This window comes from Mytilus californianus, unplaced genomic scaffold (genome assembly GCF_021869535.1).
Source record: "Mytilus californianus isolate M0D057914Y unplaced genomic scaffold, xbMytCali1.0.p SCAF_3, whole genome shotgun sequence".
In the NCBI taxonomy this organism is placed as follows: Eukaryota; Metazoa; Mollusca; class Bivalvia; order Mytilida; family Mytilidae; genus Mytilus; species Mytilus californianus.
In genome coordinates this window covers 99,623,753-99,747,891 of record NW_026262679.1, presented here as the reverse complement: position 1 = coordinate 99,747,891, position 124,139 = coordinate 99,623,753, and the positions used below count along the sequence as shown (strand labels likewise).

The 124,139-nt window shown below is 32.0% G+C and overlaps 3 protein-coding genes across 13 annotated transcripts; 2 read left to right on the top strand and 1 right to left on the bottom strand.

Annotated features, from left to right (window-relative positions):
• Positions 1-11,729: 11,729 nt before the first annotated feature.
• LOC127735531 (casein kinase I-like) lies at positions 11,730-65,233 on the bottom strand. Of its 11 annotated transcripts, none has more exons than XM_052245722.1 (12): positions 64,698-65,233; positions 51,540-51,580; positions 49,310-49,379; positions 48,029-48,177; positions 39,460-39,694; positions 38,442-38,612; positions 34,901-35,046; positions 31,539-31,598; positions 27,362-27,463; positions 26,706-26,741; positions 17,923-18,032; positions 11,730-16,719 (listed from the first exon to the last, which is right to left on the bottom strand). In XM_052245722.1, the coding sequence occupies exons 1-12, from the start codon at positions 64,882-64,884 to the stop codon at positions 16,674-16,676; spliced, it is 1,353 nt and encodes a 450-aa protein (XP_052101682.1). In that variant the 5' UTR covers positions 64,885-65,233; the 3' UTR covers positions 11,730-16,673. The 11 variants fall into 11 exon arrangements, with proteins under 11 accessions (XP_052101682.1, XP_052101681.1, XP_052101683.1 ...); XM_052245721.1 differs by having other exon boundaries at positions 11,730-15,726; XM_052245723.1 differs by having other exon boundaries at positions 11,730-15,726; positions 31,554-31,598.
• A 413-nt stretch (positions 65,234-65,646) lies between these two features.
• Positions 65,647-110,083, top strand: LOC127735523 (centrosomal protein of 120 kDa-like). Its single transcript, XM_052245705.1, has 21 exons — positions 65,647-65,803; positions 74,356-74,624; positions 80,672-80,804; positions 82,970-83,124; positions 84,282-84,479; positions 84,889-85,008; positions 86,578-86,676; positions 87,478-87,757; positions 91,243-91,341; positions 93,489-93,624; positions 95,526-95,675; positions 96,692-96,809; positions 97,498-97,565; positions 99,449-99,545; positions 99,925-100,065; positions 100,321-100,410; positions 101,521-101,726; positions 104,685-104,733; positions 105,095-105,217; positions 105,523-105,767; positions 107,807-110,083. The coding sequence occupies exons 1-21, from the start codon at positions 65,758-65,760 to the stop codon at positions 108,048-108,050; spliced, it is 3,066 nt and encodes a 1,021-aa protein (XP_052101665.1). The 5' UTR covers positions 65,647-65,757; the 3' UTR covers positions 108,051-110,083.
• On the top strand, positions 68,388-70,823 carry LOC127735539 (uncharacterized). Its single transcript, XM_052245755.1, has 2 exons — positions 68,388-69,057; positions 69,640-70,823. Exons 1-2 carry the CDS (start codon positions 68,973-68,975, stop codon positions 70,014-70,016), a joined length of 462 nt encoding a protein of 153 aa, XP_052101715.1. The 5' UTR covers positions 68,388-68,972; the 3' UTR covers positions 70,017-70,823.
• Positions 110,084-124,139: the final 14,056 nt, after the last annotated feature.

Below are 124,139 nucleotides of genomic sequence, written 5' to 3'. Positions count from 1 at the left end.
TATCGGGCAGGGTGAAGGTTGGCGCCTATTAAAACGTTTAAACCCGCTGCATTTGTTTGTAACTGTCCTAAGTCAGGAACCTGATGTTCAGTGGTTGTCGCTTGTTGATGTGGTTCATAAGTGTTTCTCGTTTTTTATATAGATTAGACTGTTGGTTTTCCTGTTTGAATATAATTTTACACTAGTCATTTTTGGGGCCATTTATAGCTTACTGTTCGGTGTGAGCCACGGCTCCGTGTTGAAGGCCGAACTTTGACCTATAATGTTTACGTTTACAAATTATGACTTGGATGGAGAGTTGTCTCATTGGCACCCATACCACATCTTCTTATATCTATGTACATGTATCATCAATCGGATTAAAATTCAGATCTATCTTAACTCGCGTGCTCGTATCAGAGATCTATATTTTAATTAGATTGATGTAACATAATTTATCATGAATCTAAATTATTTCTTTAAATTATGATCGACTAAGTATCTTTCGGATATTTATGTTCTGCATCTATATGGCTTAGAGTATATGCACACAATGCTTTCATAGCATTTGCAAAGATGTATAAAGTAAAGATTATGAAGACAAAGTTATCGAACACTAGATTTCAAATATTAAGCGTCTATTGTAACTTTATTGTAAGTTGTTAAAAATAAATCCGTAGTATTTTTTAAAAACATGTTCACCAGCATTATAATTTCTTACGACTGAAATTAGTTAATGTTTTACAATAACAGTAGCCTTATATCCATCATGTTAATCATCCAGTAAACATGATGATGATGATTGATGGCTGCTTAACGTCCAGTGGCAAATTAATATGCATATTCAGTATGAGAATATTTACCCTGCTTTGTACTAGACCGACACGCTGAGCCGGATTTTTAACGTGCTAGTTCACAAGGTGACAGTCCGCAGGAAGACATATCACCTTAACCGGACACATTATTCTGATTCCGAGCGGACCAGTCTTTTCTCTTACTCCTTAATGCCGCGTGCTTAGCGACTATCTAATTAAAATATACAACTCTGATTTCGTTATAGTATAACGAAATCACTATAACGAAATCATAATTACGAAATCCGAGTTCTATATTTTAATTAGATTGGCTTAGTGAAGAAGTACTGTAGCAAATACCAATGTTATAGTCTTTGGTTTGGCCCGGCCGGGGTTCGAACCCACGAACTCCCGCACAGGAGGCGAACACGCTACCTAGACCACCGAGGCGGTCAGTAAACATGAATATTCATTACTACCCTTGATACTTTGAACGTACTTTCAACAGTAAAAGTAATTTCAGACGGTTTGAAAACGTGATTACTTAATGACTTTGCTTTTGTATTTTTCGTCTAGACATTACGTTGTTTATGACTATATTTCTTTTCTTGACTTTACTAGAACGTGATTTGCAAATAAGAAAGGGTGTCCGTTACAGAAATAAAACAAAAAACTCCTTACATTGATGATTGATTATACGTATCAAAGGAAGTTCACCTATTACTTGTAGTAATTGAAAATGATCTAATCACAAACATTTAATGTAGACCAATGAATAATGAAATAAGGCCAAGATCAGTTGAACATGTACACATCGGAATCATTTAATGATTTCATATACTCAAAACAGTTTCTCTATTAATTTTGGTAACTAAGTAACTGATATTGTCACGAAACCATAACTTTAACTTACCCAATAATTATGAAGGGGAGGTCAATACCAGTGAACCCTGTGGACTTGTATATGAAGACCAAACGTAGGCAACCTATTACTTATTGTTACCGAAAGATTCAGATAATAAAAAGATCTTCGATTGTTTTGCAGAAATTTAACCATGAAAATGAAGACAAGGGCAACAAAAATATGCCAGACGAAAACTCGACTATAAATTACATAACATATGAATTATCCAGCTCTTCTATCAATGCGATGTAAAGCTTATACGAGTATAGTTGACGCCAGTTGTTTACAACTTAGCTCCGGAACCAGATTACCATTCCTGTATCTTGCATTCTAAGACAGAGACAAGACCGGAGCCAGACTAGTATTCATTTGTCTTGCATTCTGATACAGAAACATGACCGGAGCCATTTAACATTCCTGTGTCTTGCATTCTGAGACAGAAACAAGACCGGAGCCAGACTAGTATTCATGTGTCTTGCATTCTGATACAGAAACATGACCGGAGCCATTTAACATTCCTGTGTCTTGCATTCTGAGACAGAAACAAGACCGGAGCCAGACTAGAATTCATGTGTCTTGCATTCTGGGACAGAAACAAGACCGGTGGCAGATTGGTATTCAAGTGTCTTGCATTCTGAGACAGAAACAAGACCGGAGCCAGACTAGTATTCATGTGTCTTGTATTCTGAGACAGAAACAAGATCGGAGCCAGACTTGTATTCATGTGTCTTGCCATTCTGGGACAGAAACAAGACCGGAGCCAGACTTGTATTCATGTGTCTTGCATTCTGGGACAGAAACAAGACCGGAGCCAGATATGTATTCATGTGTCTTGCATTCTGGGACAGAAACAAGACCGGAGCAAGAATAACATCCCTGTGTCTTCATTCCCGTGTCTTAGAAACAAAACCGGAGTCAGATTAACATCCCTGTGTCTTGAATTATGAGACAGAAACAAGACCGGAGCCATATTAACATTCCTTTGTCTGGCATTCTGAGACAGAAACAGAAGACTTTCATTCGTCCATGACAGCAAAACATGTTGATTGCCATTTTTATGAATGATGTGGCATTATCTACATTGCTCGTTTATAGATTGGTCTGCCAAAAAAGCCGTGCTGTAACTCAGTTTTAAAGTGGCGGTAGGTTGTTAATTGGGATCAAACAGTAAATTTGCTGTGCTCGGAATCCTTTGTATTGTTTTATCAGGAACACTCGGTACCAGAAATTTTGAGAGCAAGAGATGTATATCTAGATGGAGACCAGCAAAACGCATTGGTGTACAGAAAGAATAGCAAAGGTTTTTAAACCCTTCCATGGTCGGACTTTGTATGAAACATTACATTCTAGTTAAGAATTTATCAGAGTAAATCATGACAGTGGCGAAACACAGATCTCTCAGTGGATATGATTCCTTCTCGAAGTAAACTAGGTGGAACTGTTTAAGTGAACTAAAACTAATGTCTCTCTTCATCTATAGAAGTCACTTCAGTAAAGAAACAACAAACAAATTTTAGTACTGGAAAGATATTGGCATGGTAAATGCATGATGATATATATGGTGTATCGCAAGTATGGGTGTGACTGTTCTCAATTCATTTCACAATAGAAGATCGATGGTACATGGTACGACCCTAGCACCCACCACGGACAAAAAAAGTATGGCAAGTTCATACATTTGGTTAATGGGTGGGAATGTTAACTGTTTTTAATATATTTTTTAACAATTTACTGAATTTAGGTTATGAGAGTAGGTGGCATGACCCCAGCCCTAACTACGGACAAAGTATATGTTGTACTGTCAATGTCTTTTCATGCCGATTCAGAAAACATATGATTTAAGAGTGGCGATCTAATCAGTTTTAAAAAAGATGTAACAATTCAAGATATAACGGGGTTGGGCATAACATCCTAGAAAAAAACCGGTGGTGCCTTGTAAAGCTCATGTCATAACAAGTCATAATATATATATGGTTATGCCTATGGGGCCGGGATCTAAACAGTTTTCTAGATATTTAACATTTGATGATATGCTCAACAAAAAATGTGGAAAAAATTATTAAAAATTTTCTTAAAGATACTATCTTTTGATTGTAAGAAGCATCTGTCCAAGTTTGGTAAAAAATCAGAATGGTTTATGAATCTAATAAATGTTTTAAAAACTTTAACCACAGAGTGAATGTAATGTTAACTGGCAGAAAAACTAAGTCCATTTATAAGTAAAATACGGAAAAACAGCATTTTGTTTTTACAAAATTTACTTCTGGATACTATCTTATGATCATAAACAAGCTTCTGTTCAAGTTTGGTAGAAATCCAGGATAGTTTAAGAAAGCTATTAAAATTTCAAACACTTTAACCACAGAGTGAATATTTGTGGACGACGACACCGACGACGGAAAGTAGGATCACTATAATATGTCTCGCTTTTGCGACAAAAGTCGCAGGCTCGACAAAAATCAATGTCAAACGATGAAAAAGATTTAGGGCCGAACAACAAGGTACGAGAACCAGAAAAACCAGAGAGGGAACAGAAATACTTATAAAACATTGTCTCCCTTCGGCGAAGAGAAAAATAATCATTTTGCAAATGAATAAACATTGGCCACTGGGCGTATTATGTTTTATGACTGATAGTGTCCAATAAGTGGATTATATCCTATATTAAAGTAAACCGAGGGCAAAACATTTGTCCATGTCTAGATTATATTTATGATATAGAAGATTATAATAAATGTGAACAATGCAAGAGGGAAACATTGACAACAGAATGGATTTATCATATCGAAGTAAATCGTGATTATGGCGAAAGTTAGTCAATGGGTTGATATATATATATATATATTTCTCTAATTCTTCGTCAATTTATCCCTTTCTGCACCCATTGTATAAAAAAAATTTAATCACCGTGTGGTTTGTTTGATCTCAGTTCTTCATTGGTTAAAATCCGATTATGACGTCGAATTTTCTTGCTTTCCTCTGAATTTCCTATTGTGACGGCATGAAAAAGGCGACCATGCCTGATGACGTCACATAGAAAGAACACATCTTTTTGCAGATCATTCGAAAAGAAGGAATACATTTGCCTGCGTATTGTTTGAAAATCATTAGAGAAACAGATTCCACCACCAAATCTCGTGTAATACGATATTTATCCACTCTCGACAGTTACATTTTAAATATTTAAAACGCTCGGCGAGCCTCGCGTTTTAAATTTGAAAATTTAACTGTCTCGAGTGCATAAATATCGTATCACACTCGATGCAGTGGTAGAATCTATATTTCTCTAATTCTTCGTCAATTTATCCCTTTCTGCACCCATTGTATAAAAAAAATTTAATCAACGTGTGGTTCGTTTGATATCAGTCCTTCATTGGTTAAAATCCGATTGTGACGTCGAATTTTCTTGTTTTCCCCTGAATTTCCTATTGTGACGGCATGAAAAAAGGCGACCATGCCTGATGACGTCACATAGAAAGAACACATCTTTTTGCAGATCATTCGAAAAGAAGGAATATATTTGCCTGCGTATTGTTTGAAAATCATTAGAGAAACAGATTCCACCACCAAATCTCGTATTACACGATATTTATCCACTCTCGACAGTTAAATTTTAAATATTTAAAACGCTCGGCGAGCCTCGCGTTTTAAATTTGAAAATTTAACTGTCTCGAGTGGATAAATATCGTATCACACTCGATGCAGTGGTAGAATCTATATTTCTCTAATTCTTCGTCAATTTATCCCTTTCTGCACCCATTGTATAAAAAAAATTTAATCAACGTGTGGTTCGTTTGATCTCAGTTCTTCATTGGTTAAAATCCGATTATGACGTCGAATGTTCTTGCTTTCCTCTGAATTTCCTATTGTGACGGCATGAAAAAAGGCGACCATGCCTGATGACGTCACATAGAAAGAACACATCTTTTTGCAGATCATTCGAAATGAAGGAATAAATTTGCCTGCGTATTGTTTGAAAATCATTAGAGAAACAGATTCCACCACCAAATCTCATGTAATACGATATTTATCCACTCTCGACAGTTAAATTTTAAATATTTAAAACGCTCGGCGAGCCTCGCGTTTTAAATTTGAAATTTAACTGTCTCGAGTGGATAAATATCGTATCACACTCGATGCAGTGGTAGAATCTATATATATCATATCAAAGTAAACCCATGTTAGTGGGAAAACATTGACCACTGAGTGGATCATGTTCTTTATCAAAGTAGACCATGACAATGACGAAAGATTGGTAACTGGGTAGAGTATATTCTATATTAAACTATACTGGTAACTGGTTGGATTATATCATATATCAAAGATAACCATGTTAGATGGGGAAACACTGGCAAATTAACTGCTTTGAGTATATCATATATCAAAGTTTACCATGTATGTTAGCATGGACGTTTCTAGACTATTTGAAAGAGGGGCCGTAGAATCAAATTTATCGCCGAGCGGAGCGAGTCGAAAAATATTTTGGACCTTTTTTTGCTAAAAAAACATAAAATAATTGTGAAATGCACTAATGTAACGGTTCAATACAATATTAGCAGATTACGATAGTTTTTTTTTGAAAGGGGGGGGGGGGCGTACGCCCATTACGCCCTCACCTGGACCCGCCCCTGGTTAGATGGGAAAACACTGGCCGCCTTATGGATTATATTAAAAAAAAAATGATCGTTTGGAAACATTAGCCACTGGGTGGATTGAACTTGTGTTCTTTATAAAAGTAAACCATGCCAGTGGGGAAACATTGGCCACTGTGTGAATTATTTTCTATTCAAAGTAAATCATTATAATAGCGAAACATTGACAATTAGGTGGATTATATTCTATATCAAAATAAGCCATGCTGATGGGTAACACTGGTCATTGGGTGTTTTTATTATATAATAAAGTAAATTTTGCTAGCCGGAAAACATTAATTATTTTAATCTATATATCAGAGTCCGTAAACACTGCTAATGGTCAAACATTGGCCACTGGTTGAATTTTGCTCTATAACAAGGTAGTTAAACAATGCTAATGAGCAAACAGTGGCCACTGGTTGGATTTTGCTCTGTAACAATGTAGACAAACAATGCTTAAGGACAAACATTGGCAACTGGTTGGATTTTGCTCTTTACCAAAATAGATTAACAATGCTAATGGGCAAACATTGACCCGTTTGGGTGGATATATAGTCTGTGTTAAAGTAAACCATGATGTTTGGGAAACGCTGGTCAATTGGCAAATTATGTTCAAAATCTAGGTAACAAATGCTGACCACTGGGCAAATGATGTTCTAAATATAAAATGTAAACAATGAGAATTGCGAAACTATTACCACCGTGTGTATTCTATCAAAGTAAACCATTGTAGTTGGGGAAACTCTGACCCCTTGATGGATTATATCATATATCAAAGTTTACTATGATAGCAGGAAAACGCTGGTCAAGCACTGTGCGTATTATACTCTACATCAAAGTAAACCATGGTCGCGAAGAAACTCTAGCCCCTGGACGGATTATATTCGATGTCAAAGTTTACTATGCTAGCATTAAAACGTTGACCTTTGGGTGGATTATATACTTTATCAAAGTAAACCATGGTCTCGGAAAAACACTGTTCAGTGGGTAGATTATATGCTATATCAAAGTAATACATGTTAGTGGGGAAACTTTGGCCACTGGGGGAATTAAATGCTATGGCAAAGTAATACATAGTAGCGGGGAAACTTTGGCCAATGGGTGAATTAAATGCTATGGCAAAGTAATACATAGTAGCGGGGAAACTTTGGCCAATGGGTGAATTAAATGCTATGGCAAAGTATTTACATAGTAGCGTGAACTTTGGCCAATGGGTGAATTAAATGCTATGGCAAAGTAATACATAGTAGCGGGGAAACTTTGGCCAATGGGTGAATCAAATGCTATGGCAAAGTATTTACATAGTAGCGTGAATACGATCAATGCTTTTGAATGGGGACATATGGTTGGAACCCCCTTTTTATCCTGGTTTTGAACCCCCTTTTAAAAGTGGCTGGATCCGCCCCTGCACCAAGAACCAAACGTTTGGATATCCAAGGATACACAAAAGCCAATAGATTCTAAATCTGAAAGAGCCAATTAAAAAGCGTGTTTTGGTATAAATCTCTAGATCATTAAAGTCATGACATCCAACCCCATCGAGACCGATTGCTTTTTAATCAAGTAAAATTTGTTTTTTTTACAAAATGCGAAATTTCTTTTTTTAAGAATGCATACTCATTAGATGTGCGACCAAGGGGCAATAACCAATCACTAAATTCTCATATCTTCGTATGTCTCATACAACCTTGACCGGACTTTAACTTTTGACACTGGCTTATGATATTTGGCATGAAGGTGTATTACCAAAAGACAATGTGTCGCATATTATCATGACCGTCATGTGACCTTTGACCTGAAAGACAAACAAAGTGATTTTTCTTTTGCATTTTCATGTGCGGAACATAACTATTCTCCTTCACATACGCTTTTGATATTTGACACATGGGTGCAGCACCTCAATATGAGGTGTCGCGTACCATGGAAGTTGACCAATAATTGATTTAAGACATAAGACATAAAGCTTTATTAGAGTCGGTATGTGCAAATACAATTATAAAACATAAGCTCTGAAGAGCTTTTAAAACCGACAGAGCAACAAATAAAACAAAACATACATATCAAGTCATGCACACATAAATTAAACATATAAAGCAAGAGTTCATATCAGTATATAAACATGCAGCACAAAAGTTCTTAAAAGCATCTTACAAGTTAAACACACACTGAAACATGCACTTGTGAGATAAAAGCACAAACGCAAAAATAAAATGGTTTGCACATTAAAAGCACATATAGATTAGTTAGTTACTAAAACTAGCACAAAGCAGCAGAAGCACTATAGTAAAGATAATAAAATAAAATTGCCATGCTGAAAATAAAGCATTAAACCAAAAATAATGAACAGAAATTAACTGGTTTTGCAGGCAAAACATTGGCATGAGCTGCCAGACCAAGAATTTATCAAGTTCTTGAATTGATTTAAAGATGATTGCTTACGTAGCACATCTGGCAGCTCATTCCAAAGCTTAGCACCTGCATACCTTAAAGATTGTAGGCCGTATGCAGTTGTTCTTACATGTGGTAGGTCGGCTGTATTCTGGTATCTGAAAGAGTAAGTGTTTTCCTTTAAGTGTATTAAATCGTGGAGATAAACAGGACAATCTTTATTAATAATTTTGAAAACTTCAATAGCCAATGATCGCATTCTTCTTATTTTTAAAGATGGTAATTTTGATTTGCAGAGTAGATCTTCATAACTTGCTGAATAGTCTTCATAGATAAACCTTAGTGCTCTCTCTTGAATTTTCTCTATCTTTTTTGTATTAACCTCCCCACAAAAGTGCCAAACTAGTGGGCAGTAATTAAAGTTGGACATTATGAAAGAATAATATATTGTTAATTTTCCGAGTTTAGTCAGGAGTTTTCCTATTCTTTTTAATACATTTAACTGTTTGGATGCCTTTTTACATATTATAGAGACATGTTCATTGAAATTTAGTTTAAAATCTATTGTTACGCCTAGAAGTTTAACGTTATCTTCACATTCTATTTCATTACCTTCTAATTTAAATTTTAGGTTTTTGTCTTTAGTTTTTTTTTTACCTACAGCTATTGCTTGAAATTTTTCTGGATTTGCTTTCATTTTATTTATTGAGAACCAATTTATCAAAATTTTGCATATGTCCACACAGAAACCATTTATATTCTTGCTTGCTGTGGTCAGACCTTTTCAGTGTAAATTAAGGTTTTGTACCTATGGGTCATGCGGCTCCTCATATAATAAATTTGTCATATTTCTCAAAAAATGATGCAGATCCCCATCCTTTACACATATATAGAATCTTAATTACTTTGATAATACCTTTCTATTTCATCATAGGTTTTGTCTTGTCTCGCCTCACTCCCTTCATATCATTAATGGATAAATAGCTTGAAAACTCACATCACAACACATAACCATATCTATGCTTAATCAGCTATTATACCTTTTAGTATACCATAGATTTTTTCGCTGGATGTCACGTCCTTTACATAAACTGTTCAGATCACCACTCCAAAGCCATACATTTTGAAACTGTAATGACTTCTACAGATGAAAGAGAGACATTCATTTCAGTCTACTGAGACATTTCTGCCTAGTTAAACAAATTGAGATTCACTTTAATTGGTGAACTCATTTGAAATTGAATGAAATCTCAACTGTGCTTAAAATGAAATGTGGTGAAGTTGTAAACTTGTAGTAGTTACATTTGCAAAGTACTAAAACGCTCAACTATACGATTTTCATTGCAGTCTTAAATAAATCCTGTTAGTCTTAACTGCATTCCTATTTTTGTTGGTTAAATTGGAAAAATACTTTGAACTGGTATAATTGAACTTTTTGCATTGACAAGGATCTAATCTGAGCCAATGACCTCTCATTATGATATCAAGTTTACCTGTATATCTTGTCCATCTCCTTGTGATTCAGTTATCCATCTGGAATAGTGTGATGCATAAATCATGTTAGAAAACGATTTATAAGTGAACCTTTGAATTTTTTATTCACGAGTGATCCTGATAAAACATCAACATTTGTTTAGCCTTAATATCTTTAGTGATTCCTTCTTAAGACATTGAATAACATGGCAACAAAATTCATAGTTTCTTGTCATAGAATTTTGTCAGACTCTCCCCGACTTGAAATGTTTTCCCTTTTAACTTGAAGGGTTATGTAGAGGTCTGTTCTTAGGAAGAGGACAGACACATTAATGGACATGTCAATCTTTGACATCACATATTTTTGACGTCACGATATACACAGTACCAGGATTGTGCTAGACATATATATAGCATAAACTTTTGTCTATAATTGTATACTGCCCATTAAATGTCTTTCTCAGTTTTATGTTTGATTAAGCTTTAAGTTTGCTGTCACTGATATATACTCTTGCCATAGATTTAAAGAATTTATTTGTTATTTCATATGAGGACTCATTATCATGTCCTTACAACAATCGTAAATAATGACAAATATGAAAGTGTTCATTTGCTGGCTATGATGTTGTTTATATTACAATTATATCAACTGCCTGATGAGACACTTGTATACTTATTTTCAGTATGTGACAGCAAAAGATACTTCTGAGTAGGGGATAAAGATAAGTTGCGAAGGAAGCATATTTTTGTGATCACCTAAATTTTTGAAACATCTGTCGCACTACCATCTGAGTGTATTTCCAGGATTCAAGGAAATTTGGCTAGTATTTTAACTTTTTTTTACCAGTTTCCTCAATTAACTCTGATAACCGTGATATGACCTACATTTAAATACAAACCATATGACCTAATTTTACCTACGAACTGAGATAGCAAAGTCAGAGATCTGTTTGACAAATTCAGAATAGATTGATATAGATTCTAACAAACCACCCTGTAGATTGAGATATTTATCCACTCACGAGCTAAATTTGGAAAAATGAACTACTGTAAATTCAGAAATTTTACGATGTTAATATTAATGTGAAATATGTGATAGTATCAAGTTCGCATTAATAAATGTACGCATTAATCTCTGAATTTACAGTATTGAAAATTGAGAAATATTGTGGTTAACAGGGTTAAGTGGTAACCACAGGGTTAAGTGGTAGAATCGGTTTCTCTGATGATTAAATGGAAAATGCTGTGTAATTTTCCAAATGAATTTGGCAGGAAATTGCACATTTTATAAACATGTGGTTTACAAAAAATTATCAAACTGGTCTTTATCGGTTTAAACGCATACCAAATTAGAGAAACAATATTATGGAGATATGTCTTGCATGTGAAGCCTAATCACAAACTGAAATAATTGTTGATGCATACCGACGCAGGAAATAGCACACTTATGACTCACGATGACCAACTCTGTCTTATTAGTCCACCTAGAGATGACCAACCACCCAGACAACTCTACTATCAAGGATTTATATCAAATCAGATATTAATACAGACAAATTTTATAAGAAATATGATTTTATTTTCATGAAGAGCACAGCATCTCTAAGAATTATCCTAAAATGTAATGTTTTTTTTAAATTGTTGTATGCACAAATCATCAACTGTACACAAATGAAATAAACATAATACTAAAATCACTTGATAAACAATTCACCAAATGTATAACAATATTATATGAATGTCAACCATTCGATGATCAATTAAATGGAAAGCAATATGGTCTTAATGCATCTATACAGACAATAGTTGAACACTGATCAATCAGTGTTCAAATTATAAAACATCTCTTTCATACATTTATATGAAGCAAAAAAATCATCATTGTGTAACTATTTGCAGCTTTAATGAATGGCTTTCAATAAAAATTTAAAACCTATCAGAAAATTGACAGATGACTGACACTTTATATCATTGATTTTATCCATAATTATGTTAGCTTTTTCGGTCTTTAACAGTCTGGTAAGGTCAGAAATCTCAACATATGTTCACAATTAATCAAATGGAGGTTATATTGGGTGCATAAATCTTGATCTTCATTGACTGTTTACTAAAATGTTCATTTCTTATTTATTAGAGGCTCTGCTTAGTTATAAACAAACCATAAATCCCCCCTTTTCTGATGAAGATTTTATATGTTCCTTATTTCAACATCATTTGAAGCATCTAAAGATAACAGACCTCTTCTATGAAAACATATACTATATTATGCTATAAAATTGCATTCCTTGTAGCAAAGTTCAAAATGCTCATAAAATTATGCAGCAAAGAGAAACCCTATAGAAACTTGGTTGTTTAATTTCTGGTTTGCCTTTAATTTGTTTCAATTTTACAAATTTGATCCACAGAGTAACATCGTAATCAACAAAATCAATATTTATTAAAATGGTCAGCGACATTTTACTGAAAATCTAATATAAATGCATTATGAAGTAAACAGTGTTAATAAATACAAACATTTTAGACACTACAAAATGTATTTTTATAAACCACAAAAAAGAATATAAATGATATTAAAATAGCAATGTTGTAGCATTTCACATTTAAAATGGCCAAGATAAAAAAGTAAAGATTAATTAAAACTTTTATCTAAGGAATGTTTCCATCTGCAAATGAAAAGTTAGGCAGAAAATGTGTAATCAAAATAACAGTTTTTTTTTTAAAAGAAACAGATTTTGCTGGAAAATTAGGCTTCCTTAAACATGAGTTGATATATATCACTTATCTACATTATAGATTTAAATCATTTGTAACAAAAGAAATATGATATTCATTGACAGTCACGATTCCAATATTTGGTCACAGTACACACCTTCCTTACATGTGTGTCCAACAAAAACACTATTATGTATTGCACCAAAGTTAATCTGTGTCAGCCTTCACTGAAACAGAGATTCTACGGCATCAACAAACAATATAAATTACAATTTCAGTTGTACGTCCACCATTCACCATCCAAACTACATCAACGCAATCATACTTTTACATATCTTAATATGGCAAAGAACATTCTTTAACTTTTACATCGAGATTAAGTATTTTGTAAATAAATTTTCAAATGATGAGAGAGTTGAATTATATTTCCAGTGCATGAATTATTCCATTAACAATGATGGAAATATAATAAAGTGGACAGTTCATTTCATCTTTCTTTGATTGTCATCTTATTGAAGAGGTTATAAAATAACTTTGACAAACAAAAATCTGTTAAACTGGATCTACAGAATGCCAGTGGAAGGACCAGAAAAACACAAAAGCAAACCATTGCACTAAATAAGAACAATACAAATTCTCCTTAGGCTGCTGTTATTAGTTTTTATCTGCTAAATATATATTCTTCATTTATAATACATCTGAGTCAAATATTAGAAATCTGACATTTTGTAGTTCAATTATTTTACTGTAAAAATAGTATAACATAAAAAAACTTTGCAATACATTATTAATCGTGCTTTCAATCAACATGTTATAACATCACATATATAGACAAGTAGCGTAATTAATGGAATAATATGAGATCCATAAATAGCTGCTAATAAGACATAAAATTTAACAATCATATCAACTTCCATAACAAATATTCAATAGATTGCAGTATGTTAAAATTTTTTCTTCAGAATATTTATACATTAGTGACACCTAGGCTCGCTTCAACACCAAATACTCCAATCATTGCTCAAATCTCTTTATCTCTATGGTACACATTTTCATTTCGAAAAAAAATTATGAAAATATCTAAAACAATGAAAAAGGTACAGGCTTAAGTTACAACTCAATAAAAATGTTTTTTTTTTATTTAAGTAAAACTTCACACATACTTCTCACTGAGAGTTGCTATTTTCATGCATTCACCAAAAAATATATATGACATATTTTACATTCATGCACTCTGAAGAAGCTATGCTTGATACTTGCATTCTATGTTATCAAAACATCCACTTTCTTAGTGTTCTTGGAACTTTCCATTAAGTTTACAGAAGTAAACACATGGCTTATAACAGGAAAGATTATATCATAAGTTTATCTTATCAATTTTCAATAGAACAACAGCAGTCAAAATTGTTTATTAGGTTACAAAAACTTTTTTTTAACAAAATATGATCTTCTAAATACAACTCTAATCATGCAGGACTATGAAGACTTCAAAGAATAACATTTAAACTGTTAAAATGTATATATTTTTGTGTTAGAAACAGAAGGCACAACTAAAGTAAAAGAGAATAATAAAAGATAGTAGATTCATCTACCATATGATTCACAAAATTGATGAAATGTGGAAATAATTTCAAAGTATGACCCAGCTGATAACAAAATTATTGTCTTCCTTACACTTCACTAACATTCAAAAAATTATTGAAATTTCATTTGAAAAAGTTTGTCAACTTCAAGTCTTTTTATCTTACTGGTAAATGAATGGTCTTCTGATATAATGTTGGTTAATGATAGTGTCTAACTCAGATGTATGAAGGTGACCTATTCCCACCATGTGTCCACTCCTGTAAATGCTTTAAACATTTTTCTTACATAGTCTTGATGAAAAAACATTCTATACAAACTTTCAAAATAGTAAAAATGTGTAAGTACAACACGGATCATTTAATACGGAATGACTATAAATGTCCAATTGTATGGCCATGGATCAAGAAATACTACAGTTCTATAATGGCTGTCCACACATACTTTTAATTAAAGATGAGATATTCTAATGATATTGGCACAAACTTTTTTTTTTTAAATTTGATTTTTGAAACTTTTGGAACATTCTACATCAATACATCATGGCCCCCTTTTTATATCAATACAACAAAACTTCAATTTATTTCAATTGTATAATATCTAAAGTCACCAACTCATTGTAAAGATATGTTTCTAGATCAATTTTTAGTGCTGATGAGAACTAGTTCCTTTAAAGTGTGGTCCTTGTATTGGAAAAATTGTGAAAATGAACTTCCTATCAATGCTCCCAATCATTTTAAAAAAGCTTTTAACTAGTTTCAAAATTGTACAAAATCTTCAAAATTTGTAACATTGACAACCTTAGAAAATTTTACTGAAATCTATTCATTAAATCTTTCATTTCAAATAGGATTTAAAGCACTGAATATTTAAAGTCTTAATGATTTAATGTTTGATTAGCACTTTATTCTGTGAAAAAAATATCAATCACGCTTTGTACATAATCGGATCTGATGTGAGCTTACAAGGTCACACATAACAAAATCACACCCCATTAAAAGAAGATAAGCTGATAAATGCTTTAATTAAAAGTTTTCAGTGAGGTAGCAAAACTGCAACCACAAGTTTTGAGCATTACAAGTAAGAATGATTAGCTATTCCCTGGAGTGTAATGATGGTTGGATGTCCAGTGTCAAATGTTGGTACATCCTCTTCACAATACAATGGAACTGTATCTATTTCTTGGTCCAGGCCCATGTGTCATTTGCGACTTTTTACTCCTCTCTTTTTTACTTTTTTCTTGTTTGTGAAACAACAGCATCTGTATCAAAGAGATACAATAAAAGCAGTCTTTTTTTATTTCTGACATTTTATAGTATTTTGGGGGAATTTCTTAACACTAATAACAAAAAAGTTTACCTACATATATGTTTATAATATATCAATAGTAAAAATTTCTGCATATTTGTTTCATAGCCCATCAAGAAATTGTATAATGAGCAATGAAATGAATAATGTTCCCAAGCTTTACTTGACTTTTAACTCCCTCTTTTCTCATTACATAAGTTACAACCCTGTCAAGCAGTAGCAGTTATTTCCCTAGAGGATAAGTTAAATAATATATTTAAAAAAATCTGCCTGTAATTAAAAAAAAAAATATCATCATTGAAATTGTGAATTTAAAATACAGAATTAAATACCTTCGCAGAAAATACACATTGTAAAACATGTTCTCCACCCAAAAACAAAGGAAACAATTCCGTAATGAAAGGAAGTAACTGCATACATGAGAAAAGAGGAAATTCAAAAGGCTGAACTTCATTTTTTGAGGCTTTCATGTAACAGCCTTAATGGTGATTAATGAATTCTGTAAGAGACAGCTTGTAATTTTTCAGCCATTTTGATAAAAAAACATTTACAACTGAAACTTTCTTCTATGTAATTTTAATAAACTCTTAAAATCCATATCACACATCAAACTTTCAATATAAAAAGAGCTATAAGTGCTATCTGCATACAAGCTGTAACATTTTGAAATAATGTATCAATAATCAAAATTAATATGTGGCAAAAACACTTTATTACTACCCAAAACCCCTTAAGTGTGGTCTTATGTTTCAATAATAAGAGAAAATAAATGATAAGCACTATAAAATGCTGAACAACAATATGATTGACAGTAAAGCTTGAGTTTATCACAATGATACAGATCTCTGTCAGCATTTATATAAGTCATGGACAGCCATGTTTGTTTGTTTATGTATGTCTTTATCGTCGACTCTTCTTTTTCTTTCTCCGTCTGAAGAAGCAGCACCTGAAAGCAGTAATAGTTGAAGCTATGCCATGTATGCGAGCACTTAACCAGTATCACAAATAATTTAATCAATTTTGATTTAGAAATTAAGGTGCCTCATACAGAGCTATTTATAAATATTACCATAACAGAATTATTGATGGTGGAAAGTTTACAGGATTCTATCAATATCATAAATTTTCATAAAAATGACTTCAATTTCAAAATCTCAAGCTGATTAACAAGGAGAAAGATGATAAACTGAATCATAAGAAATCATTACTCATGAGAATTTTAAATAATATTTTCTCTTGAATATGAATTTTTATACAGTAAAAATGTTTTTACAATTATTTGTTTGAAGTTTGTGAACATGTTATATCATTATTTCCTATATTCTTACAGTCATTGTTTTCACTTTGTATTTTCTTTAAATTTGAAATTGAGATTTTTAATTTGTGATAATTTCCTAGAATATTGAGATATCAATTTTCTTACATGTTTTTTCTCTAGGCATTTTGTGAAACTGTTACATCATTTGAAGTAATATTTAATTTGTTATTTCCAAGCCTTTTGTGGTATTTTTATCATGATCGTGCTATTCAATTTGTTTCTATTTTCAAGCCTGTTGTGGTATTATTACTGTGAATAGTGCTATTCAACTAGTTTCTATTTTCAAGCCTGTTGTGGTATTGTTACTGTGAATAGTGCTATTCAACTAGTTTCTATTTTCAAGCCTTTTGTGGTTTTGTTACTGTGAATAGTGCTATTCAATTTATTTCTATTTTCAAGCCTTTTGTGGTATTGTTACTGTGTATAGTGCTATTCAATTAATTGTCATTTCCTAGCATATGTGATAGTGCTATTCAATTTGTTATTTCCAAGTCTTTTGTTACATTGTTATTGTGATCATGTCATTTAATTTGCTGCTATTTCCAAGCCTTTTGTGGTATTGTTAATGTGATAGTGCTATTCATTCCTTTTGTTATTTCCAAGCCTTTTGACAGTTTTGTGCTATAGTTTTAGTGATAGATCTATTCAATCTGTTATTTCGAAGCTTTTTGTTCCTAGCATTTTGTATAATGGTTCCACAATGATGGTATTATTCAAAGTATGTTCATAGAATTTTTCTAAACAAAGAATGTATGTATATGCTCTGTCTTCATTTCTGTTTATCCTACATCTGACCTTGACTCTTTGGTGCTGTGTTTAGGTACTACTTACTTTGTTTCACTTTGATCTTCATCTCTCTGTCCCTGGTTGTTGAAAGGTGTGTTAGATTGAGCACCTGTAGGGTCATCAGGGGCAAGGTCTCCATTTGTTGAGTTCACCACCTGAAATGAAAAAATAAAAAAAACATGAAATTGAGCACCTTTATAAAAAATTAAATAATTAACTACCGGTAAGTCATCTACAACATTAAATATTGAAAATAAATATGCCATATACAGACTACACAGTACCTATAATTGTATAAAGAAATCATCTTCAAAAAGTTAATTTCATTCCATTGCAAAATGGTACATAATCACAATAAATTACACTTAAAAGAAATGTGAATCCTAAGTAAAAATGCTTTCAACAAGAACTGTCCCTGAACAACACAGGTGAATACTCTCATTTCATTATTTGAAGTTCAAAACTGGACCCTTTTAGCATGTTTAGCAAAATTTATCAATCCAAGTTTATATGAAGTATATGTACAGTGATATTCAAGAACCAAATCCAAAAATAAATTTATACTTTTCATTTTCAACATGTTTTCTGTTTTGTTTTTTGCAAGACAGATAAAATGTCAGAACAGATACTGATAATAGACAATTCCATATGATTGAATGCTACTCAATATCATTTCCTTACCATCAGTGGTTACCCTTCAAACCTGATCACAAACTTTAACATTTAAACTATGCAAATGTTTCAAAGTCAATGGATTATGACTTAGGGGATTAGGCTAATCTCCATGGAAATGAAATGTTTAAATGCTAATACAACTTCATACAAATTATTACTGACTTACAATAAGTGTATCTCTTAAACAAATACAATTTTTCTGTGGTTGACATGTGGTAAATAATTCATTAATCTTTTAAATACTTTCTTTTCTCTACTTTAAAAGTTATTAAATTTACATCAGCTCAATTGAAAATGGGTAAAATTAAAAGTATTGTCTCTGAAAGTCTTACAGATACTATCAATACAATATAAAGGGAAATTGTTTGATAACTATTACATGTATTAGAAATAGAAACTTTTATTACAAAGAACCTGCTGAAAATAAATTATCTGTCATCTGAAAAGAAAAATGCTGCCATATGTTGTGTGAATCATTTTAACAAATTCTAATTATTTATTACCATGTGTATCATTTAAGCCCAGTCAATGTGTAATTTTCACATTGTAAGTTATATTTTCACATGGAGTATATATATATGTACACATAATTATTTTCACATTCATATTCACATAATTGTGTGCTATTCAAATGCAGTCTACTTCCAGTAGTCATGTTGATTGTTTTAAAATATGAATGAAAGGAGATTTGGGCCATATGTTTCAATGAGAAAGAAACTAATAGACACAAAAGGCATCTAATTGTCAGAATACAGAATTCATTAACAGACATGTGCCTATACAATATGTGTAAATCACCCTGAGTCTATTATACTTGTGAATCAATATAACAAAGAAAAGCCATCCACACGAAATCCACCCTCCCACAAACAAAATAAACTGCTTCGCTGAGCGCAGCTGGATACGCCCGCAGAGGTCCAACCCTGAACAGTTGGGGCAAAAATGGACACAATATTCAAGCTTGATACAGGTCTGAATTTGGATTGTAATTTAATATTTGATATATTATAGGTTTCTGAATAAATGTAGACAAAGAACTTGAAATTGGTTATATGAAAGATTTCTTGCTGTTGCGCAATACACTGTGCTGTTGGGCAATACTTAGTAAATCTGTTGTCAGACTATAAACAAATAAAATCTTATAACTCTGAAATGTAAAATCGAAAATTTATAAAAATCAAAAGGGAGCTTACAAAAATAGATATAAACAATTTACCAAAGTCTCATAAAAAATGCTGAAAGCATTTTTGAGTTATTGTCCGAAAACTGGAAAATCCCCCTTTTTGTAATGAATAAAACCCCATAAATATATATTCTGAAATTTATAACAAGAGGCTCTCAAGAGCCTGAATCGCTTACCTGTTTTTTTTTTGCTTAAATCTTTCATCAATGATTATTTTTGCTTTTTACCCATATGTTCCATTTTAGCCATAGTGTCTATGTTTCTTGACGTACAAGGAAATGAAATACAAAATTTATACTAGATTCATTGAGAAGATTTTTAAAGTTAAAAAACATAAAATAACTTGTCTAAAATTGTCCTTAAAGGGCAATAACTCCTTAAGGGGTCAATTGACAATTTGGTCATATAACCTTTTTTGTAGATCTTACTTTGCTGAACATTTTTGCTGTTTACAGTTTATCTTTATCTTCAATAATATTCAAGATAATAACCAATAAAATGCTTCGCTGGGGCGCAGCTTGATACGACCGCAGAGGTCGAACCCTGAACAGTTGGGGCAAGTATGGACACAACATTCAAGCTTGATACAGCTCTGAATTTGGATTGTTATTAAATATTTGACACAGCATAGGTTTCTGACACAGAAAGAATGTGGTCTAAGAACTTGAATTTTTTTAATTTACCTATTATGGTCCAATGTCCAAAATCAAAATACATGGTTAGATTCAGCATATCAAAGAACCCCATATATTCAATTTTTGTTGAAATCAAACAAAGTTTAAATTTGGACCCCAACTTGGACCAACTTGAAAACTGGGCCCATAATAAAAAATCTAAACACATGTTTAGATTCAGCATATCAAAGAACCCCAAGAATTCAATTTTTGTTAAAATCAAACTAAGTTTAATTTTGGACCCTTTGGACCTTAATGTAGACCAATTTAAATAAAAACGGGACCCAAAATTAAAAATCTAAATACACGGTTAGATTTGGCATATCAAAGAACCCCAATAATTCAATTTTTGATGAAATCAAACGAAGTTTAATTTTGGACCCTTTTGACCTCAATATGAACCAATTTGATAGCGGGCCCACAAATAAAAAATCTAAATACATGGCAAGATTCAGCATATCAAAGAACCCCATATATTCAATTTTTGTTGAAATCAAACAAAGTTTAATTTTGGACCCCAATTTGGACCAACTTGAAAACTGGGCCAAAAATCTAAAATCTAAATACATGTTTAGATTCAGCATATCAAAGAACCCCATATATTCAATTTTTGTTGAAATCAAACAAAGTTTAAATACTGGACCCTATCTTGGACCAACTTGAAAACTGGGCCCATAATCAAAAATCTAAACACATGTTTAAATTCAGCATATCACAGAACCCCAAGAATTCAATTTTTGTTAAAATCAAACTAAGTTTAATTTTGGACCCTTTGGACCTTAATGTAGACCAATTTAAAAAAACGGGACCCAAAATTAAAAATCTAAATACACGGTTAGATTTGACATATCAAAGAACCCCAATAATTCAATTTTTGATGAAATCAAACTAAGTTTAAATACTGGACCCTATCTTGGACCAACTTGAAAACTGGGCCCTTAATCAAAAATCTAAACACATGTTTAGATTCAGCATATCACAGAACCCCAAGAATTCAATTTTTGTTAAAATCAAACTAAGTTTAATTTTGGACCCTTTTGACCTCAATATGAACCAATTTGATAGCAGGGTCCACAAATAAAAAATCTAAATACATGGTTAGATTCAGCATATCAAAGAACCCCATATATTCAATTCTTGTTGAAATCAAACAAAGTTTTATTTGGGCCCCAATTTGGACCAACTTGAAAACTGGGCCAAAAATCAAAAATCTAAATACATGTTAAGATTCAGCATATCAAAGAACCCCATATATTCATTTTTTGTTAAAATCAAACAAAGTTTAATTTTGGACCCTTTGGACCTTAATGAAGACCAATTTGAAAACTGGACCCAAAATTAAAAATCTAAATACATGGTTAGATTCAGCATAACAAATAATTAAATGTGGTCAAAGATTTTACAAATCTAATGCGCCATACTGTGCAATTAAAGATTACTTCTTGAAATTTTTCAATATTTGAAATTTGAAAAAAAAAAAATATTTGAAGAATAATTCTTTTTAATTTCTGAAATCTGAAATGAGAAAAAATTGACCCCCCACAATTTCTTTTTACCCCCCCCTTTTTTTCCCCCAAAAAAATTCTTTCCCTCAAGATATGGTCATAATCTCAATTCAAATTTCCAATGGAGTTTGCAACCATAATTACCCATTTAAATTTACCATAGTGCTAACTTAATCTATTTTATAATAGAATTTAAAATATAGTGTCAAATCTTGTATATGGATTTTTTTGTGAAAAAAAAAGATGCAACATTTGCAGATATTTTTACTGGTCTTCCTTTATAAATATGCATTTCTTTAAACATAATTTAAAAGCAGTGTAAGGGAAGTAACCAAAACGTTGTATTTGGATTACCTCCCTTAAACTGTTTTAAATTATCTTAATTGTTCATTAACCATTACTTTATACATAATTTAAAAGCAGTGTAAGGGAGACAATTTCAATGATGTATTTGATTTATCTCCCTTTCACTGCTTTAAATTATGTTTTGTACTAAAGTATTTGTCCATTAACCAGGACAACCTTGTTTTCCCCCCTTTTTTGCCCCTAATTCTGAAACGGTTTGAGCCATAACCCCCCAAAGCAAATCCTAACCATCCCTTTGTGGTATGGAAACTTGTAGTATAATTTCAGAGAGATCCATACACCATTCCAGTTATTGTCTGGAAACTAGAAAATGCTTATTTTTGGCCCCTTTTTGGCCCCTAATTCCTTAACTGTTGGTACCATAACCCCCAAAATCAATCCCCACCTTCCTTTTGTGGTATTGAACCTTATGGTAAAATTTCATAGAGATCCATTCACTTAAACTAAAGTTAGAGTGCGAAAACTAATGCGTCTTCAGACGCCGGAGACGACGCCAACGTCATACCAATATACGACCACAAAAATTTTTTTGCGGTCGTATAAAAACTGCAAAATTTCCTTAAAACAACCAATTTAGTGGCAGCAACCCAAGAATGGGTTGTTCGGTGTGTCTGAAAATTTCAGGGCTAATAGATCTTGACCTTTTGAACATTTTAACCCCATGTCAGATTTGCTCTAAATGCTTTAGTTTCTGAGATATAAGCCAAAAACTGCATTTCACCCCTATGTTCTATTTTTAGCCATGGCGGCCATGTTTGTCGATGGATCAAAACTTCGGATACAATTTATAAACAAGATACCCTAAGGAACATTTAGTTAAAGTTTGAAGGTATTTGGCCCAGTAGTTTCAGAGGAGAAGATTTTTGAAATAGTTTATGATGACAGACGACGACGGACGGCAAATGATGGCATAAGCTCACATGGGGCCCTTTGGGCCCCAGTGAGCTAAAAATCAAAAGGTAGCTCATGTCGATAGAAATAACCAATTCACCGAAGTTTCTTGCAAATTGGTGAAATTGTTTTTGAGTTATTGTCTGAAAACTGGAAAATCCCCCCTTTTTTAATGAATAATACCCTAAAACTCGGAAACGGTAAATCCGAAATTTATAAAAAACGAAAGGAGGCTCACGTCAATAGATAGGAACAATTTACAAAAGTTTCATGCAAATTGGTGAAATTTTTTTAGAGTTATTGTCCGAAAACTGGAAAATCCCCCCTTTTTTAATGAATAAAACCCCAAAACTTGGAAATGTTAAATCTGAAATTTATATAAAACAAAAGGGAGCTCACATCAATAGATATGAACAATTCACAAAAGTTTTATGCAAATTGGTGAAATTGTTTTAGAGTTATTGTCCGAAAACTGGAAAATTCCCCCCTTTTTTAATGAACAAAACCCCAAAACTCGGAAATGGCAAATCTGAAATTTATAAAAAACAAAAGGGAGCTCATGTCAATAGATATAAACAATTCACCAAAGTTTCATGCATATTGGTTAAAGCATTTTTGAATTAATGTGCGACATGTTGACGACGGACGGACGGACAGAAGGTCAGCGGTATACCATAATACCTCCCGTAAACGGGCGTATAAAAACCCAACAACATTATAATATAACTAAAATAAACCAGGGTCTAGACTTGGGACAGTAAAAGCTATTGAGGATTCATTTATTTTCATGGATACCAATTTTTGTGGTTTGACAAAAACTCATATTTATGTGGATATTCTGATTTTGTGGTTTAGCAAAAAGTCTTTACACTAGCTTTTAGAATATTTGTCATTTGTTTAACATTTAAATTTGTGGTTTATCTATTCTCACGAATTATAATGAATCCAAAGTGTATCTTTTCAATCTCAATCAGGGGATAAACCAAATTTACAATGACAAGATTGCATATGTCAAAATGTCTTTGACCATGAATGAATTTTATTTTAAAAGTCTTCTAGACCAAGGTCTTAGCAATAATCTATGAAAATAAGATCAAGGTCAGATGAACCCTGCCAGACATACATGTACACCTTACTATCATTCCTATAGTATCTGAGCACAAAAACTAAACACTGACCATCGAAACATGAAAATGAGGTCAAGGCCAGATGAACCCTGCTAGACATACATGTACACCTTACTATCATTCCTATAGTAATAAGTATCTGAGCACAAAAACTTAACATTGACCATCGAAACATGAAAATGAGGTCAAGGTCAGATGAACCCTGCCAGACATACATGTACACCTTACTATCATTCCTATAGTATCTGAGCACAAAAACTTAACATTGACCATCGATACATGAAAATGAGGTCAAAGTGAAATGAACTCCAACAGACATTTATATACACCTAACAATCATTCTATTCACCCAATATAGTTAACCTATTATCTGAGAAAATAACCTAATCATGTACGGTAAATTTAAATGTTGATCACTGAATCATGGAATGAGGTCATGGTCAGGTGAATCCCGCCTGACTGATATGTACACCTTGCAATGAATCTACATACCAAATATAGATAACAGAAACCTCAGGTGATACTATGTTTTTTTTTAAGTACCAGTAGTCATTGTACAATGAAAAAGAGGTAAAGGACAACTGACAGAAACCTGAGACTATAACACATCTGTAAACCAGATTGGGATTATCCATCTCTCATATCTATTGAAATATGAAGCTTTATACAAAGAGCTAATGCTCCTGATCGGTTAGCATCCCTTTGTCCTGCATTCTGCCAAATCTACTGTAAATTCAGAAATTATTGCGATGTTTTTATTATTGTGAAAAATGCGACAGAGGTATAATCGAATAATTTAAACTCGCATTTTGAATTTTTTTATATGAATTAAACAGGATTTTTCTCAATATCGCAAAAATTAAAATCGCATTTTAGTCTAAAATGACAAAATCGCAATAATAAATGCATGCAATAATTTCTGAATTTACAGTACTTCTATTTTGGGCCCTCAATGCTCTTCAACTAAAAATGTAAGTATTTCATTTGGCCTTAACTTTTTTTGATTTGAGCATCCCTGATGTCTTTTGTAGACGAAACGCACTTCTGGCGTACAAAATTTTAATTTAATTGTCCTAATTATGTTGATGTTATAACCTTTAAGTAAAAATGAATGACATAAAAGCCATACACATTGTTGGATTCATGATTATTTTCTTTGCTACTTATAGACCTGAAAGATAAAAACTGTAAAAATTAACCTTACAAGCCTTATGGGGTCAATCTTAATTTGTGAGCATTTGTTTTGATACAAGTAAGAAATTCCTAGCATTATATTGAATATTTGATTGTTAAGTACCTTTGATGATGTCTAGCTTTATATATATATATGTAAGATTTGGGTATATATTCAAGGGTATAAAGATAGGTTTTAATATGACGTAATTGGAGTTTAAGTTAGTTCCCTTGGACACCATTTGGGAGGGGTAAATGGTTGATTTGCCTATTTGACTAACCAAATTGAATCATGCAGCAAAAACAAGTTTGATAAAAGATCCTTACTAAATCATAGTGATGAATCAAGAAAGGCTAAAAGAAATTAGACAACTTTTTCTCAAGTCTAGCGGTCAGTGTAACAAGTTGAATTTTTGGCTGATTTATGAATGAATTTGTGCACTAAGACCTCCACAATGGGAATGGAGACAAAAGGAGAGTCTCTTACTCAAATTATGTCAATCAAAACCTATCTATACAAGAACTAGTGAGTGGTTTATAGGTCTGTGTATGGAATCCTTCTTTAATTAGTCAATGTGTACTGCACTATCAAGGGAGACAATTTAGTACTGCTGTCAATTTTGCAATTTAAAATACAATTTCAGTGTAAAAGAATGGCTACATAGAACACACCAAACAAAAATAAAGCAAGCCATCAGCATATATTTCCAGAGTTATCAGTACTATGATTTCATAAAATTTGAGTATTAACATATATAAATCCTTGGCAGCTTGAATATTTATAACAACACTGGATAATGGGAATCAACCAAGATTGACTGGTCTTCAGTTCAATCTGAAAAATTTGTAGTTATCAAATAACCTTAATCATTCAAGCAATTTTAAATTTTCAATTAATTACAACCAGGAAGCAAGTTAAAAAATTTGTTCATAACAAGTGAAACACACTAGAGCTAAGCTGATCATGGTATTTGTAAATTAAACAGACAATAAAGCAGACAAATAGGTAATGATAGTTCTGTTAGGTCAATATATTTATAAAGTGCATAAAGTTAAAAATGTAGTTGAGTATGCAGAAGTGCAGGATAAATTTCCATTGTGTCAGTGAGATTACATATCAATCAATCATCACACAATTTTTGACAGTGCAATCAGACACTGATAAGGACAGATAAACAAAGAGTCACATGACAATTAAAATGGTAGAAAACAAGATCTGGAATAGCTGCCTTACCTGATTTCTCATTCGTAAGTCTCGTTTTTCTGGAATCTAAGAACGAGTCACACATTAAGCAAGCAAAAAATTTTCACCATATCACCAGGACATGCAACAGAGGGGGGATTTCTACGATCTTGAAATATTACCTAAAGACAAAAGGCTTATTCTCTTTTAAAGTTGATTTAAAGCTACTATTTGTGATCATTATAACCTTTCTTTAGTTTAAGAACACTTTACAAAAGGGTCCTTAATTTTTTTTTATATCTTTTCACTAAATTTTTCAAAAGTATTATATTTTGGTAAGATTCCATTTCCAGAACATATAAAACTAAAATTAAAATGACCACTACATAAAATATATTCTAGTGTAAAGAAAGATTAGATAACCTATACCTTTAATGGGGCAAAAATTACCATTAAAATGTGCATTAAGCAAATAAAATAAATGTTGGTACAAGTTTTTCTTTGCATGAAAACTATTTCTAATTACAAATCATGATATATTCAGGGTGAATGATGTATTTGCCAGATTTGATTGATACAAGTAATATTTTAAGATCTATTGACAAGACTACAAGACAACATGGCAATTTCATACAAGAAAAAAAAGTGGAAAATAAATTAGCGAAAAAGAGGCGACGACCAAAATTATGTAGTAAGGATATGCATACCTGTACAGATCCCCCTAGTCTATCGGCAGCAAGGTTGGCACCCAGATAATTTCCGGTGTGCCGGGGTTCACCCCATGCGTTACCAGATTGATATGTATTTGTCTGAAAGGCAAATTAGTTGAGGATCTGAGTTACACAGAATACAATGCCCACAACCACTGGAAGAGCTATCAATTTAACCATCATCAACACACTTAAGGGATAGGTGTCAACACTAGGCTCAATATAATTCAATTGATCTTGTAAAAATCTCCTGATCAGCTGTCCATGTCCAGACAGATTACACAATGTTTTATGGAGAAAATATTAACTTGGGCACTGAAAAACCATTCCCTCATCAATCAAAATGTTTATTTTGATATGAAAATTGATAGGGATCATCTTTTCATCAGGACATCAACAAATTTGTTTAAATTTGTTTAAGGGGTTTAGTCTGTAATGCATTGACTAGGATTTTGACATTGACCTCAGCTAGACCATTGACTCAGATAGACCTTTGATCTCTGACCATGAAAATCAACAGGGATAACCTTCATTTATCTTGTTGTGTGAGTATAATATTCCTAGAAAAATATAAAATTAATTGTTTCTATTTAGTTGAAAAGGTTGTTGTTACCCAGCTGGCAAAAACTATTACTATATTCCATTTTGTAATCTAGATAAATGAAGATTACTAAGTGAATTTTTAATGCTTTGTGATCTTTTGGCTATATCTGATGACATAATTCAATGACTATAGTCAGAACTTAAGGACTGATTATCACTTTCCTCAAATTGGTTTCAAGTAACAGTATTCATAAAATGTATGTGCTACTATCCAATGTGTAATTCTTAGAGACTGTATGCTTTAAAATCAAGATTTCATTACATTAATAAACAATGGGTCAATTTGGTTCAAACAATATCACGGTTTCTTTGAAAGCTCTTCCAAAGGATTAAAATGTTGATATAAATGCTCATATACAACACCTACGGTATACAAAAAAATATAATTTCTTTTGACATCTCTTTTTTGTTATGACAAGAAATTCACTCTAACACACAGTACACACTTGAGATCTATCTATACACACTTTAAAAAGTTCATTAAAACTTCCTTTCACATATATTGATGGCAAATTGGTAAGACTTTTTAGTGCAATATGTTTATGTTTTGTCAATAATGCTTAATAATCAAAATCTACTTTACCAGCGGTCACATGGCAGTCATGTGAATAGCTAAGGAAGGTTGAATGAACTAATGACTGAAGTATACTATTCACTCTTTGTAAAATTGGCAGATCCAAGAAGATGATTGAAAAAAGAAAATAGGAATTTCAGTTTGAAGGCAAATCTAAGCATCTTTTTCTCTGGTCTTGTCATTGCCTTGTACAATGTAGGAAGGGAGTCCACCTGAATCCGCCACTGTCGTTGGAATAATTTGACATGGATTCTAACTTTTGTTTTAAGGAAATTTTTTGATATGATCGACTAAAGAGGTAATGTTATGAACAGTAAGAGATGTATATGTAGGAAGATGTCCAATCTATGAGGATAATAATACAGAATGCTACAGATGAATACTATTTTTTGCTGTGAAAGAGAAGCAAGAGATATACGATATATTCCTTGCTTTGTTATAATCTATGTTTTCATGTGTCCTATGAAGTTGTTTATGCAACATTAATTACAAGTGTATATATGTATGTAGGTTTTTATAACGACACTGATTTTTATCTGGTTAGTAACAGTGAAGGTTAGTAAAATAATAATTCTGCAAGACTGAGGAACTTGTTCTAGATCTCATATCCAAAAACCTGCAATGAAGTATTCACTAAAAAGATTTCATTGTTCTTTCTTCTCTGCAAATGCTGAAAATACTTCAAATTCTTTATATTTTCCGAAACCAATAAATCTTAAGATATCTTTGTGCAAAACTGTAGAATCGAATAGGTAAAGACATGTGTATTGAGTTACATTGTTACCCAGTTTACCATGAAGAACTCAGCAAACACTGTCACATTGTACTGTACATAAACATTGTTTATATATAAGTGTCATAAATAATTTTCTAAATGGTAAGATCAATGCTTTTTAATCTTAATAAAATAATAAAAAGCATTCAGTTTCAATGTAATGCATGATCAAAGCTGTAACTTTCTTAAAAATATCCTACCATGAATCAAATGATTTTTCAAAAATGTATAAAAAGACCAAGTAGAAACAATTGTTTAACACTTGAGCTGAAAACAGAAACAGCATTTGTTCATCTGTATTTTTGGGGTGTTTTTTTTAAATGTCCGACTTTCAAGTGAAACAAGAATTCTTATAAACTTTTCAATCAACATGATATCAGATTTTGAAATTTTTTATTAACAAGCATTCTGAGAGTATTGCATGGCAATACATAGTCCCCTACCAGTTAGAAATTCATTGTATTGGAACAAAATGCTATCCTGATCTATAACTTGTCATGGTGTTAACTATATACCAATTATCAAATCAATATCTTCAAGCATGACGAAAAAAAAAGGGCGGAAAACTGATTATTCAAGTGAATTTTCAAAGTCCAAGGACCATAACTGCACAAAATCATCAGACCGGAACAAAATTCGAACTTAATCTATAACTTGTCATGATAACAAATATCAAATCGATATCTTCAAGCATGACGAAAAAAAGTGCAGAAAACTGATTATTTGAGTGAATTTTCTATGTTCAAGGACCATAACTCTGCACAAAATCATCAGACAGGAACAAAATTCAAACTTGATCTGTAACTTGTCATGATAAAACTATATACCAATTATCAAATCAATACCTTCAAGCATGACGAAAAAAAGTGCAGAAAACTGATTATTTGAGTGAATTTTCTAAGTCCAAGGACCATAACTCTGCACAAAATCATCAGCAATATGGGAAGTATTTCAAATTTGAACATAATACACAGAAATGCATAAAATCAAGAAATATGCCAGTGAATGAATTGCACAAGACACCTCTTATCTTAGTACATACATAAAATATGGTAATGTGGTATGATTGCCAATGAGATTACTATCCAACAGAGTCCAAATGAAGCAGATTTAAACAACTTTATATGTATGGATGTATGGTTACTTTTAAATTTGCACTAATATTTGGGCCAAATATGAGCCTTATTTCCCATACTCTTTTTGTCTTGCCATTCTCTAAACAGAGGTATCAGACTTAATGTCCCCATTTTGATGAGACAGGTACTAAGATAATATCATGACATTCATAATTTGGTTTTCTTTCAATCTGGTCTTCTTTTCACTAGGGATGCATTTCTAATAAAACTCATTTAAAATAAATGGGGAATGTGTCCATTGGACACAGATGATGGCCCTGCTTGCATATCATATAAAGTTATAAAGGGACATAACTGAAGAACGGTAAAAGTGACACTACCCAAATTTGTACTTGATTTGAGTTTTGTGGTAATAAGCATTGTGTGTAAGTTTCATAACATTTGGATGAGGCAAACTAAAGTTAGAGAACAGAAACGAAAAATTCAGCAATTTTTATGTAAAGAAAGGGGGATAACTCAAGAACGGTAAAAGTGACGCCACCCAATTTCAAACTTGATCTGTATTTTATAGTAATAAACATTGTGTATAAGTTTCATAACATTTGGTAGAGGCAAACTAAAGTTAGAGAACAGAAACCAACTTTGGGACGTACAGACGAACGGACGGATAAGGGTAAAACTTAATACCCCCTCCGCTACGGCGGGGGCATAAAAATCCTCTCTAGGCCTTGCAATTATCCCCCGTTGTTATTTTGTGAAGAAAAAAATAAATTCTGAAAACAGATTTAGGAAATAACCACAGAGAGAAATTCTGCTCTTCAATTATTGTACAGAGAACCTAATATGCCTATAAGATAAGATTCATTAAAATTAATTTTCATAGTTTTAACTGTTTTACAATTATTAGTAATGATCTCACATAAGATTTCTATGTACAACTTCACGACAGCAGTGTAATTCTTGATCTGTAGAAGATAGAGAAAAGACAAAGATGAGTGAAGAATTACCAAGCACCTTTATTAATAGGTAAATACACATTTACTTAGGGAGGAGTGTGATAGTAGTATTCTGCTATAATGAAGTTAAAACATAGTTAACAGTACAGTACAATGCAACATTGATCCTTTTTAGTGATGTGGTATTTACCTTGTTTGGCCTCACCTTAGCAGGTTCTTCTTTTGGTGCTGATGTGTCTGATGGGGTTGGCTACAAAATATAAAATTTATAAGTAATTGACAGAAAATTATTCCTTCTTTGTCAAAACTCTATGTGTCCCACTAATAGTTTGATTGGGTTTAAGAATTTTTAATGTATTATACATGCATGAAGGTAATTATATTAATGGATGAGACTAAACTTCCATATTACAGTTAACTATTTACACAGATATGTCTCGCCTTTTTGTTATTTTGATAGTAAAACTTTAACAAGTAAGTTATGCAAAATATTCGATGAAGTCGATGAACCATGACTGAAGGTACAAGGCCAAACAATCGCCATGGATATGAGATGTGCCAATGCTAAAACAACTGCATAACAAATATCATTGACCTACCACTAGTGGTTCCCCCATTTAACTGACCTAATCACAAACTAATACATGTATGTAAACTAAGCAAAAGTTTCAAAGTCAATAGACCATGACTTAGGGGGCAGTGCCAAATAATCTCCATAAAAATTCAAAATTCAAATGTTAATACAACTGCATACCAAATATTATTGACCTACCAGTAGTGGTTCCTCATAACCATGATAACTGCATACCAAATATTATTGACCTACCACTAGTGGTTCCCCATGACCGGACCGAATTACAAACTAATACATGTAAACTAAGAAAACGTTTCAATGTCAATAGACCATGACTGACAGGCGGGGCCAAATAGTCTCCATGGAATTGAGATGTGCCAATGTTAACACAACTGCATACCAAATATCATTAACCTACTAGTTTTTCCCATAAACTGACCTAATTACAAACTAATACATTGGTGACACTGACGCCGCAAACAGCATACCTATATCTCGCTTTTCGACATCGTCAAGGCGAGACAAAAAGCAGAATACTAACTACTTACAATGTTTTTAAAACTTTTGTCAACAGCCAATATAGAATTTAAGTTTACCCTGTTACTATAAATGATACTTAAAAAAGTTCCCAAATGCAAGTATGCTTATTGATATTAAGGGAGAGACCACTGAGCCTACATACAACACGCTCAGTATTAAATATAAAACTTTATTTGTATTTTTAGATTGGAAGATTAAAACAAATTGCAATGTACTAATATATGTATTATTCTATATTACTACTGCTAAACATTATACATTTAATAAATATGTCTATCAAACAGAATAATAAGTACACTGTATATAGAATTAGATGATGATAAGGTTGCCTTGTGAAAAGTCATTATTTGTGGATGACAACTTTCATTGTTTGCTTCACTGTTAGTTAAGTGTTGGAGAATTTAAGACAATCATAAAACTATGAAAATTGGTTCTCCACAAATAATTTCTTACAGAGTATCTGCTTAAGATATTTTGTTTATCTTGTGTAATACAAATCCCAAATTGCCAAATTTGTATGTCTCTGATATTGTTCATATGATATAGGTATGGCTATTTTAGTCACAAAACAACAATAATTTTTGTGTTTTAGGATGTCTTTTTGTAAAATTTAATTAATGAAGCTTTAAAATTTTCATTAATAGATTTCAGAATATGACTCAAATATGTAAAATAACTTCTTGGGGAAAAATATTGCCTCTACCAAACCGTGTAGAACTTTAAGAATCTGTTCTAATGACCAGTTACTAAGTTAAAACCATAATCTTTTTTTCCAAAAAATATTTCAAAATGAAAAGATGCATTCCTGCTACATCATGTACATCTTAATGCATAAGTAGTTTTGTTTGAAAATTGGTTCTGAATATCACTATGACTACAAAAAAGTTGTTCACATAAAGCACCTGATTAATTAATAAATTGTTTATATAATTATCATTACATTTGTCATCCCGTACTCCTTAATTTTGTCCTAAAAAAAGGGATAAAAAATATTTAATAACTATATCACATAAAAAAGTTCACTTTACAAATGTAGCAACAGCTTTTTGTATAAGAATGAGTCTGAAAATATGGCAAAAGTCAGCAAATGGTCAGTATACTGCTTTAAAACTTTGAGATGACAGGCTATATTGAGAGATTTTGCATACAACTTTTCAACTTTCAATTAAACCTATGCAAGACAATTTGGCCTTTTAACCGCTTAAGAACCAATGACTTTTCAAGTTGCTGTATAAATCATTTCCCAAATTATCAACTGGTGAAAAATTTAACCCCATTTTAACAGAGCATTGTATTTAGAATAAATCATATGTGGTATAGTAAAAATAATAAGAAAAATCTCAGTGTCGGATGATAGAATTTTTCATATGCAAATTGAAAAAGTAAAACAGCTCAGTTTGACTATCATATGAAATTGTCTATCATAATGAAATTTTCCAATTCATTTGTTAGAAACAACTTATTAATAATGATTAATGCTGTTTTGTTTATCCAATTTTCTACAGAAAATCATGGGAAAGTGGATGGGAGGAATTTTTAATTTAACAGGTTGTTGCTAACATATATCAGTTTCTAATAGGTTTAAATTTATTACCATGTTACCAATATGAACTAAACAATTCTATATACAGCTTGAAAAGTATTTTGTAAAATGATCTGAAAGGCACAAATCTCTTGGATAAGCACTGAAAATTGAAAAATGTGTTGCATTGCAAAATACCTCATTCATGTATATATAGAAACATAAGGGAAGAGCAATTTTTAAAATCAAATGAAGATCTGGACAAAATGCCCATTAAATTGATGAAAATTCATTAAAAAAAACCTAATTTCTTCTAAGACATTTTTTTTCAAAGTCTGTTCTTTATCTGGACAATATATTATTTGTCTTTGTACATATACTTTTTTTCATGGTGTTGGGATGTAGGCGTGACCTGTTGTATTATTGGTAATTCCTGTGATCCCTTTTATGTATTCTTTTATAAATGTTATCATTTTGAAGGATTATTTTTCAAGACATTTTATACTTTCCCCAATGCATTCGTAGTCAACTGCAATATAGTGTGCATGTATGTGTGAATTTGCTAAATGCTCTTCCAATTCTGGCATATAAATTACAAAGAACAGAATTAAGTTTGTAAAAAAATTGTGTATTCCTTATTGTCTACTTCATTACTTATCTCACCCAAGCAAGTTCTGAACAATAGAACTTGCAATTTTCAAATGGCACAAGTTTTCTTTGTGTCAAGAACATTTTCTTAATCACGAAATCAGGTTATCCAATACTTATCACCAAGGCATGAGGTAATAAGATTTTCACTATACTTATCATCTAAGTATGAGGTAATAAGATTTTCACTAGCTTCAATTGAATTCACATTCATATAAAGAAAGATTAAGTGACCGAATCACTTTCCACAAAATATAAGAATGATCACCTGTCTTCCAGTCCAATCATATTCCCAATCTAAATTATAATTCATTTTTTCCATTAGGTCGGTGAACAACTTCCGCAAGTAATCATAATCTGGCGTTTCAAAAAAATCCAACCGTCGTACATATCTTAAATATGTGGCAAGTTCATCTGCAATTAAGAAAAGCATATAAAATAAAAATTTCTTTAGCACAAAACAAATTACTTTACCTATTCATTAAAGACCTAATTTCTTATTAAGTCATATTACTCTATGGAAAGACAGAAATTGAATTGTAATATAACATATATTTATCTAGCAATAGGGAATAATTATGCAGAAATCTGGTTGTATTCAACTATGGTACTTATGAACACAAAATGCCATTTTTCTGTCAAAAATTATACAAGTACAATGTATAATGAACACGCTCGAATATAAAGACACACTTTTTTTATACTAGATTAGTCATAAAAAATATCATCCAATTTAAAAAATAAATAAATGGGGAATTTGTCCATTTGACACAGATGATGCCCCCACATATAACGTTATAAAGGGACATAACTCAAGAATGGTAAAAGTGACGCAACCCAAATTTGTACTTGATCTGAGTTTTATGGTAATACGCATTGTGCATAAGTTTCATAACATTTGGTTGAGGCACACTTAAGTTAGAGAACGGAAACCAATTTCAGGACATACAGACAGATGTACAGAGGTAAAACTTAATGGCCCCTCAGTTACGGCGGGGGCATAAAAAAAACCAATAACACACTGTACAGATTTAGTTATTTATTTTCTTAAGTCATTCTAATTTGCTTATGTTCTAACATACCATTCTTAAATTACTCGTTAATAAATTAAGGAGAAACTAAGGTTCCAGTTACTTCAGTTAAAGTTAACCTTAGATGAATTTAGATATTGTTTTTTTGGTCTCTTGTGGTCATATACGGAGCTCCTAACATTTTTACATATTAACACATCCCTTGTGGTCATATATGGAGCTCCTAACATTTCTACATATTAACACATCCCTTGTGGTCATTTATGGAGCTCCTAACATTTCTACATATTAACACATCCCTTGTGGTCATTTATGGAGCTCCTAACATTTCTACATATTAACACATCCCTTGTGGTCATTTATGGAGCTCCTAACATTTCTACGTATTAACACATCCCTTGTGGTCATTTATGGAGCTCCTAACATTTCTACGTATTAACACATCCCTTGTGGTCATATATGGGGCTCTAACATTTCTACGTATTAACACATCCCTTGTGGTCATATATGGAGCTCCTAACATTTCTACGTATTAACACATCCCTTGTGGTCATTTATGGAGCTCCTATTATTTCTACATATTAACACATCCCTTGTGGTCATATATGGGGCTCCTAACATTTCTACATATAAACACATCCCTGGCTTCCAAATTTTTAGGTTCGAGTGTTCCTGATGTAGGTAATTCAAGCACTTCAGACACACAAAATTTATAACATATCATTTTCTTTTACTAGCACTGGGTCAACACTACTGTTTCCCCATGAGTTTCATTGGTTCAGTAGTCAGTGCTTCCGTACTGACATGATTTATAACATCCCATTCTAAAATTTCCCATTCATAAATTAAGAAACTAAAGGTTCCAACTCCCCCCTCAGGCAAAGTTGATCTTAGATGAATTTGGTGTTTCTGCGTTTTTACACATCCCTTGTTTTCAAATGTTAAGGTTTCAGTGTTCTTGAAGGTAAATTTCAACTTTCTTTGTTGGGGGTATAAAAATCTGCAACAGAATGTAGGAATTTGACAGATAGCAGAAATGATCAGTGATGAGCTGCTGACTGAAGTCATTCTGTTCAGAAGTACATGAGAAAAGTGTGACGAAATAAAAAATTTAAATCAACTCAATATCAGCTAATAAGATGTATGTGTCTGTCAGATCATGTTACCATTCATCACTGCTAAAATCATGACCAAATATTACATCATTTTGTTCAGAAGTTCCCAAGAAAAGTGTTATGGAAATATTTGTAGGTCAAACAGACACATGGATGGAAGGACAGACACTGTGAATGCAATGTAGTGTATAATAAAATTACAAGAACTAAAGTACTGTGTTATATAGTTGACTTTTCATATTATTATAGTGAAACCGAAATCCGAGAAGAATTCAGTACTTTTTATGAAATGTAAATGATGTGCAGTAGATTGATATAGTTAGGCCTTGGTTGCAATTAACACTAAATGATGTTTAAATGTTAGCAAGCATTCTGTGAGTATTGCATGGCAATACATAGTCCCCTACTGGTTAAGAATTCATTGTATTGAAACAAAATTCTAATTTGATCTATAACTTGTTGGTGTTAACTATATAACAAATATCAAGTCAATATCTTCAAGCATGACCAAAATAAGTGTCGAAAACTGATTATTTAAGTGAATTTTCTAAGTCCAAGGATCATAACTCTGCACAAAATCATCAGACCAGAACAAAATTTTAACTTGATCTGTAACTTGTCATGATAAAACTATATACCAATTATCAAATCAATATCTTCAAGTGTGACGAAAAAAAGTGTGGAAAACTGATTATTTGAGTGAATTTTCTAAGTCCAAGGACCATAACTCTGCACAAAATCATCAGACCTGAACAAAATTCAAACTTGAACTGTAACTTGTCATGATAAAACTATATACCAATTATCAAATCAATATCTTCAAGAATGACAAAAAAAAAAGTGCGGAAAACTGATTATTTGAGTGAATTTTCTAAGTCCAAGGATCATAACTCTGCACAAAATCATCAGACCAGAACAAAATTTTAACTTGATCTGTAACTTGTCATGATAAAACTATATACCAATTATCAAATCAATATCTTCAAGTGTGACGAAAAAAAGTGTGGAAAACTGATTATTTGAGTGAATTTTCTAAGTCCAAGGACCATAACTCTGCACAAAATCATCAGACCTGAACAAAATTCAAACTTGAACTGTAACTTGTCATGATAAAACTATATACCAATTATCAAATCAATATCTTCAAGAATGACAAAAAAAAAAGTGCGGAAAACTGATTATTCTAGAGAATTTTCTAAGTCAGAGGACCACAACTCTGCACAAAATCATCAGACCAGAACAAAATTCTAACTTGATCTGTAACTCGTCATGATAAAACAATACATCAAATATCAAATCAATATCTTCAAGCACGAAGAAAATAAGTGTGGAAAACTGATTTGCCGGACTGACGGATGGACAGACAGACAGACGGACAGAGTGCAAACCTAAAGTCCCCTTCGACTTCGTCGGTAGGGGACTTATTAAACCTTTTGTAGTGTTCACAATTGAATTAAAACTTAAGTTTTAATGACTTTACAATAATAAAACTTTAAGAAACTCCGCCTTGGACTTCAGGGCACAAAACAGCAATTAATATAAAATGATTTTTCCAACTTTAAGTGTTAATTAAATGAATTATTTAATCAAATCTTAGAATTTCAAAGACATTTACATGAATTAATATTTGTGTAACCCAGTCCAGCAGTGAGACGATAATTACCTGGAAAGTTTTCACATAAAACTTCTATTGGGGTTGCTCTCTTTGTATCCCCAATTTTCTGATACCTCTCTTTGAGTGTATCAGCTTTCAATCCTTGCCACGGTAAACTTCCTCTCAGGAAGTACATAAACATGTGACCTAATGCTTCTAAATCATCTCGTCTACTTTGTTCTGAAAACACATATCAACATTAACATGATTATACAGAATTTGAAAGACAATTTATTTTGCTTGTAATATGTAATATGTAGAATTTGGAATTTTTATTACATTCTCCTTCTGTTTTAGATAAGCAATTTTATCAGATACAGTGTTTGTCATTGATTTGAGCCATGTGTCATTTTTTCTGACCACTTTTGCCCCTTTTATTATTGAACACCCCTTGTCCTTTAAGATTATTTAGCTATCCTAGGAATCAATAAATGTGCATATGAACAATCTTCAGAAGAAATAACAGTAGAAAATGTTAAACTGAGTAAGCATCTTTTTTATATTTGTTTTATGCATTCTTTTTTAAGTAGTTATTGGTGCCAAATTTTAACTTGGAATTAAAACTGTTTTAGGCAGTATACTATACAGAAATTATTATCATATTTTTTTGTGTTCTGTCAACCTGTAATCAGTATAATAAGAAAAGCATACACATAATGTATGGTCTATTTGGTTGAAATAACTGAAAGGACAAGAAAACTATGGACATTTTATATTTCTCTCTCTCAACTTTGGTTACATTTGAAAATTACAACCTTTTTAAAAACTAAAATAATAAATGGCATGATAATTATTTACATAAAAATCCTTTTTGCTATTGGCAACACAAAATATTTAATGGTAAAAAAATATCAAATAAGATATAACTACAGACAATCACTGACTAGCTTTGAAGCTTCATACAGGATAGGTGTTTTTCTTATACTTCATTTATGTGTTACAAGTATTTCTTAAAACATCTCTTAATTCAAATCAATAATAGAATACATTCTCCAAACAATTACAACTTAACCCTGTTGACACTTACCTTTGCCTAAATGAGTATTTATACTCATGTATCTGGCCGTTCCTGTGAGACTTTTATGCTCCCTATATGGAATATGTTTATGTGTTTCAGGGTCTATATATTCCTTTGCAAGACCAAAGTCAATTATATGAATAATATGCTGTTTCTTCGTAGACTGTCTTCCTATACAAAAATTTTCTGGTTTTACATCCCTATATATTAAATGTTTAGAATGCACAAATTCCATTCTTGTGAGCTGAAAAGAAAATGGGACATTGAAGATGAGACAAATATATTCAAAACTTGGGTGTCATTTTTGATAAAATATTTATAAAGCTATTCATTTAAACATGCAATATTGTCAATATAGAAAGCTTACAGGTTTCAAAACATTTTCTTTCTTTTTTTTCTGCCTAAAATAGCAGATATTGGATTACTAAAACTGTTAAATTACAGTATCCTCTATAGTTCAAATGCTACACAAGTCTGTGGGAGCAGGACAAAGAAAAGGGACCTTAAGCAGGCCATTTCCTTTCTTTTTTTTTATCTATGACTTAACATATCATAAGTGGTTCCCCTTTAAAAGACCCAATCACAAACTTTAACATGTAAAATGTGCTAAAATTCCCAAGCCACTGAACCATGACTAAAGGGACAGGGCCATATAATCTCCATGGAAATGAGAAGTGCTATAACTAATACAACTACATTCAAAATATCATTGACTTACCATTAGTGGTCCCCCTAAAACAACCTAATCACAAACTTTAACTTGTAAACTATGCCAAATTTAAAAATCAATAGACAACAAGAAATGATTGTAACAGGATGCTGTTACGAAGTCTCCCAAACGAAGCTCCCATAATTCGTAATTCCCAGGGTCGCCTGACATTGGGCAAAGTCCAGTGAAAATTGGTTTGGTCCAGTAAAGTTATATGCATTAGTGATGCCTGGGGACTAACCCTGTATATCATTCAAATCATCTTGGCATGACAAACCAGAATATATATGGTTTAGGGGTGGGGATCTCAACCATTTACAAGATATTAGAACTTTCTCAAATGGCAGGGGGTCGGATCATGACCCCTGGGGACTAACCCTGTATATCATTCAAACCATCTTAGCATGACAAACCAGAATATATATGGTTTAGGGGTGGTGATCTTGACCACTCACAAGATATTAGAACTTTTTTAAATGGCAGGGGGTGGGGGGTGACCCATGGGGACTAACCCTGTATTTCATTTGATGTGCTTTATCATGACAAACCAGAATATATATGGTTTAGGGGTGGGGATCTCAACCATTTACAAGATATTAGAACTTTCTCAAATGGCAGGGGGTCGGGATGACCCCTGGGGACTAACCCTGTATATCATTCAAACCATCTTAGCATGACAAACCAGAATATATATGGTTTAGGGGTGGGGATCTTGACCACTTACAAGATATTAGAACTTTCTTAAATGGCATGGGGTGGGGGTGACCCCTGGGGACTTACCCAGTATTTCATTTGATGTGCTTTATCATGACAAACCAGAATATATATGGTTTAGGGGTGGGGATCTCAACCATTTACAAGATATTATAACTTTCTCAAATGGCAGGGGGACGGGATGACCCCTGGGGACTAACCCTGTATATCATTCAAACCATCTTAGCATGACAAACCAGAATATATATGGTTTAGGGGTGGTGATCTTGACTACTTACAAGATATTAGAACTTTCTTAAATGGCATGGGGTGGGGGTGACCCCTTGGTACTAACCCTGTATTACATTTGATGTGCTTTATCATGACAAACCACAGTATATATGGTTTAGGGGTGGGGATCTCGACCATTTACAAGATATTAGAACTTTTTCAAATGGCAGGGGGTCGGGAGGACCCCTGGGGACTAACCCTGTATATCATTCAAACCATCTTAGCATGACAAACCAAAATATATATGGTTTAGGGGTGGGGATCTTGACCACTTACAAGGTATTAGAACTTTTTTAAATGGCAGGGGGTGGGGGTGGCCCCTGGGGACTAACCCTGTATTTCATTAAATGGGCTTTATCATTTAGAACATTTTCAATTAAAAAGATTGTGTCTATCACAAACAGTTTTCAATTTATACTCATTTGAACATTTTCAAAAATAAAATCCCATAGGGTTCTATAGTAAAACCCTCTTTTCTTTTTGCCCCTCAAAGTACCCCTTTATAAACCCCATTGCACAAACAAAACCCTGATTGCACCACTAGACATGTTAGTCTAACATATTGTGAAACCCTAAGTTAATCTGACAAGCGGTTTTGGAGAACGGGTGCGGACAAGTTCAAATTTAAAAACGGCGGAAGAAGAAGAAGAAGAAGAAGAAGAAGAAGAAGAAGAAGAAGAAGAAGAAGAAGAAGAAGAAGAAGAAGAAGAAGAAGAAGAATAATAATAATAATAATAATAATAACTGAGCAAAAACAATAAGTCTTCCCAAAATTCTTTTGGGAGACTTAATAACTGTGGGGGCTGGCACAAATAATCTTATGCACTTATGCTGATACTACTACACACCAAATGGCATTGACTTATCATTAGCTGTTCCCCTCAAGCTGACTAAATCAGACACTCTTTAACATTTGAAACTAAGCTAAAGTTTCAAAATCAATAGACCATGACTGAGGGGGCAGGGCCTAATACTCTCCATGGAAATGAGATGTGCCCATGCTACTTTAACTGCATACCAAATATCACTGACATACCATAAGTTGTTCCTCTTAAACTGACCCAAATAAAAACTTTAACAAAATGTTGATGCTGCTTGAAACAGCTTGAAACAGCAAGCCCAATTCTCACTTTCTTTACTTCATCAAAGCAAGACAAAAACTTGCTCTAATAAAATGCTTCGCTGGGGCGCAGCTTGATACGACCGCAGAGGTCGAACCCTGAACAGTTGGGGCAAGTATGGACACAACATTCAAGCTTGATACAGCTCTGAATTTGGATTGTTATTAAATATTTGAAACAGCATAGGTTTCTGACACAGAAAGAATGTGGTCTAAGAACTTGAATTTTTTTTATTTACCTATTATGGTCCAATGTCCAAAATCAAAATACATGGTTAGATTCAGCATATCAAAGAACCCCATATATTCAATTTTTGTTAAAATCAAACAAAGTTTAATTTTGGACCCCAACTTGGACAAACTTGAAAACTGGGCCCATAATCAAAAATCTAAACACATGTTTAGATTCAGCATATCAAAGAACCCCAAGAATTCAATTTTTGCTAAAATCAAACTAAGTTTAATTTTGGACCCTTTGGACCTTAATGTAGACCAATTTAAAAAACGGGACTTAAAATTAAAAATCTAAATACACGGTTAGATTTGGAATATCAAAGAACCCCAATAATTCAATTTTTGATGAAATCAAACAAAGTTTAATTTTGGACCCTTTTGACCTCAATATGAACCAATTTGATAGCGGGGCCCACAAATAAAAAAATCTAAATTCATGGTTAGATTCAGCATATCAAAGAACCCCATATATTCAATTTTTGTTGGAATAAAAAAAAGTTTAATTTTGGACCCCAACTTGGACCAACTTGAAAACTGGGCCCATAATCAAAATCTAAACACATGTTTAGATTCAGCATATCAAAGAACCCCAAGAATTCAATTTTTGTTAAAATCAAACTAAGTTTAATTTTGGACCCTTTGGACCTCAATGAAGACCAATTTAAAAAACGGGACACAAATTAAACATCTAAAAACACGGTTAGATTTGGCATATCAAAGAACCCCAATAATTCAATTTTTGATGAAATCAAACAAAGTTTAATTTTGACCTCAATATGAACCAATTTGATAACGGGGTCCACAAATAAAAAATCTAAATACATGGTTAGATTCAGCATATCAAAGAACCCCATATATTCAATTTTTGTTGAAATCAAACAAAGTTTAATTTTGGACCCCCATTTGGACCAACTTGAAAACTGGGCCAAAAATCAAAAATCTAAATACATGTTTAGATTCAGCATATCAAAGAACCTCATATATTCAATTTTTGCTAAAATCAAACAAAGTTTAATTTTGGACCCTTTGGACCTTAATGTAGACTATTTTGAAAACTGGACCCAAAATTAAAAATCTAAATACACTGTTAGATTCGGCATAACAAATAAATAAATGTGATCAAAGATTTTACAAATCTAATGCGCCATACTGTGCAATTAAAGAATACTTCTTGAAATTTTTCAATATTTGAAATTTGAAGAAAAATTCTTTCTAATTTCTGAAATCTGAAATGAGAAGAAATTGACACCCCACAATTTCTTTTTACCCCCCCCCCCCCCTTTTTTCCCCCAAAAAAATTCTTTCCCTCAAGATATGGTGATAATCTCAATTCAAATTTCCAATGGAGTTGGCAACCATAATTACCCATTTAAATTTACCATAGTGCTAACTTAATCTATTTTATAATAGAATTAATAAAATGCTTCGCTGGGGCGCAGCTTGATACGACCGCAGAGGTCGAACCCTGAACAGTTGGGGCAAGTATGGACACAACATTCAAGCTTGATACAGCTCTGAATTTGGATTGTTATTAAATATTTGACACAGCATAGGTTTCTGACACAGAAAGAATGTGGTCTACGAACTTGAATTTTTTTAATTTACCTATTATGGTCCAATGTCCAAAATCAAAATACATGGTTAGATTCAGCATATCAAAGAACTCCATATATTCAATTTTTGTTAAAATCAAACAAAGTTTAATTTTGGACCCCAACTTGGACAAACTTGAAAACTGGGCCCATAATCAAAAATCTAAACACATGTTTAGATTCAGCATATCAAAGAACCCCAAGAATTCAATTTTTGTTAAAATCAAACTAAGTTTAATTTTGGACCCTTTGGACCTCAATGTAGACCAATTTAAAAAACAGGACCCAAAATTAAAAACCTAAATACACGGTTAGATTTGGAATATCAAAGAACCCCAATAATTCAATTTTAGATGAAATCAAACAAAGTTTAATTTTGGACCCTTTTGACCTCAATATGAACCAATTAGATAACGGGGTCCACAAATAAAAAATCTAAATACATGGTTAGATTCAGCATATCAAAGAACCCCATATATTCAATTTTTGTTGAAATCAAACAAAGTTTAATTTTGGACCCCAATTTGGACCAACTTGAAAACTGGGCCAAAAATCAAAAATCTAAATACATGTTTAGATTCAGCATATCAAAGAACCTCATATATTCAATTTTTGCTAAAATCAAACAAAGTTTAATTTTGGACCCTTTGGACATTAATGTAGACCAATTTGAAAACTGGACCCAAAATTAAAAATCCAAATACACTGTTAGATTCGGCATAACAAATAAATAAATGTGATCAAAGATTTTACAAATCTAATGCGCCATACTGTGCAATTAAAGATTACTTCTTGAAATTTTTCAATATTTGAAATTTGAAAAAAAAATAATATTTGAAGAATAATTCTTTTTAATTTCTGAAATCTGAAATGAGAAAAAAATTGGCCCCCCACAATTTCTTTTTATCCCCCCCCCCTCCTTTTTTCCCCCAAAAAAATTCTTTCCCTCAAGATATGGTCATAATCTCAATTCAAATTTCCAATGGAGTTGGCAACCATAATTACCCATTTAAATTTACCATAGTGCTAACTTAATCTATTTTATAATAGAATTAATAAAAATATAGTGTCAAATCTTTCATATGGATTTTTTTGTAAAAAAAAAAGATGAAAACATTTGCAGATATTTTTACTGGTCTTCCTTTATAAATATGCATTTCTTTAAACATAATTTAAAAGCAGTGTAAGGGAAGTAACCAAAACGTTGTATTTGGATTACCTCCCTTACACTGTTTTAAATTATCTTTATTGTTCATTAACCATTACTTTATACATAATTTAAAAGCAGTGTAAGGGAGATAATTTCAATGATGTATTTGATTTATCTCCCTTACACTGCTTTAAATTATGTTTTGTACTAAAGTATTTGTCCATTAACCAGGACAACCTTGTTTTTCCCCCTTTTTTGCCCCTAATTCCTAAATGGTTTGAGCCATAACCCCCCAAAGCAAATCCTAACCATCCCTTTGTGGTATGGAAACTTGTAGTATAATTTCAGAGAGATCCATACACCGTTCCACAGTTATTGTCTGGAAACTAGAAAATGCTTATTTTTGGCCCCTAATTCATTAACTGTTGGTACCATAACCCCCAAAATCAATCCCAACCTTCCTTTTGTGGTATTTAACCTTATGGTAAAATTTCAAAAAGATCCATTCACTTAAACTAAAGTTAGAGTGCGAAAACCAATGTGTCTTCGGACGACGACGCCGACGACGCCAACGTCATACCAATATACGACCAAAAAATTTTCAATTTTTGCGGTCGTATAAAAATTCAAAGATACACTGGATTCTTTTTCTTCATTAGAACATTGCTTTTCAACTCCATGAAATAGCAGTGTTAAAAAATCTGCTTCAAAACAGAAGCATTTAGCAATCAATAATTTTGTTTTCATATTCTTTAATCAGTGAAGAAATATTCAAAATACACCTAAAAGAAACTGGTGCTTTAACAAAATACAAATTTTACAATTTTTTTACGAATGATTTATAATGTATCAAAAAAGGTCAAGGACACACATCATACATGTAGGTAAACTTTGCCTCCAGGTATCTTTTACCTGTAACTTATTACTGATTGCATTGATTATCTAATACTAATTTGTAAATTCACCAGAGTTCAAATGCCATACACTGGCATACAGAGATCATCAATCATATAAATTAATATTTCTATCAAAAAGTATCTATATATTTTTATTTCCACAGAAAAAAAAAGTTATTTTGTTATTTTATTTTACACTCAAAACAAAGAGAAAACCATCCATTATGTAACATACTGGTAAATATATCAAATACTTTAACAAAAAGAAGTTTATCATAAGTACATATGTTCCTAGTGGTTATTGATTGGTGTAAGAAATGAAACAATCAATCTTTTTACAGTGGTGTATTTCAATTTCAAGCTGTAATTTAGAACTGATATCTATTAGCATGATTAGTAAGTAATGTTTATCTGAAAATAATATGGAAACCAAACTTGGATCCATAAATTCAAGAATTAAAATGACCAAAATGAATCTCAGTATTTGTCCTGAAGTACAACATCCCTTGAGAAAGCAAAACACTTGGGCAAGGATAATCTATGGGAAACCTTAACCTTGAAGCTAACCCTATATAAAACATACAGATTTTTACTATTGTCAGAAATTTAAAGTCAGTAGCCTGTATAAAATGTCCAGCTCGTCATTTTTTAGTGTCTAACAAACTCTAATGCCCCAAGATCTTTTTTTCCACAGACAACAGCAATTATTCATTCAGCCATATATTACAGGACAGGAAAAACCAATCATCACACATGGTTTAAACACCTTCTGGCTTCTTTTACGGTCAAAAAATCATTAGATCTTAAATCTACCCCACATGATCTTACCATAATGTAATATTAAATAAAATAGCTATAACAGAAATGATAATTTCCCCCTAATCTAGTGTGTAACTACTCATGCATGACATGTCTTTTACTACTAAGACAAGGTTATGACCTTGTTACATGACATTATTATAATCCAACATCTGTCATACATCACTGACAACAAATATACGTCTCAGCTGGTCATATAAAAATTACAAACTTATATAACATTAAAAACATATACATTGTAACAACAATCAGGTGTAGCTAAAATCTATATCAGCAAGTATGCAATTGTGAAATCACAAAATGTACAAAGTCAGCATGTTCTTGAGAGATAGTATGTATAAGTCTCAAAAATAAACTTTCCAACTATTCACTCTATTAAATTTATATCAAATTCTTATCATTATCTATATATTTTCAATGGAATAGGGAATTAAGATTTATCAAAATCCTTAGCCCAAATTTTAACGCACGGTTTTTTCCTCAAACAATACTGTAGATCATGCAAAACAGACTGTAAAGTCATATAAAAATTTTCACAATTTCACATTATTCTTTAAATCATTAGTAAAAATTGGGCTCTTAACTAGCTTTCAGTAAAAGCAATTATGTTGTGTCATTGATTTTGTTACCAGTAATTTATTTTGTAATTAGCCCTTTCCAACATATTTTTTTGCACTTTGTTCTTAAGTTGTGCTGTTAACACTTTAAAATGTTAAGAAAAGGGTTGTGTGCTTACAAAAATGTTTAACCCGTCACATCCTTTGTGTAGGAACCTGTAATCCAGTAGTGGCCATTGATTGCTGTTTGATGTATTTATCTATTGTTCATTGTTGTGGTATAAATCTGGCGGTTAGATATCTCTTTCAAAATTAATTTTAAGATTTAGTCATACTCTTGCTGTTCTTTACTGTATTTATTTAGCTAATTGTTAAAGAGCTTATAGTGACATATATATGCTTATATCCAGGTCATTTAGACTGGTGAATAGTTTACTCATTGGTAATCATTCCCTTACTCCTTACTTTCATATACAACGTCTAGGCTGATGATACAAGGAACCAGTAAAATACTTACCAGTTGTATAGCTATCATCAAGACAGTCTTAAGAGAAAATTTTCTGTCACAGAGATCAAACAGATCTTCTAGACTAGGTCCTAGTAACTCTAATACCAGGGCATTATACTTCCCACATGGTCCAAAATAATACACATTTGGTATCCCCTCTGAAATTAGAAAATATGCAATAATTAGATATAGGAATTATGTCTTTTATAAATGGTTGGTTTCTGAGGTTTCATATGCAGGAAAAGAAAATTTTCTTCACAACAAGCTATAGACAGACCACTCACACAGAGATGTATGGTATATTTTTACACCCTCAATACATAGTTCTGACTGAAGACCAAGGCGGATCAAATCAAGACTGCATTTATGCTGCACAGTCTCGTCCGCTTCACTTTTTATTCTAATCAATGAAGTTCAGTTACAATTCAGGAGTCTTCATGTTCCAACCACAAGACCATCAACCCAGGCTCATAAAAATTTGGGAACTTCATTTTTCCTACATTATCACAATAATCATACTATAGTGGATCCATTATTATTCTTTGAGTAAAAGTTTTTGCTGGTTTCATGGGAAAAGGTGAACCATGAATTTCAGTTCAAAAAAATACAAATTTAATAAAATGAATTGTATGGAGAATTTTTCAGAACCAAAAATCAAGTACAGATGAATATAAACAATTTTCCTCAATCCTCTAAAATTGGTACCAACATAAATCAATTAATCCATAGGATGTTAAAGTGTTTCACACTGTATGAAAGACAATTTACTTTTCCAACGTGATTTTAAGGAGTTCTTGATTAATATGTATTTCAGGATTAATGATAACAAAGTTATGTCTGTTTTCAGTGACACTTCATTCACACCAATCTTGCATTCTCTATAAAACATAAGTCTATAGAGAAGTTTTAATCTTGTATTCTTTTCATTTCATTTTCATTTCTCTTTTTATCACAAATAATCATAGCTCCTCCATCCTACTCTGCTGAACTTTTAAGGTCTTGTAAACTTTCAATCTACCACCATTTGTCAACAATAAAATTGATAATACAACATGTTACTGATTAATCAAGTGGTTTGCAATACATGTACATATACTTTATTACAATAAATTGGGGTAAGCTATGTTTGTTTAAGAAAACTTTCCATATCATAAATGACATTTCTGTTAAGTTTTTTTTGTACCCATATATGTATACAGACAGGCTTGAGACAGCAGGACCTTATTTAACATTCTATGAATATATGTTTTAGTCTATAACTTTCCCATTCACACCCTAACAAGATGTTACCTGCTTGACCAAGCTGTTTATAAAATCTGTATTCTAAGTGAAGTTGTGGAGCTCTAGACTTCATAGACTCCTGAAATATAATCAAATTATATAACTTGTAACAGCTTTCACAATTCAGAACAATGTTCAGACCTTGCTTAATCTCAATATAATAGTTAACTAATACAACACAATATTTATTGAAGTCCTACAGTTGATTTTTAATAAAGTTTATTAATATTTTTTTTTACAACTAGTGAATGAATTTACAATGAATGTAAATCATACTACTGTGGATTCATTATTATTCATTGGATACTAATTTTCATGGATTTCTTGGGTACAGGTGGACCACAAATTTAACTGCTCAATGAAGTACAAATTTTCTTTAGGTTTGTAGACTTTTTTAAAACCATGAAATCAAATATCCACCAAAATACAATTTTTTACTTAATCCACAAATATTGGTACCCACGAAAAATAAATGAATCCACAGTAACTAATAAACATAGTGTGCCCAGTCTACTTTTTTTAAATTAGCAGTGATAATGTATCAATGAAACCCATATATGTATATAAACACATACAGTGCCTTTAACTCTTAAATTCAAAAAGTCTATGAAACCATAGATGTATGATCTATGCTGAAACTAAAAGTTGATACATGAGATTTGTTTTGAATCTTGCTGAAGGGTGTGATATTTCTACTTCCATCTTGTAAGTTCCTTTGGTATATTATTTGTTAATGATTCATTTGACTTCTGTCATATGTACAAATCAAATCTTATACTCTATTTTTTTAAGCGTCCGCTTAGTCATTGGTGAAATGTAAGAAGAGGGCAAGATATGGAAATCAATAACATAAACATTTTCTATAATTGGAGAAAACGTGAACTCACATATTTTGGAAAATTTTCACCAGTTAAATGTAAAATTTTGAGAAACTTGAAGTATATTATGTATACAAGTATAAAAAGCATGATAAGTAAATTTTTAGTTAAACATTGTATTCCCTCTCGAGTACATTTGTGCTTTCTTCAGCATATTAAATAAAAATTTGTAAGGATTCCGCAGAACCCAGTGTCTCGCCTACTTTTGCTGTTGTCTATGTTTTCAGTGTGATACGGGAATGCACATAATAGATTTACAGTTAATGAAATAAAATGTTTGAAATGTATGAAAAAAGTTGTGCTTGTAAAAAATGAATACAGTATGCAATCAAATCTAAAGATTTATAAAAGAGTTGAAACATAAATTTATTGAAAGAACAAATGATAAAGAAGATAATTTTTACATTGCTTGATGATTTATCCCTTAATTCATCAATAAAAATGCATGTAAATAGAAGATGCAATCATGAAATTTTGTTCAAAATAATTGATGCAACTAAAAAAGTAGAATATTTGTGCAAATAAGAAAATTGTGTGTTATAGGAAATATGGGAAGCATTTTTTTCCTCATAAACAACATTTTCAATGATTATAGAGTCAATTAAAATAAAATGATTAACGGCCAGGTTACATAAATAAAGGTGATTTCTGTCCAAGTTTGTTAAAAATCCAGGATAGTTTAAGAAAGCTATTAAAATTTAAAACACTTTAACTACAGAGTGAATATTTGTGGACGCCGCTGACAGAATGTAGGATTGCTATGTCTTGCTTTTGCGACAAAAGCTGCAGGCTCAACAAAAATGGAGAAAAAATTATTCAAAATTTTCCTCAAGATACTATCTTTTGATTTTGATTGTAAGACGCTTCTGTCCAAGTTTGCTAAAAATTCAGGATGGTTTGTGAATCTAATAAATGTCTGTGTCATGTTAACTGGAAGAAAAACTAATTCCATTTATAAGTAATATATGGAAAAACAGGAAATAAATTTTTACAAAATTTACATACTATCTTATGATCATAAACAAGCTTCTGTCCAAGTTTGGTAGAAATTTGGGATAGTTTAAGAAAGTTATTAAAATTTCAAAAACTTTAACCACAGAGTGAATATTTGTGGATGCCACCGCAATGTAGGATCGCTATGTCTTGCTTTTGCGACATAAGTCGCAGGCTAAACAAAAATGCTTTCCCTTTTTTATCTCATATTTGCCATTCCGTTTCCTTTAATTTAAAATAGATTTCTGAGTATTTTTAAAGTTGTCTGAAATGTAAATTCCACTTTCTTTTTTCTCAACATTTCCCTTCCTCAATAATCAAATCAATTCCTTTGTTTATTGGTAAAGACAACAGTACTTTAAACTTACCAATTTTATGGCCACATGTTCATTATTGTACAGATTCTTCCCTGAAAAGAATAAATTAATAAAGTAAGTCTGACAGTTCAACTTCAATACAATGATTATCAACTTCTAAGAATCATGTAAATATTAATAAAGAAAGCACTTTGGTAGCTGTTTATTAGGTCTACTGTCTGTTAATTTTTAATTGCCACCAGTTTTAAACCTTGTTTCAAATAAATCATGGATATGTCCTCCATGTTAATGTACCATGTCTTCATGCATCATCAGTTGTACTACATGTATTACAATTTACCATTGGAAATACACTTCAATTGTAAGTCTACATTGACTTCAACTGATAATATAGAGTCGTTATGAACTTTTACACATGCAAATGAACCCAAGATGCATGTGGGTCTCTTCAACTTTAATACTTATACATTTAGGCTTTCAAATATTTAACTTTTGAGCCTTCCCGAGGAAGGTAAATCCAGAAAAGCGCTTTGGACACATGAAATTTATGTTGTTTTCATTACAATAAAGTTGAAATCAAAAATCCTATTATGAGTCTATTCCTTTTTAATTTTACCAGATGACCCATTACCCAGATAACTTTAAATTAGAATTTGAGACTACCATGACAACTGTTACAACTGAAATGTTTTTTTTCATGAAGATCTGTTACAAATTCATAGATGAGATAGTACCAGTTGACAGACAACACTCAAATAATACATCAATGTGTTTCTCTTTTATGCCATAGAAGGGGTAAGAGAAAGGTTTTTGTCAACATAAAACTCTATTAACTACAACACAGTTTGAGCCTGTACCAAGTCATGTAGGACAAATTTTTTTCAACCAATTATAAATCTAGATCCTTTGGAAGTGTACCACCATTCATATAAAATAAATGGGGAATGTGTCCATGGGACACAGATGATGCCCCTGCTTGCATATAACATTATAAAGGGACACAACTCAAGAACGGTAAAATTGACGGTACCCAAATTCGTACATGATCTGAGTTTTGTGGTAATAAGCATTGTGTATAAGTTTCATAGCATTTGGTTGAGGAAAACTTTAAGTAGAGAATGGAAACGAAAAATTGTAAAGGGGCATAACTCTAGAAAGGTAAAAGTGACACCTAAATTCAAACTTGATCTGTGTTTTGTGGTAATAGGCATTGTGAATAAGTTCATAACATTTAGTTGAGGTAAACTTGAGCAAATAAGCATAGTCATACATGAAGTGGGTTTAAATGGAAGTTTTGCTTTTAACATGTAGAGAGGTAAACAAATGCAAACATGTTTTGTTGTCAGTTGTACCGAACATTTAAAAAAAAAATATATGTATAATACTACAAGAGACAATTCTCAAAATACCTCAAAAGTTCACTGATTTGATTTAGCACACACCACCATTTATAAAGCCTTGCGACAGTGTTTTATTGATCACTATTAGTTAATGAAGTGTGTAATTCTGCTCCTAGGATCAGTGGGAACTAATTAATGCTGTCATTTATAAGTGTAGGATTATAAACCCATTCAAGGACTATTTCAATGAGATAAATATTCAAGTGACCACTAAATCAATTGATTGTATCTAATCAAATAATTTATGGTAGGGAAATGTCAGAAAACATTTCTAGTTCATAATACATGTACATTGCAATACACTGTTAATTAATGAGGGCTTGGGGTCTTCTAAATCATACAAAATGTATTTTCACTTTATTCTGGTCACCCTAAGTGCATAACCACCCCTTTTTAGTTCCAGAAAATACAATGTAACTAAATCAACAAAATAAAGAAATAAATCCACCCAGAAGCACAGATACTACATCAAACTTGAATTTTGCACATAGTATATGAATAAAATAAACTGGACGGTCACATGTGGAATACATGTATTAACAATTCCCCTGACCATGGCCATTTCAGGGAAAAACATTATAATATATGAAAGTATAAAAAAAATTTCATCACAAACATTTGACCATAAACTTAAACTCATTTAACATTTTTATTACATTGTACTTGTAAATTATTGATTTTATTGACAAATTTCAAAAGTAGGGTAATCCTTTAATTCTGATAAAACATGAGCAAGCAACAGGTGCACCTGACTCCAATCAATTAATTGTTTACCCCCCATCAGGAAGTTCATTAACCAGACCCCCTAGACATAATTATGTATTGCCTGGATTTATCTAAGAATTTCTTTATATTCCCCAGATCAACAGGATTAAATCTAATCATAATACATATGTAGGTATTGATTATTTACACCTTTACTAAAGTGCATAGCCAATTCTTACAGGAAATATATATTTGAATAAAAAATTCTCTCAACAGCAAGAGAAACACACATTTCAAGATTGGAAAAAAATCTGAACACTTAAAACCTGTAAAGCAAAATGTTGAGGCCTTTCAAATTCACGCTCCTGTCTGTTTAATTGATCTATTGGTCATTAAACAAGTAAAGGCTTATTTCAAGTATTTTTGAAGGTACATGTATCAATATATGCAGTCCCATACATTACAGATCCAAGAAAACTCCACTAGTTACAATGTACAAAACTGTCAGAAGCGGATTTAAAGGCCCCCCCCTCTTTTCTGGGTAAAATTTGGTTGATTATATAGAGAATCACTGAAGCATGACCAGAGCGGGGCCCCCTCTTAGGCATTCAGTGGGCCACCACTTATGAATTTCTGGATCTGCCACTGACTGTAGTATGTTTCATTATAACATATCTGTTTTTCCAAGTGTCTCTAGTTTTGAAGAATGAAGAAGATGAGGGTAATTTATAAATGAGACACTAATCCAAATTTCTGACCAGAATAAATATTTTCAACTTCTTGTCAAAGAAATATCATTATATGGCATTTCAATATGAGTTTTTTTTTTATCACAATTTGCAATTCTGTACTACTGTGAATTTTCATTAAATGAATATACCAATAAAATTATTAGTATAAAATAGTGAATAGATAAAAGTATCCCCAGAGGTGCAGTATTTTGGAGGTATATCACTGCCCACGCTAGCCATTTCACCAACATTTTGAGTTAGACTTTTCCTTACCAACAGCTTGTAAACTGATTTGACTATTGGGAATCTCTAAATTAAATTTGTACACACAACTGAAATTGTTCAGGAGATTCAAACACTGACAAATATATAGATAAAATGCTCCGCTGGGTGCAGCTTGATACGACCGCAGAGGTCCAACCCTGAACAGTTTGGGCAAGTATGGACACAACATTCAAGCTTGATAAAGCACTGAATTTGGATTGTGATTAAATATTTGACACAGCATAGGTTTCTGACACAAGGATGAATGTGGTCTAAGAACTTAAATTTTTTTTAATTTACCTATTCAAACCATATCATTATTATTTGCTTTTATATATAAATCAGAAATAACCAATCTAAAATGGAAAATTTTAAAGAAAAAAAAAGGGAAAAAAAATCCCCCCCCCCCAAATTTTTTGAACCCCCTTATGATTCATCACCCCCAAACTCTTCCCTTTTTATGGTACTTTGAAGTACAATTTCAGAGAGATCCATACACTTGAACACAAGTTATTGTCTGGAAACTAGAAAAATGCTTGTTTTTTGGCCCCTTTTTGGCCTCAAATTCCTAAACGTTTAGGGCAATAACCCCCACACTCAAACCCAGCTTTCCCTTTGTGATATGGAACCTTGTAGTACAATTTCATAAAGATCCATACACTTACACACAAGTTATTGTCCGGAAACTAGAAAAATGCTTGTTTTTTTGCCCTTTTATGGCCCCTAATTACTAAAATTTTGAGGGAATTACCCCCAAAATCAATCCCAGCCTTCCCTTTGTGGTATGGTACCTTGTAGTACAATTTCATAAAGATCCATACACTTACACACAAGTTATTGTCCGGAAACTAGAAAAATGCTTATTTTTGGCCCTTTTTGGCCCCTAATTCCTAAAATTTAGAGGCAATTACCCCCAAAATCAATACCAGCCTTCCATTTGTGGTATGGTACCTTGCAGTACAATTTCAGAGAGATCCATACACTAACACACAAGTTATTGTCATGAAACTAGAAAAATGCTTTTTTTTGCCCCTTTTTTGTCCCCTAATTCCCAAAATTTGGAGGCAATTACCCCCAAAATCAATCGCAGCATTCCCTTTGTGATATGGAACCTTGTGGTGCAATGTCAGAGAGATCCATACACTAACACACAAGTTATGTCTGGAAGTTACAATAAAATGCTCCGCAGGGCGCAGCTTGATACGACCGCAGAGGTCGAACCCTGAACAGTTGGGGGAAGTATGGACACAACATTCAAGCTTGATACAGCTTTGGATTTGGATTGTGATTAAATATTTGACACAGCATAGGTTTCTAACACAGATTGAATGTGGTCTAAGAACTTAAAAATTTTAAATTGGACATTCACCTATTATGGTCCAATATCCAAAATCTAAATACATGGTTAGATTCAGCATATCAAAGAACCCCAAGAATTCAATTTTTGATGAAATCAAACAAAGTTTAATTTCGGACCCTTTTGACCTCAATGTGGACAAAGTTGATAACGGGGCCCAAAAATCAAAAATCTAAATACATGGTTAGATTCAGCATATCAAAGAACCCCATATATTCAATTTTTGTTGAAATCAAACAAAGTTTAATTTTGGACCCCGATTTGGACCAACTTGAAAACTGGGCCCATAATCAAAAATCTAAATACATGTTTAGATTCAGCATATCAAAGAACCCTAAGAATTAAATTTTTGTTAAAATCAAACTAAGTTTAATTTTGGACCCTTTGGACCTTAATGTAGACCAATTTGAAAACGGAACCAAAAATTAAGAATCTAAATACACGGTTAGATTCGGCATATCAAAGAACCCCAATAATTCAATTTTTGATGAAATCAAACAAAGTTTAATTTTGGACCCTTTTGACCTCAATGTGGACAAAGTTGATAACGGGGCCCAAAAATCAAAAATCTAAATACATGGTTAGATTCAGCATATCAAAGAACCCCATATATTCAATTTTTGTTGAAATCAAACAAAGTTTAATTTTGGACCCCGATTTGGACCAACTTGAAAACTGGGCCCATAATCAAAAATCTAAATACATGTTTAGATTCAGCATATCAAAGAACCCTAAGAATTCAATTTTTGTTAAAATCAAACTAAGTTTAATTTTGGACCCTTTGGACCTTAATGTAGAGTAATTTGAAAACGGAACCAAAATTTAAGAATCTAAATACACAGTTAGATTCGGCATATCAAAGAACCCCAATAATTCAATTTTTGATGAAATCAAACAAAGTTTAATTTTGGACCCTTTGGACCTCAATGTGGACAAAGTTGATAACGGGGCCCAAAAATCAAAAATCTAAATACACGGTTATATTCAGCATATTAAAGAACCCCATGAAATCAAGAATAAAACCCCATTGAAATTGGTCAAGAAATAAGCAATTTATAGGAAGTATCTTCTTTTGCACAATCCTGTGCTATTAAATATTTCTTGCTATTGCTCAATACTGTACAATTGACAATTTCTTGCTATTGCGCAATATTGTGCTATTGGATATTTCTTGCTATTGCGCAATACTGTGCAATTGAAGATTTCTTGCTATTGCGCAATACTGTGCAATTGAAGATTTCTTGCTATTGTGCAATACTGTGCAATTGAAAATTTCTTGCTATTGCACAATACTTATTATATAATAATTTACACATCCTGTTTGGTGTGTATCTCCTACCATATCATTATTATTTGATTTTAAATATAAATCAGAAATAACCAACTTAAAATGGAAAATTTTAAAAGAAACAAAAAAGGAAAAAAAGAAAAAAAAGGAAAAAAAAATAAATCCCCCCCCAAAATTTTTTGAACCCCCATTATGATTCATCACCCCAAAACTCAATCCCAGCCTTCCCTTTGTGGTATGGTACCTTGCAGAACAATTTCAGAGAGATCCATACACTTGAACACAAGTTATTGTCTGGAAACTAGAAAAAAATGTGTTTTTTGGCCCCTTTTTGGCCCCAAATTCCTAAACGTTTAGGGCAATTACCCCCAAACTCAAACCCAGCTTTCCCTTTGTGATATAAAACCTTGTAGTACAATTTCAGAAAGATCCATACACTTACACACAAGTTATTGTCATGAAACTAGAAAAATGCTTGTTTTTTGCCCCTTTTTTGGCCCCTAATTCCTAAAATTTGGAGGCAATTACCCCCAAAATCAATCCCAGCATTCCTTAAGTGATATGGAACCTTGTGGTACAATGTCAGAGAGATCCATACACTAACACACAAGTTATGTCTGGAAGTTACAAAAATGCTTATTTTTGGCCCCTTTTTGGCCCCTAATTCCTTTACTGTTATTACCATAACCCCCAAAATCAATCCCAACCTTCCTTTTGTGGTATTGAACCTTGTGGTAAAATTTCATAAAGATCCATTCACTTAAACTAAAGTTAGAGTGCGAAAACCAATGTGTCTTCGGACGACGCCGACGACGCCAACGTCATACCAATATACGACCACAAAATTTTTTTTGCGGTCGTATAAAAATGCTTATTTTTGGCCCCTTATTCCTTAACTGTTGGTACCATAACCCCCAAAATCAATCCCAACCTTCCTTTTGTGGTATTGAACCTTATGGTAAAATTTCATAGAGATCCATTCACTTAAACTAAAGTTAGAGTGCGAAAACCAATGTGTCTTCGGACGACGACGACGCCAACGTCATACCAATATACGACCGCAAAATTTGTTTGCGGCCGTATAAAAAGAATCTAGTGGCTTGCGGTCTCATTTAGTTGTACACCCGTATTTAAAGTGGGTGTCAAGTAGATCTGTACCGGGTACTTGTAAATATTATGTCCTTAATCTAAGGTAAAGATTTTAATACAATTCTAAGACAAAACACCTAAGGAATTCTGGACTTCAAGTTAAATTTGATACATATACTTCTCTGAAGGACAGGTCAAGTTTTTAATACAATTCTAAAACAAAACACCTAAGTAAGCCTGGACTTCCAAGTTTTGATACATATACTTCTTTGAAGGACAGTCACGGTGAGAACCTTCTCAATGAAACTTATGGGGATCAGGTTGATACTGTTATTGGAAGCATATTAGTGTTTCCTGCAGGATGTTTTGGCGTGGTATGGCGCCCTGCCCTTTTTAGGAAAAAAATTTGGTGCCATGCCCCTTTTCAGTCGTATTTTCAAACGCTCCGCCGTAATTTAATATCGGTTCTGCAATTCATCTTTTAGCAAGACCATTTCGAGATCTTTCCCTGGGAACGAAAATCAATATTTTAATGGCCGACATGCTATTGAATTTAAAAAATTTGTAATGTTTGAACAGTTTTGAAGCGACAGAGTACTAATACTAGTAATGATTGAATCTAATAGGGACAACATCGATTTGTACCTCTACAAATTTAAAATGTAGACAATTTAAAACGGAACCAGGCGATCGTTTGAGTTATAAGTTTACGATGAATGGGATGAACATTACATCTGTTTGTTTATATTTTCTATTTACACTATTCCGTCGGTCGAGACGTCAGATTGGGTGCAAATTTAAGACGCTTTCATACTGTTGTTATCTTAATAAATTATAGTTAAGAATACAGCTGATATAGTTTTGAATAGTACAAAAAATCAACAACTTTCAATAAAAAAAAAAAAAAAAAAAACACCAAAAAACAGATAGAAAAAAGATGAAAAGCAGAAGAATATGTATAGTAAGTCTTGATATACAAATCTTTGAATATCCTAAAACTATTTGTACAGTTATGAGCCAAGGTTGCTTTGATTGGTATACACTTGCGAGATCCAAAGGGTATATATTTGGCACATTTTTTGTGCATCTTAAAAGCAATGCATTGCATATGCTCTTGGTCATGCAAAGTCAACTTTCACAACACATCATTAGACAATCAGTCTCAGTGATCCAGTATTAAAATTTATAACTGGAGTTATTGATTGAAACGAGGCAGTTGGACAATGAACATGATCAAGATTCTATTAGCTGAGTCTATAAGTGATAATTTTATTACAAAAAGGAATTCACAACCTAATATGCATATCCTTTTTTCTTTAATTCTTACCAATAAATATGAAACAAAGGTATATTCCATTAAATCCCTATCTATAACAGTGCCTTTATATCTATGTAAAGAGTGCCCTAAAAGTGTATTCCACCGCATAAACATGGTAAAGGGTGCCCTTAAAGTGTAGCCAATCCACTAAGAGTGCCCTCTGAGAAAAATTACCCTGCCCTTTTCAAAAGCTGCAGGAAACACTACATATGCAAGTATATCTATACTTAACCTGACAACCTAATAATTACATAAAGCAATACATGCATACAAGTTTTTCAGTTCACCCTTGAGATACAGTAGTGTTGGTGAAGTAAATTTATTCAGAATTTTGAATCAACGATCAGACTTTATGATTTTATTACATGTTATTATAATTTTCAATACTGCCATTAGACATTAATAAATCACCATGATCATGATGATCACAATTCAATTGTTTAGTTCACTTAGTTCTGAACTGAAGTTCTGAACATGTGGTATTTTAATTATCATCCTTCTTCTTAAGATGTCAATAACAAGGACTTCCTCTCTAGTTAATGAATCCATGTTCAATAGTAAGACACGTCCCCACTTGTTATGTTCTATATTCTCAAAATAAAATGATTAACAGGGAAGTTCAATGAAATAAAATTTAAATTTTAGTTATTTTTATATTACGATATACCATTTCAATTGATTTAAAAATAAGTTTTGTTCCATATGATATGCATGACAGCCATGACTATTATATTGAATTGTAGAAAAGCAGGCTTAAAATTAGCCTGACTCATAAATGAACAAGTAAAGCTATTTTTTTACAATTGACAAAATCATAAATTAAAGCACATGATTTTTTAATATTTTAAATGAAATGTTTTGCCTTCATTGCATCATTAAATTTCACACTATTTCTATACTGCTTATTGGTTAAATCTAAAGTACACTTTTGTAAAAAAAATTTGCCTAAATAGATCTCAAAACTTTAATGACAATTAACTAAATCAGCAGCCAAACACTCTAAAATACTGAAGATAATGTAAATACTAAATGTAACACCATGTTTAATGTGACAGGTAAAATGAGAATAAATTAATAATCAGTTTATTTTTTTTTCATGGTAAAAGAAGATCCAGAATGACCTAGATCTGGTTTGTGGATATTGAGGGACAAGATAGGTGGATTTGTATATATGGTAATGATTATGTAAATGAAGGAAGTCGTCATTGGTTTGTAAGTGAATCAACAGCTTAATAACAGAATTAATCAATAAGTAACATGCTACAAATGTATATATATACTGTAATCCTCATCAATAAGAAAGCTTCTGCAGCAAAAAAAAAATTGTGAGAGGTTCTACAAAAAAGTATCTCCACATTATTCAATCCACCAAAAAGACCTAGTTCTACATAAATTGCTTTACACAACAGAAATTATGAATACAATGTATTATGCACTTGGTAATAGACTTTAAGGGACCACAGGCTCAATACACATGAACTCATTATGAACATCATAACTTGTACATTTAAAATGTATATACGTTTGTACATGTTGTAGAAATTACCAACCCAATATAGCCACTTCAATCAAATATTTCTGGTCTGAGAAGGATACCCTCAAGGATACACAATATGTCAGTGTGTTAAAAGTATCACAAACCTTTATGAACTCTAGAAAGATCCCTAAAAACTAGACTGGAGACCTTAACAAGTCACTGGATGTCCTCTATCTTAAAAGTTTAAAACAAGAAAAAGAACATTCAAATGTCCAACAGTGTTCTAGCTGGCCCAAAATCAAAGGGCACAGCTTACCTCTGTCTTCAAGTTCTTCCCTACAGGAAGAAGTGGGTTAACTCTGCAGTGTCTGCACTCTGTCCAATTTTCATGATGCCTTGACCTTTGTCTGGCCTATTTTATAACCCAATGCTGTTTATTCTTTATGAGTGATACTGTGATTCATCTTTTTATAGTAAGATGGTGCCATTTAATTGATTTCTGTTTGGATGCAAAAGTTTCATGGCTGCCATTTTATAGAATTTAACAATTGAACTGTCACAATTTTTGAAACAACTCAAATACTGAAGATTTATGAATAGCATTAGGACAACAGTGCCATTGTACATTTGCAAATTTAAAAATGTTTACAGTTGAAAAGGGAACTAGACAATCATCTGAGTTATAATTGTATGATGCATAAGTGCATAGCTGATTGTTTATAAATTATCTAGTATGACCATATCAACTATTTTGTGACTGTCAGTCGCGAAGGGGGGTCTTACAGCGGCTTTCTTTCTGTTCTTATTTAAATTTAAATGGAAAAAAATAACCACTGATAGAAAATTTTGATTGAAACTTTAACACTTGATCAGCTGTCAGATGAAAGGTAGCAAGCACTCTGTGAGTATTGCATGGTAATACATAGTCCCCTACTGGTTAAAAATTCATTGTAATGGAGCAAACCTACCACTAAATTCTTCAAACAATTTATAAAAGAAAAGGAAAAAAATCCAAAATGTCATTTATCTTAAAACAATGTCTTTTACAAATCTTTAAAAAAAAAGAGAGTTATTTCCCTTTGAACAGAAATCTAGTAATTTTAAATAAGTATTTCATCAAAAATTTAATTCTAGGGAAAGGGCTTTAACTGAACAAGGAGAAAAGCTAAAATCGTGAAAATCGAACTTGTCATGATAAAACAATATACCAAATATCAAATCAATATCTTCAAGCATGAAGAAAAAACGTCTGGAAAACTGATTTGCCGGACTGTCAGATGGAGACGGACAGAGTGCAAACCTAAAGTCCCCTTCGACTTCGTCGGTAGGGGACTAATTAACCATGTACATGTTACTGAATAGGTTTCTAGTACTAAATATAACATGTAAAGATTCAATCAAAAATGCAGAATAAACATTTGACTGACAAAAATGATTTACCTAAAATAAATTTAAAAAGAATTGAGCCAAGGTAGCTTCGATTGGTATTTATTAAGACTGAAAAAGTTTTTGGTACTGATTCTGTTGTGCAACTAAAACATGTAAAATGCAATGAGTATGCTCAAGTTCTGACAATTTCACAAATTATAACGTACATTCTGGCTAACAAGTATTTAAATTCACTGGAGTTGAGGAATGAAATGAAGGTGTCGCACTGTCAAGATCATATGAACAAAGTCATTTTATTACAAAAAGAAACAAAACTAGTAACATATTAAATATATATATATATACATGTATACATGTACAACGTCATGTAAAAATGTCTTCTTTTTTTTTACACATTAAATATTAATCAAATTATCAATAATTGTATATTTTGTTTAAATCCCTATTCATAACAGTTCTATTACAATTGTAAAATGTGGGTCCACTAAACTATACTGACTGTTTTTGAAGTATAATCTAGACATTGTTAGATGAGGGAGGGTTCCCTCCCCTGACTCACTGAGAGACTATATGATGTGTGAATTAACGTTATACATTGCATATGTAAAAGCCAATTATTATTCTATCCATCTTGTATGGCAAAGGGTTTATATTTCATCTTAAAATTGTGTCAGTGGAAATGGGATTCATAGTCAACTTTACCAACACAAAAAGCTATTTTCTAGAATAATTTTTGGACAAGACAATAATATGTTTTCAGGCTATCAAACGATTGGTCGTCTGGGAAAAAAGAATTAGACAATTAGTCCAGTTTCCTTTTCTACAATTCATGTATTATATAATAAAAACATTGTATCATTTTAAGAGAGGGTAAGTTGTGTGGAACCATCAAATACATTTCCGTGAACATAGATACATTTTGTACAATGCTCAATGAAAAGGAATCTGGGTCCATTCGGTGTTTTTTATTTTATTTAGTTGCCTTTTTGCTCAATGTAAATTATTTGCTCTTAATTAGTTAAGCTATTAATTTTTAAATATCTCGAAGTTTTTTTCACAACTTTTGTAAAATACATAATTTCTTTAATGTTTCCTTTAAAAATAAAAAAATAATTATATCTGAATAAATTTATAAAACCTTAATTAATACCATTAATATTTGTAATGTTTTTATAAAAGTAGGGCAAACAAACCCAGGATGAACGATTCTGATTTCCAATAAAAAGTACAATGTATTAATACAATGTTCAGGATTTTGAAATCTGGACACATCTTGAGGTGCCAAAACATGTCCTAAACATATGATATTCTTTAAACTGGATGTACTATTACATTAATCAAAGGCATCTTTATTACATTACATACATGTAGCGCTAATAATCAAAATGTATCCACAAATATGCCTATAAATTCTTTTTAAGCAAATCAAGTTTGTTTTCGACATGTAATACAAGATTTTCAACTACATTGCAAATAGTTTCACTATGTAAATAAATATAGATGCGCACTAAACATCAATTAGAGAGCAACCCAGCATCCAAACACTTTATACTTGCCTTTAGGGGGTCACATTGGGGGTTTCTGATCCCAGACCCCACTTATTTTGTCAGAATCCTGTTTCATGCTTATCATTGTAATAATAGCGCTTGTAATTTCATGTGTCCCGCCCAACTTTGTTTCCCGTTTTCACGTCTCCTGCTTACAAAAAAAATTTGCCAATCCCACATCACGCTTAGACCCCAATGAGATCCACTCTTAGGTGGAAAGAAAATTTTAGGCAGTCTTTACAAAATCAAAGTCTCTTAAACACAATGTAAAATCACAGTTGTTTTCATTCTACAGATCATGTATCAAAAGTATGTTTGACCAATCAAGTGTTTTCCAAACTGGAAACTAAATGTTTTTTTTTTTAAATCATACTCAGAAGTAAGAACTTAGTTAAAGTGTTCTATATTTAAAGAAACCAAATGTGCTAATTGGAATCACATTAATGTTTTATTGACTTTTGTTCATATCAATTGCATGCTACTATGTTCATAGACAAAATACTTTTTTTAATACTCTTAAAAACAGTTGTCAAACTTCCTTTAGTGTGTACACATAGGTGCTTGTATACATCAAATGTACAAATTAAAACATTAAAACTGGCAGGAATTACGGGAGATAAGCATGACTAGGGACAAATTCTTACCAAGGCGTATTTCGCCAAAGTTGCCATGCCCTATTTTCTTGCCAACTCTAAAGTTTGGTCCAACCATAAGAACCCCAGAATTGCTGGAGCCTGGTGGGCCTGGTCTTCCAGACGTGTGCATGCTTCTTCCACTAGTTTTACGTCTACTTTGATCTTCACTTTTTTCGTATTCGGGTCTTTTCTGCATACTAATTAAATTCAAACACACACACGCGTCTCTACTAAATGTTATCTACAAATGTTAACGTGAAATAACCACCAGCGATAGAAGATGATATGAGAGTACATGTTCCAGCACATGAAATGTGTCAGAGTTGTCGATCATTTTATGCCGGATAACAATATTTATGTATGAATTTAGAACTGATAGCTTAGTTAACCCCAGCCTTGAGATGACACATTGACTAACTCTCTTGTAAAGTGTCCAAAATTAAGGTAATTGACTAGCATATTTGCGAGATCGGCCAAATGTTATTGTCATTTCCACTTCATAGTTTTTGTTCTGGACTACATTTACCAGCTGTTTGACAAGTAAATTAATCCGCTTTTCGTAAACGACAGACTTTTTAAAACATATTTACATTCCAATAACTTCACATTAATTCAAATTGCTTAGATGCACCTTCAAGAATTTTGAAAAAACAAAAATAAAAGAAATTGATAGTTAATATCGAACTATATTTTCTGCAACCGGAACGTCGTGATACGTTAGCCGGCAGTTTGCGCAGGTCGGGAATTCCCGTTACCAGGCGGTTTATATTATTTACTTGTAAACAGTTGATTTAGTCTACAAAATAAATCGACAATGCTTTTGTCCTTTAAAACCCATGTGTTGTCCAATTTTTCAACAAAGTTACAGTACTTATTTTCTAAATCAAGCTATTTTCAATTGAAAATTTTAAAGTGGATATTAGGGTCACCCCATTTTACGTCATTTCCGTCAATAAATTTGCATCAATATGGCGGCTGTTTTCAAACAAAGTCAGATGTTCAAGAACTTTTGATGAAATATTGCCTCTTTTAACAGATCAGCGTACATATAACTAAGAATTTTGGAAGAATGGTTGAAAAGGAAAAATTCTTAGTTGTCATTTCTGTGTTGGAGGGTAAAAGAAACATAGAAAATTATATTTTGTTTGTTGAGGAATTCTAAACAGTGAAACACGTCCGTTCTCGTTTTAGCATCTTGAGCGAACGGCAACATTGAAAATTCTGCACGTTAAATTTTACTTTACAGTTTTTGGCACGACAGTTTTTTGTTTACTTTGCAAAGAGAATATCAAATTCCCTTTCCTGAATTGTCTGTTATGTAAATCATATGTTATTTCATAATTTTCTGAAGTCTATTACAATATTAAAGGGAGATAATGTTGCAGGAGGTCCATATAGGATCTTTTGATTTAAATAATATGAGATCAGGAAGTTTTAACTGTGAAAGAGGATGAAACTTGCATTATTATGGGATACTTTTCATCCATGTCCAGTTCCCTATGGTAAAATGAAATATGACATTGCAATATCTACAATGAATGAACAATATGTCAACGGGTGCTAGGCGTTTCATTCATAGTTGATTTGTAACTGAGACGTTTCGTAACCTTATATAATAATGCTACACATGTATGATAATATAAATTGTAGGTTATAGAAGAATTGTAACATAAATATTTCGATTATAAAATATTAAAACACTTATTGGTAAATGTTTATATAGCATTTATTAAAAAAATGATCATCAATTACAATTATTTAGGGAGACCATTGCACATAATTCCACATTTTACAAGTCCAGTTTTGCACATATATGAAAAGAACAGAAAAATTTAAATTGTCCATAATCATTTAGATGTACCTTGTCTAATAATACTTTCAAAGTATTTGATCTCCTGCTACGTTCATTATTGTCTCCAATACTTGACACCACTCATCTTTATTTTGCTTAGTTCTTTATTAATCTATCATAAGTTGTTTCTTTCATGTTTCTCGTGTTTGGTCTGATGATGATGGAGCCTATCACTACAGAATGAACACCCAAGCGCTTGACATCTTTTGCGAGTTGCACAATCTCTGATGCTGTGTGTAATGCAGATAATTTGTCACAGATGTCATTCTCTCCAATCTATGAAAACAAAGTCTGGTTTAAATTTCTTCACTATGTTGAGATGTTTTAATGACTGTACTTTTCTCTCACCTACCCATGAAGCTTTGTTTTGAAAGAACTTGATGATAAGTCGAATTGCGTTCTAAACATCCATTCTTCTTCACAGTTTTTTTTCACATTTCAAAGACAGCGAAACCATAAGACCTTTTGGTGGTGCAGTGTACGGGGTAAAAGTAATGGGTGTCCAGCAGCAGTAACCCAAATTTAAATAATCAAAAACTGTTTTAGATTATTACTAAATCATTATAAATTCTTTAACACTTTGAACATTTTTTTTGATATAAAAAGTGTATCAAGTATGCAGAACTTTGAAAAATGAAATAGTTTATTTAAATCTGTTCCTGTACTATATAAAGAAAACACAAGAAATTTGTTTTTGCTTCAATATATAGACATTTCTAAAAATTGTACACTTCCAGAGACAAGACTTGTGAATCAATTTATATGTATTGTCTTTAACTGTTTAATTTAGCCAAGACTAAAGACACTTTATAACTATATAAATAATTACAACAGGTAAGAAACTTCTCAGTTATGAAACAACCTAGTTACGAATCGAACAGGTCATCTTTGCTAGCCAAGGGTTACGATCCAGTCCTCTCTCCACCCTTGGCGGATTAAGAAAGAATTTTGGATCCACTATTGCACTTAAATTTAACTCTATTACTATTAGGCCAAAAAAAATATATGTCTGTTTATTATTATCTGTATATATTTTTTTTTGGCCTTAAGTAGGTTTAGTCATTTGGCTTAATATATTAATGTGTTGTAAGTATTTCATGCATTAGTCTCGTATATAACGACTTCAATTAATAAAAAAAAAAGTCCTGAAAAATTTTCCCCAAGTATGTATCTAATGATTTGTTGTTTTTTCAAGAATTGCTTGGCCAATTAAAGCATTGCTAATTTAAGCTGATAACTGATTTCACAATGTCTAGCTATAGGGTTTCTGTATATCAATCAAAGCTATAGAAGTGGTTGATAAGTTTACAAATCTTTTAAGTCCATCATATCTGTCAGTTTCATCTGGGTTATTTTTAAATGATATATTTAGATAATTGAGAGTGGGTTGATTTGGGAACTGAACCCTTAACCAGATACAATGTATAATTCAAAGACGTTATATTTTTAAAAGTTTAATACCAGCAGTAAAATGAGTTATTTATAGTAGAATTACAATTTTGAAATTGGTGACCTAAAAACTAAGACAGTTTTATATGCTCTGCTTTTCTGATGATCTGTTTTTGGAGAATAAATTATATCACATATTTTAATAGTTTTGTTTGAATAATATTGGATATCCAGGACATCATGTCAGTTGTAACTTGAGATTCTCATGAATGATTGTAGGTCAATTTATGAAGATATCTGTCTTTTACATATTAATTAACCAAATAAACAATATTTAATTTTTTTAAAGGCAGTGCTTTAATGCCTTTCTAGTTGCCGTGTTAATCTTTCTTTCCGCGATATCCAACTTATCTACGTGGGGGGTCATTAGGCTCCAAGTAGATCCGGAAAATGTTGATTCTCTCCTCTTCTTATTGTGATATAAAATGTTTTTGTTTCATTTCATTTACATTGGAAAATAGAGAAACGATCATTGTGTTTTGTTAGTTTTAAAAACTTTTGATATATTTGTATTTTACATTATAAGCAGTCAACCGATTGACAAACTAGAATTATTTGAATTCCGTGTGGAAAGAGGTCGGGTTAATTTCGAGTGTTATCTGCAAACTAGATGTTTATAAATCATTTCAGTCGTTGATATAATAATTAAAGGTCGACTGAACATGAATTATATTATACAATTTAAAGCGCATTTCTGTTTATGCACGCAAACCCGTCTAACGTTATTGTTATTTCGCAGTTATATAAAGTAGCAAATTATCGTTCCTGAATAGGTGGCGCCATGGTAGCCGATCCTGTTCTTCAACTTCCGGTTTCTGCACTGTGCAACTATTACAGTTGCATTTTTAATTAACGATGCCAAGTACTTGTTGTTGTGTACCTGGATGTCATTTAAGAGGAGGACATGCATTTCCAAATGACTTAAAAAAGAAGGAAAAGTTGGATCAACGCCATGGCCCATACGCAGATTGGACGAGAACACGATGAAATCGTGGAGTCCATCTCAATCAGCTGTTGCTTGCAAGGCAGATTTTACTGAAAAAGACTACGTGCAGGAAACTATTCATGGTAAAACTCTATTTTCTTTTTAAAATATATAGTTATATATGTAATCGCCATGCGAATAAACCAAAGTCTGTTTACAACCGCAATTATCGTTTTAGAATAAAATGGGGTGGTTAATTCAAGACGTCATAATTTTTTGGATTACGATTCAATGTGATCTGTTTTAGATTTTTTGGTGCTTGCTACAATTATAATGATTTCTTACAAGAGGTATATCATACTGAGAATTATTTTAGCAGTAATTATGCTAATGTAGTAACGACAGGAATGCATAAGCTATGCCTCATAGACTTTCTTGAAAAATATCAATGACAATGTTAACAGGAACAAAACAATGACATGCTCTCATCTATATTATAGTTATTTAGGTACAAACAATGTATGTTTGTTGCATAAGTCTCTCATTGTTTGTCCTTTGGATTTACATAACATACATTTTGATTTACATTGATTCAGGCTAACATAGTTTTATCCAGATTATAATGAATAAATCTAGTTAATATTTTGCCAGGTAGTACAAAGTATGCATTGCTAATGGAAGTTCATTTAATTATCAAAAAACTAATGTTTTATAACCTTTTTCAGGGCGCAAACCCACCATACAGAGACTTAAATCTACTGCCATTCCCAGCCTATTTTCCTGGACCAAGCAAGAGACTGAATCGTCCGCAAAAAGAAAAATCAGGGCAGTTTCCTGTGAAAACAAAAGAACTAAACTTGATGAATATTGTAGTAGAAATCTAGAGGAAAGTTTTGATTATAAAGTTGGTTTTCCTGAAGAAGTCATTCATACTGCAGACAGGATTTATGACTGTCCACCACCAACTGCCGAGCTAATGTTGAGCTTCACAGATGGAATTACGCAAATACCATCAATGCCTTTATTTTCAGCAGAGAATTTTGAAATGAAGACACGTGACACAGCCATGCATTTTTATCCTGGTATTAGAGTTGTATACTAAATTTTTATTTGTTTTCACCACACTTGGTCCAGCAGCACATTGTTTGAGATACATATATTTTCAAATTGATAGGGTGTCATTTGAAAATCAGTTTTTTTATGACTTTGATGAAATTGAGGCATTATACAACCAACTTTGAACTGTCTAGATTCTAGATTGAAACTAGTGTTAAGAATATTGTGTAAACATGGATTGTTTTTATGTCTAAACAGTGGCGTGAGGCTAACACTTGGCCATTAAGTGGTTTAGTCAGGCATTTTTCGCCATCCAACTTCAAATTAAAGTTTCCTACAACTTGGATTATTATTGACAGCACAGAATATCCCGTGATAAAATCTAAAGCTCCTAGAGCTCAGGCAACCTTTTCATCATATAAAAACAGAAACACTGAAAATACTTGCATGTTCGACACCTGGTGGTTTAGTCAACTATGTCTCTAATGCATATGTTGGTTGTACCAGTGACTGTGAAATAGTTGAAAGATGTAGAATAGTTCAATTATGTGATCCAGGTGACAGTGTGATGGCAGACAAAGGTTTAAATGTGCAAGATTTGTTTGCTCACTTTTTTTCAAAAAAAGAAACAGAATTAGTTCCAAAACTCTTATACGGGATAGAAAAGTCTCCAATTAAGACGTGCACATAGAGCTAATTATTGGACTTGGCAAAACATACAAAATTCTAATAAATCCTATGAATGGAACTGAAACAAAACTTTCATCTGAAATAACATTTAGTTGTTTTATGTTGTGTAATTTTAGAACTTGTATTGTGCCAAAGGATGCATAAATAAAAGTGACGCAATGAAGTTTGTTCTGATATATATATATAAATATTATTTACAATTACATGCACATGTAAATTGTAATGCATATAAAAATAAGGAGATGTGGTATGATATTCAGTGAGTTTATCGAACCAAAGTGCATAAGAAATGGGTTAAGCAGTTACAAGTGTTACTGTCACCGTACAATCTCCAACAACATGAACAATTAGAAAAACTTGTACCGTGTAAAAAATTTCAGAGATCTTACAACTAAGTTTGACTATGGTGAATTGTTTATATCTGTTGATATAAATATAAAAAAGAAGATGTGGTATGATTGCAAATGAGACAACTCTCCACAAGAGACCAAATGACACAGAAATTAACAGCTATAGGTCACAGTACGGCCTTCAACAATGAGCAAAGCACATACCGCACAGTGAGCTAAAAAAGGCCCCGAAATGACAATGTAAAACAATTCAAACAAGAAAACTAACGGCCTAATTTATGTACAAAAAATGAACAAATAACAAATATGCAACACATCAACAAACGACAACCACTGAATTACAGGCTCCTGACTTGGGACAGGCACATACATGTACATACAGAATGTGGCGGGGTTAAACATGTTAGCGGGATCCCAACCCACCCCCTAACCTGGGACAGTGGTGTAACAGTACAATATAAGAACGAACTATAAAAATCAGTTGAAAGAGGCTTAACTCATCAGATGGATACCGGTAAATACAAATACAAGTGGACGTGGCCGGGTAGTTGTACATCCAAACAACAAAAAGACACTTAAGTACAGATCTGAGAGTACTCGCATTTACTGACAGCAAGTTCAAAGCCACTAACAACTGATAAAAAAATCTTGCATCTAAGACTAAATTATCAATCCGTAAGCTCCCTTTAGAATTTTATAAATTTTAGATTTTACATTTCTGAGTTATGGGGTTTTATTCATTAAAAAAGGGGGATTTTCCAGTTTTTGGACAACAACGCAAAAATGCTTTAAGCAGTTCGCATGAAACTTTGGTGAATTATTTATAGCTATTGATGTAATCTCCCTATTGATTTTTATAAATTTCAAATATGACATTGAGAAGAAATTGAACTTTATTTGTTTATAGTCTGGCAACAGATTTATTAAGTATTGCGCAACAGCACAGTGTATTGCACAACAGCAAGCAATCTTTAATTGAATATAAATTCAATTCATATAACCGATTTCAAGTTCTTTGACTACATTTATTCAGAAACTATAATATGTCAAATATTTAATTACAATCCAAATTCAGACCTGTATCAAGCTTGAATATTGTGTCCATTTTTGCCCCAACTGTTCAGGGTTGGACCTCTGCAAGTGTATCCAGCTGCGCTCAGCGAATCAATTTATTTCTTAATTAAGAACTCCTTTTGTCGAGCCTGCGACTTTTGTCGCAGAAAGCTCGACATACGGATAGTGATCCGGCGGCGGCGTTAGCTAACTTCTTAAAAGCTTTATATTTTAGAAGGTGGAAGGTCTGGATGCTTCATACTTTGTATATTGATGCCTCATGTTATGAAGTTTCCGTCAGTCACATGTCCAATGTCCTTGACCTCATTTTCATGGTTCAGTGACTACTTGAAAAAAAAGTTAAGATTTTTTGTAATGTTAAATTCTCTCTTATTATAAGTAATAGGATAACTATATTTGGTATGTGCGTACCTTGCAAGGTCCTCATGCCCGTCAGACAGTTTTCACTTGACCTCGACCTCATTTCATGGATCAGTGAACAAGTTTAAGTTTTGGTGGTCAAGTCCATATCTCAGATACTATAAGCAATAGGTCTAGTATATTCGATGTATGGAAGGACTGTCCAACTGGCAGGTGTTATCTGACCTTGACCTCATTTTCATGGTTCAGTGGTTATAGTTAAGTTTTTGTGTTTTGGTCTGTTTTTCTTATACTGTATGCAATAGGTCTACTATATTCGCGCTTTGATTCATTAAAGATGTCAGATTTAAAGAATTGGTTGTAGAAACAATATAAGCAGCTGATCCCCAGCTGACCAGGCGTTGTACGCGTACAATGTACTTGCAATCAAATTATCGGATGGCAGTTTTGAACTTTTCATATTTCAATTGTAAAAAAATAATAGAAAGAAATCCGCCGTTAAAATCCATCCAAAAAACCTACCGAAAAGTACAACTGGTCTGCTCGTAATAAATAAAAATATAACAAATCAGCCAAGTGATTACATAACATTTCTCGTGACACAAATCATTCATCATGTTCATTGTAAAATGATAACTCAAACAATCGCTCGGTTCTGTGTTAAAATTGTTTTTGACTGGAGCCTGGGAGGTGGCAGGGTATTTTTACATCCCGAACAACAAAAAAAACAAATTACAGATCTGAGATTACTCACAGTTACTGACAGTTTGTTCAAAGCTAATAACAACTTATAAAAGAAATCATGTATCTAAGACTTAAATATCAATCAGTTTGTTACACATAAATTACTTTGTCAAACCTTCATACAATTTTATGAAACTTTGGCAGAAGCTTTTTTATGATTAAAAGAAAATGTCCGAAGCAAATCTTGAAAATATTTTTTTTTTCCAATTCAATATTTTTCTGATAGATGGACTTAGTTTTTTACAGTTAACATTTACAGACAGTCTGGGATTGAATTTTTTCGACACGATAAGTTTGTAAACCTTCATGGATTGTTATGAAACTTAGATAGACACTAATCTTCAAGACCAAGAAAATTGCTTTTAAGAAAAGTTTGATTTTTTTTAAATTCTTTATTTTGCTGATAAATGGACTCACATTTTAGGTGAAATTTATACTTTACACTAACATCAGCAATCGCAGGCGAGACACAGGGTTCCGCAGAACCCCTTATGAATTTTCTGAAAAGCTGCTAACCAAAAATAAAATTGCTGCAACCATGAATTTAACCTAAACAAATGCACTTTTCAATATTCTTGCAAAATTCAAAAATTAAGATTTTTTGCACTAAATTTTTTTATCCCATTTGGGCTAGAATATCCCTAATGGGTTATTATGACCCATTTGGGAGATGATCCCCAACAAAGAATTTACTAATTTGCATGATATTGAGTTACTTGCTGAAACTTATATGTTAACTTTAAGTTTTCTCTACTTAATTCCCCTATGCATTTATATGTGAAACTTATCCATCTTTTCTATCTTATACATGGCCATTCGGTTTTGCATGCATGTTAAGGTTTCTTACTACATGTATGTACATGTAGAAATATTTCAGTCGGATCATGTGCCTGAAGATGCTATATGATTGAAAATTTTCAAATTTTAAATAATTAAGTTATGTTGGAATTGAAAAAATACATTTTTGTACTTCTATTTTTTTTTTCATTTTCTCAATTAGAACACTCATGTCACAAAAATAATCTTTAAAGGGCCCCTTATCTATCATATATTGTTAACACATTTGACATCATAATGTTTAATTTTGTTGCAGCTTTGATTGATGTGTAATGTTGTATGTGTTATGAATTTCTTTCAAGGCCTGTTATAAACTGTCTTGTGTTTCAGGAAGGAGATTTCCAAAGAGACCAAAGCACAAAGTCATTGCTGAAGCCAGGTTTGATGGTGAACTTTTGGCTTCAGACCCTGTTGACCATGTGGAGGCCCCAGATTTCACACAGGAACTGGCATGGGAATTGGATAAAAAAGGTCTACAGCAACACAGGTTGCAGAGGACTTCAATCAAAATCCAATGTTATGCTGTTGATTCAGTCAGTACCATGAAAGAAGTTATTGGTTATGTTGTTTTAGACATCAGATCTGTTCAAACAAAACAGGTAGTTTATTTTCTGAGTTAAGTTTCAATCAACTTAATTTAACTTATCATATTAAAAATTCGTAAGGGTTCCGCAGAACCCAGTGTCTCGCCTACTTTTGCTGTTAATCGCAGGCTCAACAAAAATGAGGAAAAAAATCAATAAAAATATTCCTTTAGATACTATCTTTTGATTGTAAGAAGCTTCTGTCAAAGTTTGGTATAAATCCAGGATAGTTTATGAATCTTATAAATGTTTTAAAAACTTTAACTGCAGACTGTATTTAATGTTAACTGGAAGAAAAACGAAGTCCATTTAAAAGTAAAATACGGATAAACAGGCACAAATTTTAACAAAATTTCCTTCTAGATACTAGCTTTAGATCATAAACAAGCTTCTGTCCAAGTTTGGTACGAATCCAGGATAGTTTAAGAAAGTTATTAAAATTTTAAAAACTTTAACCACAGAGTGAATGAAATGTTTCCCAGCAGAAAAACTAAGTCCATTTACAAGTAAAATACTGAAAAACAGGAATTTTATTTTTACAAAATTTACTTCTGGATACTATCTTATGATCATAAACAAGCTTCTGTCCAAGTTTGGTAGAAATCCAGGATAGTTTAAGAAAGTTATTAAAATTTCAAAAACTTTAACCACAGAGTGAATATTTGTGGACGCTGCCGACGACGCAGACGGAATGTAGGATCGCTATGTCTCGCTTTTTCGACCAAAAGTCGAAGGCTCGACAAAAATGGTTTTACCTGTCAGGGCTTCAACATTTTTGTTTTTAAGTATTATCTTATAAGCCAATAATTAGATGTGAGCTAGCAATTTTGTGTTAATTAGAGCATAGCTGCGGAACTGTAGCTCATAGGTCCTTATGATATGGTCCGCAAATTATCGAAAAATATCATAAGGACCTATGAGCTAAGCTTCCGCAGCTAATTGGAGCAAAGATGAAGCACACTTCAGCAAATAAATGGTTCTAAACGATTTTTATACGACCGCAAAAAAATTGTATATTGATGACGTTGGCGTCGTCATCCGAAGACACATTGGTTTTTCGCAATCTAACTTTAGTTTAAGTGAATGGATTTCTATGAAATTTTACCATAAGGTTCAATACCCCAAAGGAAGGTTGGGATTGATTTTGGGTGTAATGGTACCAACAGTTAAGGAATAAGGGGCCAAAAAGGGGCCAAAAATAAGCATTTTTGTAACTTCCATACATAACTTGTGTGTTAGTGTATGGATCTCTCTGACATTGTACCACAAGGTTCCATATCACAAAGGGAATGCTGGGATTGATTTTGGGGGTAATTGTCTCCAAATTTTAGGAATAAGGGGCCAAAAAAGGGGCAAAAAACAAGCATTTTTCTAGTTTCATGACAATAACTTGTGTGTAAGTGTATGGATCTGTATGAAATTGTACTACAAGGTTCCATATCACAAAGGGAAAGCTGGATTTGAGTTTGGGGGTAATTGCCCTAAACGTTTAGGAATTTTGGGCCAAAAAGGGGCCAAAAAACAAGCATTTTTCTAGTTTCCAGACAATAACTTGTGTTCAAGTGTATGGATCTCTCTGAAATTGTACTGCAAGGTTCCATACCTCAAAGGGAAGGCTGGGATTGAGTTTGAGGGTGATGAATCATAAGGGGGTTCAAAAAATTTGGGGGGGGGATTTTTTTTTCCTTTTTTTTCTTTCAAATTTTCCATTTTAAATTGGTTATTTCTGATTTATATATAAAAGCAAATAATAATGATATGGTTTGAATAGGTAAATTAAAAATTTTTAAGTTTCAGGCCACATTCATTCTGTGTCAGAAACATATGCTGTGTCAAATATTTAACCACCATCCAAATTCAGTGCTGTATCAAGCTTGAATGTTGTGTCCATACTTGCCCCAACTGTTCAGGGTTCGACCTCTGCGGTCGTATCAAGCTGCGCTCAGCAGAGCATTTTATTTAATTCAATATTATAACATGCATATAGCACAAGGTCTCAAACTAATAATGGCCTCTCTATCCTTAATCATATACAGTTATTGAGGATGAACCTCAACCTGAAAATTAACCTATAAACTGTAGTGTGAAATAAAGGCCAAGGCAGTTTTACAGACGTTTATTTCGTTGAAACTCAAATTTCATGCTCCATTGTTATTTCTATTTTTATACGGCCGCAAAAACATTTTGCGGTCGTATATTGGTATGACGTTGTCGTCGTCATCGTCCGAAGACACGTTGGTTTTGCACTCTAACTTTAGTTTAAGTGAATGGATCTCTATGAAATTTTACCATAAGGTTCAATACCACAAAAGGAAGGTTGGGATTGATTTTACAGGTTATGGTACCAACAGTTAAGGAATAAGGGGCCAAAAATAAGCATTTTTGTAACTTCCAGACATAACTTGTGTGTTAGTGTATGGATCTCTCTGACATTGTACCACAAGGTTCCATATCACAAAGGGAATGCTGGGATTGATTTTGGGGGTAATTGCCTCAAAATTTTAGGAATTAGGGGCCAAAAAAGGTGCAAAAAACAAGAATTTTTCTAGTTTCATGACAATAACTTGTGTGTAAGTTTATGGATCTTTCTAAAATTGTACTACAAGGTTCAATATCACAAAGGGAAAGCTGGAATTGAGTTTGGGGGTAATTGCCCAAAACGTTTAGGAATAAGGGGCCAAAAATAAGCATTTTTCTAGTTTCCAGACAATTAGTTGTGTTCAAGTGTATGGATCTCTCTGAAATTGTACTGCAAGGTACCATACCACAAAGGGAAGGCTGGGATTGATTTTGGGGGTAATTGCCTCAAAATTTTAGGAGTAGGGGCCAAAAAGGGACAAAAAACAAGCATTTTTCTAGTTTCATGACAATAACTTGTGTGTAAGTGTATGGATCTTTCTGAAATTGTACTACAAGGTTCAATATCACAAAGGGAAAGCTGGAATTGAGTTTGGGGGTAATTGCCCTAAATGTTTAGGAATTTGGGGCCAAAAAGGGGCAAACAAACAAGCATTTTTCTAGTTTCGATACAATAACTTGTGTTCAAGTGTATGGATCTCTCTGAAATTGTACTGCAAGGTACCATACCTCAAAGGGAAGGCTGGGATTGAGTTTGGGGGTGATGAATTATAAGGGGGTTCAAAAAATTTGGGGGGAGGGTTTTTTTCCCTTTTTTTTTTCTTTAAAATTTTCAATTTTCAATTGGTTATTTCTAATTTATATACAAAAGCAAATAATAATGATATGGTTTGAATAGGTAAATTAAAAATTTATAAGTCCTTAGACTACATTCATTCTGTGTCAGAAACCTATGCTGTGTCAAATATTTAGTTTCAATCCAAAGTCAGTGTGTATCAAGCTTGAATGTTGTGTCCATACTTGCCCCAACTGTTCAGGGTTCGACCTCTGCGGTCGTATCAAGCGGTGCCCAGCAGAGCATTTTATTTAATAAGGTGTATGTATATCAGAATGAAACATTAAACATGATAACATTATGTAGAAAATATTGTGTATATGAATTCATTACATGTATATAAACATGTCCCTGACAGATTTCATTTAAATGTTTAGTTGACTACAGTTAGAGAGTTAATTGCCCTTAAACAATTCCAATATTGCAACACTCAAGAAGTGTTATTGTGACAGCTCTTGTTTTAAGGTGTAAATCTTTATTATATCATTAATAAGTGCATATCTATAGTTAGGATCCTGAAATTTTTGCACACAATTTCAGTCTTTTTTAGAGGACCTCAAAGTTAGGGTAATTTTTTCCAAACTGTCAAATTCATACCAAGTTAATAAATTTCAGTATCGAAAAAGCTTAACTTAATTTAGAATCAGTGCTCATCAGTTAGCTATTGAGAAAGGTAGATATAAAAAACTAGATAAAGATAAAAGATTTTGTGGGCAGTGTAAAAATATGCAGGTTGAAGACGAGTTTCATTTTTTAATGGAATGCACTGCATATGGAAAGGAACGGAATTTTATTCTTAATGAAGCATGCATTCAATGTAAAACTTCCCTTTTATTTCAAAGTCTGAACAATTTATTTGGTTAATGTCATGTGAGTCTGAAAATGTTAATATGTCAGTGTCAAGATTTATAAGTACTTGTTTTGAAATAAGAGAAAATTTGCATTCCAGTAACTAACTAAATATACATGTAGTAGTGCTGTTACAGTAGTTTATTTATTTTTATGTATTAGAGAGGGTTAATATTCTATTTTATTTATTTTCAAACACCATCTGGTATGGAGTATAGTTATTTAATCATTTATTTTTAATGTAATATATCTAAAAAATTACTGTATAATTTATACTATATATATATGTATATGCTCGGAAACGGGCCCTTTAATTGGATTCAATAAATATTCTTATTCTTCTTATTCTTATTCTTCTTACCAAAAGTCACAGCAAAACCTACTTATAACTAAGGCTTAAAAGAATAAACTATATGAAATTTGTTACCTTTTTGTAAAAACGTTACATAAGAAAGATCTGTGCACTGATTGAAATGATTTTGATGACTAAAAATTGCAAATTCTTCAGGTAATTAACCACACTACATATGATTTGAAAAACGAAATAAAAATGCAAAGTCGTTGAAAGATTCAAATAATTTATCCAGATTCATTTATGGGGTTTGTTCTGTTGGTCGAATGGCTAGAAATCACAACTGTTTTTAAAAGTGTTTTGATATAACTGATAATCTGTAAATCATAGTTTAATTAGGCATTAAATTATTTCAAATTTTATGATTAAGAGTCTTATAGTTATTGGGACATGAATGCATGCACTCTACATAGTAAAAAAAGCAAATGTGTGATGTTTGATTTTTTTTTACATGATTGAATTAAAAGTTTTAATTTTTAAATTAGAATTGCAATTAACCTTTGCTGAAAAATTATTTGATAATGAAGTAACTCATCTTTTATGGAACGGACTACCATATGAAATGCGTAAAGTGCAAAACACTTTTTCTTTTAAACAAATTATAAAACAATACTTGAGACAGTCCCAATATTCAGTCTTGAAATGATTGCAACTATTACTCTTTTTTTTTAGAATGTATGATTTTGATTTGTATATAATATCTGTTCACTACATGCAATCTGTAACTGTTTTATATGTTCTAATTATGGTACATGTACATTGAAATATCATGACTCTGTTTGCTTTTTTCTCTTATTATTATTTTTTACATGTATTGTATATGAGGGCCTCAGGGAAGATTAGTAATTGTAACTAACTGTGTTTACCCTCTTTAAATAAATAATTTATTTTTATTATCTAAACTTGATCAATACATTTTCCTGTCAGGTGTGAACACAGGTAAAAGTGATCAAATGAATTACACTTTAGACACTACATGTATGGCCTTCAACTATGAGCAAAACCCATACCAAATAGTAAGCTATAAAAGGACCTGACATGACAAAAAATAAAACAATTCAAACAAGAAAATAAACAGCCTGATTTAAGTAAGAAAAAATTAATGAAAGACAAATATGATAGACAGCAACCAACCACAACCACTGAATTACAGGCTCCTGTCTTTGGACAGGCACTTAAAGAATGTAGTGGGGTTACATGTTTGAGAGTGCTCAATACTCCTAATAACCTGGGACAGTGGTGTAATGACACAACATAAGAACATACTGTAAAAATCAGTTGAAAAATGCTAGACTCATCAGATCAACACAAAGCACAAATCAAATTAAAACAACTAACACAAAAAGACTAAAGACACAAAGAACCAATCTAAGAATACTCACAGTTACTGAAATCTAGTTCAAAGCCCATTACAATTACAACTAGTAAATAAATCTCATGTTTCCCAGATTAAAATGTCTATCTGCCAATTGGTACACATTCAATGGATTAGGTGTAAAAAGATGTCAAAAACATGACCTTGTGCAATGTTAAAATATAAGTATCGATTGGATGTAGGACCTTTAGTGTTCATACCTGTATATGAATAAATGTTTAGTTATGTTTTAATTCAAAACAAAATGTGACTGTTTCTTGAACCTTTGGTGCATGTTTATTTTTTCTTTACAGACTGCAAAGTGGTATCCATTGCTACATTCTAAGTACAGTAAAAATAAACCGGAGATTAAGTTGTCCATTTACCTCGACGATGATAAAACTGGAGAACAGCCAAGTTTTAAAGCCAGAGAAGCACCACCTAGAGGTAATTAGTGCAACATTAGTTTAATGATGATCATATTAAGTAAAATACACGTAAAAAGAATCATCAAAGACACTAGGCTAATAATTTTGTATGCTAGATAGGCATATCGTCTACAAATGACTCACCCATGATGCTTGAAACAAAAAATAATAATGCCACATCAAGAACGACATGTAATTGTCTAATATACTGAAAATTCGTAAGGGTTCCGCGGAACCCAGTGTCTCGCCTTCTTTTGCTGTTAATCGCAGGCTCAACAAAAATGAGGAAAAAAATTAATAAAAATATTCCTCTCTTTACTATCTTTTGATTGTAAGTAGCTTCTGTCCAAGTTTGGTAAAAATCCAGGATAATTTATGAATCTAATAAATGTTTTAAAAACTTAAACTGCAGAATGTATGTAATGTTGACTGGAAGAAAAACTAAGTCCATTTATAAGTAAAATTCGGAAAAAATGGAACAAAGATTTATCAAAATTTCCTTCTAGATACTAGCTTTTGATCAATAACAAGCTTCTGTCCAAGTGTGGTACAAATCCAGGATAGTTTAAGAAAGTTGTTAAAATTTTAAAAACTTTAACCACAGAGTGAATGTAATGTTAACTGAAAAAAAAACTAAGTCCATTTAAAAGTAAAATACAGAAAAAATGGAATTTTTTTTTTACAAAATTTACTTCTGGATACTATCTTATGATCATAAACAAGCTTCTTTCCAAGTTTGGTAGAAATCCAGGATAGTTTAAGAAAGTTATTAAAATTTCAAAAACTTTAACCACAGAGTGAATGTAATGTTTCCTGGCAGAAAAACTAAGTCCATTTATAAGTAAAATACGGAAAAAATTGATTTTTTTTTTTTTACAAAATTTACTTTTGAATATAATCTTATGATCATAAACAAGCTTCTGTCCAAGTTTGGTAGAAATCCAGGATAGTTTAAGAAAGTTATTAAAATTACAAAATCTTTAACCACAGAGTGAATATTTGTGGACGCCACGGACGACGCCGACGGAATGTAGGATCGCTATGTCTCGCTTTTTCAACAAAAGTCGAAGGCTTGACAAAAATCAAAATAGATAGAGCGGAAAACTGCCTAGAATGTCTACATTTTCCCACTTACTCTATCTGCCAAAATTATTAGAAGATTCCTTTATTAAACGATTATTTTTTACCTATGATTTGCATAGTTCTTCACTTCTGAAACTACCAAAGCAATTTAAAATCAAATTTTACTTGAATAATCCTTAGTTTGTCTATTCTTATCTTGATGAATATTATTCCATCTATTAATCTGCATGGCCACTAGTACAATGACCAATGATTTATGAGTATACTATAAAAATTATTGATCTACTATCTTGAAAACTGTACCGTAATTAACATAGCAAATAAGGAAAATCTGACAGGTGTAAAATTAATTAGAAAGTCAAGATCTACTGTTAATTCTTCCAATTTGTCAATTGGTGTCTGATTAATATCATTCTACTTAAATTGATATTTTTTATTCACTTTTTGGGGTTGGGCTATGATTTCTTGTTAAACTAATTGTCAACTTCCTTATGTTAGGCCTTTTATGTTAGGAAATATACATTTGGTTTACAGGATAAAAAAAATGATCAAGATAGTCATCAGCAATGAAAATGAGGAACTTCAAATTTCTATAAATCTTTCTATTATATTATATACATGTCGTATGTCTGTTTATCTGAAAGAAAATTTGCTAGAAAAATGTCCAACTGACTGACCGTATAAAAATAAGCAGATGTAAAATTGCCACTGAGACAACTCTCCACCAGAGACCAAATGATATAGAAGTTAATAACTATAGGTCACCATACGGCCTTCAACAATGAGCAAAACCCATACTGCATAGTCAGCTATAAAAGGCTTCGAAATAATAAATGTAAAACAATTCCAACGAGAAAACTAACGGCCTGATTTATGTAAAAAACAATGAACGAAATACAAATATGATATACACCAACATGCTTATTTTCAGTCTTTTTTTCCTTTAGCTTGAGTATAATCACTTAAAACATTGAACAAGTAAATGAAAAATATGGTTTCTTTTTTAAATTGAAATATTTTAAAAAAAAAACAAAAAATTAAAATAATAAATGATTTCAGAGAAGTGTATTTTGCATATTTGCTGATGCTGCTATTTTTCAGTGATAGAAGATTTAGCAGAAGGAGAAGGGTACTTGCGTACATTACAGCCAGTTTTAGTAGAAGATGAGGGATACTACCAAATTGGACCTGCAGACAAATGTAAAGATAGCTTTGTCATGTCTGTTACAATTGGATATGCTAATAATCTAGCACAGGTAAATAAGAATTATAACTAGGTTTAAAATTTCCTACAGGACACAGTGATTATAAGGGGGCCTAGGTGGCCAAGTGGTCTTATGAAATTTTATATATAGTTATCACTGATGTTACAAGTTTGTACTTCCCTGGCTGGTGCATTCGTCTCCTGCCTTAATTGACTAGAATTGCCAGTTTTCCTACCGAAGGACAAGGTTCTCTCCTGTTACTTTGGTTTCCTCCTACAATAAAAACTGACAGCTATGGCCACGATAAAACCAGGGCTGAAAGTGGCTTAAAAACCAACAATCAATCATTCATCAATCTGGGATTATTCTTCATACTACAAATATTTTTGCTAGCACTAAACTCTAAACCACTCAACAGGTTACGCTTAATCTTTTTAGCAGCATTCTGATCAGCACAGTTCAGGTCAAAATTTCTGTCTATATAAAAACCTGCAGACCATAATTATTTCAAACAATCTCATGAAATACTTAGAAATTACTAGAATATCAAAACAAAATTGCTTTTATTGCTTTTCTTCATCTGACAATTGTTGAAGGTAAAAACAGCACACAAAAAAATGCCCTTAGTGTGGACATGACCATGATATTCATGAAATAAGTAATATAAAATGTTTTTTTATATCTGCTTTGACTGACAGTAGATAAATGGCCAGTAATAAAAATAGTATGGAGATATAGTAATTAATTTGATCTAAAAGAAGAATTAGCAATAACATGGAACTCTAAGGTAAATTTAAAATACGGGTAGTTCATAAAACCTGACAAAATCAAACAGACAATATCAACCAACAGAACGAGTAGAAAACCACTGTTATTTTCCTGACTTTATACATGCATTTTCCAAAGGAAATGGTGGGTTAAACCTGGTTTTATAGCTAGCTAAACCTCCCACTTGTATGACAGTTGTTATAGTTCCGCCAAACATTAATATTTCTCAACTGTATGTTAAAAATGGTAGGTTGCAATGTATTAACAATATTAATGATAGATAATCCATTAAAGATATCATGGAAATTAACTCATAAAAAATAAATGCTTATGCCACAGAACTTTGTTTTACAGGCTTGAACCTTTTAAATGTTTCTACTCCATAATATTTATTATGTAATAGTTTGCCTACATCATTGGTAAATATTTCAATGTTTCAGTTAATTCCAAGCACTCACCCATTACCATCTTTAGCCACTGGATATTTCTTCTACTTTTCATTGCTGGGAAATGATGTGACGAATGAGACATTCCAGGACCTCATCAACCCAAACTTCCCTGCAGAGCGAGCTTCAGTCAGGATCAAGTCTAGTGTAGATGCTCTGAGAACATTTCTATCAAGCCAACCAGGAGTACAGGTTCATAAATGTTTATTTTGCTGCTTTCATTTATTCATTGAGTATACACGACAGTACACATAAGCTGTTTCTGTGAAAATAACTCATTATGAAAATAAGGAGATTTGATATGATTGTCTATGAGACAACTATCAAGCAGAGACCAAAGAGCTTGGATGTAAGAACCTATGCAAATATGATAATAGAAATGAACAGGGGACATTTCTTTCACAAGAGAAATCCCATAACTATAAAATATAAATAGCATACACTAAGTGTGGGGACACATTTTTACTGCATTCACACAGCACAAACATTTAGGTATTGGGCCAATCACATTGAAAAAATGTGATTGCTATGTGATATCTAATGTTGTTGAATGTGTATGTCAATAGAATTTTTTTTTTTTTACAATAAATCTATTTTAAAGGTCCATTTATGCTGTGGAGACCAGTCTTTAGGAAACTGTGAAATACCTCTGAATACATTAATAAAGAGAAACAGTACAGAGATCTATATGAAACCTGTGACCATAGAGGGACCATATCAGGTAATAAAAAAGTCGTTTCTAGGAAATGAAAACTGGATAGAAAAAATTATATACAAATGTACATATTTGTTGTTTGATGGAGTTTCTTAATTCATAGATATTGTTAGTTTAATGTAAACCAACTTATTTTATATTGATTTTTTTTGTGTTTAGACCTTCCTAGTCAATTTGGCATTGTTTTATTTTGGCTATTGATATATTAAAGAACCAAGTTTGATATATTCCTTTTGCAAAAAAAAAAAATAAAAGGTTCACCAGAATTAATTGGTTTGTAGTATCTGCTTAATTTTCAAGGAAGGAAATGACTGGATAATTTATATAAAAGTCTGTTCTAGGTACTTTCTTAAGAGTTTTGTTTTGAAATGAGGATCAGAAAAGAATTTAAAGGACTTCACAATGTTCAATCTTTTTTAAATAAACAAAATCATCGTCATTTTGAACAATCTACATAAACAAATGAGATGCCTATACAAAAATAATTTATGTCACTAATATGACTGAAGTAAAGATCATTAACTATATTGCATCTTTATTAAAATTATTATGAGGAAGTGAAAGTAAAAATTCTTACGGATATGCAGTTATTAAACATTTGGCTAAAGTCTATGATTTCGATACATTCAAACATGTTTTTGTTTTAACATTGTTTTTAACTGGGTTTTACGAAGGAAAAAAACAGTTATTAATTTGGTGAAGTACAGAGCGGCTACCAACAGTTTTCACGCAATAAATTATAAAACTTTCAACCAATACTTTTCAAATTTCGATATATTGATACTAATGACAAAATGGAGGTCAAGCTTAAAATAAACGGGGAAAAAATACCGTTCAGGAGTTATGGTCCTTTAAATATTGGAAAATGGCACGTTTCCATTCAATAACTTATGAACCCTTCTACAAATGGTTTTCAAATTATAATATGTTGTTACTGATGACAAAATGGACTTCAAGTTCAATATTGACGATTTTCGCTTTTATGTTGAGTTATTTATGGTCCTTAACCTATTGGAAAATGACATTTAATGCTGTTTCCATGCAATTCCTTATGAACCACTTGACCAATGCTTTTAAAATTTTGATATGTTGGTACTGATGAAAAAATGGAGGTGAAGCTTGATATTGACGATTTTCACTTTTGCCGTCTAGGAATTATTGTTCTTGATAAATTGTAATATGGCACTCTATGTTGTTTCCATGCAATTTATTATGAACTGTTCAACCAATACTCTTAAAATTTTACATTGCTGTTACTGATAAAGTGGGAGTTAGTTTTGATATTGATGTTTTTTTTGTTTATTTTTTGCCATTCAGGAGTTATGGTCCTTGATAGATTGGAAAATAAACAAGAATGTGGCAGGTCAAAAAAGCCTGAAAGCACCTTTCAAAATATAGAAAACCCAGTTTGCTTTTTCACTAAAAAATCTTCCAAAAACAAACACTTGTAAGTCATGTACAGCTTAGAAAAACTAAGATTTTTTTTTTTATTAAAAAGAGGTGCAGAACTTTAATATGAAGTTATTCTCACCAGTTTATTTGAACTTGCTTCAAAAAATCTATTATTTGTTTCAGCTGAATCCACCTAACAAGGCAAAGCAACAGATCTTATCAGCACCACCAGATTTAGCCCCTGTTGTTGGTGTGTCAATAGTACTCAGAAAAGAAGATATGGTAAATTATATATATTACAAGTACTTAAAAACGTATATGACATCTAACTCTTATTTAATTATACCCCAGCAAAAAAAGTTACTGGAGATTTTTTAGGAATTACCATATCAATTCATCTGTCTGTCCATGTGCTTGTAAGTGCATCTCCTCCTAAAGATCTAAATGGATATTGATGTAACTTCACACGGTTGTAAAGCATTAACTGAAGGGAAGATACTCAAATTTGCAGTTGTGGGGTATCTTTTTGTGGGTTCATTAAAAAAAGTAATGCGACGAAATCAGATTATTTTCCTTCAACACTTCCTCTACTATTGTGTGTACATTATGTAGTTAAAATTTTTCTAATATAGCAGTAAAATTCAGATTTGATTTTTTTTTCAATTTAAACTGAATTTAGTTGTAGATCCTGTATTTTTTTCTTTTGTGATTTAAAATTTTAAATGAGGCTAATTTAATTTAGAAATTAGATGATAAATAAGTCACTGAAATGTTTTAGCTATAACTAATTTTGTAAATACTAAAATAAACCAATTAAGGTCCAGTTATAATTTGATATAAACAAAAATGGAACAAGAAAGGCCAAATGTAGGAAGAACAGTATTTAGATGATTTTCTCAAAAAGTACTTCATTGAAGTTATATGTCCTAGTTTGGACATTAAAAAATGACTTACAATCATATAACTTGGTTTAAACAACATCCAAGTGATACATAGTAAGTCACATTTAGATATTTTGTCATCTGTTCCTAGTACTGTTTTTATATTAAATTACCTTAAAGATATAAACTTGTCCTTTTTCAGGGAGTCATGTCTCCTGGTAAAGGTCCTTCAGGGGAAAACATCCATGAAATTCCACAGTCTCCTGTGAGATCCCCAACACATTCTCCAGTGAGATCCCCACCAAAATCCCCTAAGAAAGATGGACAGAAGTCTCCCAAAAAAGGAAAAGGCAAAGGAAAAAGTAAAGGAAAACAAGAAGAGACTGCAGAAAAAGTAGAAGTTCATTATCCTGACGATTTTGAAATTGGCAACAATACTCAGGAAAATGTCAGTAGCTTGGAGGAGGATAAAATGAGAGAACGTAAGTATTGGAGAACTTTTTGTTATTTGAAAGAAAATAAGTAGTTTAAAACATATACATTGCTTATTATTTAAAGGGCTGTTCCATTTAAGCATACATGGGACCCAAAGATGGCACTTTAAAAATTGGTAACCACCTATAGATACAAATTTAAAATTTCTCTGTCATTTTCTTTGCCTGAGTCTCATGTATGTTTTCATGGAACAGACCTAAATATTTGCTTTGTTGTTCTTTGAAAGAATTAAATTTTGCTTAGAGCTGTTCCAAAATTTATTGGTTGAAGGGGATGGGACGCACTAACATTTATTTTACCCCACGCAACGAGTTGCGGAGGGTATAATGTTTTTGACCCGTCCGTCTGTCCGTCTGTCCGTCCGTCAGTCCTGTTTCTTGTCATCGCAACTCCTCTCAAACCACACAACAGAATTTCACGAAACCTTTTTAGATAATAAGGACATACTATGTAGTTGTGCATATCGACAGGAAATTACGATTTAATTTTTTTTCTAGGAGTTACGCCCCTTTGAACTTATTTGCCCAATATACTACTGCAACCTTTTGTCATCGCAACTCCTCTCAAACCACACAATAGAATTTCATGAAACCTTTTCAGATAATAAGGACATACTACGTAGATGTGCATATCGACAGGAAATTACGATTCAATTTTTTTTCCAGGAGTTACGCCCCTTTGAACTTATTTGCCCAATATACTACTGCAACCTTTTGTCATCGCAACTCCTCTCAAACCACACAATAGAATTTCATGAAACCTTTTCAGATAATAAGGACATACTACGTAGATGTGCATATCGACAGGAAATTACGATTCAATTTTTTTTCTAGGAGTTACGCCCCTTTGAACTTATTTGCTTCAATAAACCTCTGCAACAGTTTGTCATCGCAACTCCTCTGAAACCACACAACAGAATTTCATGAAACTTTGTAGATAATAAGGACATACTACGTAGATGTGCATATCGACAGGAAATTATGATTCAATTTTTTTTCTAGGAGTTACGCCCCTTTGAACTTATTTACTTTAATGTACTACTGCAACAGTTTGTCATCTCAACTCCTCTGAAACCACACAACAAAATTTCATGAAACTTTGTAGATAATAAGGACATACTACGTAGATGTGCATATCGACAGGAAATTACGATTCAATTTTTTTTCCAGGAGTTACGCCCTATTGAACTTATTTGCCCAATATACTACTGCAACCTTTTGTCATCGCAACTCCTCTCAAACCACACAATAGAATTTCATGAAACCTTTTCAGATAATAAGTACATACTACGTAGATGTGCATATCGACAGGAAATTACGATTCAATTTTTTTTCTAGGAGTTACGCCCCTTTGAACTTATTTGCTTCAATATACCTCTGCAACAGTTTGTCATCGCAACTCCTCTCAAACCACACAATAGAATTTCATGAAACCTTTTCAGATAATAAGGACATACTATGTAGATGTGCATATCGACAGGAAATTATGATTCAATTTTTTTTACTTATACAATTTTTTTTTCTTACAGTTATTTTATTTCTCTAGTGACAATGTGGGGACGTGGGGTATGTGAGCGTGCTCACTAAGGTTCTTTAATTAAATATGGGTGGTTGCATTCCCTTAGAATTTTGTAAGAATTATATGTAAAATGAAATGTTTTATTTTTTTGGGTGGTTGGGGTCCTAAAAAAATGCCTCCCCCTTGGGTTTTTTTCTGGAGCAGACCTTATAGTATAGCAAATGGATAGTGTAGAAAGGTTACACCACATCTTACAATTTTTATCCAGGTGCTAAAAAAAATCATCAGGATGTTAACAAACATGTTGGCATTGAGCAGATAACATCAACAAATTTTACCTTTTTTGAGTAATCAGGTCCTCTTAAAGTTTATAACACATGACATTTGAAAAACAAGGTTTTTGGGGTAAAGATTGCATTCATGAAATTTAATCCCTGATGAGCTGACGATAAGTACAAGTTTTCCAGACTTTATTACCAGTAATGAGATAAAAAAAAAAAATATAGCGCATTGAGCACTATTCATCCTATCCATAAACATTTCAAGAAATTTATCAATGAAATATATATTCAGATATTTAAGTTGAAAAATGATGTGTTGGTGTATAACCATACATGTCAAGAAAATTTCAGATTGGGCCGATCAGCAAAGTTAAATTGTGAATTATCAAGAATGAGGGTCTGAATGGGGAACTTCATTTCTATATTCTTTAATTTTTAAGTCATTTTTCTCTATTGTTCACTAATATTGCCCATTATTCTCAAGACATATCCAAACTCTCTAGCTAAAGAACATTGTTTAAATTGTATTCATTAAAAAATATCCCTCATACTTAATAATTCACAATTTAATTTTGCTGATCGTGCCTAATCTGAATGCATTTGAAGAATAATTATATTCTATATAGCTGAAAACAGGTTAATTTGCATTTCTATTACACACACATGTGCTTCAATTGACCGTCAAACTGTACACTGGACAATTTAACGATATTTTTATGAATGAAACAAAAGGTATGAAAGGTTTGAATTTGCAATTCATACTTTTTTTTGAAATTTTTGTAATACAAGTATTTTTACAATATTGAAAAAGCATGTTGTTTAGAAATTGGAGAAACTTTACAGATCATGCTTTTTCATTCTTTGTAAAAATTATTATTTTGAAGAAAAACATTGAAATTTATTTTACGAACGTCTACGCAAGGTAAAAAGCTTGTGCGTCTTAACTGAAAATAATATTTTTCCATCTCATTAAGCTGTTGTCAGTCAATTTTAACCCAAATGAAAGCAGTGAGTTAACGAAGTCAAAATATGACAGATCTGCCTATTTTTGTACTTAAAAGGTCAATTTGAATTTTACGCTGGATTCTTCTACCTCATGAAATCATGTTAGGCACTATAATAATATCAATGATGTTGTTAAATCAATATTTAAAATTGAATTGGGTCTATCTTCCTTTTTCCTTAATTATAGTTGGTTGAACTACAATTATTACAAATGTATCTCCAAATCATAATATTGCCTTCCAATGCTTAATACAATGCAATGTTTAATTTTTAGTTTGCACTGCAAAATGAATACAAGATTTTTCCTTCAGTGCTCACAAGCACTTTGACGCACTTTGACTATATAAGTTAAAGACATGTGTCATGTATTATAGAATTGTTAATTAAGATTTACCCATTTCTTTAAAAAAAAAAGGCATAATAAAAGATCATGGACTGCAAAAAGTTATTTTTAAAAATAAATTAACTTTATTTTCAAATTTTTTAGCATTCTGTAAGAATAATTGTGTATATTGAATAACTATATTATAAGTGGTCATACTGCCAAACCATTGAAATGAGAACTAGAAAATAAGCTTATGGATTCTTAGGAGACATATTGGATGTTTCTAGTAAACTGTAAATTGTGTTAATTGATTTTGTTAATTAAACAATTGATTGCTTTACAGAGATATCAAAGAAATTGAAAGATAAACCACCAATGTTTCCAAAGGGACCACCCAGTCCTATAATGGCTGGCCATGAACATAAAAGACTCTCTGACCATGGTATGTAAAAATATAGACATATAATTAATAAAAAATAAAATGTATATTGTTTGAGCAATACATAGTGTGTTAGTGCACACGCACGCTCAAAGGCAATGTGAACTATAGCCATAGCTTGGCATCTATTGTCAGTCCTTTGTCTGCCTTCACTTTGATTTTTGATCTTTTTGAGAACCAATGGATAAAATGATTCTTACACAGTCCTAAATAAGTCTTGTTGCTTTGGTTGCTGATTCTTATCAAACATGCCAACAAGCTATTGTAGTTTCTGATTGACTATACTTTGAAAAAGTTCTCTCAAGAGCTGTTTAATTTATTGAAACCAAAGTTGTCAAATATGGTCTTTTAAAGGTTCTTCGGAAGGGTTTTTACTTTGGTGCCAATCTGTATATCAAAGTGTCCACTAGAGGAAGTCTGAGATTACATTTAACCCTAATGGGAAAATGGATTTTGATTTTCCTTTCAAAAACAGTTGTAGGAAATGAAATCAAACCATGCAGGAATAAACAAACTGGAAAGGATATGTTCAATTAAAGGGGAGATATAGTGAAATTAAACAAAAAATGTAAGATATGCAAACAATCTACAGGTCATCATGCAGTCTTCAACAGGAGTCTATACAATCTGACATGCTCCAAGTCTCTAACAGTTTAAAAAATATTGTGAATTAATTTTTACAAACAGAAACTAAGAAGGATCTGTAATCTTCAAAATCTACAAATACAAAAAAAAAATTGAGATATATGACAAATGACAATTACTGACAAGGTTCCGGTAAAATTAATTAACCTACAGCTATAAAACAATATTATTTCATAAACTACAGATTATTGTACAACTGAAAAATTATTAGTTTAGGTCCATTGTTAATAAGAAAAATAAATGAAAAACTTGTCTTTTTAATTTTCTTTCATTTGAACTTTTAAGTCTGCAATTTGTTCTGAATTAAAACACAATCCTAATTTTACATTTACCTGTGATTATGTGACAAGCTTTCAGAATATGTTTAACGTTTACCTGTGATCATATGACAAACTATCAGATTACTTTTATGTTTACCTCTGTTCATATGACAAATCCATCAGAATACATTTTACATTTAGGCCAAAAAAAAATATATGTCTGTTTAAGGTTACATACTTTAAAAAAATAGGGTAGGTAGGTCGGTATTTTCATTTTATTTTTTGTGACATGATTTTGAGTCATGCCGTTTCGACTTGTCGTGGTCCGAGTTGATCATGGGCAGAGTTTGATGATTGGATTATTTCCCTTGGAAAAAAATGGCGGCAAAGTGTTTATTTCACCACACGAGTTGCGAATTTCCATAAAACAGCTGTTATATTCACGATTGTGAACATTGGGATGTATCAGGCAATTGATTTATATCATTTGCAACACTAACTTCGCTTTTGACACGAGTTCAGTTTATTTTTCACTTTACGACAGAAATAAAATGACCAAGGGTCGGCGCTCTAAAGTAGGGTAGGTCGGGTAACCATAAACAGACACATATTTTTTTTTGGCCTTACCTCTGATCATGTGACCAGCTATCAGGATACATTTTACATTTACCTCTGATCATGTGACAAGCTATCAGGATTTTACATTTACCTCTGATCATGTGACAAGCTATCAGGATTTTACATTTACCTCTGATCATGTGACAATCTATCAGGATACATTTTACATTTACCTCTGATCATGTGACAAGCTATCAGGATACATTTTACATTTACCTCTGATCATGTTACAAGCTATCAGGATACATTTTACATTTACCTCTGATCATATGACAAGCTGTCAGGATACATTTTACATTTACCTCTGATCATATGACAAATCCATCAGAATACATTTTACATTTACCTCTGATCATGTGACAATCTTTTGGAAAACATTTTAATTTTCATTAGATTTGGTCAATTTGTTTTACCTGCAAATAGAGTATGTAAGACTAGATTTGATATTTTCAAAGTTGAACCTGAGTTCACCTGTACAATTAAACTTTATATTTACAGGAGAACCTGAGTACACATGTACAATTAAACTTTGTATTTACAGGAGAACCTGAGTACACCTGTACAATTAAACTTTGTATTTACAGGAGAACCTGAGTACACCTGTTCAATTAAACTTTGTATTTACAGGTGAACAAGAGTACAGTAATCAAACCACATCTACACATGTAGCTATTCCTCCACAGGCACATCATTTCACATTCTCCATAGATTTACGCAGCATCAAAGATGTGGACTCATCAACAACATTTTTTGTTTATTTAAAGTTAGTATTTTACAATCAACATGTTTAGGACTTTCCGGTTTTACAAGTTGATTGAATATTATTATAGAATTACTGAGAATTTTCTAAAGAGATAATAAGTAATATGATTTTATCTTCTGTGATGAAAAATGATTTTATCTTCTGTGATGGAAAATGATTTTAGAAATTAGAAGTAAAGATTCTGCAAAAACTTGAACAGATTTCTCAGTATATTACAAATGAGGGTAAAATATATATATATAAAGAGAACCTATATTTATTCTAAAAGCAAACTTCAGACATGTCTCAAGTATGGCCATGACAAGAGCTGTTATGGAGAGGGTACTTGGAGAATGTTTGCTTTCAGAATTAGAACTGTCCAGTGTTCTAGTTAGGATTTCAGGGCCCATAACTATAAGATGCAAAGCACTTACTTTAAGCCTGGTTTGAAATGGGACACCTTGATAAGGTTGATAGATATAAAAAATTGAAAACTGAATAAATTTTTTTTAGATAGATTTAAAGTATTTTAGTGTTTTTATAAAAGCTTTTTTCCAGTGGTCAAACTGATTCATTGTATTGAAAAGAATTTTCAGAAAACTAAAAATGCTTATGGCAGGACTATAAGGGCAGAGTAGTGCACAGAAAGGTCAGAGGGGAGCTGTGTCCTCTATTTTGGGCTAACTAGGACACTGCTGTCAGAGAGCATGCTTGCACCTTGGTTTCAGCATTAAAATATATTCCTTTAAAGCTGTCAAATTCATGTTCATCAATTTGACTCAAATTCTCATATTTGATTTATAACATAATAAAATGTATATCCAAATTATAAAAAGTATAAATTGAACAATTTACAATGCATGGGCTCAATAATATATATCAGCATTTCGTGTGTAATTTAGTCTAGACGCCATCTAATTAACCATCGAGGTGACCTCTGAAGACTGCCGACAGTCATATAACCCGATATAAACATAAACATAAATATAGATAAAAATAGAGAGCAAACTTGTGGAATTGAATTTTTCTAGGTCTGTTTGATTTCATATTATAGGTTAAAAATATATGTTTATCATCGTTTTTACCTGTATAAGATTGAGTTTTTGTGGATCGAATCAGTCAATCAAACGGTTTACCCTTGTTTCACTTTCAATGTTGACATCTTTTTAGTAACTGAACACGCCTAATTCATGCGTAACCCATCTCAAGCTAAGGGGTTAAATTGAAGGCCACATGAATACGGATTCAATGAGGTCGAATTATTCACTTGCAAGTGAATAATTCATCAGCGATGTTTCTTAGCTTATTTTGACAAAATTGAACCAAACTATCTGCTAAAAGCGAATTATTATTTCACCTTTTCACTTTCATTAATGATTGAACAAAACAAAATCTTATTTTAATTTTTTTTTATATCTCGTAGCTAATGCCCTTTTAAGACTTAGGTAGTACTGACGTGACTGATTCATAATTTTTTTTCAGTGATGCTGACTGTTACCAAATGTTGCTATAAAAAAGAATTGTTTTTAATTCAATATGCTACAACAAAAAAAGCATTTTGTACAATGCAATATACAACAAAAATAGAATTATGTATAATACAATAAACTACAAAAACAGAATTATGTATAATACAATATACTACAAAAACAGAATTATCTGTATAATACATTATACTGCAAAAACAAAATTATGTATTATATAATATACTTCAAAATCAGAATTCTGTATTGTACTATATACTACAAAAACAGAAATTATGTATAATACAATATACCACAAAAGAAAATAGAAATTTGAGTGACTGCAATATACTTGAACAAAAGAATGTAGTACAAAGTTTTTTATTATTACTTCTGTTATTATAATATTTATACTGTATGGTGTTGCTGCTTTATTATTAGTTAATGTTCATTTCATAGGTATACGTATCCATTTTTCGGGAGTGCTTCTGCCATTATTACACATCCTCCAGTAGAGATTCGTAGAGGTATGGAGGTACTTCTCCCTCAGTCATTCTGTGCGTTTGACTTTGCCTGCAGTACACAGCAATTACAAGAAACATTCCTAAGGTAAGCTCATATTAGTGGTTAATTATTCTTTGTATCCTTTAATAAAATACCAGTCTGATTTATGCCAAGTAATTTGGACTTGATATTTTTTAAATATAAAGACCTTGTTGGGTTCAGTCCCAAGATTTTTTACTTTTAATACTTATTTTAAAGGGGTATAAGCTGCCAAATAAATGTTTACCGATTTGACTCAAATTCTAATATTTTATTTATAATATACTTAAATGTATGTCCAAATTACAAAAAGTCCAAAAGCAAATAACAATGCATGGACTTTGTTATAATGTACATGTATTAGCATTCCATATTTGATTTAGACTAGATGCCATCTATTTAACCATTGAGATTGAATTTGGTTCCTTATTTGCATGAAGAAGATGACCTATGAAAAATGGTGATGGTCATATGACCCGATATAAACAAAAATATAAAGATAAATACACAAATAAGTCGTGTGCAATCATATGTCAAATTTTCTAGGTCTGTTTGATTGCATGTCATTGATTAAAAAATATGTAACTCATCATTTTACTTGTATAAGAATAATGTTGTGGGTTGAAACAGTCTATGAAATTGTTCTCCCTGGTGGCTCTCCTTGTTTCACTTCACAATTATATCATTCTTCTCACTTAAAAAACTGAACATGTTGAATACATGTACAACCCATCTGTAGCTAAGGGTCAAATTGAAGGGGTATGAATACAGATTCAAATGAGATTGAATTATTGAATTGCAAGCCAATAATACATCAGCGATGTTTTTGAGCTTATTTTGACAAATTTAACAATACTGACTGTTAAAAAGAAAATATTACTCCAAAGTCCCCTTAATAAATGTTTGAAAAAGAAAGAAAAAAATCATCTTATTAATTCCCCTTTACTGCATTTATTCTTATAATTCCAGATTAAAAAAAAAATAAATTTTTTTGTTCATAATATATCTCATAATAGAGAAGAATTTTGGAAATAATTCTACGATTTAAGTAATATTTTATTCCATTTGTTTATATATTTCAGAGTTCCATTGATGGTGGAGGTTTTCCATAGAGATAAGCAACAGTCAAGAGATATACTTGTTGGTGTAACTAAATTGCCATTAGAACAGATCATTTCAACTGATAAAAATAGAATTTCGGTAATATCCATTATTCATAAAGAAAATCAAAAATTTTGCCTGTTATGTTGAAATACTATAATATTCGAATACTTGAAGCAACATAATGTATTGAATATTTTTTTTTTATCACAAATAACTTTTTTAAATGTCTGCTTTTCTCTTTTGTGTAAAAATAAGCTGTCCATACCAATGAAGTTAATAGCAGCTCAAATACAAATTTGTTATTTACTAAATACTGATTTAATATCTACACATTCAAAGTTTGTACACTTATCTCAGTGTCTTTCTTTATAACTTGATAATAAGGGCTATTCTGTTAAATTTGTTGTGGAAGGATAGTTAGCAACTCGTGAAATACTTTCACTACCAACATACTTTTTTGGGTAGTTTTGCATACATAAAGTTAGTATACAACCATAACTGACCTTAGACCCATGTAAAAAAATGTCTTTCTTACCCTCACACATCCATATTAATGGAATATCCTTAATATTTAACATTTTGTCTCAGAGCTTTTAATAGAATTTAGTACTGTTTGAGAAGAAGAAAATAAATATAAACCAAATTTTTCCCTTGTGCTTCAAGAAAAGTGTAAAATGCATTCAGAGCTTATAGATTACTCACCTATTTTAAAATATCTTGATTTATCAGTTATTACTCAAATTCTTATGTACCAGCTAGTAATAATGACTTTGTTGTTTTTTAGAGTAATACAGGAAGTACAGGTTGGAGGCAGAGTTTTGGAGATAGAATCAATGTCGTTTCTCCAGAAAGGTAAATTTGAAGATGTGTGACCAGGGAGGGATCTAGATAGGGGGTGACTAAGGGGCCACGGGTCACTCTTTCTTTTCTTTTCCTTTGGGTTTCCCTTTTTGAAAACCCATTGTGATTGACCTTTTTTTTTATAGTGAACATATCTCAACTTTCAACATTCAGGTTTTACTGCAAGTGTGAATTGATTAATTTTATTACTTCTTTTATCATAAATGTGACGGCCACATAGATTTGTCTCGTATAATACAGGAATTTAAACTTTAAGTATTTGTCAGCTTTATTTTTTTTCATTTATTTTAGCATCCAGTTTAAGTTCTTATTCAGCACACCAATATTTTGCTATTTTTCCCTGTCACTTTATGACACAGGGACTAGTAATGACCATATTCTGATCCTATGCTTTCTTTAGTCTCACTTTCTTAACCTTATGTGGGGTCAAAATAGGAAACTCCTCCCTTAAGCAATGCTTTAGTGACTTTTTGGGGAAATTTAAATGTATTCTATTATAAGTTTTCTGATTTGGTGTTTCTACATAGAAGTACTTACAGTAGATGATTGATAATGTGTGTGATGTTACAGTACTTGTATGTTTTGAAGAGAATATGAAGGTTCTATATTGAACCAAAGTGGAATTAGTGTGATAAAGTGTGTTTATAAAAAAGTACATAAACTAGAACATTGATAGAGAATTTTAGGGTTTTAAGTTGTACTTCAGTGGAAACTACATATTTAAATGTAAAGTTTTGTGATAAGGTGTTACTATAAAGAAGTGCTCATACTAGACCATTATAAAGAAGTGCTCATACTAGACCATTATAAAGAAGTGCTCATACTAGACCATTATAAAGAAGTGCTCATACTAGACCATTATAAAGAAGTGCTCATACTAGACCATTGGTATTTGGTGTGCATTAGTATTATTTCATTTCATTCTCAATCTCATCCCCTTAGTAATTCCTCAGAGACTGAAATTTTATGCATTTTATGAGGCATGTTTATAGAGAATGTTATGAAGTGTACGTTATTAGTCATTCCCCAACACTTCTGTGTGTCCTTCCAAGTGTCAGTTGGATCTGCTCTCACATCTACAAATCTTGCCACATTTTTATGAAATTTATATCAAAGGTTTATATTGACAATTTTGAAAATCAGTGCAGATCAATTATTTATAAAGGAATTATACACTTTTGAAATATGAATTATAAGGAAAATTGTAAGTGATCTCAAACCTACATTTCTTGAAGGATTGATATGAAATATATATCAAAGATTAAATTCGAAAAACAGAGCTGATCAAGTATTTTTACAGGAGTTATGTCCCTTGGAAATAAAATTTGTAAAGGAAATTACATTGAAGGCCCTCGCAAGCCTACATTTTTGTAAAAGATTTTTATGAAATTTGTATCAAAGGTTTAAATCAATGGCGTATTGGACGAGTTTGAAAATCAGTGCCAATCAAATATGTCACTTTAAAATGAAATTTAAATAGAAAATTGCAATTACATTGTAAGCACTCTCACACCTATATTTCTTGTTGTATTTTCATGAAATTTATATAATAGGTTTTTATCAGCAAGGTCCTGGAAAAGTTAGATAATCAGCACCAATGAACTATTTTTACAGGAGTTATGTCCATTGGAAATAGAAATTATATAAAAATTAACATTGTCAGCAATCTCAAAAAAAAAAAAAAAATAGTGAAGAACAAATTTTTTTTAGTTATTACCGTTGGACACATAAAATATGTGCATTAGCAGGGGCATTGGAATTTGGAACTCTTTTCTTTTATTGCAATTTGTTTACTGAGAAAACTTCACTTTATACTTTAACACTGTTTCTAAATCCAAGTCACTTCTCTAAAATAATCATTTGTTTATTTATAGTGAAAAGAAGGTAGGAGACATTAGTATGGTGTTAAGTTTAGAAGACTGGGGACCAATCTCAGCACATCAAATTGTTGTACAGCAAGAAACAACCAATGTGAGTACTCCAGTAACGCATACATATTCTGTACATTATTTTACAAAAGCATAGTGGAGAACTATAATTTTATTTGTCATTTTAGCATACTTGATGATGGTTTATTAAGAAACCACAACAAATAATGTCGTCGTTATATCAAAATTTTTGTTGTTGGTACCGTCTTAATGCAGATGTTTTTTTCCTTTATGCAATATCTGTTTCAAGAAAATTGTTTTCATTTTATGAGATTGAATTTTGCAGTGACAATTGATAAAAGTCCACAATATAAAATTTTATGGTTTGCAGAATTTGAACATTGTATGTATGTGTGGTATAAGTCAGATGGTAAAAAGAAAAATACATGATCTTTTTTGTTTACATGATTGCAATTTTCTAGGTACCTAGTCATCCTCCTGTAGAACACAAACAACCACCCAGAGCACCGTCACCAGTAGAACCAAGGGAAACACCTGAATACCAAGCTGCAATTGAACTGGAGTTGTGGAAAGAAACTCAAGAAAAGAATTTTGAAAATCAGGTATGACAAAATCTATCATTATAGAATTGTAGTGTTTATCAAGCTTTTGTAAGCATTTTCACTCATTTATTTTAACTGAGCAAGCAGCTATCAACACCAAAACAACGTGCCAAAATATGGTGTTCCAACAGTCCATGCTTATATTCAAGGAGGTCTTGTATAGATCAGGGAAAAAGCAATACCAAATGTAGTAATGAAAATGTAGATCATTATTCTGTATTAAAATTGATATAGGAGTTTTTTTTTCTTTTTCAGTTAAAGCAAAAGGAGGCATCTTACATGAAAGCACTTGCAGAAGAATGGAAGAAAAGAGACAGAGAAAGAGAAATACTCATGAAGAAAAAGGTAATTTAACTCTGTTGTTGTAATATCTTTAATGCCTGACACCACGGTTTCTTAGGAGGTGCATAGAAATACCACAATTAGATCAAATACAAATGCCATTCAGAAATGATTAAAATGTTTATTCTTTTAACAAAACAATCAGATAACATGTTAGGATAAGAATTTAAAGTAAAGGTCTAATTTTTATGCCCTGTGAGGGTAGGAAGGAAATTTTTTTTTTTATAAATGGGTTGTTGGTAATTTATGGTTGTATATCTATTTGATTTATGTATGCAAAATAACTCAAAGAAAATATGTTGGTTGTTGATGGAATTTGTAGGTCCCTTCATACCTTCCCACATCCTATTTAATGGAATAGCCCTGTTTAAATGTGTTAATTTTGTCATTACAACTTAGCAGATGTCGAAATGCTAGCTATTGTGTCATAGATGAAGATAGGGCACTAGAACATATATTTGTTTACTTTGATACTATTATAGGATCTTTTAAACTGTGTCATAATCTCCGGACATTAGCTCTCTAAAATATGGAGCAAGTTAGCAAAATAGCGGTACTGAAAAATGCTTACAAACTTTTTGTTTAAATAAGTACGATAATTTTTACTAGTTGAAGTAGTTCAAATTTTTGAAAGATTTGAATCAACATATGAATCGATCTTTTAATCGTTCAATCCTGATTGAGGAGAATTATGATATCGAAATAAATATCAAGTGAAAATAATAAAGAAGAAATAAGTAGCGAAACACACCCAAGCCAATTCTGGACTTTATACATCCACTTTCCTGTATTCAATCATTTACGAGACCATGGCGTCATCCAAAGAAGTAAAAAGGGGGCATGGCGTCATTTATTAGGACAGAAAAAGGGCATGGCGTCTATCCATGCTAAACATACCTGGGGGGAACACTTTACTAGGTTACTTGATGTTTTTCTAAAGGCTATTCAGTTTGATTTATTGATGCCTGTACTGAATCAGACTTTCTTGTCTCACTGTGACTCAGTTAACTTTTTTTATTTTCTTAAAGTCAGCTTTTGTTTGCCAAAATTGTGCTAACTTTTGTTATTTTGTTTAATCCTGTTTGTAACCCAGCGTTCTCTTTTTTTTTATAGTTGGCAGAGTATTCACAGCTAGAGGAACAGCTAAGGAAAACATTAAAAGATTTAGAAAAACGAGAGAAACAGCTAGCTGCTAATGAACAAGAAGTTAATAGATTAAAGAAGGATTTACAGAGAGAACATGATGCCAAACTTCAGGAAATGAAAGAGGCTTCTAGACGTATGAAGGATGATGTTGATCATAAAATAGAACTTGAAAAGTTAGTTGACAGTCATCAGAAATTATCTGATAGATTAACAGGAGAAAAAAAAAATAATTACATGAAAAACCTTATAAACCTGTTCTTGAATAAGCAGACATTGATTTTTGATTTCAACTAAGATAAAACTTCAATGCATGCAGATTACATACTTTTTGCTTTATAAGTAGAAAAGATAGATTGTTAGTATAAATGGAGCATCTCTACAAGTATTTCAGGATTGATAACATGTCAAAAAAGTAAAGATAATTTTATTCTATACTCTATAGTTAAGCATGCAGCATTGAAAAAAAATCAAAGAAATATTTAACATTTTAATGCTTTAATTGCATGATGTAAATTGTTTTTAACTGTTGAAAGGAAAATGGTAAGTTGCCTTTTTCAACTGTTGTTGGTCTCTGTTTGGCAGATGTTAAATTTACTATTAAAGAGTTATACAGTCGACTCCACTTAATTGCATACCGCTTAATAGCATAATTCGGTTAATTGCATAGTTTTCTCCTGCACAAAACCATTTCCCATTCATCTAATGTTAAATTGTCCGATTATATGCATAGCTCTACAAGTGGCCTTTCGGTTTATTGCATAAAAAATTATCGCCATCTAGATATGCTTGGTTAAATCTGTCGAAATTTTTGACCGGAAACGGCAAGTTGGTGGGTATATTTTTCTTGAATGCATCATTATTTTCATTATTATTTCATATTTACTTTTGTGTTATTCAAATAAAGTTTTAAAACAGTTTCTTTCGTGTTTATATGATTGAATTTGATTTAAAAATAAACCTCGAGATCTACACAGGTAAAGTTTCCCATGTTCTATTTTAAGCCTCGAGGTCATAAAAATGTCAAACAGGTAATTGTTGTAAAAACACTGATCATTCTATCTGAAAAGGTGTAAATAATTGATTGGATTTCAAACATTGTCCTAAGATTACATTTGGGATGAAATTCAAAAACAATAACGCCTGCTAATTATCGATCATTATCCAATGTGAACTCTCGTAATTGGGCTTGGGGTGATCTGCATTTATGTTAAATATTACAGGGCATTTATATATGGTTAAAGAATTTTATACATCAATCATTTAATTTTAATATATTTTGAAAAGAGCATTTACTTCTAATTATTATATTTTCTCACTTTCAATACTCGTGTCCAGCAAATAACCCGTATAGGGCCCCATTACTGCTTTGCATATACGAAACTAACGAAGTTAAATAAACAGGGTTACTTCACTCTGCAAGCTGTAAATATTATATATCAAAGGCAGTTTAGTACACATCTATTGTTAAAATGATTATAAACTGTGTAATTTTTGTTAAACAGTTTATTTTAATCAAAGCGTCACAATGTACATTGTACATACGGGTCATAGAAACAAATCTATTTTTAGAACGAATTTATTTTCGTATCCCAGGTAAACTGGTAAAGGAAACGTCGGTACGCAAATAAACTAAAACAAAATGTGTTTATAATCTTTATTGAAATAATACAAAATAAAATAACATGTATGACACTAGACATTTAACTTTTATTAGAATAAATCAGCATTCAATATGTTGTAATTGGATTATAGACGTTCATCTTTCTTCAGGGATTTCCTTTACTGATCTGTTCTATCGATGTTATTTGACTCCGTAATTTGGCATTTCGGATATAAGCATACTCCGCTTTATTGCATAATTTTGTCTGGCAAATAGGCTATGCAAATAACCGGAATGTACTGTACTGTTTTATTTGTGAAAGAGAAGGCAGTGATATCTTTGATGTAGTTCAGATCAAGGCTTCCAAAATGGTCATATATGCCGGACATTTGTATAATGTCCGGTAAAAGTCCGGCTGGGCAAAGCATGAAACGGTCATCTACTTTTTAGTTATCAAGGCTTTAAGAGACGGTCATTTTAACAGAATTCGATCTTTTTGACCCAACGTTTTGCCTTTAACAGCCACACATTTCCAGTCATAAAAGTGACATGATCACTAAGTACTATCAAAACAACCCCTACTTTAATACCTTCTCATTTTAATCAAGGCTAATTAGTTGTCGAACAGCTGAAATTTACCTGTTCAGGTGACAGGTAAACTATTTTGAACCGGACATTGATCGGTCTATTCAAAGTTATTTTCTTACATTTCAGCGGTTTGAATCTAATATAATTTAGTCAAAAAGATTTAAATTATCAGAAATACGTTTACAAATATGATATGATGAAAAAAATAAAAAGGTGAAAATGAAACATCGTCATAACCACGTTGTTCGAACTAGAGACATGTCTCTGTTTGAACTAGTACACGTGTGCGCATGTGTGAAATTTAATTATGCATCCTAATTTCTTCAAAAAATTCTTAAATTGTCATTGATACCTTTATCTCACGTTTATTTCGAATATTTTCTTAAAGAAATAAGGTAGAAGGAGCTACTTCCACTCATTCATGCTTTGCAAACGTACACAGAATTTACGTATCCGTCTCTGGTCCATGTTTTATCATTGTCAAGATAACATCCGGTATTAGATTTAAAAACGAAAGTAAAGTTTTTGACAACGTTATTTTGCACATATAAAGAGTCTAAGGCAAATATAAGTACGCTGATGTAATTTATTGTTGCACACTTCGAATGATGCACTGCCAATTTAACAGTTTACGTCAGAACTTCAAATTTGAATCAAAGAAAGTTTAATATCGTTTTTTTATGTCAGTCATTGGGATGGCCAACTCAGCAACTGATTACCATAATTGCCTTTTGTTTATTTAGTCTTAAGGGATTAAAATCGGGATAATATATAAAATGTCCGGCTGGCTAAAAATAATTTTGGAAGCCCTGGTTCAGATATCCCTAATTTCTAGAGTTTTTAATGGGTTTTTTCATACTTGACATGAATAAAAACTAACTTGCATTGCAGGATTCTAGGAGAAGAGTATTTATCTTATTGATAATTCAATATTTGTTTTCAGATCAAAAACAAAAGAGATAGAAAATTTAGTAGAGAGATATAAAAGAGAGGTGAGTCAGTCAGCATTGATTTGATGAGAGGGGGTAATAGGTGAACCATGGTATGGTATAGTTTGATCAACTTGGGGTATCTATAAGGTTTTTGAAAAAAGTAATATTAAATATAGTTAAGTTATTTTCTACTGTAGTCATGGTCATGGAAATTTGAAGGCAAAAAAGGATTTTAAACTGATCATTTGTTTTTCTTTAAAATTTACAGATATCCTATTGTAATTATCTCCCTTTACCAAATTTCACTAAATCTGTTAAATAAGGTGCAAGGAGTTTGAAAATTTGAAGTTTATGTCTATTAGTTATTGATATAACACTTTCTGCATACAGGATCTGATCAAATTGTTTATTACTGTTTTAGCTGAATGAAGCAGAAATGAAGTTCCATAAATTGGAGAAAGATTTTGCTGTCTATAAAGAACAACAGAATACCAAACCAGAAGTCCGACTTCAGGCAGAAATCAATCTTCTCACTTTAGAAAAGGTAATTATTATTATGAAAAAATTATGTCTTCTGATGAAATATAATTTTTTTTTACATGAAAATGCCTTTTTACACTGTCTTACTTCTTGTGAAAAATGGATCAAATCATTGAGTGTTACGTGTTTATAGCAAAGTATTGACTGTAGAAAATGGCCCATATAATGTGGGGATTAAAATTTAAGTTGAAAGCCAGTTATATTTTAAACTTAGCAGTCTTAATCAAAGTAAGAAGAGAATCAGAGTATTGTACAGGAAAACTTATTGGCATTTAATATAACTAGTCATTTTTTTTAACTTTTTATCAGGTTGAACTAGAAAGAAAACTTGATGCTGTAAACAAGTCAAAAGTACACTACAAACAACAATGGGGGAGGGCATTAAAGGAACTGGCTAGACTGAAACAGAAGGAACAAACTGCAGCTAAAGCAGAATTAAAGAGACAACAACAGGAGTTAGAACATATGAGGTTACGATATCTAGCAGCCGAGGAAAAGGAAGTGGTGAAATCTGATAAGAAGGAACTAGAGGAAATTAAGAATGAATTAAATAGGTAATTCAGTTTATATGTAGATTGTGAAATCTTATAAGAAGGAAGTAGAGGAAATTAAGAATGAATTAAATAGGTAATTCAGTTTATATGTAGATTGTGAAAACTTATAAGAAGGAAGTAGAGGAAATTAAGAATGAATTAAATAGGCAATTCAGTTTATATGTAGATTGTGAAATCTTATAAGAAGGAAGTAGAGGAAATTAAGAATGAATTAAATAGGTAATTCAGTTTATATGTAGATTGTGAAAACTTATAAGAAGGAAGTAGAGGAAATTAAGAATGAATTAAATAGGTAATTCAGTTTATATGTAGATTGTGAAATCTTATAAGAAGGAAGTAGAGGAAATTAAGAATGAATTAAATAGGTAATTCAGTTTATATGTAGATTGTGAAAACTTATAAGAAGGAAGTAGAGGAAATTAAGAATGAATTAAATAGGTAATTCAGTTTATATGTAGATTGTGAAATCTTATAAGAAGGAAGTAGAGGAAATTAAGAATGAATTAAATAGGTAATTCAGTTTATATGTAGATTGTGAAAACTTATAAGAAGGAAGTAGAGGAAATTAAGAATGAATTAAATAGGCAATTCAGTTTATATGTAGATTGTGAAATCTTATAAGAAGGAAGTAGAGGAAATTAAGAATGAATTAAATAGGTAATTCAGTTTATATGTAGATTGTGAAATCTTATAAGAAGGAAGTAGAGGAAATTAAGAATGAATTAAATAGGTAATTCAGTTTGTATGTAGATTGTGAAATCAAAAAGAAGGAACTAGAGGAAATAGGTAATTCAGTCTATATATAGATTGTAACGATGAAAGAGGCTGTATATTCAGAAAATTTTGTGTGCATTTATTATTGCAATTGTTGAACTATGTTGTGTAAAGATGTGGTATGATTGCCAATGAGACAACTCTCCACGAAAGACCAAATGGCATAGAAGTTAACAATTATATGTCAATGTACGGCCTGCAACAATTAGCAAAACCCATATGCATAGTCAGCTATAAAAGGCCCCGAAATGATAAATGTGAAACAATTCAAACGAGAAAACTAACGGCCTGATTTATGTAAAAACAATGAACTAAATACAAATATGATATACAGCAACAAATGTCAACCACTGAATTACAGGCTTCTGACTTTGGGACAGGCACATACAGAATGTGGCGGGTTAAACATGCTAGCGGGAGGCCAACCCTCTTCCTAACCTGGGACAGTGGTGTAACAGTACAACATATGAACAAACTATAAAAATCAGTTGAAAAGTGCTTTATTTTCAACCTATGAGTTTGAATGTCCCTGTACAAAAATATGAGATAAATTATTGCCATTTCAGGAAATAATTGCATATAATCAATATTATCCATATTTAAAATGTGATTTAATTCTTGCAACACCTATTCTGTGGCAATAGTAAAAACATCACACATATACCTGAATTTACAGTAATTGAACATAAAAATCTGTACAGATTTAGGGATCTAAATTATTACAATTATTATTTTAAATCTAAAACAAAATTATGACTTACATTTTCCATATAATGCAAACAGACATTCATAGTCGTACAATTCATTCTATTGATAAGCAAGATAAACAGAACGTACACATTTCAAGTATTTGTTTGTGCTTTATGTTGTTTGCTTAACATCAGGTTAAGTTGAAGAAAACATACAAAATAGGTGATAAGGGAAATTTTGCCAAATGATTGCATAATGTACCAATATCTATGGTATGTTTCATTTAGACATGCATGGTACCCAGGGAAGGCACTTTGAAAACAGGATTACTTATCAAAGTTGAAGCTTTGGAGACATACATTTTTAACTTGTACAGCACAATATTTTAAACCAACCCATAGTGGCAAATTCATGTTGCCATCCCTTTGTCCCATTATGTAATTATGGAATATCCCTAAACATAAAACATCAGTCCTAAATGTGCAAATTGAAATAATGAAATTAAACCGGAAGGTTGACCTTCACAGTTAAAATAGCAGTAATTGACAATTTGATTTGTAATGATTATTCTTTAGGTTAAAACAACTTGAAGAAGAAAAGTTAAAGAATTCGTTTGAAAATAGTCCACGGGAAATGGATGGTATGAGACCACTGAAACCAGATTTAGACGGCAGTATAGATGAACATATAACAAGACTTATTGAAGAGCGTGATACTTTGTTACGGACAGGTGTTTATAGTACGCAGGACAGAATTATCGCTGAATTAGACAGACAGATTAGAGATTCAATGATTCAGAAGAAAACAAACAACTTGTGAAATTGAAAGAGATAGTTATATATTGGAAGCTTGTCTGTGATAAAAACATTGTTTATGCCCCGAAATAGTCATCAGTCAATTCGTTTTTTTGAAGGAAGCAAAGCATAGTGTAAAAGTGGTTTCAAATCATTGTGATTGAAAAGAATTTTGTGGCCATTTTATTGTTCATTATTGTAGAAAAAGTTTTTTGTTAAAGGGCTAATTTCTATGGGGGAATGACAAACAGTAAAATTGAACCTGTAGAATAGAGAATGTGGTTTTTAGTCATCTACTTTCATTAAAGGTTGTTATTTAGAATACACACATGTATATTGAAACTTATAATAATATCAAAATTATGTTTATTCCTGGAACAAATCACAATTTACGACAGAAATTTATGAACTAACAAGTTAACTTCTTAATTGGTCACATTGTTGTCTCTATTTTATTCAAATGGATCCAGTCCAAGGGGAGGCAATCTGCAGAAATTATAATTTACTGGGAAAAAAAGTTACAAGAAGCTTGTGTTTGACCTTTTGCAGTAGTTAATTTCAAAGTAAAATAACTAAATTGGAAAAATCATTTGTGGTGCTGATAAGGGAAATATAATGTTTAAATATAATGTGTTAAATATGAAGTGATCTTAAAGGTAAAAATCATGATGCAAGTACATACAAATAGTTTCAAACTTTCAATGTGTAGATGCTTCATCATGTTCATGTTTAGTTATGTAAAAATTCTATTATCCCATTGTTCATTGTGAATGAAGTCTGGCACTAATCATATTGTGGTAGTAATAAAGTCAGTCACTACAAAGCATCTGGATTAGTTTATTTTGTTCTGGTATCACATGTTTGAATAGCAGTGCAACTTAGCAATCATATCTTTTAAAGCTTTTGTACATTGTAGATTAATCAGTTTACCAAGTAGCCAGAGAAATATGCATTTCATCAAACCTATCATCTCATTGTTAATTTTATTATGGAAATTGTTCATACTTGAAATAAAAAAGTTTTTGTTAAACTTTCATCTGTCCGGTTACATTCCTAGTCCATGTTCGTTAAGCATTTATATTTTACATGTCAGATTCTGTTTAAATTTTTCTGTTGTACCTAAATAATATCCATCAGAGAAGTTAAGCTATAAAGCTTATCATATTCTGGAAACAGTCATATATGCCTGATAAAACAAGATTCTGAAAGGCCAATGAGAGTTTATAATCATCAAAGATATTTAATTGCAATTTTGCACTAAAGTGTGTTTGCATAACTTCAACAAAACCTATTGACAGTTATGATTTATAAAATTCTTAATATTTTCTTCCTTTTTTTTGTCTTTCTGTGATGTAAGTGACAGGAGCAAGACTAATGCATGCTGCTTTAGGCGTTGGCAGTGTCACCAATTGTTAAAGTTTGTGTTTTGGTCATACAGTTTACATAAGTATCATGGCAGTATTTACTATTTCTCAGACCTACAGAGGATTAATGGTGTCTTATGTGATGGACAGTCTTCATATACAATTCATTGATAAGATGTATCAAATAGGCCATCATTTATAGAATTAAATATCAGAAGTCTTGTACTCACTGTAAATCTTATATCTTAGTTCCCCCTCTTATTGTTATTTTAGTCCCCCCTCTTATTTTTTTTTTAGTTTTCTCCATCCTATGGTTATTATAGATTCAATGAATAAACTTTGAACATAGATATAACTCAGAATCATGTTACACCTGTAATTGCTCTGATTCTATGTGAAAGTGATGGTGTTTTTATATATGATTAGTTTTAAAATGTCAAAAATGTCCTTCAGGTTCTTTTGTTTTTTAAATCAAATTTGTGCATACAGCCATTGAATTTATTTTAGTGATATTATATTTTATTGTTGACATTTTTATTTATTTATTTATACAAAACTGAATTGTACATAGAAAATTTATACCAGTGTAAATGTTTGAATGAACATATATAGTTATATATATGTTTTATGGAAATATGCAGCAAGATGCCATAATGCATTAAAGAAATAAAAAAAAATATATACTAGCCTTCAATTTTGTGTTCTTTTTAAGCATGCTTCAGCAACATGACCTTCATTTTCTTTGGATTGAATTTAGTGTGTAAATGTTTGGTGTGAAGGTTCTTTTCTGAAGATTTAATCTTGATAGATCAATGCTATTTTTTATTATTACTTTTAATAAGAATAGCACTTTATAAATTTGGTGCACTTGAACACTTTTCTGAATTTACTTTATGTCTGTCCTTCATCTCTCAGTCAGTCTTATGGAAAATTTACTTTCCCAACATCTCTTCCGAAACCACTAGGCCAAGCTGAACCACACATAGCTGAAAAAATACAATGAATGTCTTTTATAAGATTTACTCATTTTATTCCAATAGGATGGATACATGTGTGCAATCTTTTAATTCTGATTGGCAAATTTTCTAACTTTTTCTTCTGAAATTTCATACTGTCATACAAGTGAGATGTTTAGCTAGCTATAAAATCAGGTTTAATCCACCATTTTCTACATTAGGAAATGCCTGTATGAAAAGTCAGGAATATGACAGTATTTTTTGATTCATTTGATGTGTTTGGAGCTTTTGATTTTGCCATTTGATAAGAGACTTTCCGATTTGAATTTCCTTGGAGTTCGGCTTTTTTGTTATTTTACTTTCTCAAGCAGAAAGTTTTAAATGGTTTGAATCTTTAGGAGATTGATGGTGGGATATAATTAAAACCATGTGCCACATCAAATTTTTATCATCTTCTTTAAAACTTAGTTGCCAAATTTGAATCAAACTTGTCAAAATGATGTATTTATGGATTTCTTCAAACAACCTTCCTGTTGTTTCAATTGGATAAAGAACATGGCTGCCTGATGCACGCTTTGATTGTTGTGTTTGTTTCTAAAATCTTCTCTGAAACTACAAGCTAAATACTTTTAATTTTTAGGTGATATAGGTAGGAACAGCCTCTACCAATAGACCTCATTAATGTTGATCAGGTGGAAAGCATGGCATCATTGGTGAAACAATTGGGAAAATCACATTTCATTGTCTTCTCTGAAACTAATTTGCCAATTTTGAAATATATTTGAAAGTCCTTAACAATTGATCCTTATTCGATTCCAATCGTTGTAAAGTCATTTTGGTTGGCAAATTTTCAAAAATGTATGAAACTGTAAGACAGAAGGTTTTAAAACTATAGGATCAATAGTTTAATGACTTTCAACAGTGTTGATGCTCAATTAATGATGATTAGTTTGCCCACATTGCAGCTTTTTCCCAGGAGGAAATCCTGGATAATCTTAGGTCTGTTCTATGTTCCTTTGGAATTTCAACCAAAGATGAAGAAATGGATCTTCCATCACTGTATTGGATACATAAACTACTTAAGTGTCCTCAAAACAACCTTATATTGCTGGGTCTTTCCAAGTGCTCCACGAAACCCCTTTCTATATTATTAACGTCAATTTTATCAGCAATCAAAGCCGGGCTTCAAAGGTATTGTGAAACTACCTATTCTAGAGGTGGCGTGAATCAGTTGTAGATACTAAAAAAAAACCAGATCTTTTAGAGTACATACAATCTAAGGTACTTAAATACTGTAAATATGTTTACAATTAGTTTCATGTAATGAACACTGGTTTCACATCAAATTTGTTCTCATCCGTACCTCGGTTTTAATTACATGTACTTGAGAATTGTTAACTACATGTACACGAGAATTGTTAACACCAGTTAACTACATGTACACGTTATTTACATGTACATTACATAGAACTGAATAGAAAATTTCTCTGTAAACTTTTGTATCTGTAAGGCGCAGACCAATTCTAATTAAAAAAAAAATGGGTGGGAGGTTGATGAATTGTAGAAATTACAATTCTTTTTTTAAAAAGGTGCCTCGGTGGCCGAGTGGTCTAAGTAGTCGAACTACTGTATCACTAGCCTGTCAACACTGAGGTTGTGAGTTCGAATCCTGCACGGGGTAGGTGCACACGACGCCAATCTTAATTGACTAGGATTGTCAGTTTTTCTTCCGAAGGTCGGTGGATCTCTACGGGCATTGAAAAGTAAGGGTGCTCATTCAACATGGATTTTTAAAAATGCTCATGTATGTTAATGAGAAAAATGTTTTTATTATTAAAGTAATAAAAAAAACCGTTTGTGCCACGAAGATGGTTGGTCGATACCTTAAGAAAATCGTTCTATTGATTGGGAGAACTTTGATAGTTCTAAAGATGCATCGATTACACAGGCTAAAGCAGTGTTACAATAAGCAAAACAAGTATTTTTGAAATGATTGCTTAACATCCAATGGCAAATATTTCATACATGTTCAGGACGATAACAAACTCGAAATAAATACAATAGTCCTGTAAAGGAAGCCTTCCCGGATGAAAATCAGAAGAGTATATGGGATAGCGACAACAATTTTGCCTAGCAACAGGCCACCTACGGACCCATCAAATGAATATTTTGTCCTACAAAATGCAGGACCTTGCAAGAAATAGATGTGAAAATAAACAAGCTGTACTATCAACAGGTGTAAAATGAATATTCCATTAGCAAATAATTCCCCTCCTGAAAATCAAATGGCTATTTAAATTTAATCACGTTTTTAACTTAGCAATTTTTGAGTTTTTTTCTCATTTAAATAGGTAAATAACTTAATTCATAATATTATTATGATCATTTTTATTCAAAATATGTAACTTCCATAAATATTCATAATAAAATCCACGCTCTTAATATATAGTTAAATGTACACTTAACCCACGCAAGGCCTACATTGACTATCGACTGCATGTGGTCAAAACCTGATTTAAACTACATGTAAATAAAGGCAACAGTAGTATACCGCTATTCAAAATTCATTATCAATGGGAACGCTATATAGTTTAGTTTAAGTGTCGAGTACACCTACACCACACCACAGCGAGTTAAGCTCAGTGTGAACACGGCCCAAAGCTCTTCCATCTTGCAATAGTATTAAAACATTTGACTTTTCAACACTTTACACAAGTATTCCCATTCGGAACTAAAAGACAAATTGAAAGAGTTGATCCTGCTTTTTTCATAAAAAAGAATGGCCTACGTAGTTACAAGTATCTTGTCTTAGGGAGGGATAAATCGTACTTTTAGCAGTATCCTTTAACTTTACTTTCCGCTGTATAGATGATGTACTCTCACTAAATAATTCAAAATGTCATGACTATGTTGAACGCATCTATCCCATCGAACATGAGATAAAGGATACAACATATGCAGTTAAGTTTGCCTCATATATTGACTTACATCAAGAAATTAACAATGAGGGTCATTTGAAAACAAACTTTACGACAAAAGAAATGATTCCATCTTCCCAATTGTGAACTTTCCATTTTTATGTAGAAACATTCCAGCACCGCCTGCATACGGAGTATATATCTCCCAGTTGATACGATATTCCCGGGCTTGTATTTCCTATCATGATTTCCTTGATAGAGGGTGCTGCTGATAAGGAAGCTATTAAACCAAGAGTTCCAAGTGGTGAAGCTGAAATCATCCCTTCGTACATTTTACGGATGCCATCACGAATTGGTTGACCTTTATGGAATATCCGTTTCACAGGTGATAGAGGATATATTCCAGTTTTTGTAGCTACAATCCGTCCCCTTTTCCCCGAATGTGACCTACCGAATTAGACTTATCATCTGGTTTGTACTAACATAAGCAACACGACGGGTGCCACATGTAGAACAGGATCTGCCTACCCTTCCGAGATCACCCCCATTTTTTGATGGGGTTCGTGTTGCTCAGTCTTTAGTTTTGTATGTTGTGTTTTGTATATTGTTGTTTGTCTGTTTGTCTTTTTCTTTTTTCAGCCATGGCGTTGTCAGCTTATTTTATACTTATGAGTTTGAATGTCCCTTTGGTATCTTTCGCCTCTCTTTTTCGGTACATATGGCTGAATCTTGCCAAACTTCGTAGTAATGATGTTTTGATGGATTCCTTCATAAGATCTTCACCACTTCCTTTTAAATTCTTCTACTTTGACTACAAGATAACATGTTGTTTTTTTAGTTTAGGGGACTAATGAAAAAAGAAACATCAGTAGCTAAGTTTATCAGAAGTTATCGTTTTTGAGGATTTAAAGGGTAAATGAGAAGGTTAGATAAGATCAATTATTTGGCAGCTGAAATTGCAAATAAAAAAAAAAAAAATTATTGAAGCCTTTTAATATTGTGTTAATGTTATTGATATTTGAACAAGTTGTTTTAATTTAAACTACGAAGAGGGATGTCGCTATGACATCAAAAGCATGGAAATATTTGACCTTGAATAGACAAGGCCCATTTTACGCATAATTTTGGTGTAAAAAAATTAAAAGCCATTTAAAGTATATTTTGGATTGTGAGTTTGAGGCTTAAAAAATTGGAAAAAAATCCAAGGTTTTGTAAATTCGTGTAAAACAGGAGTAACACTTATAATTGATGCGTCTGAAGCTGAGTTACTTAATTTGGAGTTATTTGAGATTTTTTGATGATAAATTGTCTGCATTTAGACTTTATTGAGCTCAATCTGAATATAGGAAACAAGTTATATGTTGCATATATACTTCCAGTATTGAATAAAAAAAATTATAAAATGTGTAAAAAGTGGTTAAAATGCATCTTTTCCTTGAAATTGCCTTATTTTTGATTATATAAAATTTATATGGGGTTCATTTAAAAGTAAAAATCAAGAAGTCTCGATATGAAAGTGAAAAAAAGCTCATAATGACATAATAACAGTAACATCATGACTTCAACATTGTAGTTTTTCATGTTTTTTTTCAATGAACAAGACAGCAAAAACGAATCTGGCGTCCCCATATTATTTTCATATCAGTAACACTGAAATAGAAAATGTTCGTTGCAATAACATATTATTCTTAAAAGAAATTCCGATGACAGATTATCACTTTCAAGTGGAAGACCATTTATCACTACTTTTTAGAACTTTCTTCCATTTACAGATTTGTATCACACATTTTTTAATTGATCGTTTCTTTGGGACTATTAAGGTAAAACAATATGTAATTTTTCGATATTCAGATGCACTTCGACGAATCCTATGTGCATACAATATTTTGAAAATCAGAAACAATTCCCAATTACTCGCACTTCGCCTTCATTAAAAGTTTTTAAATCTGCTACAGGCCCAACCATTTGTAATGAATTGTAAAAAAAATAAAATATAAGATTACATGATTTACTATTGTACGCGGACAAACTTATAATACGGCCACTTTGTCATAAGCCTTTTTCAGTTAATCACTAATAAATTAGATAGATAAAATTGAGAATGAAAATGGGAAATGTGTCAAAGAGACAACAACCCAACCAAAGAGCAGAAAACAGCCCAAGGCCATAAATAGGTCTTCAACACAGCGAGAAAATCCCACACCCGGAGGCGGGCTTCAGCTGTCCCCTAACCAAAAATGTGTACTAGTTCAGTGAAAATGGACGTCACACTAAACTGTTGTGAACATTAACTAAAGACATTAACTTTGCATAATACACGTATTTATTAACCTAATCTATCGGAGTATTATATTCCATGTTTCAACTTAGATTCATTTTACAATAATTGTTTTATTGCCTATATAGTGTCTATATGCCATTTTGTTTGTCTTTGTTGATATGGTGTTTAAGATTATACCACAAGGTTGACTGCTGTACCCCAATTTTTTACATCTTCACCTATCACTACTTTTTAGAACTTTCTTCCATTTACAGATTTGTATCACACATTTTTTAATTGATCGTTTCTTTGGGACTATTAAGGTAAAACAATATGTAATTTTTCGATATTCAGATGCACTTCGACGAATCCTATGTGCATACAATATTTTGAAAATCAGAAACAATTCCCAATTACTCGCACTTCGCCTTCATTAAAAGTTTTTAAATCTGCTACAGGCCCAACCATTTGTAATGAATTGTAAAAAAAATAAAATATAAGATTACATGATTTACTATTGTACGCGGACAAACTTATAATACGGCCACTTTGTCATAAGCCTTTTTCAGTTAATCACTAATAAATTAGATAGATAAAATTGAGAATGAAAATGGGAAATGTGTCAAAGAGACAACAACCCAACCAAAGAGCAGAAAACAGCCCAAGGCCATAAATAGGTCTTCAACACAGCGAGAAAATCCCACACCCGGAGGCGGGCTTCAGCTGTCCCCTAACCAAAAATGTGTACTAGTTCAGTGAAAATGGACGTCACACTAAACTGTTGTGAACATTAACTAAAGACATTAACTTTGCATAATACACGTATTTATTAACCTAATCTATCGGAGTATTATATTCCATGTTTCAACTTAGATTCATTTTACAATAATTGTTTTATTGCCTATATAGTGTCTATATGCCATTTTGTTTGTCTTTGTTGATATGGTGTTTAAGATTATACCACAAGGTTGACTGCTGTACCCCAATTTTTTACATCTTCACCTATTACTTAGTATTTCTGTTTGTTTTGTTCACACATTGTTGTCAATATAATGGAATTCTATGCGACTGTCATACAAGTGAGAGGTTAAACTAGCTATAAAACAAGGTTTAATCCAACATTTTCTACAGAAGGGAATGCCTGTACCAAGTCAGGCATATGACTGTTGTTTTCCATTCGTTTGATGTGTTTGAGCTTTTGATTTTGCCGTTTGATAAAGGACTTTCCGTTTTGAATTTTCTTTGGAGTTCGATATTTTTGATATTCGGCTTTTTCCTACGAGATCAATTTTTTGATAAAATCCAATTTAGTTTTAATGAAATAAAACATTCTCATGATCACCGTCATAATACAAAATTAAGTTTACAATGATCACTATGGAATACTGAGAAGGAAACTGTATTCTTGGATTTGTTTTTTTTACTGAATATTTCCTGTTTGAACTGGTCCACGATTGGATTTTTCTTACAATTTTTCAAATCGAAGTTGTAGATAAATTGACTTCGATAATTAGATATAAGAAGATTTGGTATAAGTACCAATGAGACAACTCTCCATCCAAGTCACAACTTGTAAAAGTAAACCATTATAGTCCACATCGGATCATTAACTAACTTGAATATAAGATACCAATTTATCTATGTAAATATTGCCTTTCACATGTACCAAACTGTCTAATCATAGGTTAACAAAGATGTTGGGCGAACCATGAAATCCTTATATCATTTGTCAAGGTAGGGGAACCATTTAGACAGCAGTATAGTAATGGCAATACTATAATAGATATTTAATGATTCAGCTAATAGCGTAAATAGTCGAGTCGACTACGAATTGGTAAATAATTAACTGTAAAATATAGGTAACATACTTGCAATGTTTAAACAGATAAGTTGTTATTTATCTTTGGTAGTGATTTTGAAGGCATACTTTCACATGTGGAACATAAACCTAAATTACCCATGTTGTTTGATAATTCTGTGCTTACTCGATAGACTGCTAGTCCTTTCACAATACCGATTTGGTCAAACATTTTACAATTGGTAGTCTGAATTCATTTTTAAACTGATTAATTGGTAAAAAATTTAGTCCACTGCTTGAGAAAATTGTTAGCTCCGGACGCAAAAAATGCATAAAGTGTTATATTCCTTTACTAGCACTGGGTCGATACCACTGCTTGTGGACAAAATGCCCTAGGGTAGCATCAGCTGAGTAGTCAGCGCTTCGATACTAACATGATTTATAACATTTTTTTTTTTGAATTCTTCGTTGATGATTTAAGAAAATTTTAAAACCTATTGTGAAGCAAGTGCAGTGTATAACAAATTTTAGAACAAACTTTTAAGATGTCATTATGATGATAATTTTAATATCTAAGCCATACTAGTTTTGGTAAAACAGTCTTCCTGAAATATAGATGTTTATCATTCTAACCTCCTCAAGAATCCCTGGAATTGGATTGTAAGAATATTGATATTACAAAATACCAAAACCCTTAATGTGATGAACTCAAGTGATCTAAGAGAGTAGTTAGAGCTTCTAATTAGACATCTATCCCGATTTTACTATTGGAGAAATCAATTCAAGGAAGAGGAAAAATCTACAGCTGATGATATTTTTAGTTGAATTTTCTATAACAGTCATCAGAGTCGTAATGAAGACAACGGAACATCCAAAGCAAGGAAAGTAAACGGGAACAAATGTTTTTGTCAGAATTCATAACTTGGTTGACCGTTATGGAATAATTGTGTCACAGATGACCACAGCGGATATGTTCCAATTGTTTTTGCAATACTCCCGAACTCTTTTCCTCGATTGTTCCATCATGAGATGAGACTAATGCCACATGTGGAGCAGGATCTGCTTACCCTTTCAAAAAATAATGAACCATTGATGTGAATGGGTCTTTAATTTTAATGTATTGTTTTGAAGATTGTTATTTTCTTTCTGTCGTTTTTCTTTTTTTTGCCATAATGTCATCTGTCTCTCTTCGACTTAAATTTTGATTCTCCCCGTGGTATCATTCGCCTCATTTCAGGGTTTCATAAGAGGGATTTATTCAGGTCATATGCATGATCTTAGCCTTCATTAAAGCTAATTCAACACAACCGTTTATACATTTTATATAAGAACAGTCCAAAAAAAACTGAAATAAGTTAAAAAAAAATACTTGCGAGATTAAATTAATTTGGTTCAAAATCATATTTTTACATTTTTTCTTCTGATGTAAACTTGTCTTAAAGAAAAATAACTTGGACAGAAAACGATTTTGTAAATAAACCAGATCAAAATAGTTGTTTTTTGCATAATTTTATATCCTGTTACCAGCGAATTCAAAATCGGAATGAACCATGCTACAAGTCACGTACTTAAAGTAGACAATATGAAATAGATCATAATTGAACCGAAACATGTGCTAGTAGTTTTATATGCGTTAATATTCGGATTTTCAGACTAGAGTAGATTATATTATTTGAAACAAGTTTCAAATCAACCTGTACAAGTTGTTTTTCCTTTATTTATATTTAGGAACCGTGTAAAATTTGTGATTTTTAAGGTTTATATATAATAAAGGCAATAGTAGTATACCGCTGTTCAAAAGTCAAAATCAATCGATCAAGAGAAAATAAATCCGGGTTACAAACTAAAACCGAGGGAAACACATTAACTATAAGAGGAAAACAACGGAACAACAGAAACACTAAACTGCAAAAAAAAAACCAAACGCCAACATACACAGAAACGGACTATTTGATAACAACTGCCATATTGCTGACTTGGTACAGGACATTTTAAGAAAAAATGGTGGGTTGAACCTGGTTTTATGGCTAGTCAAACCTCCCGCTTATATGGCAATGTTAAAAAATATCGCTAAAATGACAACACTACGTGTCAGAAATACAGTACATGGTGGTTTCACATTTTTTGTAGATTTTAAACCATAACTTTTTATCGGGCAACATTTGAAAAAAATAAATGTGTTATAAGAAGAGTGGCGAAGAATACCAAAGAGACATTCAAACTCTTAGGTCGAAAATAAACTGAAAACGCCATGTCTAAAAAAAGAAAAATACAAACAGACAAACAACAGTACACTAAACACAACATAGAAAACTAAAGACTGAGCAACACAAACCCTACCAAAAACTTGGGGTGATCTCAGGTGCTCCAGAAGGGTACGCATATCCTGCTTCATATGTGGCACCCGTCGTGTTACTTATGTTAGAACAAACCCGGTGATAAGTCTAATTCGGTAGATTACATTAAGGGAAAAGGGAACGGGAATGTAGCTACGAAAATTGGAACATATCCGTTGTCATCTGTGAAACGGATATTCCATAACGGTCAACCAACTCGTGATGGCATCCGTAAAATTTACGAAGGGACGATTTTAACTTCACCACTTGGAACTCTTGGTTTATTAGCTTCCTTGTGAGCAGCAACCCTCTATTAAGGAAATCATGATAGGAATTACAAGCCCTGGAATATCGTATCAACAGGGAGGTATAAACTCCGTATGCAGGCGGTGCTGGAATGTTGCTACATAGGAATGGAAAGTTCAAAATTGGGAAGCTGAAATCATCTCTTTTGTCGTAAAATTTGTTTTCAACCGACCATCATTGTCAATTTCTAGATGTAAGTCAAGATATAAGGCAGACTTAACTGTATATGTTGTATCCTTTATCTCAAGTTCGATGGGATAGATGCGTTCAAAATAGTCACAAAATTTTGAATTATTTAGTAAGAGAACATGATCTACATAGCGGAAAGTGAAATTAAAGGATACTGCTAACTTCTATTCTTTCTTCCTAAGAAGTTCCTGTTTGAAGTCAGCCTCATATGTTTAAAGGAACAAGTCGGCAAGAAGAGGAGTTAATTCCCATGGGGATATCGATTGTTTGTTGAAAAACACGTCCTCCAAACGTAACAAATATGTTGTCAATCAAGAAATCAAGCATCTTGATAAGTTCAGTTTCAGAGAATTATTTGTTTGAAACAGAGTGATTTTTTTCAAAGTAGGATTTATCCCTCCCTAAGACAAGAAACTTGTATCTACGTAGGTCATTTTTTTTTATGAAACAAAGCAAGCCCAACTCTTTCAATTTGTCTTTTAGTTTGGAATGAGGAATACTTGTGTAAAGTGTAGAAAAAGCAAATGCTTTAATACTATTGCAAGATGAAAAAGTCTTAGATTGTATGTACTCTAAGATATCTTTTGGAAATTTTTAGTATGATTCACGCCACTTTTAAAATAGGTTTGTTTCACAATAGTTTTGGAGCCCGTCTTTGATTTTTGATAAAATTGATGATCTGAGAGTGCCAGAATTTTCGAATGAAGTATCTAAAACCGTTAAATTGCATTCAGGCTATGGATAATGACATTTCAGACTTACTTTAACATATGTTTGTTGTACGCATTTTAACGGTCATGGATATTCTCATTGAGAAGATGTGCAAAACACACACAATAACATATGCCTTATGGTGTTTTCGATCGTTTTAAAGGAAACATAAAAACTGGTAATATTCAATATATCCCAAACATAAAATGCAATGATGAATTTCAACAAGAATATGAGAGATGATGCATGGAAATCTACGCATTCAATGGTGTAAATATAAAAAAAATAAACGAAAGGAAAATTGTGGGGTTAAGAATGCCTACTTCCTTATTAAAAAAAATAAAATTTCCACAGTGTTTTACTTTACATTTATAATCATTCAAATTATCGATTGAACAAAAGTTAATTCAGTGATGAGCATTTTTCTTCACGATCACCACTTGATGTAGCTCAAGTTTAAAAATTGCAATTTAAAAACTGGAAATTTAGACAAAACATTTCAAACGTAATTACTGTCATATTCAACTTCTATTAATGTTAAATTACAAACCACCTTTACGGTTGTCATTATGCATTTGATTGACATGGATAACGTATATATCATTAGCAATAAAAGTTTTTTTTCCACATATATATTTTATGAGGCATTTTTCATATGACAACATTGCTTGAATAATATATGACTACTAGTATTTTCCATGTGGTAATTTCCCATCAGGGTTTTTTACACACAGTTTTTGTTTTGAGGAGTCGAGGTCGATATTTTGTTATTTTCTACCTTTAACGTTTTGTTACATTTCGTTCCATTGACAAAATCATGCAGTGCATTCTAAAACGTCGATAACACTAGCTAAAATGTGTTATCACCATTCTTTTATCAAATATAGTGGTTATCGTATTTCTGTAAACCTGGATGTCCTTATATATGCTAACTTGTTCGTCTTTTGTCCATAAATACACTCATTATAGATACTAGGATTAAAATTTTGTACTCCAGACGCGCATGTCGAACGATGACCTCATTGGCATTCAAACACACATCCTTATTTCCGTCGTCTTTTTGATAGTAAAATAATTTACATTCCAAAGATAGTGTAGTAGACCCTTGTTTTACAAATGATTTGAATTATTACAATGAAAAAAAAATCATACGGAGCATTACATATTGTACATGTTGTAAGTCATATATGATTGATATGAAGCACTTTTTAAATAATGATATACAGATAGTGAAAAGACAATACTTTCTATAATAAATTTTAATTTGTTGTACATTGGTTTTTGTACTACTTTTTTTTTTTCTCGTTGTTGGTTTCTCTTCCACTTATAATACTTGATTGTCCTTATGGCAAGCCGTTTTCGTCAAAACTATGTTTAAACTATTTTTTCAAAAAATTTACATCTTGATATTTAAAAAAAAAACACGTTAAAAAATTACCAATGCACTTACACCTCAGATGGGAGGTACATTCGTAGTCTAATATCGATAACAAGTAAATGGCCTTTTTGTCAAATAGTTCATAACGTTTCGAATCGACGTATTTTTACATCCCTGCCTCTCAAATGGTATGGTTTCTACCATCCCTCAAGGTAAACAAAAAAAAAAGCGCCTCGGACGCAAGGAATTCATTAAGTGTTATGTTGGTGCACTAGTGCTTGGTCGATATCACTTCTGGTGGACTGTTAGTCTTGAGGTTATCATTAGCTAAGTAGTCACTGCTTCTGTACTGACATGCTTTGTATGTTTACTTTTTATAATCCCCGGTGATAAATGAAGAAAATATCAAGAAACTAAGGTTCCAACTCCCTCAGGCAACCATTTTTATGTCCCTTTTGGTCATATGACTCCTTAAGTCTCTTCGTATTATTAAATCCCTGGCTTTCTAATGCTTTGATTTGAGCACTCATAATGAAGGTTAATCGGGAAAAGCGTCTCGGACGCACGAAATAATAACGTGTTATTTTCATTTACCAGCACTTGGTCGATATCACTTCTGGTTCCCGAGGGTATTATCAGATCAAGAGTCAGTGGTACCGTACTGATATGCTTTACAACATCTAATATTGTTTTTAAATCCTCGTTGATAAATTAACAAATTATTCAGAAACAAAGGTCCCAACTCCCCATGCAAAGTTGACCTCACAAATATTTGGAAATTCGTTTTGGTAATTTTTAATCAAACAACTCCTAATGCTTCTTCGTATGTTTACATTCCTGGCGTCCAAGTGCTTTGGTTTGAGCGTTTCAAAAACAAATACAAAAAAAATAAACAAAAAAGCACCTATGACGTATGTCATTCATAAAGTGTTATCTAAATTTACTGTCACTGGGTCTAATAAAGTTCATTTGTTTAAAACCATGAACCCGTTTGATATTATTTTATATTATGGTTAGAAAAAACGAAGATTTACTACATTAAGGCTAAAAATAAAACATGGGGTAAAATGAACTGTTTTCTTTAATTTTAAAAACTGTTATAAAAAGATAAAGTATGTGGAAGCAAACATGTTTAGAATCCCAAGTTCTAACTAATTTCTTTCTTTAGTGATCAAAATTGTCACACGACACATTGAAGGAGTTTTTACCCGTACATTCTGATTTTTACAATTTTGTTTTTGTTTTTTCAAGTTATCGTGCAGACTATGAAAGATTGACATAAACTTAAAAAAACAAAATGATCAGCGATAAACGATCTACAAATAAGTTTACATTGCCGAAACAGTCAGTTGACTCCTTGTAGGAGTTATTTCCCCTTAATGATACTTTTTGCCAATTTTTTTTTTTTATCTATAATCTTTAAAAGTAATATAGATAGAGAGAAATTTTAAGCAGCAAAAATTACCAGCAGGACAAGAAACTGTAAGACAATTACTTATTGGAGTAACCTAAATCTAAAAAAGTTCAGCATCGTAAAAACTGTCAGTCTATTTCATATAGGAGTTACTGTCGTTAATAACGATGTTTACCCATTTTTGCGTTTGGAAGAAAAAAAACTGTAGTAGATAAAGAGAAACTGTACACAGAAAAAAAAAATGACAAAAAATAGAGTGTAGTCATGAATTTTATTCTAGCCTATAATTTTGGAGAGTGACCATTCTTGAAAATGCAAATTGGTCTAGATGAGCGACACGGGCTCCTGAGAGTCTCTAGTTTTTAAATTCTTTGGTCTCCATTTTATAAAAACTGGCAATATTATTGGATAAAATATGTTTTTCTCAATCATCTTATATTTAAAAGATAAAGATGAAACATATATATCACTCTTAAAATTAAAA

Coding starts and splice junctions, on each gene's coding strand:
- LOC127735523 (XM_052245705.1), top strand. CDS start 65,758: ATGGTTGAAAAGGAAAAATTCTTAGTTGTCATTTCTGTGTTGGAGG. Junction 84,480..84,888: donor CAAGCCAACCAGGAGTACAG/GTTCATAAATGT, acceptor TCTATTTTAAAG/GTCCATTTATGCTGTGGAGA. Junction 105,768..107,806: donor ATTAAGAATGAATTAAATAG/GTAATTCAGTTT, acceptor ATTATTCTTTAG/GTTAAAACAACTTGAAGAAG.
- LOC127735531 (XM_052245721.1), bottom strand. CDS start 64,884: ATGCAGAAAAGACCCGAATACGAAAAAAGTGAAGATCAAAGTAGACGT. Junction 38,613..39,459: donor AAATACTCATTTAGGCAAAG/GTAAGTGTCAAC, acceptor ATGTGTTTTCAG/AACAAAGTAGACGAGATGAT. Junction 26,742..27,361: donor GACTAGGGGGATCTGTACAG/GTATGCATATCC, acceptor ACTCGTTCTTAG/ATTCCAGAAAAACGAGACTT.
- LOC127735539 (XM_052245755.1), top strand. CDS start 68,973: ATGAAATCGTGGAGTCCATCTCAATCAGCTGTTGCTTGCAAGGCAGAT. Junction 69,058..69,639: donor CGTGCAGGAAACTATTCATG/GTAAAACTCTAT, acceptor AACCTTTTTCAG/GGCGCAAACCCACCATACAG.